Here is a 144,179-nt window from a genome sequence, read left to right on the forward strand (position 1 = left end):
GGAATATCTACATAGGCATACAGAGGCCTATTATCAGCAACCATCACTCCTGTGTTCCAATGGCACGTTGTGTTAGCTAGTCCAAGTTTATAATTTTAAAAGGATTATTGATCATTATAAAACCATTTTGCAATTATGTTAGCACAGCTGAAAACTATCTGGAGCATCAGCATTTGTAGGTTCGATTACAGGCTCAAAATTGCCAGAAACAAACACACGCCTCACAAGTCCTCAACTGGCAGCTTCATTAAATAGTACCCACAAAACACCCGTCTCAATATCAACAGTGAAGAGGCGACTCCGGGATGCTGGCCTTCTAGGGCGGCCCGGGATGATGGTGTTGATGTGAGCCATGACCAGCCTTTCAAAGCACGTCATGGCTATCGACGTGAGTGCTATGGGGTGGTAGTAATTTAGGCAGGTTACCTTTGCATTCTTGGGCACAGGGACTATGGTGGTCTGCTTGAAACGTGGGTATTACAGACTCGGTCAGGGAGAGGTTGAAAATGAGGTTGAAAATGTCAGTGAAGACACTTGTCAGTTGGTCCCCGCATGCTCTGAGTACACGCCCTGTTTATCTGTCTAGCCCTGCGGCCTTGTGAATATTGACCTGTTTAAAGGTCTTGCTCACATCGGCTAAGGAGAGCGTGATCACACAGTCTTCTGGAACAGCTGGTGCTCTCATGCGTGCTTCAGTGTTGCTTGTCTCGAAGCGAGCATGAAAGGCTTTTTGCTCGTCTAGTAGGCTCGCGTCACTGGGCAGCTCATGGCTGGGTTTCCCTTTGTAGTCCGTAATAGTTTGCAAGCCCTGCCACATCCAAAGAATGTCAGAGCCGGTGTAGTAGGATCCATTCTTTGTTCTGTATTGACTGTCACACCCTGATCTGTTTCACCTGTCTTTGTGATTGTCTCCACCCCCCTCCAGGTGTCGCCCATCTTCCCCATTATCCCCAGTGTATTTATACCTGTGTTCTCTGTTTGTCTGTTGCCAGTTCACTTTTGTGAAACCTACCAGTGGTTTTCCCCTTGCTCCTGTCCGTTCTAGTTCCTGTTTTCTTGTTTTTTGCGGTTTTGACCATTCTGCCTGCCCTGACCCTGAACCTGCCTGCCGTTCTGTACCTTGCCACACCACACTGGATTATTGACCCCTGACTGCTCTGACCCCGAGACTGCCTCCCGTTCTGGACCTTTTGCACCCTATCTGGATTACTGACCTCTGCCTGCCCCTGTATTAGTAATGAACTTTTGTTACTTTGACACTGTCTGCATCTGGGTCTTACCTAAAATGTGATAGTACGTACTGGCCATGATTGACCCAGCAGACTTGGACCAGCTCCGCAGCACCATCTCCTCCCAAGGAGCCACCATTGGAAGGCACAAGGAGTTTCTTCATGGTCTTATGGAAGGGTTCCAGACCATGGCCAAATGCCATGACCAAGCGTTGAACACATTGCTGGAGCAATTCCACGGGTTTTCTGTTAGGCAGCCTACAACGACGGTAAACTCCCAGCCCCTCAGTAACCCGGCTGTTAGCAAGCCGCCTCCCCGGTCACCCTGGTTTCCCGGGAACCCTGCTTACCTCCCCTGGAACGCATCGATGGAGAGTCGGTCACCTGTTAGGGGTTCACTCATCATCTAGCTGCAGCCCTCCTCCTTCCCCTCGGACTGCTCTAAAATAGCGCACCTCATCACACTGATGTCCTACGGCAGTGTGGGAACAACAGTCTGTCATATGCTTCAGTCTGTAGTTCGTGCTGGAGGTAAAGAATGTTTTCAATGCTCCATTGTCCGGGAGAGAGACTGCCCGGAAGTAACTCCAGCTTTGGCAAGACTCCCGCAGTGTGGCAGACTATGAGGTGGATTTCCACACATTGGCAGGTAATAGTAAGCTGAGATAAGGCGGAGCTTTACCTAGCATAGACTTATAGATGACCTGAAGCCAGTGGGTCTGGTGACGAATATGTAGCGAGGGCCAGCCAACTAGAGCATACAGGTCGCAGTGGTGGGTGGTATAAGGGGCTTTGGTAACAAAACGGATGGCACTGTGATAGACTGCTACCAGTTTGCTGAGTAGAGTATTGGAAGCTATTTTGTAGATGACATCGCCGAAGTCGAGGATTGGTAGGATAGTCAGTTTTACTAGGGTAAGTTTGGCGGCGTGAGTGAAGGAGGCTTTGTTGTGAAATAGAAAGCCGATTCTAGATTTGATTTTGGATTGGAGATGTTTAATATGAGTCTGGAAGGAGAGTTTACAGTCTAGCCAGACACCTATGTATTTGTAGTTGTCCACATATTCTAGGTCAGAACCGTCCAGGATAGTGATGCTAGTCGGGCGGGCGGGTGCGGGCAGCGAACAGTTGAAAAGCATGCATTTGGTTTTACTAGCGTTAAAGCCACGCCCATTGCCACGCCCATTGCCTGAAGTCACTACAGCCTGCCCCGGGACGTCTTCCTGGGGGCTCGGAAGTTGCCCCGGACCTCTCCGCCATTCCCATGGAGTACCAGGACCTCCGGGAGGTGTTCAGTAAGACCCGGGCCACTTCGCTTCCACCGCACCGACCATTTGACTGCGGGACTGACCTTCTCCCAGGCACCACTCTGCCCGGTGACGACTGTACTCTATGTCGGGTCTGGAGACCAAGGATATGGAGACCTACATTAAGGACTCCCAGGGTTCATCCGGCATTCTACCTCCCCCGCCGGCGCAGGGTTCTTCTTTGTGGAGAAAAAGGACAAAACCCTGCGCCTGTGCATTGACTAACGGGGTCTCAACAACATCACGGTGAAGAATCGCTAGCCGCTACCCCTCATCTCCTCGGCCTTCGAGCCGCTTCAGGGGGCCACCATGTTCTCTAAGCTGGACCTACGGAACGCCTACCACCTGGTGCGGATATGAGAACGGGACAAGTGGAAGACTGCTTTCAACATAGCCAGTGGTCACTAGAGTATCTTGTCATGCCATTTGGCCTTACCAATGCCCCTGCTGTGTTCCAGGCTCTGGTTAATGATGTTCTCCACAACATGTTGAAATGGTTCATGTTCGTCTACCTTCGATGACATCCTCGTCTTCTACCGCACCACACAAGAACACATGCTCCACGTCCGACAGGTTCGCCAACGTCTCCTGGAGAACCAGCTTTTTGTAAAAGCAGAGAAGTGCGAATTCCATCGCTTCACCATCCCCTTTCTGGGTTACATCATCGCTGCAGGGAGTGTACAGATGGATCCCGGAAAGGTGAGAGCGGTGATGGATTGTCCCCAGCCTACATCCAGGGTGCAGCTGCATCGTTTCCTGGGATTCGCCAACTTTTATTGCCTCTTTATCTGGGGTTACAGCACCCTGGTTTCCCCCCTGTCTGCATTCACCTCTCCCAAGGTTCCGTTCACATGGTCCCCAGCTGCTGACCGGGCGTTCCAGCATCTCAAACACAGCTTCACCACAGCTCCCATGTTGGTTCATCCTGACCCATCCCGCCAGTTCGTGGTGGAGGCCGACGCTTTGGATGTTGGGGTGGTGGCTGTCCTGTCCCAGCATTCTACCCTGGACCTCAAGTTACATCCTTGCGCCTTCTTCTCCCACCGCCTCAACGCCATGGAGAGGAACTACGATGTGGGGAATCGTAGGCTTCTCGCGGTGAAGTTAGCGTTGGAGGAGTGGAGGCACTGGCTTGAAGAGGTGGAACATCCGTTCATTGTGTGGACCAACCACAAGAACCTGGAATATCTCCGTACTGCCAAGTGCCTCAATTCCAGGCAAGCTAGGTGGGCCCTGCTCTTCACCCGGTTCAACTTCTCACTCTCATACCTGCTGGGATCCAAGAATGTCAAGCCGGATGCTCTGTCATGTCGCTATAGCCCCATGTCTTCAACATTGGAACCCGAGACCATCCTTCACCACCTCATGGCTGGTGACGGCACTCAGCTGGGGAATAGCGAAGCAGGTTCGTGAGGTGCAGGGTTCCCAGCCGAACCCCAGGAGGAGGCCCAGATAACCGGATGTTCGTTCCTGACATGGTCCGCTCCTCAGTCCTGGACTGGGCCCACTCCTCCAGGCTTGCCTGCCACCCAGGCTCCCGGCGGACCCTGGCCTTTGTGTGACAACGTCTCCGCCTTTATCGCCGCATGTACGACCTGTGCACAGAACAAGACTCCTCGGCAAGCTCCGGCTGTCCCTCACCATCCCTGGTCTCACCTATCCCTGGACTTTGTCACCTGTCTCCCCCATCTGATGGCAACACCGCCATCCTGACTGTTGTGGATCGGTTTTCCAAAGCCACCCACTTCATTCTTCTCCCCAAGCTACCCTCGCTACCCTAGTTAAATAAAAAAATTAAACACCTAAAATTTGACCCTCTGCTGTTCGTCTTCTGTTGCCCCGTACCCTCCGTGTACATCCCACTTTTCCTGTTTCCAGAATTAAACCCTTGTCTCACAGCCCTTTGTCTCCTATTTGACCCCTGCCTGCTCTGACCCCGAGACTCCCTGCCATTCTGGACCCTTTGCACCCTATCTGGATTACTGACCTCTGCCTGCCCTTGACCTCTCGTTTTGCCTGCCCCTGTATTAGTAATAAACTTTTGTTACTTCGACACTGTCTGCATCTGGGTCTTACCTGAAATGTGATGTTGACGCTTTGCCTGTTTGATGGTTCATCTGAGGGCATTGCAGGATTTTTTATAAGCATCCGGATTAGTGTCCCGCTCCTTGAAAGCGTCAGCTCTAGCCTTTAGCTCGGTGCGGATGTTGCCTGTAATCCATGGCTTCTGGTTGGGGTATGTACGTATGGTCACTGTGGGGATGATGTCCTCAATGCACTTATTGATGAAGCCGGTGACTGAGGTGGTATGCTCTTCAATGCCATTAGATGAATCCCGGAACATATTCCTGTCTGTGCTAGCAAAACAGTCCTGTAGCGTAGCATCCTCGTCAACGGACCAGTATGCTCAGTGATACTGTGTGCTCATTTGAGAAAACGTCCTTATGAAGAATTCATGTTATAACCTATGTTCTGACATAATGTCCTTATGAATAATTCATGTTATAACCTATGTTCTGACATAATGTCCTTATGAAGAATTCATGTTATAACCTATGTTCTGACATAATGTCCTTATGAAGAATTCATGTTATAACCTATGTTCTGACATTATAACGTCTTTATGAAGAGTTCATGTTATAACCTATGTTCTGACATTATAACGTCTTTATGAAGAGTTCATGTTATAACCTATGTTATGACATTATAACTCGGTGTAACAGTGCCCTCCATCACTTGACTCACTGCTAGTCTTTATATCCATCTCAGCTGGTATAAAACCGTCATTGACCTATATCCCCTGCCGTAAACAGTGAGAGGTCTGTCTGAGAACAGCTAGTCAGAGTTCTTGGAGGAACACAGTCAATATAGAAGCTCAGAGCAGAGCCTGTGGCATAATGCTTATGTGATAGAAAGGAAGTCAGCTTACTTTTTTCCTCAGGGGCCAAAAGGAAATAGCTTTAGGCTTCTGTTGACAAATTCCTCTCTCTCCCTCACACTGTGTGGTTGATAAACTGAAACAGGGGGAATCCAAAAAGATGTCACCCCTACGTAAAACTGGCAGTAAGAGAGAGTTGCACTGTAGTGCCTTTGGTTTCATCAGACAACGGACATAAAAGTGGATTTTAAATTGACAACAATGTTAAGGAATTGACAATAAGATCAATACTATTCTATTAAAGCACAGCACTTATTGATCAGACTAATGTCTTGATACGAGCAGCTCTTCTGACTGTAGTCTTTATTAGAGTACTTGATACGATCAGCTCTTCTGACTGTAGTCTTTATTAGAGTACTTGATACGAACAGCTCTTCTGACTGTAGTCTTTATTAGAGTACTTGATACGAGCAGCTCTTCTGACTGTAGGCTTTATTAGAGTACTTGATACGATCAGCTCTTCTGACTGTAGTCTTTATTAGAGTACTTGATACGAACAGCTCTTCTGACTGTAGTCTTTATTAGAGTACTTGATACGAGCAGCTCTTCTGACTGTAGTCTTTATTAGAGTACTTGATACGAGCAGCTCTTCTGACTGTAGTCTTTATTAGAGTACTTGATACGATCAGCTCTTCTGACTGTAGTCTTTATTAGAGTACTTGATACGAACAGCTCTTCTGACTGTAGTCTTTATTAGAGTACTTGATACGATCAGCTCTTCTGACTGTAGTCTTTATTAGAGTACTTGATACGAGCAGCTCTTCTGACTGTAGTCTTTATTAGAGTACTTGATACGATCAGCTCTTCTGACTGTAGTCTTTATTAGAGTACTTGATACGAGCAGCTCTTCTGACTGTAGTCTTTATTAGAGTACTTGATACGAGCAGCTCTTCTGACTGTAGTCTTTATTAGAGTACTTGATACGAGCAGCTCTTCTGACTGTAGTCTTTATTAGAGTACTTGATACGAACAGCTCTTCTGACTGTAGTCTTTATTAGAGTACTTGATACGAGCAGCTCTTCTGACTGTAGTCTTTATTAGAGTACTTGATATGATCAGCTCTTCTGACTGTAGTCTTTATTAGAGTACTTGATACGAGCAGCTCTTCTGACTGTAGTCTTTATTAGAGTACTTGATACGAGCAGCTCTTCTGACTGTAGTCTTTATTAGAGTACTTGATACGAGCAGCTCTTCTGACTGTAGTCTTTATTAGAGTACTTGATATGATCAGCTCTTCTGACTGTAGTCTTTATTAGAGTACTTGATACGAGCAGCTCTTCTGACTGTAGTCTTTATTAGAGTACTTGATACGAGCAGCTCTTCTGACTGTAGTCTTTATTAGAGTACTTGATACGAACAGCTCTTCTGACTGTAGTCTTTATTATAGTACTTCTTGACTCCATAATAAATCTGGAATAGTTTAACGTGCGAGTAGTACTATTGTTATTTATCATTTGATTGGGACATACTGTATGTTTTAGTTCTTATCTTAACAACTCCATAATTATTTATTTATACTGTCAACCTGCTGGCTAAGTATCGCATGCTGTCAAGACAACTAGGTGCTAAGAAGCAGTTTGTGATACTTAGACCTGGTGACAACAAGAATTAGACAGAAAATAAGCCTCTATTTTACCAACAAGTCATTAGCCCTCCTAATCATCCAGCCAAGCTGCCAGCTAACCTCAGGTCTTCAGGACCCATCCTAGTGATGACAGACTGACAAGGTGTGAGGGGTTAGAGTCTGTCTGATCGGTCCTGATGGGTCCTTAAGGGAAGGCTTGCAACCTGGGGATCATCTCCCTCCCTGACCTTGAGGTGGTGTGGGTTGAGACAGACAGGGGAATCTGCAGGAGTAGTGGGGGGCAGGTGGAAGGAGTTGTTGTTAGCTAGCTTTAGCTAATCCCTGTGTTTGGGATGAGACTACTGACAGACTTAACTTCACATGATCTTCAAAGCGAGGTGACAACCCAAAACAATCAACCAATCAGGGGAGGAGGGTTGGGCATATTATCAATCAGAGGAGGGGGGTTGGGCAAATTATCAATCAGATGAGGGGGGTTGGACAAATTATCAATCAGAGGAGGGTTGGACAAATTATCAACCAGAGGAGGAGGGTTGGACAAATTATCAACCAGAGGAGGAGGGTTGGACATATTATCAACCAGAGGAGGAGGGTTGGACATATTATCAACCAGATGAGGAGGGTTGGACATATTATCTGGATAGGTGTATCTGGAGTTCAATTCAACCTTATTAGTGTGGATTTATGTATTTGATCATGTATTTTCAAAAGTTTTTGTGCTCCCTGGATACATACCAAAAATATTTGCTTGTTTAATCAATCTACACAGCAACATTATGACTCACTAGGTGTCCAGTTGCCATTCATTCATCTCTCCCTGTCTGCACCACGTGAGCCCAATTCTCCACTCCTCCCTGGGGTGACAGTCCTTAATGCCCTGAGCCAGAGGCCCTTTCCTGGGCGAACATGAGCCTTGAGGGTTGGCAACCTGCTGCTACTACCATCTTGACACAATCAATGTTTAATGGCCGCTGTTAAATTATGTACAGAATAGAGGTACCACTAAGAAGACCTAAAGCCATCCAGAAATGTCTGTCCCTCTGTTGTCTCCAAACATGAATAAAGAGATAGAGGGGGATGAGGGAGGAGGAGGGGGGAGGGAGGGAGGGGGGAAGAGGGTGGAGGAAGGAAGGAAGGAAGGAAGGAAGGAAGGAAGGAAGGAAGGAAGGAAGGTGTGGGTGGGTGGAGGGAGGGAGGGAATAAGAAGAAGAAGAGTGTTCGAAGGTGGAGGTTTTCAACTCAATCTGTCTGGGATGAGCTGAACACTAGAGAGGAAATAATTCAGACAAATGCCCTTCTCTTCTTCTTCTACCACATTATGGAACAACATATTCAGATGCCCTTCTCTTCTTCTTCTACCACATTATGGAACAACATATTCAGATGCCCTTTTCTTCTTCTTCTTCTACCACATTATGGAACAACATATTCAGATGCCCTTTTCTTCTTCTTCTACCACATTATGGAACAACATATTCAGATGCCCTTCACTTCTTCTACCACATTATGGAACAACATATTCAGATGCCCTTCTCTTCTTCTACCACATTATGGAACAACATATTCAGATGCCCTTCACTTCTTCTACCACATTATGGAACAACATATTCAGATGCCCTTCACTTCTTCTACCACATTATGGAACAACATATTCAGATGCCCTTTTCTTCTTCTTCTTCTACCACATTATGGAACAACATATTCAGATGCCCTTTTCTTCTTCTTCTTCTACCACATTATGGAACAACATATTCAGATGCCCTTCTCTTCTTCTTCTACCACATTATGGAACAACATATTCAGATGCCCTTCTCTTCTTCTTCTACCACATTATGGAACAACATATTCAGATGCCCTTCACTTCTTCTTCTACCACATTATGGAACAACATATTCAGATGCCCTTCACTTCTTCTACCACATTATGGAACAACATATTTAGATGCCCTTCACTTCTTCTACCACATTATGGAACAACATATTCAGATGCCCTTCACTTCTTCTACCACATTATGGAACAACATATTCAGATGCCCTTCACTTCTTCTACCACATTATGGAACAACATATTCAGATGCCCTTTTCTTCTTCTTCTTCTACCACATTATGGAACAACATATTCAGATGCCCTTCTCTTCTTCTACCACATTATGGAACAACATATTCAGATGCCCTTCTCTTCTTCTACCACATTATGGAACAACATATTCAGATGCCCTTCTTCTTCTTCTACCACATTATGGAACAACATATTCAGATGCCCTTCACTTCTTCTTCTTCTACCACATTATGGAACAACATATTCAGATGCCCTTCACTTCTTCTACCACATTATGGAACAACATATTCAGATGCCCTTCTCTTCTTCTACCACATTATGGAACAACATATTCAGATGCCCTTTTCTTCTTCTTCTTCTACCACATTATGGAACAACATATTCAGATGCCCTTCACTTCTTCTACCACATTATGGAACAACATATTCAGATGCCCTTCACTTCTTCTACCACATTATGGAACAACATATTCAGATGCCCTTCACTTCTTCTACCACATTATGGAACAACATATTCAGATGCCCTTCTCTTCTTCTTCTACCACATTATGGAACAACATATTCAGATGCCCTTTTCTTCTTCTTCTACCACATTATGGAACAACATATTCAGATGCCCTTTTCTTCTTCTTCTTCTACCACATTATGGAACAACATATTCAGATGCCCTTCACTTCTTCTACCACATTATGGAACAACATATTCAGATGCCCTTCTCTTCTTCTACCACATTATGGAACAACATATTCAGATGCCCTTCTCTTCTTCTACCACATTATGGAACAACATATTCAGATGCCCTTCTCTTCTTCTACCACATTATGGAACAACATATTCAGATGCCCTTCTTCTTCTTCTACCACATTATGGAACAACATATTCAGATGCCCTTCACTTCTTCTTCTACCACATTATGGAACAACATATTCAGATGCCCTTCACTTCTTCTTCTACCACATTATGGAACAACATATTCAGATGCCCTTTTCTTCTTCTTCTTCTACCACATTATGGAACAACATATTCAGATGCCCTTCACTTCTTCTACCACATTATGGAACAACATATTCAGATGCCCTTCACTTCTTCTACCACATTATGGAACAACATATTCAGATGCCCTTCTCTTCTTCTTCTTCTACCACATTATGGAACAACATATTCAGATGCCCTTTTCTTCTTCTTCTTCTACCACATTATGGAACAACATATTCAGATGCCCTTCACTTCTTCTACCACATTATGGAACAACATATTCAGATGCCCTTTTCTTCTTCTTCTTCTACCACATTATGGAACAACATATTCAGATGCCCTTCTTCTTCTTCTACCACATTATGGAACAACATATTCAGATGCCCTTCTCTTCTTCTTCTACCACATTATGGAACAACATATTCAGATGCCCTTTTCTTCTTCTTCTACCACATTATGGAACAACATATTCAGATGCCCTTTTCTTCTTCTTCTTCTACCACATTATGGAACAACATATTCAGATGCCCTTCACTTCTTCTACCACATTATGGAACAACATATTCAGATGCCCTTCACTTCTTCTTCTACCACATTATGGAACAACATATTCAGATGCCCTTTTCTTCTTCTTCTTCTACCACATTATGGAACAACATATTCAGATGCCCTTTTCTTCTTCTTCTACCACATTATGGAACAACATATTCAGATGCCCTTTTCTTCTTCTTCTTCTACCACATTATGGAACAACATATTCAGATGCCCTTCTCTTCTTCTTCTACCACATTATGGAACAACATATTCAGATGCCCTTCACTTCTTCTACCACATTATGGAACAACATATTCAGATGCCCTTTTCTTCTTCTTCTTCTACCACATTATGGAACAACATATTCAGATGCCCTTCTCTTCTTCTACCACATTATGGAACAACATATTCAGATTCCCTTCACTTCTTCTACCACATTATGGAACAACATATTCAGATGCCCTTTTCTTCTTCTTCTTCTACCACATTATGGAACAACATATTCAGATGCCCTTTTCTTCTTCTTCTACCACATTATGGAACAACATATTCAGATGCCCTTCTCTTCTTCTACCACATTATGGAACAACATATTCAGATGCCCTTCTTCTTCTTCTACCACATTATGGAACAACATATTCAGATGCCCTTCACTTCTTCTTCTACCACATTATGGAACAACATATTCAGATGCCCTTCACTTCTTCTTCTACCACATTATGGAACAACATATTCAGATGCCCTTTTCTTCTTCTTCTTCTACCACATTATGGAACAACATATTCAGATGCCCTTCACTTCTTCTACCACATTATGGAACAACATATTCAGATGCCCTTCACTTCTTCTACCACATTATGGAACAACATATTCAGATGCCCTTCTCTTCTTCTTCTTCTACCACATTATGGAACAACATATTCAGATGCCCTTTTCTTCTTCTTCTTCTACCACATTATGGAACAACATATTCAGATGCCCTTCACTTCTTCTACCACATTATGGAACAACATATTCAGATGCCCTTTTCTTCTTCTTCTTCTACCACATTATGGAACAACATATTCAGATGCCCTTCTTCTTCTTCTACCACATTATGGAACAACATATTCAGATGCCCTTCTCTTCTTCTTCTACCACATTATGGAACAACATATTCAGATGCCCTTTTCTTCTTCTTCTACCACATTATGGAACAACATATTCAGATGCCCTTTTCTTCTTCTTCTTCTACCACATTATGGAACAACATATTCAGATGCCCTTCACTTCTTCTACCACATTATGGAACAACATATTCAGATGCCCTTCACTTCTTCTTCTACCACATTATGGAACAACATATTCAGATGCCCTTTTCTTCTTCTTCTTCTACCACATTATGGAACAACATATTCAGATGCCCTTTTCTTCTTCTTCTACCACATTATGGAACAACATATTCAGATGCCCTTTTCTTCTTCTTCTTCTACCACATTATGGAACAACATATTCAGATGCCCTTCTCTTCTTCTTCTACCACATTATGGAACAACATATTCAGATGCCCTTCACTTCTTCTACCACATTATGGAACAACATATTCAGATGCCCTTTTCTTCTTCTTCTTCTACCACATTATGGAACAACATATTCAGATGCCCTTCTCTTCTTCTACCACATTATGGAACAACATATTCAGATTCCCTTCACTTCTTCTACCACATTATGGAACAACATATTCAGATGCCCTTTTCTTCTTCTTCTTCTACCACATTATGGAACAACATATTCAGATGCCCTTTTCTTCTTCTTCTACCACATTATGGAACAACATATTCAGATGCCCTTCTTCTTCTTCTACCACATTATGGAACAACATATTCAGATGCCCTTCTTCTTCTTCTACCACATTATGGAACAACATATTCAGATGCCCTTTTCTTCTTCTTCTACCACATTATGGAACAACATATTCAGATGCCCTTCACTTCTTCTACCACATTATGGAACAACATATTCAGTTAAAAACTAATATTGTATAAGGGGTATTAGTAATACCGATGCATACTAAGCTGTTTTTTGGTTTGATAATGATAATTTCAATAGCCGACCAATCCAATTAAAAAAGTATTTTGGACTGCGTTGGGCTGACTGGTGATAATTAGCTTGCAGGTGCAGAAGCTCTGCGTCGGTTAATCCTGGTGGTCCTATTGCTTATGGCCTCCTGCATATGAACAAAGAGTTATATTCACATAGCGGGTACACAATAACGTGCCACCACTGATGCGACGCATGAATCCTTTATTATAATGCATCCCAGAAACAGGTGGCATTGCATTACAGTATACCGTAGTCCAACTAACTACACACGAATCCCCAGAAAATAAATTGGCCACTTGATGTTTATTCAAACTTGTATAAAACTTTTGTTGAATTAAATTCAAGTTAGTGGGAGGAATGTGACGCCTAATAGTGTCTGAGTGAAAGAAGTACATCGGACAACTACTCCACCAGAAGAGCTGAATTGTCAGAAGATTTTATTTGGTCCTTGGCAGGCTGACATTCTCTTTATTTTGATTTTTGATTTTTGCTTCATGTAAATTGGCACATCCGTAGGGATGGCAGCATTCCTATTATGCTCGTCTATCCCCGAGACGTGCAGATACAAAAGCCTTGGCCGGACCTCACGCCGCCGAACCTCCAACTGGAGAATTTCACCTGAATACCCTTTAGAAATAAAACATTATCCCGGGTGTGATGGATGATTACAACAACAACAAATACTCTAAGGAAAACCTCTTTAAATGCATATCTGGGTTGGGAAAATAACATTCTATAGAAGCTTTTCAATGAAAATGTCATAAACTGGTCCTACACATGCAAAGACATCAATACATTTTCCAAACGGGACGCGATGTAATTTATCAGTGTAAAGTGTAACAATTTGAATATTTATTTGAATCTGCCTTCTACAATTTATATATATATCTATATTTATATAAATGTATATATATAGGTCAAGATCTGTGAAGTGGATATATATATATATATATATATATATATATATATATATATATATATAGTAGAAGGCAGATTAAAATAAATATTCAAATTGTTACACTTTACATATATATATATATATATCAGATTTTATTTGGCCACATTAACAATTTTAGAATTTGCTATTTTGCCTGTTGAAAGTCCCAGAAGATAATACATTCAACAGTGCTGATGGGGGTCATGGGTGATGAGCTGCAATAAAACCTCAGCTGATGGATGCACCTGCGGTGCTCTCTCTAAAACCGTTATCTTATTAATCACACCTCTTTGTTTCATGAACAGGCCACGCGAGGAAACTAACTGCTCTTGTAATTAATTTCATAATGATGACAATGATTGTTGTGTTTATGGGATTTGCGACGCGTTTTATCAGTGCGATAATCAGCACGCTTTGAGTGTTCCACTCTCAGCAAGTAAGAAACATTTGAGGAGTCCAAACACTGAGAAATATTTTTTTTTAAGTTATATTTTTATTTGTAGAAAAATGGTTCACACACTTTTCATGTAAATAGAATAGAAATCTATTTATATACAAAATACATTATGACAGGCAAAACTTGAATAAATAAAATGTAAAAAAAAAACGTCGTAGAAGGATCCTCTCTAGCCCCTTCGTTGGATTGAGTCTTTCTATTGAACAGGATTGCAGTTTTCAGGGGGTCAATCTCCATAATGTATGAAGTCAGGTCCTTGTCTTCTGACGGCCTTTCACTCTATTGTCAGAGCAGAGGAACTGAATTTCCACGCTCGTTTTTCTGCATTATCGCTCTACTAATTGTAAAATTGACTTTTCACCTCAGTTTACAAAAGCAAATCTGTCTTCTTCTTTTTAGTGATAATACTCGTCTAATAGAGGTTCAGGTCAAGATCTGTGAAGTGGACTTATAGGACTCGTATGCGCTGGGAAAAAAAGTGCAAATGTTTTTGAGGAATATTAAACGTCTAACAAAACAACCGTTCTCAACTTAGAAAAGTCGACAAAATTAAATTAATGTTCAACCCGAACGTAAATTAGAGCATGTAAAAATAGGAAAACAAAACAAACGGTATAAAACACACCCACAGAGACATGGGTTAAGGCAAACAGTGAATATCATTCAGTTTTTTCCCTTTCAACAGACTAACTGAAGTATGCATTCAGTTGTTATTCTGCTATCACTCTATTGTAACAATCTCGCAGTCTACAAAAGTTTGTGGTAAGGCTTTAGTTCAATTAGTAGGACATGCCTGGTACAAAGTTGTGGTAGCTGTACTGTCGAACATCAGTCTGGAAACATGCATAGTCATTCTGGGCGGCTGGGCTGCTGGGGCTTGAAGTGCAATAAGACGGGGAGGAGGAAGAGGAGGACGCGCTGGAGCTCCAGGAGCAAGCATCGCTGGCCGGACTCGGGGCGTCCATCACGCGTAGGTTGGGAAGCAAGAGAGGCGCATCAGCCCGTGATTTGTTCTGGCGCTGTTCAATATCCGCGATGCGTATGGTCTCGGAGAGCGCCCAGATATAATTGTGAGCGAAGCGCAGAGTTTCGATCTTGGTGAGTTTGCTGTCATCGGGGAACGCCGGTAGAACGGTCCGGAGAGTCTCCAAAGCGTCATTCAGGCTGTGCATTCGGTTCCTCTCGCGGTCATTTGCCTTTACGCGCCGGTTCTTCTTTACCACGTGAACGGTGGCTTCGTTCCTCGCTCTGCCTCTGCGTCTCTTCTTCTGTCCCAGGTCGGTAGCGCACGAGCCCTGGCGGTCGCTGGCCGGGGAGGCGGACTTGCCGATGGAGGATGACGGGGAGGAAGTGTGCATGCTGCTGCACGAATCTTCGTCATCTTGCATAAAGTAGTCGCAGCTCGAACTGTCCATGTCAGAGTAAACGGTCTCCATTGCGGTGCACATGTTTTCCCTGCAGAAATTAGAAGAGAGGGAATGGGTTAAACACTGTAAATGCAAGAGCGCATGGTAAAGTTTGGAAAGCAGGCCTAGTCAAGGCAATGGTGAAAGACTATGAGAGCAGAACGAAACCTACCTTAGTTATCTGGTTGGAGAAGGGACAGTATCAGTTGTCTTGCAAGGAGCCAAAGTCCGAAAAGTGGTTTGAATGAAGAGTACAAGGCACGCGTCTTGCTCTTGCGCTTGAATCAGCTCGTGTGAGCGAATGAGCCTGGCACACGACTGGCCTCACATACCTTATATACCCTGGTCAGACAATGGTCGTACACCTCTCGCGCTGGCATTTGTGTGAAGGATGGATGAATGGGGTGCATCAGGTCTGCCCCGTGCCGCGCTGCCATCTCATTAGCATAATGTATGCCTGTTATTTGTTCGCGCTCCGAAGCGTGCCTGTAATCACGACGTCCAATGAGAGCAGTGGACCGCTGCCCAGCCACGCGAGCACCACTGTTGCTATCCATCCCTGGACCAAACACCAAGCCCACTTTAAGTTAAACCTTTAAAGTTAAATGAAAGAAGAAGATGAGCAAATGACGGAGCGCTTAGCCCCCCGAAGCAAGGGCACGCTCCAAAAAAGAAATTCATTTATCTTCTGTCCAAGATTCGGTCTATAAACCTATAGAACCGAATATGTAAAAGAAAAAGGCATGTCTTATATATCGAAATGAAATAAACATTTGATTTTGAAAATGTTGGAAAATGAGACTGTTTTCCAAGTTTTCGAAGAAAACACAAAAGTTGCTGTAGAAAAATTAGCTCGATTACGCACAGTGTTGCATGCATGCTTAAACATTCGCATTTTAGGGCTATAGCCGATCTAGCATCTAAAACAGGACAGGTTACTTCATCTTCACAACTTTCTCCACAAATCTACAGTCAACCCTGGCTAATTAACATTCAAAACATGAAGGGCACAGCAGTAAAAATGTCTAGCGCATGGATTGGGCCAATTTTTTAAAGGGTTTTTAAAGACATCTTTATGAGACAGGCATACCAATATCCATTAATTATTCTATTTATTCCATGTCCAGGATCTCGCCTCTCCTTTGAAAAAGTGGATGGGGGCACTATTTAGAAATAGTTTGGCCAGGGACCTGCAGTGCCTTTCTCCCGACGGTATAATGAGGGTAGAGGGACAGTCATTTATAAATAATTACACAATGTTTAGAGTCTTCGGCCATGTATAATATATCAAAGCGATTATAAGGTGAATTGTTCCAATTGTAGGCGTTACGCGTCGCCCCTCACTTCTTTTCATTCCTTATACGCGTTGTCCCTTGTCCAAATTCGGGCTCCTCTGGGCTTTTGTCACCCATTTTTTCAGCCTGAGCCACTCTATTGGCGTTATTCTTATTCAAATAGTCTTAGCAGGAGCAAAACACCCCGGCTCTAAGGCATGCTCCTAGATTCTATATCTCAAATAATTTGAGCGTATTTGTTGGTCTAAATTCGGGCATGTAAATGTAATTTACCTTATATGATAATTATTTCCATTTGCAAAAAGGCCGAAGTTGTGACACAGACTATTGATGATTTTGCCACACGCCGGAGGTTGGTTTATGAGGAAAATAACATGTTAAACTCTTACAGACAAATCCTGTGCTCGGAAGTGCCAACCTACTGGGATCGGGATCAATTTTATTGTTACAATACCAAACAGTCAGTAATAACATCAAAGACAAGGAACAGCTTGAAGGTGTATTTTGGTTTTAGTTAGGACATTATTAGGTAGTCATGCTTTATTGCTCTTATAAAGTGATAAAAGTTAACATTTTTACAATATGACTTAGCTGGTTTGCCCTAGAAGTGTGAGCCTGCATGGAGACCAGGCTGGTGTTGCGGATAGGACAAGTCGTCTGGGTGGTAGAGAAAGCAGAGTTTTCTGCCCACACTTGAGAGGGGTTGCCTGGGTGATGCTGTGACAGGATTAGGCACAAGAGCACGAGATGTGATTACATTTCAATAGCAGAAACACGTGAGAAAGTGAAACAACCGAATTACCCAAAGTAGGGTCTCAAACTCAAGAAAATATGGAAACAAATAAGAACGAAAAAGTTATTCCATTCAGAAAATAAAATCTATTCAATTGTATTATTAGACCACCCCTGTGATCAATTTCTTGAATTATTCGATTTGATTTGAAATATTATAGCATGAATTATGTTAAATCAAAGCTGATTATTAAAATAGTAGGTTGTAATATCACATTTGCACGGCAGGTGCTAAACTCGGGGTTAGGAATAAATAAATTCCTTTTGCAAGGTGTTATGCTGGTGAGGTCATAATGCCTCTATTGACACTAGAGCAAAGGAAGTGTGGGGGATAGACTCTCTCTCCATTCTCTAGCGGCATATTCCTCCATTTATTTCATATCTATTTATACAACCTGAATTAAAATTCAATTTTGTATTTTTGCAAAAGCATTAATCCCCGGGTATTAACGCGATTACTGTCTGCTAAAAGATCTTTGAGTCAGAAAGTCTGAACGGAGTTTTCAGATGTTAATCCGCTGTTTAATCCCTTCCCTTGGCGTTCAGGCAGGAGCCCAGGCGAGCAGAGTTTTTTCCCCCTTCTTGTTAAAAACTCAAGCAGGGTAGAATAGGGCCATTACTTTTCAATGGTAATTCATTCCTTAGTCCAGTGCTTCAATTGTACCAAGATACTTCTCTCCACATCTGAAAGCTCCCCTTTCATCTTTCTAAAGGCATTAGCCAGAAATAGAGAACAAGAAAACAAGTCCCTTACAACCGTGATGGAAACAAACTTATTTGTAGCAAACTGTGGTATCTTTCTATGGATTCACGGTTTCTTGGACAGTTCAGTTCCATTTTACACCCACTGTGTTCATTTCTAAATAAACAAATAAATACGTGTAATATTCTCCTGGGAAAAACCACAGCATTCCTACCCTTCCTAAGATCAGGCTGAATAATGTCCCTAACCCTAAAATGAATGATATATTCCATGCAACATGCCTGGAGAACAGAGGAATGTTATAGAATAAACTCTAAAGAATGTTTCTTTTATTTTTTTCAGGTCCAATGTTAATTGGTGCACATCACAAATAAACACATAATTAGTTGACTTTGGTCAATTAGGGGCGGCAGGTGGTTAGAGCGTTGGACTAGTAACCGAAAGGTTGCCAGATTGAATCCCGAGCCAACAAGGTAAAAATCTGTTGTTCTGCCCCTGAACAAGGCAGTTAACCCACTGTTCCCCGGTAGACCGTCATTGTAAATAAGATTGTTTTCTTAACTGACTTGCCTAGTTAAATAAAGGTAACATTTGTCAGATTTACTTATTTTGTTATAAATATAAGTACGAAAAAAAAAATGTATGAAATGTATGCATTCACTACTGTAAGTCGCTCTGGATAAGAGCGTCTGCTAAATGACTAAAATGTAAAATGTAAATGTAAAAATAAATAAGTGTTTTATTCTGTTATAGGGAATGCTACTTTACCCACACAATCATTCAAACGTTACGTTTAATAGTATTTGTTTTGGGCACATTTTCCAAATTAGAGTGAAAAACATTTTATTCAAATTGATAGTTTTTCAATAAATATTGATTTGTATTAGCCTATATGAAAGCACATATAGCTCCCGACCAAAGTAAGACGCTCCACACTGTTTTGCAGAGGCAAAACCTTGAAATGGGCATGCCACCTTGCTCTATTTTAAATGTTTTTATTTATTTAATCTTTATTTAACTAGGCAAGTCAGTTAAGAACAAATTCTTATTTACAATTACGGCCAAACCGTAACGACGCTGGGCCAATTGTGCGCCGCCCTATGGGACTCCCAATCAGACCGCTGCTCCACCCGGGAGCCATCTTTTAACCATACACCTGCTTGTTTGTGTTTTGGGAGAGAGTTAGCCAATCATGCTTCTGTCTGTGATACCTATCTTTTTGATTTGGAAACATTTTTAGCTCAATTAGATTTTCAAACAGGTGCTATTATTATAATGTAATGGAATCTCATTTAGGGCAATCTGAATGCTAATGTCGTGGCCTCATTGTGAAGCGGGTTTCTAGACTGCAACAGTTCGTGAACCTGCTGCTATCAATCACATGTTCTGGTCTAAATACAAGTCCTACTGCAGCCCTATTCACTTGTCTTCATGTATTTACACAAGTGCATAATTTACCTCTAGTTTACCCTGCATTAGGGTCCACAATGAGCATGGTGTCTCTAAACGCCTTCTAATTCTAAAGATCCATGGCAACGACTGAGCAGATTGAGGAAACGGTTCGCTGCAGGTTTAAACAGTGTTAAAAGAAGAACTAATATATAGCAATGCTTTACTGTGATGTAGAACCTGACCTCATCAGCAGAGTAAACACCACCGTATGGTCATAGGCCCCTGGAAGGGATGTGGTCCCTGGAGCTGTTGGCAACACCACGTCTATGTGCTGTACACCCAGGAGATGGCTTTCTATTATATAACCACAGTTTATTATGCTACGATTCTCAGTTGAATGGTGTGTTATCACATTTTTACATATGATTCATATGATTCTTCATATGATTCATCTGAATAATAATACTGACTGTGGTTATAATATAGTAATATACTAATACATTTTGGGAGTTTCAACCTGTATTTTACATTCAACAGTTCCCGGTATGTTGACTGTTGACTATATCCCAATAAAAGTTTCAATATCACAACTCTTGGGGCTAGCCTGTCTGGTACCCTGAACTGGACTTCTCTGGTAAGGTTCTGTTGCAGAGATGGCATCACTTGAGCCATATGGTTTGGAGTGCAATAACTTGAAGCCGGTTCCAACAATGGAGTAATTGAGAAGGGGAAAGGGTCTGAGCTTGACTCGACAAAGCTGCAAAAACTCCCTCTTTCACTCTAATGAAGCTGTTGTCTGCTGAGTCTGTGTGGGGTTGGGGGGGCAGGGGGACGTGATTTGTCATACAATCTGAAACTTTAGGAGGGCCGGAGAAAGCCCTCCTCTCCATATGTCTGCTTATTTTGCATCTGAAAGCTACTGGTTAAGAGAGAAGGGGAGAGAAGAGGAGAGAAGGGGAGAGAAGAGGAGAGAAGGGCAGTGGTGGACCTGCCATTACAGTCAGGAGAGTCAACTGCCTCAGGCCCCACATCATCAAGGGGCCTCGTCAACTGTGCATAATAATAATAAATAATAATACTAGCAATCATTTATTTGATTTATCCGCTTGTGGCCCCCCCATGCTCCACTTGAGACCCCCCTATGTTCCACTCGAGGCCCCCCCATGCTCCACTCGAGGCCCCCCATGCTCCACTCGAGGCCCCCCCATGCTCCACTCGAGGCCCCCCCATGCTCCACTCGAGGCCCCCCCATTCTCCATTCGATGCCCCCCCCATGCTCCATTCGAGGCCCCCCCATGCTCCATTCGATGCCCCCCCATGCTCCATTCGAGGCCCCCCCATGCTCCATTCGAGGCCCCCCCATGCTCCCCCATGCTCCATTCGAGGCCCCCCCATGCTCCATTCGAAGCAGCAATGAGGTGCTTTTAGAGTGGGCAGAGAAAATGTTTAAAAAAAATAAAGACGATTTAATTTGAACTAAAAAATGACTTAAATGCATTAAGTTCTTTAGTCAAAAAGACAGGTGCTGCTGATAACACTGCCATCGTCGTGGAAACAGAACACGTGCTGCTGCAGTCTGGCTATAAAGAGTGATGCCATCAGATATGTAGGCTACAAATAGTAAGAGCGTTTCGCTCTGTTTCGCTCTCTCGGATGCTTTCTCTGGTGACAAATTCACAAGTGGCTGAAACCAAGGAAAGTTTGTGGGTGCACAGCGCACTGTTTGGATTATGGAATTATTTCGGATGAAGGTGCAAAAGTAACCTACTTTAAAATGGTTTTGTTTGACAATCAGATGGAAAACATGACTGTGTTCATGGCACATTAAAAAAGGATAAGACATTTTTACAGTTCAATTCACTATAAACCCCATCAAAACAAATTGTGCACGCACATAGGAGGGGCTCAAATTGGCCTCTGCCTGGGGCGTCCAAATCATTAGGTCCACCCTTGGAGATGGGGAGCAAGAGGAGAGGTGGGGGGAGGGGGGTGGGGGAGAGAAGGAAGGGAAAGTGGTAGAAGCATTGGCATCAGGGAGGGATACATTTTTTTATTTTATTTGTATCCATTCGAGCTGGAACAAATCTAAACCTGTATCAGGGATGGAAGTTGGAAATAAAGATTTTAAAAGGAAAATTACCTTTGGTAACAAGTAATAAAGTGTAACATTCATTATTTATACCCGTCTTTGACCATGAGGAAGATAATTGACAAGGAAAGCCTTCTACACGTCCTGGTTCAGTTATTTGTTTAACCTTTTTCTAAATATAGATCCGTCTCAGGTTTGAAAAGGCTTCTCATTTCAGCGGTCAGTAGACACAGAATTGATCCTCCCTTGAAAAGGCTTCTCATTTCAGCGGTCAGTAGACACAGAATACATCCTCCCTTGAAAAGGCTTCTCATTTCAGCGGTCAGTAGACACAGAATACATCCTCCCTTGAAAAGGCTTCTCATTTCAGCGGTCAGTAGACACAGAATCCAATCTCCCTTGAAAAGGCTTCTCATTTCAGCGGTCAGTAGACACAGAATACATCCTCCCTTGAAAAGGCTTCTCATTTCAGCGGTCAGTAGACACAGAATCCATCCTCCCTTGAAAAAGCTTCTCATTTCAGCGGTCAGTAGACACAGAATCCATCCTCCCTTGAAAAGGCTTCTCATTTCAGCGGTCAGTAGACACAGAATCCATCCTCCCTTGAAAAGGCTTCTCATTTCAGCGGTCAGTAGACACAGAATCCATCCTCCCTTGAAAAGGCTTCTCATTTCAGCGGTCAGTAGACACAGAATCCATCCTCCCTTGAAAAGGCTTCTCATTTCAGCGGTCAGTAGAAACAGAATCCATCCTCCCTTGAAAAGGCTTCTCATTTCAGCGGTCAGTAGACACAGAATACATCCTCCCTTGAAAAGGCTTCTCATTTCAGCGGTCAGTAGACACAGAATCCATCCTCCCTTGAAAAGGCTTCTCATTTCAGCGGTCAGTAGAAACAAACTGATAATGTACAGATGACAAAAGGCACTTGTTAACTAATCTTCTCTTCTACCAACCTGGAATCCTCCTCAATCCTTTATCATAACTTGTTTCTGTTTAATGTTAAATCCCATGCTAGATTAAAACAATCCACTAAAACAAGGCTGACTTTAAAAAAGGAATGTGATTGGACAAAGAAGAGGTAAAAGAATCACCATTCTCTGTATATGAGGTGTCACCATCAAGACAGTAAGAAGACCGAAGACCACAAGGTAATGAAAGAAGCATGACTCTACGTTTAAACATCACTTACTCAGACACTAGTGCTGTGCTACTTCACACTCTACTTGCATACACAAATAATGTGAAATGATAAATCATTGAAATTATAATTTTCTACCGTTTTAGGATTGAGAATTAAGAGATTGGACGCATCATAAAACTAAAAATAACATATTTAATATAGACCTTCATGTAGCGACAACAAAGTGAAATACTGCATAATGAATATTGAAAGGGTATAAGCACACAGAATAATGTACAATATTTACAGTAAGAATAAAACTAATGGACGACAATGCAAGCAAATGCATTATAACACACTATAGACACTTGGCAAAGGCAGTCAAATTGGAATATCTTATTATCCATTTAGATTGATGAAAAAGGGAGGATCTCGAATATGGCATATTAATGTAAAAGCAATAGACTTAGTAGTGCAAACATGAATTCAGAATATTTAAATGTAGTGCCACTAACAATCATCATATTTGGCCGTATTCACATCATACAGTGGTTGCGCATGGTGAATAAAACTAAGAATCCATTTGTACTATCTAAAAGACAGTGTGGCATATTGCCACCTTCTGGCCAGATAGCGTAGCAACACTGGAATATCTGGGGCTGTCTAGACAGAAGATAGTTTGTCCATACTGCCACCTTCTGGTCAGACAATGTCGCAACACTCTGGATTATCTGTGGTTGTCTTGAAGCAAAACTCTGCTTTTGTTACTTTCACAGCTTTTATAAAAAAATAAAACAACAAAGTTGATCAAATATTCTTGAAAATAAATTAATACAGACTAACACATTTCTATTTAAAATCCAGTTGTTTAAAACAAAACAAAAACAGTTTAATGCCTAATGCATCACAACCAGAAATGAGAGAAGCATCCATTTCTCTTCTCCCTCAGAGGTTTAGTAAACTATGAAAAAAAACGACAAAAAAGGTATCCCCCATAGTTCATAGCTTAAGCAATTAGCAAGGATGTTATAATCCAATAAGCATCTTTCAATATAAAACGGATATGTACATACCAGTGACAGAAGAACAGTAAGTAGTTTGTAGGATAAAACATAAGTAAAATGGTTATTCCTATCTGATTATATATTTTTGACACACCACCCAAACAAATGGGTTGTGTCTGTACTCCCATGCTATTACAGTCTTCTGTCTGTCTGGCCTGAGTCTACAATACAAGTGCACACATCTCTTCTCCTCAGATGACGTTCTTCTCTCCTGGCGGATTCTCCTCATTCTCTGTCTTCTTGGTGAAGACGGAGGACAGTTCCTGGAGGAGCAGCTCCTGAGAGGGGGTACAGGGCCTGTGCTGCTGCCGCCTCCTCCTCGGCACTGGCTGAGGAGACTCCTGGAGGTCCCCTCTTCCACCCAGGACCAGGGTATCCAGAGAACCAGCAGGGGGCAGCACACCCTCTCCTCCCAGCCCCAGAGAGTGAACCGGGTTGGGGCCAATCATGCGGTCCAGGGAGCCTGTCTTCCGAGGGCCCAGGCTGAGGCTCAGGGGCCTGTCAGGGACCTCCTGTGTCTCTGAGGTGTTGTTGGAGAGGAAGCTGGTCTCCAGAGACTTGAGGACCTGCAGGCCGAAGTCTCCTACTTCTTCATACAGGGGCTCTGGGGGCTCTGGGGGTTCTGGCTCTGGATGCTCCTCGAACGAGTCCTGCTGCACCTTCATGGGCTGGGTGGAGGAGAGGGGGAGAGGAGGAGAGAGGAGAAGAGAGAACAAAGAACAGAGAGAGGTAAGAAACACTGAATTTGAACCAAACCCAGAGTTCTTGGTATGTTTGATTATACACCATGTAAAGCTCTGGAAGGTCCAAGACAAACGCAGAAGTAGAACTATTTTAATAATAAAGGGGGTTGAGGTGTAGCTATCTGTTAGGAACTTTAGGTAGGTAATAAGGAGGTGATCTGCTATTACATTGACAAAGAGACACGTGTGGTTAATTTAAAATGGGACAAACATCGTAGGGAGTTACCCTTCTTCGACAACGACATTAAAAACAACAGACTTCCTCTTATTAAGGTCTGGCCATTGTTCTAGCACCTCAAGCAACAACCTCCAGACAATTACTCAATACACTGAGGAACAAAAGAAAAATACAAGTAAAACAATTATCTTGTAAATGCGTTTGGGTCTGTGGTTGGGTTAGTTCCAGTAGGTACACCAGTAGCCTAATAGCCACAACAGACGGTGTTCTGTAAAACACAAGAAGGTACTTCACTAAGCCTCCCAGACCTCCCCATCAAGGCAAAGGGCCATAAAACCTGAACAATACTGGAGAACAATATCTCCTTCCCAGTCCATCCTGTTGTCTACACTTCAGAAATCCACATCAACATCCTGATGCTCTAATACCAGGAAGTCAGGGCTTCCATCAGGAAGTGGAGGCGTGGTTGAGTCAGATATAGTCCCTGTATAAACCAAGGGAATGTCTATACACAGACAGAGAGAGGGGCTTTGGAGAAATGTTAGTTATGCAAGTTAGGAGAGCGTTAAACAAGTCCAAAAGCAACCTTCAAAATAAACATTATGTTTTATTGTCATCCTTAGCTTCTTGTTAGATGAGAGGAGAAGTCAAATCAAAATCAAATCAAATGTATTTATATAGCCCTTCGTACATCAGCTGATATCTCAAAGTGCTGTACAGAAACCCAGCCTAAAACCCCAAACAGCAAGCAATGCATGTGAAAGAAGCACGGTGGCTGGGAAAAACTCCCTAGGAAAAACTCCCTAGAAAGGCCAACAACATAGGAAGAAACCTAGAGAGGAACCAGGCTATGAGGGGTGGCCAGTCCTCTTCTGGCTGTGCCGGGTGGATATTATAACAGAACATGGTCAAGATGTTAAAATGTTCATAAATGACCAGCATGGTCAAATAATAATAATCATAGTAGTTGTCGAAGGTGCAACAAGCACGTCCGGTGAACAGGTCAGGGTTCCATAGCCGCAGGCAGAACAGTTGAAACTGGAGCAGCAGCACGGAAGTAAACAAAAATAATACATTTGACATTTTAGTAATTTAGCACACACTCCAGAGCGAGTTACAGTAGTGAGTATGCAGTTCCTCACTTTTCCCATACTGGTCCCTCGTGGGAATCAAACCCACAACCCTGGTATTGCAAGCGCTATGCACTACTAACTGAGCCCCCGGGATTAAGATTCAAAATGGCATGCAAAGCAAACATGTAACATTGAAATGACCAAGCCCCAGGGTGTGGATACTTACAAAGAACATGGAGAGAGTCCTTCTAGCATGAAGCTTTCGCTGCAGAGAAAGACAGAAGATACCAGTGTACACCGTGAAATACAGTCATTTAAGTGATGATGTCAGAGAAGCCGGTGTTTGGAGGATATATTGGCACGGGTGTTGTTGGGCCCGAGACTAAGTCGAGGACTGCAAACTGTGCCAATATATCCTCCAATCACCAGCTTCGAGGGCATTATCACTTTTATGCAACGGTTACCAACATATTCAAATAATGAGTCACATATTTTCACTAAATGTAGTGTATTTTCACTACACTACATTTATTCATACTATTTAATCCTTCCACAAGATATAGTCCCAACACAAATCTAGGGTTGCTACCCAAGCCATTTGTATACATTCATTCATAAGAATGAGCTAATGATGCACAATTTCACCTGGCATTGGAAATGTGCGCTTTTGTCAGGACACTGTTGTTCAGACGAGCTAGCCAACAACACAGCTAACACAATCACTTCAAATTGAAGATGGAAAGACTGCAAATTAGCTGCTTTTTGTTTCGTTTGACCTGTTTTCCACTGACATTTCTTTGTATATGTCCATAAAAATGATGCTGATTCATGATTTTGACTGGTTGAGAAAAGCTGCCTGCCTTTCTGTCTCTTCCTGACTCCCAACCCATTAATTTACTATGGGACAGCTGGGGATCTAATTTCAATATTGAAACAATGTTGCAAATGTCAGAGAGACAGACAGCAAGTTTTATAAAATCTCCGCTATTGAAAACAAAATGCTAGTCTAAAAGAAATGAGACATAATATCTAGATGCTTTTTACAGTGGAGATCAAGTTTAAAAATTGGCTGGCTGGGCTGATGAGACAGTAGATTGCGTAGTGAGATGAAACAGAGTAAATAGGCATTTCAACATCATAGATTTAGCTGGTGGTAATTTGTGGAATAGACACAGGCTGCAATGTGGTTTTAACCAATCAGCGTCCAGGATTAGACCACCCGTTGTATAAACAGAGAAGTCTCAATCTGGGTCAGGGAAAAGGGCCCATAGTGAATGCTATGCAGTTTACCGATAGTATTTGAGGGATACTGAAGGATATGGAATAGTAAAAATACTAGACACCAAAGGGGAGACAGAAAGGAGCGATCTTGATACAAAAACAAGCTGTGTGTGTGAAGTAAACAACTTGGGCTAATGGAATCATCTCAAAGTTTAAAACGTCAACCCAAATGTGCAAGAACCCCATACTAGGTTCAGTTGGCTAAAGGCTCCCCATACTAGGTTCAGGTGGCTAAAGGCTCCCCATACTAGGTTCAGGTGGCTAAAGGCTCCCCATACTAGGTCCAGTTGGCTAAAGGCTCCCCATACTAGGTTCAGTTGGCTAAAGGCTCCCAATACTAGGTTCAGTTGGCTAAAGGCTCCCCATTCTAGGTTCAGTTGGCTAAAGGCTCCCCATACTAGGTTCAGTTGGCTAAAGGCTCCCCATACTAGGTCCAGTTGGCTAAAGGCTCCCCATACTAGGTTCAGTTGTCTAAATGCTCACCATACTAGGTTCAGTTGGCTAAATGCTCCCCATACTAGGTTCAGTTGGCTAAAAGACCTTTGCTTGAAAAACAAGAAAAAAAGCAGGAATATTACTTTTTGTCTCTTGAGATGCCGTAGCAACAACATAATCAGTATACACTTCCTCAATATAGTCCAAATTAAATCAAGAAATCTTTAATTTTTGCGTTTTTGCCAAGGAGGTCTTAGTTCCACAATTTTACATCTAAGATGTTTAGTGCAGTATTTCTCAAGTGAAAGAATTTACATGAAAACTAGTCATCTCTCATTGAATGACAACAAACACTTAATTGAAGAATCCCGTCCATAGTTCCCACTCCTACCAGGAGTAGTACTGTTGACCAATCACCAACGAAGGGGCATAGACTTCGACTAACGAACTTCCACTTGCCTCAAGGGAAAAAAACCTGCCTAACACCAAAACGCCACAAAATGTTGTCATAATACAGGTGCAAACTGGGAAGCGAGAGGCTTGTTTTCTGCAAAACCATACCAGAGTCTGATTGGATACGAGCATAGTCGACTGTAAACGTACCAGAGTCTGATTGGCTGACAGCATGGTAGAGTTGCTCTCATGTCCGCCCCCTCTGATTGGTACTAGGGGCATGGTCCCAAACTTCTGTTTGGAGATGTCTGAGGAGGAGTGACGCCTCAACACCGGAGGTCGGGGGTCAACATTCTGTTAGAGGGGAAACAAGTGAATCCAAATGAATCAACATAGAATTGAATGGATAAAATGAAACAGACAGAAGTAAAAATCTAAAGCGTAGGTGTTACACCTAAAAAAAAGATGGGGGAAAGCAAACTGAATCATTTAAAAGTGATACAACACAACCCAGACAGATGGGGAGGGGGGGAACAAGCTCCACAACATACCTGTGCTTTGAGGAAATTGGTGACCCAATCCCATAGGTCAGACTCACAAAAGCAACAAAGGTACCTGGGAGACACAAAAACACAAAAGCAGTGATTAGCTCTTAAAAAGGGGAGGGAGGGAGATGTCATTTAAAGGGGAGGAGAGAGGCAGATCTAAAACAAGACATTCCACCCTCCCTCCCTTTAAACAATGTAGTCCACTTACATAATATCATAACATCTGATATCATGCAAAATCATTCACTACAGTAAACAATAAGGAATACTAAGAGGAATTTCCAATAGTTGAGAAAACATGGTGTGTGTCCTCTATGTTTCAATCTTATCCAATAGAAGTTGGATTCAAGATTTACAGACACCCTGTGCAATGACCCAAATAATGTGTAGCAAGAGAGTGGTATTTCCTTTCATTGCCAGACAAGAGTTTAAAACGCTTACAGTTGCTGTTTTTCCATCATGAGAGTAAAGCCCCATCTTGTTGGGGGTTTCAGCTTCTTTCGAATTCCCATGTAGATCTTCATAGATTTCAGAGGCCATTCCTTTTCAGGCTTGATGCTCTGAAATGACAGACATGTTATACAGAAAGAAAATATTTATAGGAAAGACAAACTGACAATCACAGCTCTACCTGCAATAACTACATCAGTCCAAATTAGCGCAGAGTTCCAACTTCAAGATGTGACCGTGACGTGAGAGCAGAAGTACCTTTTTGTCCTTCAGCAGCAGCAGCTTGTGGTCTTTGATCTGAAAGGTGTGTTCCTGAAAGACTTTTCCGTGGAGGAGTTTGGGAGGCTCTTCACGACACTTCAGAACTCCCATCTTCATTATCTCACTCTCGTAGGCTGTGAATAAAAATCAGACTGTCTCCAAATAATATGTCACGTACGAACGTAAGAGCAACAAGAAATTGGGCTGATTACAAATCGACGATCAAAAATCAAAGAGGGTAATTTGATTGTGATTGTTTGGATGGATAGACCCAAGCTAATGAGCCATTTCTCTGGTCTGTGCCGTATTCACCAGTGAGGATGTTGATGCCCTCTCCTTTGGGAACTCTCTTCACCACCAGGTAAGCTGAACTAGGATCAGCCATTTTACACCACTGTAGCGCCTGCTCCAGCACCTTCTCTTTGGGGTGTAGGGGGCGCTCTGTGGAAGACAGACAACATTTGAACATTATATAACAACTATTCTGGGATAGCTTCTCCTTGAAACATGAAGACTTTCTCAGTCCAGTTTTATTTCACAGAAGTTCATTCCAGGACATCATACTGTGTAGTTTTTCACTTCAGTTTTTCTTTTACAGTGGTAGTTTTACTATTAGAGATAAGTACTATTTTGAGCTGTTTTCAGACTTTCTATAGTATTTCCCAGTCAGAGATAGCAATATCATGCTCCTCACCCAGTCAGAGATAGCAATATCATGCTCCTCACCCAGTCAGAGATAGCAATATCATGCTCCTCACCCAGTCAGAGATAGCAATATCATGCTCCTCACCCAGTCAGAGATAGCAACATCATGCTCCTCACCCAGTCAGAGATAGCAACATCATGCTCCTCACCCAGTCAGAGATAGCAACATCATGCTCCTCACCCAGTCAGAGATAGTAACATCATGCTCCTCACCCAGTTGTCCTTCCTCTATGGTCTCGAACGTCAGCCACACGTCCTTCTCTCCTGCTGGGACGTTCCTCATGTACAGGACCTGGTTAGTCAACTCCTCAGCACCCATGGTTGGAGATACCTAAAGAGAAGCAGACCACAGAGAGATACCTACAGAGAACCAGACCATAGAGAGATACCTACAGAGAGCCAGACCATAGAGAGATAGCTACAGAGAACCAGACCATAGAGATGCCTACAGAGAACCAGACCATAGAGAGATACCTACAGAGAACCAACCAGACCACAGAGAGATAGCTACAGAGAACCAAACAGACCATAGAGAGATAGCTACAGAGAACCAACCAGACCACAGAGAGATACCTACAGAGAACCAACCAGACCAGAAAGATACCTACAGAGAACCAACCAGACCAGAAAGATACCTACAGAGAACCAGACAGACCAGAGAGATACCTACAGAGAACCAAACAGACCAGAGAGAGATAGCTACAGAGAACCAAACAGACCATAGAGAGATAGCTACAGAGAACGAACCAGACCACAGAGAGATAGCTACAGAGAACCAACCAGACCACAGAGATATAGCTACAGAGAACCAACCAGACCACAGAGAGATAGCTACAGAGAACCAACCAGACCATAGAGAGATAGCAACAGAGAACCAGACCAGAGCTTCCTAGCTCTTCTATAGAGATGCTCATGTCTATCATGTATAGAATAGAGGATGGTAGATGGTTATTATTAGAAATCCCAGACCTAGGTAAACATTGGTACATTGTGGAAGCCCACCTGTCTGTCTAAAGCAGGAAGTCTCCAACCTTTTGGTAGCATGAGCTACTTAAAAAAAAATTAAACATGTTGTGAGCTACTATTTTTCTTTATAGCTTTCTCCTCTACCCTGCAACTCTTCCCCAGGTCCTTGGTGTACAAGAGATGTGTTTTCTGTCATTATAACTAGTAAATAAATGGTTAGTAAACAACTCTAAAAGGGGGCCACATAAAAATCATATTTAGTATTTTCCTGAATTCAGTTCTCTGTTGTTTTTTCCTTATGTTTTTTCCTCTCAATATTATTATTTTTTGTTCTGGATAGAAAACGAACCAAACATTTTTTTTGTGTAATTTCCATTTAATTGCGCATCGAGCAAGAGAGGAATGTGTCAATCTGTCACATCCTGACCAGTAAAGAGGTTATTTGTTATTGTAGTTTGGTCAGGACGTGGCAGGGGGTGTTTGTTTAATGCGTTTCAGGGTTTGTTGGGCAATGTTCTATGTTAGTCTATTTCTATGTCTGTGTCTAGTTTATCTATTTCTATGCTTAGTTTATTGGTTTGACCTTCAATTGGAGGCAGCTGTTCCTCGTTGCCTCTAATTGAAGGTCCTATTTAGTAGGGGTGTTTTTTCATGCGTTTTTGTGGGTAGTTGTTCCATGTGTAGCTGTGTGCCTCACAGGTCTGTTTCTTCGTCGTTGTTTTTGTTTAAGTGTTTGTTTTGGTTTTCTTCTAAATAAAAGAAGATGAGCATACACATTCCCGCTGCGCCTTGGTCCCATCCTTACGACGATCCTGACACAATCTAACAATGTTTCTGCCATCAGGCCTACTGCTGCAGAACGTGTCATGGCAGAGCTCTCTAAACAATCTCCACCCAATTGATATAGTTCTGTAAGATAAACCTACTTTGCATTTAATTGAGAAGGTTTTTGGGGATGGTCTTTCTGTCTACCCACCCACAAGACGGTTATCATCAGCATCGCTAACTGGCTACATACAGAGTGATAGACAAACAAGCACCAAACAGACACAGGGGCAATATTTCTAGAAATTAATTGGCAGATATTGTATTAAATGTGGCTTTTTAAACCAATAGTTTCTAACCAGGGATGGGATAATGGCAATGTGGGTTTGATTGGATAGTAGCCAGGAGCTCTATGTCAATGATGGTTTGCATGGAACACATAAAAAAATGCATGTACTTCCAGAATTGATCACGAGCTACTCCTAGGTGGGCTGCGAGCTACTGGAAGGTGGGCTGCGAGCTACTCCTAGGTGGGCTGCGAGCTACTCCTAGGTGGGCTCCGAGCTACTGGAAGGTGGGCTCCGAGCTACTGGAAGGTGGGCTCCGAGCTACTGGAAGGTGGGCTCCGAGCTACTGGAAGGCGGGCTGCGAGCTACTCCTAGGTGGGCTGCGAGCTACTGGAAGGTGGGCTGCGAGCTACTGGAAGGTGGGCTGCGAGCTACTGGAAGGTGGGCTGCGAGCTACTGGAAGGTGGGCTGGGAGCTCCTGTTGGAAACCCCTGTTCTAGAGAGACTAGTGGAGGGTGGAGAGGCGCCACCATATGGCTAAATAATAACACCTTTCATGAAATAAAATCAGAAGACAACCTGTCTCCACTTACCTTGAGAGTGATGCAGCAGTCTGCCATCTTCTTCTCCAGGTACACTTCAATGATCAGATCACCTGCTTGGGACAGCTGCACAGACAGGTCAATTATTACAGACAACCAGGAAAAAAACTGTTATAACCCTTTATAAATCCTTTATAAAGTATACCTGTGTGTCCTTCCAGGTGGTGATGAGGCTGAGCTCCAGTTCTATCTGGGTATGTTGCTCCTCGTCAATCTGAACAAACACAATTAAACATTTACTGATTATTCATTAGATTATACAGAACAGATTGACCTGGGGCATGTTCAGTAGGGCACACTGTAGCAAAACAATTTGCAATAGAATGTGAAGATCTGTGTTCTGATTGGACAAGTTCAGGTAGATAGTACCTCCCCGTTTCAATCCAGTCAAAATGCTTTCTACCTATAGAACACAACCCTGATTTCTAAGTGATGAATTTGAGCTTAGACCCCAATCTGGTTCGACACTAGTCACATCAAGACAGACAGGTAGTTGTCTATGAGACACTACTCATTTACATTTTTAGTCATTTAGCAGACTTACAGTAGTGAATGCATACATTTCATACATTTTTTTCTTCTTCTCCGTACTGGTCCCCCTGTGGGAATCGAACCCACAACCCTGGTGTTGCAAACACCATGCTCTACCAACTGAGCCACACGGGACCACATCAAGACAGACAGGTAGTTGTCTATGAGACACTACTCACATCAAAGACATACAGGTAGTTGTCTATGAGGTCTTCAACGATCTTCACCTCGTGTTCTCCTTTCCCATCTGTCTGGAAGAGGCTGGGGGCGAACAGCAGGGCCAGGTTCTTGGTACACATCTGGTTTAGGTCTGCACACTTCTGAACCCTGGGACCGAGAGAGAGAGAGAACACTTCTGAACCCTGGGACCAAGAGAGAGAGAGAACACTTCTGAACCCTGGGACCGAGAGAGAGAACACTTCTGAACCCTGGGACCGAGAGAGAGAGAACACTTCTGAACCCTGGGACCAAGAGAGAGAGAACACTTCTGAACCCTGGGACCAAGAGAGAGAGAGAACACTTCTGAACCCTGGGACCAAGAGAGAGAGAGAACACTTCTGAACCCTGGGACCGAGAGATAGAGAACACTTCTGAACCCTGGGACCGAGAGATAGAGAACACTTCTGAACCCTGGGACCGAGAGAGAGAGAACACTTCTGAACCCTGGGACCAAGAGAGAGAGAGAACACTTCTGAACCCTGGGACCGAGAGAGAGAGAACACTTCTGAACCCTGGGACCGAGAGAGAGAGAACACTTCTGAACCCTGGGACCGAGAGAGAGAGAACACTTCTGAACCCTGGGACCGAGAGAGAGAGAACACTTCTGAACCCTGGGACCGAGAGAGAGAGAACACTTCTGAACCCTGGGACCAAGAGAGAGAGAGAACACTTCTGAACCCTGGGACCGAGAGAGAGAGAACACTTCTGAACCCTGGGACCGAGAGAGAGAGAACACTTCTGAACCCTGGGACCGAGAGAGAGAGAACACTTCTGAACCCTGGGACCGAGAGAGAGAGAACACTTCTGAACCCTGGGACCGAGAGATAGAGAACACTTCTGAACCCTGGGACCGAGAGAGAGAGAACACTTCTGAACCCTGGGACCAAGAGAGAGAGAGAACACTTCTGAACCCTGGGACCAAGAGATAGAGAACACTTCTGAACCCTGGGACCAAGAGAGAACACTTCTGAACCCTGGGACCGAGAGAGAGAGAACACTTCTGAACCCTGGGACCGAGAGAGAGAGAAAACTTCTGAACCCTGGGACCGAGAGAGAGAGAACACTTCTGAACCCTGGGACCAAGAGAGAGAGAGAACACTTCTGAACCCTGGGACCAAGAGAGAGAGAGAACACTTCTGAACCCTGGGACCGAGAGAGAGAGAACACTTCTGAACCCTGGGACCGAGAGATAGAGAACACTTCTGAACCCTGGGACCGAGAGAGAGAGAGAACACTTCTGAACCCTGGGACCAAGAGAGAGAGAGAACACTTCTGAACCCTGGGACCGAGAGAGAGAGAACACTTCTGAACCCTGGGACCGAGAGAGAGAGAGAACACTTCTGAACCCTGGGACCAAGAGAGAGAGAGAACACTTCTGAACCCTGGGACCGAGAGAGAGAGAACACTTCTGAACCCTGGGACCGAGAGAGAGAGAACACTTCTGAACCCTGGCACCGAGAGAGAGAGAACAAATAACGGTCAAAAGTTGACAGTTGCCAACTTGCCAGTGAGGCTGTCTAAGTATGAACAATTGTCCTGTTTAGGGTTGGGGTCAATTCCATTTGACTACAGGAAGTAACTCTGCTTAGTTGCTCAACTTTAAACCTGGTCCAGTTTGAGGCTATACTAACCTGTAGAGGTGGCTGATGAGAGCAGCCAAGGTAGTCCTGTTGACTCTAGGTAAACTACGGATGATCTCCTTGTATCTGTCCAGACGCTGGTTCTTATCCTTGGCTGTTCCTATAAAAAAAGGCACAAACAGGAACCAGTTAGACTTCAAAAGGATGCATTGTGGGTACATCCTGACCAGCCACAGTGACAGCTTGATGGAAGCTCTATAATTCTAAGGGGACCAAGAGGACTAGGTCAAGTGATTAAGTCAGAGACGCAACTTAGAAAACACAACAAAATAGTAGCTTCATATGTGTGCTGTCTGTGATAATAACTTAACATCTCTTTTGCCAGAGACACCTATACTTACGGACAGCCTCCTTCCATAGCTGATGCAGGTCAGCCATGAAGATGGGGTCGTCTATCTCCCTGAAGAACCTCTTCAACACATCAGTCACATCCTCGATGAAGTTATCCCCCATCCGGAGCTTGACGTTCCGCGCATCATTCCTGAACTCCTCCATCAGTAGCTTGATCCTGGATGTGGCTCCGTTCTTCCTGTAGATCCCCTCATGACCCAGACCTGACGAGCAGATCACACATCCGATCCAGTACATCAGTCATCAGCTAGTATCTCCTGTCTCTGGCTGGTGTAAAGTACAACTAAGCTGGGTAAAGAATCCCTTCAGTACACAGGCCACTGCAGAGTTATAATGAATTGATGAACTATTTATAAACCCCTTTTTATACATTGGTATTGTATACCTTAATATAAAAGGATTACCTCCACTGAAAATGCGTCAAATGCTATGGATCCTACCATGGATCCACAAGATCCCTGGAAAACGTGCCTTTTTGTTGTTGATGCAGAATCCTCTATCCCCTTACTATACTGTGTAATGGAATAGAATAGCCTATCCAGACTCCTCCCTTACCATACTGTGTGATGAAGGCAATGCAGCTGTCTACGATGATGGGGATATCATTCCTGCTGAGCTGCTGTTCTCTCAGGGTGTTGCCCTTCCCTCCAGCAGCTCTCTGGATGTCTGCGTACCACAGGGAGAAGTCTAACCGCCCCATCCCCTGGAGGTGCAGTGTCCTGGGGGGGGGGGGGACATGTCGATCCTCAGAGGTGAAGGTTCAGAGAAAATAAACTCACTCTGAATCCGGCTCCAAAAAAACTCCTTTTACATGGTTAAATTACTTTCATTCTGGAAATTCCCCCCTAGTTGTGGGCAGAATTGGTGGGGAATGGAATTTCCAGAGTGAAAATAATTTGACCATGTAAATGATTTTTTTCACACCAAACTAGCCATGATATGTTGACATACTTATATAATGACAAAAAGAGACTGAAAACCAACCTTCCTTTTTCAACCAAAACCAGAATTTCCTTCTTCTCATGGTTTTGGTTCTCAGTTACTATACCTAGGAGACAAACACAGAACAAATGGAAGACGGACTACATCATTCATCAGCAGACAGTTGCTCAAAGAAACAGTGCTTGGGTTAGTTAAGGCAGAGAAATGTCCATGATCAAGCTGGCAGTAGGCTTTTTCTTTATAGTCGGACGGGTTTTGAATGACTATAGTACCCCCTTTATTGGCAGTTTATTACAATCCATTGTTAGGGCATAAAATGTCTTAGTGAGGAGTTCCCAAAACGTTATTTGTGGAACTACATTACCACACGGTGCCAGTAAAGCTTTGGTCAGGACAGGAGACTCACTGAGCTCTTGCAGACGTTTAAGGTTGATAATGTCCTCAGCTGCTCCGTCGTTCCCTGGGCAGATGAAGAGGTTAGACTTCTGAAGGACAAAATATCCCTCTTTCCACTGAGAAGGGTCTCGCATGGCCTTGTAACGCAGCACTCCCACCCGCTCAAACTCCCTCGTTAGCAGGCAGTGGCAGCTTAAAGGTGTGGCGGCCTGAGGAAGACAACACAGGAAGTGGTTCAAGTACAGGAGGGAACACTGGACAGACATCCCAGGCTAGTACAGTACATAGACAGTGTTAGTTAGAAAGGAGGTAACAATTCACTGTAACCCCACCTTTATGTATGCATAGGGACATTACAACGTTCTGAGCTGGAAGAGCTGTAACTACGTCAGTAAAGCTGAGAATTGGCATCATCAGTGTGCAGGCATTGCACTCTTTTGGGATAGAAAGTCATCTCATACCTTTCCGATGGCCTTGACCCAACAATGCAGTGCATCAGGAGTTTCCAATCCAAACTGATAGAGCTTCTCCGAGGACAAGTACAGTTGAAATGTATAGAGAAACCTACAACAAGACACAGGAACATAAGTGCAGGGCATTAGATCAACACTAGTTGGTAGAGACCTGTACATCGAGTGGCAGTGAGATAACCATTTCATGCTAATGTACCTTTTCTCCACGTGCGTGTTTGAAAGAGACAGTATGATTGGCCGCCTACATGAGTTACTGTGCCATGATTGGTCCTCTAACCTGTCAATGAAGCCGTTGTTGTTGCAGGAGTCCGGCCTGCTGACCCCCAGACAGACGATGTCTTTGACGTTGATTTTCATGCTAGGATCAGGACATCGGTCAGACTCATAGAACAGAAGAGACCTCTCCACCGTGCACCAGTACTTCTGGAAATCTGGGGGGCAAATAACAGCAAACATATAAGCCGTTACGTTCTAAAATAGTCTGGCGTTGCCGTACTTCAGAATCATGCTCATCCCTCGAATATTAGAGCGAACAAACGTGAAGAAGCCTGGAAATCGTGGTCCCTTTAAAAAAAAAAAAAAACACATTAGGGATTTTTATGATGGGCTGTGTTTTTAGAGGGAAATAAACTACAAGTAACTATGAGTGACTTTCTAAATCACAAAACTCTGTTTTACTGTAGAGAGTCCAGCCCCTAACAGTGAGTAGTGCATTTCCTAACAGAACAGTATTGGCCCAGTCAGTATTTGGTCATATAAAGTGCTTTGTTCTCTACAGGCCTTTATGCTGATGTTACTGTGGAGGCAGTATTCCTCTATTCAATCTGTGCCAAGTGGTGTGCTGTTAGCACCTGCCAACACACACACACACGTGCATGCGCGCGCACACACACGCCTACCTTCTCTGGTTTTCCTGGATAATGTCCCTTTGTTCATTGAGGATGACTTGTAGAGGTAGCCGGAATGCAGCACGGCCTGCATAATCTCATCATACACACTGGGGTCTGAGAAAACAGGGAGGAACAGATGAAAGAAACTAATTTTGACACTCCAAAAAAAAAAAAACATGAGTTGGGGTCTAGGCAAACAGGACAAAACATTAAGTCATACTTCATAAAGAGTTTCATGAATAAGCCATAATAAATGCATTTACAAGATGATAAATACTTTATAAATGATCAGACGTGTGATAAACTTATGAATTGAAATGTAGATGAAGTTTCTAAATAAGTTTTCCATCCAGTGTTCTAGGTGTGCCGTTTCAACAGAGATAGCTCGGTGTGCCGTTTCAACAGAGATAGCTCGGTGTGCCGTTTCAACAGAGATAGCTCGGTGTGCCGTTTCAACAGAGATAGCTCGGTGTGCCGTTTCAACAGAGATATTTTACTCCTGCAACGCTAGAGGTCAACATGCAGAGGAAGACCAAACAGTTTCATCACAAAAGCTCTGGGTGCTCGAATTACTTGAAAGCTTTTTCCAGAGAGCTGCTGAGCACACTACATTATACTGCACGGTCGCAAAATAGTCACATAATGCATAAAAAGTCCAGCAGGCAAATAAAGCCTGTCCCACCTGAGGTTCCTTGCGGGAGGGAGTATTCCTGAGACAGATGCTTGTCATATCCATTAGAGGCAGCGAGGCGGGCTCGGACAGCCTCTGCCTCGGTGAAGATCTGGGTGACCGTCTTCAGCAGGTTTTGCTCGGTCACAGCAGTACACAGAACCTGCAAGGTAGAGAGAGAGAGAGAGAGAGAGGAGAGACAGAGGGAAGCATTAGGGGATATATTAGGGTGACGCAACAAACACACACACACACACAGCACGTACGTACCACTTAAAGCATCCACAGCCACAGGGACAGACATTCAGCCTATATTCCAAAAAGTCCCCTCTCCATTCAACTGGCTCCCTTTCATCTACTCTCTCTAATTGTTTTAGTTTCAAAGCAGATTCCATGTCATTGTTGTTGGGAAAAAAGTCTGGCTGCATGCTAGCTACAGGCAGCTATAGCCGTAACTTGAACCCTAGTATAGCTTACAGGTACTAAAACTACCACCAATACCATCTAGTCTAAATGTGTACCCTTACAGAAAAACACGTGAAATTCATGTGGTTTTTCCCGTAAGGGTAGTGAGCCGCAATGTTTTTTTACTGAGAGACAGAGCAGCCAGCCGCGTGTTTTTACTGAGAGACAGAGCAGCCAGCCGCGTGTTTTTACTGAGAGACAGAGCAGCCAGCCGCGTGTTTTTACTGAGAGACAGAGCAGCCAGCCGCGTGTTTTTACTGAGAGACAGAGCAGCCAGCCGCGTGTTTTTACTGAGAGACAGAGCAGCCAGCCGCGTGTTTTTACTGAGAGACAGAGCAGCCAGCCGCGTGTTTTTACTGAGAGACAGAGCAGCCAGCCGCGTGTTTTTACTGAGAGACAGAGCAGCCAGCCGCGTGTTTTTACTGAGAGACAGAGCAGCCAGCCGCGTGTTTTTACTGAGAGACAGAGCAGCCAGCCAAGACAGATAGTAATTTAGTTTTTATTTCATAACAACCTAGAAATGTTCTCCATTCGTACACCTTGTAGACTAATAAAAAGGGTTTATGATAAGAATATAGCCTATACAACACACCACATGGGGTGGCAGGTAGCCTGGCGGCTAGGAGCATTGGGCCAGTAACCAAAAGGTTGCTGGATCAAATCCTCGAGCTGACAAGGTAAGAATCTGTCGTTCTGCCCCTGAGCAAGGCAGTTAACCCACTGTTCCCCGGGCACTGTGGATGTCGATTAAGGCAGCCCCCCCCCCCCCCCCCACCTCTCTGATTCAGAGGGGTTGGATTAAATGCAGGAAGACACATTTCAGCTGAATGCATTCAGTTGTACAACTGACTAGGATTCCCCCTTCCCCTAGATCCTCTTATAGCAGCTATACAATGTGTTCCTGTACCTTGAGCAGCTCCTCCTGTGTGTTGAAGTTGGGGTGGGGGTGTCGGTAGCGTCCCTCACGGTACTTATGGATGATAAACTCTCTCCGCTGGTCAGGTGTGGCATCATGGTCTAACTCGTCAGCTGGCGATAGCCTGGCCGCCCAGAACTCATTGGCTCGGTCGTTCCCCAACATTATGAAGAGCTGACGAACACACAAAGACAGAACAGTTTCCACAAAAAACACAGAATAATCAGAACTCATGAGCTCCTGACTATATTCACAGTCTATCATCGGACTTTCAACTTAAAAATGTACAAAACATATTTCAACTCTGTTCCAATATAATGGATTTGTTGGAGGTGAAAATGCTGAGAAGTCCTTGATACACAACAAAACAAACTAATTTCAGTATCCCGAAAAATATTTAGCCACTTAACTAAAATAAACGTGAGCATTTCCCCTGACTTTCTCCCTCCCCCTTCCCTGATGAAGCCTTCTGGTTCTTCTCACCTGCACGATCTCATTGCTCCACACGCTGGTGTCCAGTTTCAGGCTCTGTACTTTAGACACCATAGTTCCCAGACCTCTGTGTTGACCTGCAGGAGAAAAGGGACAAAAGACCTCCATAATCACTCTCCTGGCACTAGACAGTGGTACTGTGTTGGTAACAGGACACTCAGGCGCTGCCTCGCTAGAGAGAACCACGAGACAGAGAAATGATGTGTGTATTTGGAAACATTTCACTTCACCTGGCACAGGTGGGATAAAAACAACACAGGTGAGAATGAAACGGTTGTGGCTCATGACAATGGGCTGATAACTAAGACACCTGGCCAACAGCTGCCAATGCTATCTCATCAGTCACACGCACCCGATGGGACCCAACACCCAGCTAGGACCTCTGGCATCAAACTGAGGGGGAGCCCGCCCCACCTATACAATAGTAGGGGAAACGCTGTCTCACCTGCACAGTTCTTACAGATGACAACGCAGAGGTTTATGGAGGCCCAGTCAGGATTGACTGCTTGGCAGTCAGCACAGAGCTTATTAAACCTGTTGGACCAGATCTTCTCAGCCACCTCGTAGTCAGACAGGGTCTCTGCTATGGACTCCTGTACAGCCTCCATCCAATCTCTCTTATCCCGCTCAGACTCAGCTGTGAAACTACAGGGACAACCAATCAATCAAAAACTTTTCTGGCTCAATCAAACACAATTGTCTCTGTTTTCAGGGATTCAAAAACAACAGCGTAGGAAGTTTATTTAACTAGGCAAGTCTGTAAATAAGAATTTGTTTTTAACTATGACGTCCTACACCAGCCAAACCCGGACGATGCTGGGCCAATTGTGCACCGCCCTATGGGACTCACTGGCGGACGTGATTCAGCCTGGATTCGAACCAGGGACTGTAGTGACGCCTCTTGCACTGAGATGCAGTACCTTAGAACGCTGCACCACTCGGGAGCCCCGAGTGATGATGAACAGAATGTATTTGTTGCCAAAACTAGAGAAAGCTATACAAGTGTTATTCCCATGTCAGTAAACAACTTACCTGAATGTTTTGTAAGGAGTGATGAGGTCAAAGCTTTTTCCTTTGCCGTCTCTGATCGTAGCTCCTCTGGCCTCGATCAGCGTGATTCCAATCCCATTCCTAAAACACTGTTCAGTCTTGTACAGCCAGACCTGCTCTGTGTTGATGGCCACGTAGACTTTTGACTTGGTCCCTTTGAGCTCCAGAGGACCACTCCTCTGACAGTGGCTGCCAGGACCGAAGCGAGGGCGCCCAAACACAAGCTGTTCCTTCACCCTCCCCTGTAGGGTACTGCACCACTGATGTCTCTGCACTGAGAGGGGACAGGTAGAAAGATATCGGTTGGTATTACCATTTTTTTTACTTAAAAAATGGTACAGAAAATACCAGGTATTTACTATGAAATTATATGGTAAAACTGGTAATTACACAATAACAATGTGAATGTATTGTTTGTGTCGTTTGGATTCAAACCAAGCATCCTTTTGTACCAGTCAGTTACCAATTGTACCAGAAACTGTCTTTCGATACCAAATAATTTCCTAATAGATAAATACCAGAGGAATCAGTAGGCTAAAATAAAGTCGTAAATAAGATGTTTTTACTATGAGATTATGACAGAGGCTATTTTGCTCGTTTGGGTCATTTGAGTCTCCAGAGAGAAAAGAAGGTTATTGGGTCAACCTTCGTCCAACAGAGGTTGTCACATAAGTAGTTTTCTGCTTGTATGCCTTGAGGACTCCTCTATAGCTGCGTCCCAATCCTTCACGCTTCTCCTAAAGTACGCACTTGGACACTTGGATTTAATAACACCTATCCAATGCTTTAAAATCCACGATGGGAAATTGGGACAACTAATTTCTGTAGTTGCCTGTGTGTGAGATTTTATTTGTTTGTTGTTAAGTGCTTTGTTTACCTTCGTTATCAGCCCGGAAGACAAACGTCCTGTGACTTGTCACTATCTCAAATTTATTGTCTTTGGCCATGCGGGCCATCTGTATCGCAGCCAGAGGAATCACTCCTTTGGAGTACGGATCCTTGGAGAGAATAGTATAAAGAGGGAGAAATATTGGTAAAGAGACAAATATTGTAATGAACAATGCTGATTATCTCAATGTGATACAGTCCATCATTCAGGAAAAAAGGCCTACCTTTTCACTGCCGAAGTACAGCAGATTTTTGCCATCAAACTTCACATAGCGTTTCTGGAATACATAGTTCCTAGAATGCCAAATACAAAATGATCAGATTGTCATACCACTGCTTTAAAAAATATATAATACATTAAAAAAATTATATATATACAGTTGAAGTCGGAAGTTTACATACACCTTAGCCAAATACATTTAAACTCAGTTTTTCACAATTCCTGACATTTAATCCTAGTTAACATTTCCTGTTTTAGGTCAGTTAGGATAACCACTTTATTTTAAGAATGTGAAATGTCGGAATAACAGTAGAGAATTATTTATTTCAACTTTTTGTTTCTTTCATCACATTCCCAGTGGGTCAGAAGTTTACATACACTCAATTGGTATTTGGTAGCATTGCCTTTAAATTGTTTAACGTTTCAGGTAGCCTTCCACAAGCTTCCCACAATAAATTGGGTGAATTTTGGCCCATTCCTCCTGACAGAGCTGGTGTAACCGAGTCAGGTTTGTAGGCCTCCTTGCTCGCACATGCTTTTTCAGTTCAGCCCACAAATGTTCTATAGGATTGAGGTCAGGGCTTTGTGATGGCCACTCCAATAAATTGACTTTGTTGTCCTTAAGCCATTTTGCCACAACTTTGGAAGTATGCTTGGGGTCATTGTCCATTTGGAAGACACATTTGCGACCAAGCTTTAGCTTCCTGACTGATGCCTTGAGATGTTGCTTCAATATATCCACATAATTTTCCTGCCTCATGATGCCATCTATTTTGTGAAGTGCACCAGTCCCTCCTGCAGCAAAGCACCCTCACAACATGATGCTGCCACCCCCGTGCTTCACGGTTGGGATGGTGTTCTTCGGCTTGCAAGTCTCCCCCTTTTCCTCCAAACATAACAATGGTCATTATGGCTGAACAGTTCTATTTTTGTTTCATCAGACCAGAGGACATGTCTCAAAAAGTACGATCTTTGTCCCCATGTGCAGTTGCAAACCGTAGTCTGGCTTTTTTAATGGCGGTTTTGGAGCAGTGGCTTCTCCTTGCTGAGCGGCCTTTCAGGTTATGTCCATATAGGACTCGTTTTACTGTGGATATAGATACTTTTGTGCCCGTTTCCTCCAGCATCTTCACAAGGTCATTTGCTGTTGCTCTGGGATTGATTTGCACTTTTCGCACCAAAGTACGTTCATCTCTAGGAGATAGAACGCGTCTCCTTCCTGAGTGCTATGATCGGCTGCGTGGTCCCATGGTGTTTATACTTGCGTACGATCGTTTGTACAGATGAACGTGGTACCTTCAGGCGTTTGGAAATTGCTGAACCAGACTTGTGGAGGTCTACAATTTTTTTCTGAGGTCTTGGCTGATTTCTTTTGATTTTCCCCATGATGTCAAGCAAAGAGGCACTGAGTTTGAAAGTAGGCCTTGAAATAAATCCACAGGTACACCTCCAATTGACTCAAATGATGTAAATTAGCCTATCAGAAGCTTCTAAAGCCATGACATCATTTTCTGGAATTTTCCAAGCTGTTTAAAGGCCCAGTAAACTTAGTGTATTTAAACTTCTGACCCACTGGAATTGTGATACAGTGAATGATAGGTGAAATAATCTGTCTGTAAACAATTGTTGGAAAAATTACTTGTGTCACGCACAAAGTAGATGTCCTAAACGACTTGCCAAAGCTACAGTTTTCTTTAACAAGAAATTTGTGGAGTGGTTGAAAAACGAGTTTTAATGACTCCAACCTAAGTGTATATAAACTTCCGACTTCAACTGTAGTTATAAAATAATAAGCAGAGCTCAGTTTCAAGCGATATTAACTGTTTATCATTTAACAAGAAACGCAAAAACAGAGAAGCACAGTGGGAAAAGGAAGAAAAAAAGACACGAAGCAGAGAGTGCTTTCAGAAAGTAGTCACACCGTTGTGTCAATACTTTGTAGAAGCACCATTGCCAGTGATTACAGCTGTGAGTCTTTCTGGGTAACATGCTGATATTGTCCACCCACACCAAATGCGATCAGGACACGCAGGTTGAAATATCAAAACACACTCTGAACCAACTATATTTGGGGATTTGGGGACAGGTCAAAAAGCATTAAACATTCATGCCAATTTAGCTAGCTAGCTTACTGTTGCTAGCTAATTTGTCCTGGAATATAAACATTGGGTTGTTATTTCACCTGAAATGCACAAGGTCCTCTACTTCCGACAATTAATCCACAGATAAAAAGGTAAACCTTGTTAGTTTCTAGTAATCTCTCCTCCTTCAGGCTTCTTCTTCGGACTTTATATGCCGGTTGGCAACCAACATTAAAGGTGCATTACAACTACCAACTGGAATGGAGAGTGTACCTCAGTTCATCTGTCAATCTCCCACGTGGGTATATGCTCCTAAAAACCAATGAGGAGGTTGGAGAAATGGCCCTTCCAGTGCGTCAAGCATCACAAATAGAACCAAGTTCTATTTTAGCACCTGGCTATGCAGACGCTCGTTGACGCAGGCGAGCAGTGTGGATGCAATGATTTAATAACATGCATGTGTAAATGTATTGTGCACCGCTCGCCACTTGACGTGAGCTGTGTGGTCGGCATGTAAGTTCTTTGCACACCTCGATTGTACAATATTTGCACACTATTCTTTTTTAAATTCTTCAATCTCTGTCAAGCTGGTTGTTGATCATTGCTAGACAGACATTTTCAAGTCTTGCCATAGATTTTCAAGACGATTTAAGTCAAAACTGTAACTAGGCCACAACATTCAATGTTGTCTTGGCAAACAACGCCAGTGTATATTTGGCCTTGTGTTTTAGGTTATTGTCCTGCTGAAAGGTGAATTCATGTCCCAGTGTCTGGTGGAAAGCAGACAACCAGGTTTGGATCTAGGATTTTGCCTGTGCTTAGCTCTATTCTGTTTCTTTATTCATCCTGAAAAACTCCCTAGTCCTTGCCGTGCAAGCATACCCATAACGTAATGCAGCTACCACTATGCTTGAAAATATGAAGAGTGGTACTCAGTGATGTGTTGTTGTTGTGGGATTTGCCCCAAACATAACGCTTTGTATTCAGGACATAAGTAAAAATGTGTAACAAAAATGAACTTTAAGTGCCTTATTGCAAAAAGGATGCATGTTTTGGAATATTTGTATTCTTTAAAGGATTCCTTCCTTTCACTCTGTCAATTAGGTTAGTATTGTGGAGTACAATGTTGTTGATCCATCTTCAGTTTTCTCCTATCACAGCCATTAAACTCTGTAAATGTCACCTTTGGCTTCATGGTGAAATCCCTTGAGCAGTTTCCTTCCTCTCTGGCAACTAGTTAGGAAGGACGCCTGTATCTTTTGTAGTGACTGGGTGTATTGATACACCATCCAAAGTGTAATTAATAACTTCACCATGCTCAAAAGGGATATATTTTCTATTTTGAGCCATCTACCAATAGGTGCCCTTCTTAACGAGGCAATGGAAAACCTCCCTGGTCTTTTTGGTTGAATTTGTGTTTGAAATTCATCGCTCAACTGAGGGACCTTACAGGTAATTGTACGTGTGGGGTACAGAGATGAGGTAGTCATTCAAAAATCAAGTTAATCACTATTATTGCACACAGAGTGAGTCCATGCAACTTATTATGTCACTTGTTAAGCACATTTTCACTCCTGAATTTATTTAGGCTTGCCATAACAAAGGGATTGAATACTTATTGACTCAAGACATTTCAGCTTTTCATTTTGAATTAACTAGTAAACATTTCAAAAAATATAATTCCACTTTGACACAATGAGGTATTGTGTGTAGGCCAGTGACACATCTCAATTTAAATATATTTTAAATTCAGGCTTTAACACAACAAAATGTGGAAAAATGTAAAGGCGTGTGAGCAACTTTCCCTCTAAACTAGGACTGCCGCGCAGAAGAAATATCAGCCCTGCAGAGAGAAGCACGAGATTAAACTTCATTCAACTTTCTAGAGTTATCCCCATTAGTTAAGACTGTACATGTTCAGTCACCTCCTTGTCTGAAGGACAAGTGGATAAACATGTTAATGTCAAGCCCTGGATGTTTTTTTCAGAAGTCTCATGGAATGTAGGCCAACATTGAACACCACACATTGGCTGCTACTGTAGTCTGAATGATGGAACAGCTATTTCCATGTTAAAATGTTATGGGATGTGTTTTCTCCATTGTTTTTGATGGTAGACCACTCTGGTAGGCCTACATTAGAATCAAATAGCCACAGTAGACTACTTGACCACAATTAACACTAACTTAAGAGGGTACAGCCTCAGTGTTCACAGTAAACGTGCGCAGGAAGTTGCACAGAAGTTTCATAACGTTCAAGTTTGTGCTCAGCAGACCAGAAATGTGCTCAGTGCAGATTTTTTTTTTTTTAACGGAACGCCAGTTGTGAATACTTTCTGAAGTTACTGCATATGAACTTTTTAGCATTTAGCAAGACACACAAGAAGATTGGAGAAACACAGTGGGGAAGAAGAAGCGAGAGACACACCGGTTTGAGAGGACAGGCACGAGGCAGAGACAGTTCCTCAGAAGGGAGGAGAAGACGAAGGGAGGCAAGCAGGACCAGGACCAGGCATACCCTTGTGGTGATAGTTTATCCAGCCAGCCACAGATGATGGGTTCAGTCTGCTCAGAGAGAGAGGTGTAGCTGGCGTAGGGGGATATCGTCTGGTCCTCATCCGGCTCCGAGGGGTACAGGTTGGGGGGTAAGGAGAGGCAGAGAGGGGGTGGTGCTGCCTCTCCTACTGTGCTGTAGCCCTGGGACTCACTGTGGAGGGCGTGGGACAGACGTTTGGCCCAGGAGAGTTTGGGTGTCCTGCAGTGTAAAAACAGTCTATGTAACTGATTGATGCATTTGTAATAATCTTGACTCCAGCCGCTTTAGGTTTCTCTATTGGATTGAAAAGATGGAGCACAAATAACATTTTAAATCTACAGCAGACTATTTTCTCTCTATGGCTGTAGTCAGAGTTGTGTGAGAAGATGTTTAATTGGCAAGCCAGTAGCATTATCCACTCTAGACACAATAATCTTACCCATGATCCTCTCCGTGTTTCTCTTCCACTGCTCTTGTCATTCCTGTCTTTCCTTCACATCTGGTCCTTTCCGCCTTTGAGAAAACAACATGGATAACATATACATCAATGTCAGGAGAGCCAAAGTGACCACAAACACTAACACAATATAACTCGGATGGGTTCTTGTAACCTAATAACAGACCCAGGTCCCAAATGGCCCCCTATTCTCTATATTGCACCCTATTCTCTATACGGCACCCTATTCTCTATACGGCACCCTATTCTCTATACGGCACCCTATTCTCTATACGGCACCCTATTCTCTATACGGCACCCTATTCTCTATACGGCACCCTATTCTCTATACGGTACCCTATTCTCTATACGGTACCCTATTCTCTATACGGTACCCTATTCTCTATACGGCACTCTATTCTCTATACGGCACCCTATTCTCTATACGGCACCCTATTCTCTATATGGCACCCTATTCTCTATATGGCACCCTATTCTCTATATGGCACCCTATTCTCTATACGCCACTCTATTCTCTATATGGCACCCTATTCTCTATACGGCACCCTATTCTCTATACGACACCCTATTCTCTATATAGTGCACTACTAGGGCCCATAGTGCCATTTCAGACACCATTTGATGTTTCCTGGAAAGCCTATAGGGTTCTGGTCTAAAGTAGTGCACTACATAGGGAATAGGGTGCCATTTGGTACGCATCCTCAAGAGTCCCAGTCTCACCTCAGAGTGCTGCAGTGGTCGTCTGGTCTGGAAGACCGTTTCACAGTAGGGACTGATCTCCTCCTCTGGGTCCTCCATGGCGACTGTGGTGGAGGAAGAAATGACATATTATAAGCTTTGTTATAAGATACTATAAATAAATAAAAAAGTTTATACATGCTAATAGTATAGAAACAGTGTAGTGTAGAAAACCAGTACAGTTCCTCTCCTGAACACTAACTCACACCCCTCTGTAACTCTGGAAACAAGTAGCCTACCTGCCCCCCAACTCTGCCTGACCCTGCAGAGGCGGGGGATTGGTCCTCATTGTTTACAGGCTCCTCTGTTTACACCTCTGGAGCGCTCCAATTACATGCTACACACAGTGACCTCTGATTGGGACATTTGACCGCCCATTCACCACCTTTGACCCTGCCCACATGCATTTCCTCAGGGCATTTGTCCAATAGGCAGGTGGGACTGGAACAAGTATAAAAGCACAGTTCAGCCTAGTGCGGGCTCAGTTTTCAGCAAGCAGTGGCAGATTAAGGAGCATAAACCTCCGTCAGGCACATCAACAGCTGGGTCACAACCCATAGACCATTTGTCCTGCAGCCCTGGACTCTCCCAACACACGTTAGGGCACCACTGACCAACAAAACCACTAAAGCTCTTCCACCTAGTCCACTTCCTGTTTGCAGTGTGTGTGTGTGCCGGTCTTGTGTGTGGCCATAAAAGTGTGACTTGTATCCCTGTCTCCTATTGGTCATTTCCATCCTCTTACCGGGACGCCTTGACAGATATCTAAACCAGCACCTCTATTGGAGACCACCATGCTCTTTTTCAACCAGCTATAAAGAACTTAAACTGGATGCTAAAGTGTAAGCGAAAAGTAAAGTTTGAGCGATGCAAAGTGTTAACAATTTCTTGAATGACCTTGATTTAAAAACAGGTCAAGGGTAATTTATAGGACTAAAGGGTACACAGTTATAAGGTCTAACTAAACCAGCTGTAAGGTTACTTTCAGAAAGTGATGGGTACACTTACCTCCGTGGGACGATTCACAAGAGTTGTTACTGCTGCAGACACACAAAACAAAACATTAGTTACACAAAACAATACTCTTTCGACATATACCTATGTGGTAGAAATATAGGCCTATGATATTAAAGTCAGACGTTGACCTACCTAATTCTTTCAGGAGTGGTGTGGATCTCTGGCCGTGGTGGTGTTTGAGGAGCGCTGCAGGGAATCCGTCCACTACTAGCTGCCGTGCCAGGTGAAGAGCCACAGTAGATCTCATTGGAGACCATCTCCATCGGGGAGCCAGGAGGGGAAGTGGCCAGAGAGGGGAATCCAGTGTTATCATAGGAGGATGAGGGAGGTGGGGTTGTCATGCACTGGTCCTGGTTTTGTTCAGTCCTTCCACCAGATGACGGTGGTGTGGATGTAGGTCCTATAAACATGGCTGGAGGGGTACCTCGGTTCAGCCGAGGGGGAACAGGGGGCTGGGGACCTCCAGAGTCTGAGGAGTTACTCAGCCTCCTCTCTCTCAGGCTTAGGCTGTGTCTCAGGGTAGGGGTAGGGGCAGGGTTAGGGGTAGGCCCCACCATCACTGTGTCAGTGTTAAATTCACCTGAAGCCAAACCTTCCAATATGGTGAAACAGAGAGATTCCTGAGATGGTTTCCTGGTTAGGGTTAGAACCAGGGGATCTGGTGATGTCGGTGGTATGGGACAGGAGAGAAACCGGGCAGGTTCTGTTTTGTGTCTGTAAAACACCGTTCTAGGTTTTGGAACCGGTTTTATGACAACATTCCCATTGTACTGCTGCTGTTCTGACCCGGAGTTCATCAACATGGATGGAATGTTAGGAACAGAACTATTCCGGAACGCTTCAAACGGAATGGCCCCGGTTCCGCCCCCTTGGTCAGACCTCGGCCCGCCTGATTGGATGGGTGTGGAATTAATGTCAGACTCAGACTGACAACGGTCCAATAAGGGCTCCAAGGGCTCTGATGTCGACTGATTCTGATTGGTAGCCCTCTGAATGTGCTGGACCAGCCTCAGTATTCTCTTCCTGTGCCCGGTGGCAGTTATACCCAGCTGGATAAGAGTTCCATTGTCTAGGTGGCTGAGGTCCCTGGCCAAGAGAAAGCCTGACTGGCGGAAGGTCTTCAGGTATCGCTCCAGGTGGATCGCAGCCAACAGGGTCTCAACGTCAGTGTTTCCATCTATTGTTGCCATAACAACGTACATACATGGGCTTGGAGGGGGCCTTCAGCTGCTGTGGTCAAGACCACGTCCATCATGGACCTACACAGGGAGACTCCACTCCATCTGAAATGAACACGTTATTAAGAACTAGATAATAATATAATTCATGTTGAGTTATTGGTCCGATAAGAGAACTAAACTCACTACATCCCTTTACTATAAATCAAATGAAAGTGTATTTGTCACGTGCACAGGATATAGTGTGTGTAAACGGTACAGTGAAATGCTTACAGAGTAACACCGTAAAAGCTAAACACATTTTATGTGTAATGTACTGATTCATGTTACCATACTACAACTCATGAATTACTTTACATGTAAAAGGAATGTATGTGTTGAGGTCAATGAAGGGTAGATGGGAACTAGGAATAAGGAAAGTTACGGTGAGCAGAAGCTTCATATTCTGCTCCGTGTTTCTGAAGAGAGAGGTCAAAGGCAATTATTAGTCTCTGATAAGGCAGGCCGGCTGCAGAACTGGGGAGGAGTGCGTCTCGAGGTCAAATCAACAGATGAAGTGAGAAGAAACCTCTGGGGAGGGGGGGCCAGAGAGGCCCCCCACAATGTCTCTCCTACTGTAGTACTCTCCCACACATACAGTCCACACCCACAAAGGTTACAGTGAGAGGCAGGGCTGTGACTACACCAGTGAGAGGAACCAATTCAATTCCTACCTAGCAACAGAGATGTATTGGTTGTCTAGATGTGTAAAGGAGTTGACTCCGCCCAGTAGAGGGTATAAATACATGTGCTTGTGTCATCATGTCTTTTGTCTTTGCAGCTGTATGACCCAGTGGGTGAATAAAATTGGTTTGAGCTTTTTCTAGTTGTCCATTTGACTTTTTACTCAGTTTGTTCATAACCGTAACATGCAGAGTAACACAGTAAACATTTAACTCAACTGCTATTAATAGCATGTTAACTTCCAGCAGTGTGTGAGAGATATATATATATATATATATATATTGAGAGTGCATGTGGCTATATTGATCACATTTGGTTCATTGGCACATGTATGACCACTTGCTATGCAGAACCCCCCCACTAATGTCTGGCTAGAAACAGTTAATAAAAACACTTTCCCACTTTTCATGAAACAGAGCTGTTTCTACTGGATTGAAATGACAGACCACGGAAACGGAATCACCATGACCTTTCCACAGCAGGTCACAAGCCATCTTCCAGCCAGCCCATTAAAAAAATCACAGATTCACAGAACAAAGTCTGATGTCATTGAACACACAAATGCACTTGATTGTTCAGTTTAAGACAGGCCTGTAAAGTTAGCATGTCTGAGGAGAGAAAGCAGGCAGGAAAGAAAGCAGGGAGATATGACACCATCAGACCAGTGAAGGGAGAAGCAGGGAGATATGACACCATCAGACCAGTGAAGGGAGAAGCAGGGAGATATGACACCATCAGACCAGTGAAGGGAGAAGCAGGGGGATATGACACCATCAGACCAGTGAAGGGAGAAGCAGGGCGATATGACACCAGTAAACCAGTGAAGGGAGAAGCAGGGCGATATGACACCATCAGATCCAGTGAAGGGAGAAGCAGGGGGATATGACACCAGTAAACCAGTGAAGGGAGAAGCAGGGGGATATGACACCAGTAAACCAGTGAAGGGAGAAGCAGGGGGATATGACACCAGTAAACCAGTGAAGGGAGAAGCAGGGGGATATGACACCATCAGATCAGTGAAGGGAGAAGCAGGGGGATATGACACCATCAGATCCAGTGAAGGGAGAAGCAGGGGGATATGACACCAGTAAACCAGTGAAGGGAGAAGCAGGGAGATATGACACCAGTAAACCAGTGAAGGGAGAAGCAGGGGGATATGACACCAGTAAACCAGTGAAGGGAGAAGCAGGGAGATATGACACCAGTAAACCAGTGAAGGGAGAAGCAGGGAGATATGACACCAGTAAACCAGTGAAGGGAGAAGCAGGGCGATATGACACCAGTAAACCAGTGAAGGGAGAAGCCGGGGGATATGACACCAGTAAACCAGTGAAGGGAGAAGCCGGGGGATATGACACCAGTAAACCAGTGAAGGGAGAAGCAGGGGGATATGACACCATCAGATCCAGTGAAGGGAGAAGCAGGGAGATATGACACCAGTAAACCAGTGAAGGGAGAAGCAGAGGATATGACACCATCAGACCAGTGAAGGGAGAAGCCGGGGGATATGACACCAGTAAACCAGTGAAGGGAGAAGCAGGGGGATATGACACCAGTAAACCAGTGAAGGGAGAAGCAGGGGGATATGACACCATCAGATCCAGTGAAGGGAGAAGCAGGGGGATATGACACCAGTAAACCAGTGAAGGGAGAAGCAGGGGGATATGACACCAGTAAACCAGTGAAGGGAGAAGCAGGGGGATATGACACCAGTAAACCAGTGAAGGGAGAAGCAGGGGGATATGACACCATCAGACCAGTGAAGGGAGAAGCAGGGGGATATGACACCATCAGACCAGTGAAGGGAGAAGCAGGGGGGTTTGACACCAGTAAACCAGTGAAGGGAGAAGCAGGGGATATGACACCAGTAAACCAGTGAAGGGAGAAGCAGGGGGATATGACACCAGTAAACCAGTGAAGGGAGAAGCAGGGGATATGACACCAGTAAACCAGTGAAGGGAGAAGCAGGGGGATATGACACCAGTAAACCAGTGAAGGGAGAAGCAGGGGGATATGACACCAGTAAACCAGTGAAGGGAGAAGCAGGGGGATATGACACCAGTAAACCAGTGAAGGGAGAAGCAGGGGGATATGACACCATCAGACCAGTGAAGGGAGAAGCAGGGGGATATGATACCAGTAAACCAGGGAAGGAAGAAGCATGCAAGAGGTTAATAGACAGAACACAGAGACATGAGAGAAATTGAATAAGGTAACAAATGTGAAAACTGCAATTATTTGATGAATTCTATTGAAGGTGTGTACCATTTCATTGACGACAAGGCACCATTTCAAGTGTGTTCTTATTCAACATGAATTCAATAATAATTGCAATAATATGTTATTTCTCCAAATGAATGGAGAAATAGAGAGAGCATCCAGGGATACAACAGCCTGCAGCTAGGGAGAGGTATGTCAGGGTTGGGGGCACGGCTCTTCGAAAGCCTCGATAGAAACACTTCCTGAAAAAGCTTGGAATGCGTTAAGTTTTAATGGCTACTTTTCCCTGGCTGGTGTGTGTGTTAAACCTGGTTTCAAATACTATTTTAAATCGTTCAAATACATTGACCGTTTGCTCTAGCCTGCCTCGAGTGCCAGACAGGCGGTGTTTGCAGTTATGGGACTATTCTATTGGTTTATTACGATAAACATACTCAATCAAGCACAGATAAAGTATTTGCAATGATTTAAAATACGATTTGAACCCAGGTTTGGAGTGGGTGTCCCTGTGGGTGACTCAGCTTGAGAACCCAGTCAGAACTAAAGAGAATCTCAAGGCTGACTGGGGCAGTTTGCCAGCCTCGTGAGGGGGAGGCACACAGCACAAGACATCACACACATTCTAATAGGAGTTTAGGATAGAAAATAGTATTTTAATGAGGCCTTGGACAGATTAAGACAGATCCTTATTCAATTAGTTATGGGCACCAGATCAGAATGTAAAGTCTTCCTACAGAGCTACAGTTGGCTGTAGGAACTCTGATCTAAAGTGTACTTCTAGTTGAACAAGTAGAGTACAGTCCGATGGCAGCCATACTCGGATCATTTTACACACTACTGAGCCAAGCTGTGCCGAGCAGAGCTGTACTCGGCTGGCCATGTTATGTACACAGTCAGGCTTGGGTTGACACAATAGTGTGAAAAAGGGTGATATCTAACCCTTGAACAGTAAGGAAGGGGAACTAGTCCTCAGCCTGTAGGAAGGCAGCAGGGGAATGGGAGGAAAGCTGCTGAAAGGGGTCTGAGTCATATCCTTCTCTTCCTCTGTCTCCACTCTGTAGGTTAACCTTTGCCTCCAGCCCACTGATACACACAGAGAAACACAGGGCTCCAGTTGTGTGCTGAGAGCAGACCTGGGTTCAAATACTATTTGAAATCTTTTAACTACGTTGAGCATTTTCTCTAGCCTGCTTCGAGAACCAGATGGACGGGAGTTTACCGTTTTGGGACTGTTTTCCTGGTCCATTTAGCCAATCAATCTCAAAGCACAGGTGAAGTATTTCAAATGATTTGAAAAATAGTACTTGAACCCAGGTCCGGTGCTGAGCGCAGAGAGGCAGGAAGCCTATGAAGAGGACTGATAACGTGTGAACTGAGGGAGGGCGGGAGATGGGTGAGAGGATATTGTCCCTCCCATCCCACGTCCCACTGCAGAAGGCATTCTGATGAATACCTGGCCAGGATAGAACGGCAAAATGCCAGCTGTTTTAGAACTGAAGTGGGCAACCTGACAGCATTATTAAAGTACAGCAGATGCATCTATCAATTTCACCAGATGAAACTACTGTACCACATTAAAACTACAACAACAAAGAAAAGAAAAGGGATGTGTGACATACCAACGTAACACCAAGACCACGATTTCTGCTTTGGTTGCTGAATGCAAGTCATAACAGAGGAAGAGATGTGTTGAATGCACCGAGCTGTCTGAGCTGCTGGCGCACAGCTAGGACACCCATGCATACCCCACAAGACATGCCACAAGAGGTCTCTTTACAGTCCCCAAGTCCAGAACAGACTGTGGGAGGCACACAGTACTACAAAGAACTCTATTCCACATCAAGTAACTGATGCAATTTGTAAGATTAGATTAAAAAAAAATAAAAAAAAAAAAAAAATACACCTTATGAAACAGTGAAGAGACACACACATAGGCACATGCATACATACACACATGTACACATGGATTTTGTACTGTAGATATGTGGTAGTGGTGGAGTAGGGGCCAGAGGGCACACAGTGTGTTGTAAAATCTGTGAATGTATTGTTATGTTTTTAAAATCGTATGAACTGCCTTCATTTTGCTGGAACCCAGGAAGAGTAGCTGCTGCCTTGGCAGGAACTAAATGGGGATCCATAATAAACCCCAGGAAGAGTAGCTGCTGCCTTGGCAGGAACTAATGGGGATCCATAATAAACCCCAGGAAGAGTAGCTGCTGCCTTGGCAGGAACTAATGGCAATCCATAATAAACCCCAGGAAGAGTAGCTGCTGCCTTGGCAGGAACTAATGGGGATCCATAATAAACCCCAGGAAGAGTAGCTGCTGCCTTGGCAGGAACTAATGGGGATCCATAATAAACCCCAGGAAGAGTAGCTGCTGCCTTGGCAGGAAGAGTAGCTGCTGCCTTGGCAGGAACAAAATGGGGATCCATAATAAACCCCAGGAAGAGTAGCTGCTGCCTTGGCAGGAACTAATGGCGATCCATAATAAACCCCAGGAAGAGTAGCTTCTGCCTTGGCAGGAATTAAATGGGGATCCATAATAAATACAGGATGTTGGTCTTCAGAGATGAGCAATGAAGTGAGCGTGTTCTCCTCCTTCTACACAAGGCCAATGGTTTGTTCTCCTCCTTCTACACAAGGCCAATGGTGTGTTCTCCTCCTTCTACACAAGGGCAATGGTGTGTTCTTCTCCTTCTACACAAGGCCAATGGTGTGTTCTCCTCCCTCTACACAAGGCCAATGAGGGATTTTCAGGGGTAAACACGTCCTACAGCACAATACACAAAAGTTTTGTCTAGTCTTCCTCGGTGTTTGTATGACTTCCTACCAGTCTTAAAATCTAGTTTACCAAGCTACCAATTACTTCACACTGGAAGAAGTTCAGCTACACTAAAGAAACATAACTAAAGTTACTTTGAAAAAAATAGTTCACAGCATCCAAACTACTTACTATATTTTTTTACTATCTAAAATGTCATAGAATACAAATTGCAAGAACAGATCACTCTGTAGTCAGATGTTCACAATAGAGGTCGACCGATTAAAATCGGAATGGCCGATTAATTAGGGCCGATTTCAAGTTTTCATAACAAATCGGTAATCGGCATTTTTGGACACCGATCATGGCTGATTACATTGCACTCCATGAGGAGACTGCGTGGCAGGCTGACTACCTGTTATGCGAGTGCAGCAAGGAGCCAAGGTAAGGTGCTAGCTAGCATTAAACATATCTTATAAAAAACAATCAATCTTAACATAATCACTACTTAACTACACATGGTTGATATTACTCGTTTATCTAGCTTGTTCTGCGTTGCATATAATCAATGTGGTGCCCGTTAATTTATCATTGAATCATAGCCTACTTTGCCAAACGGTGATTTAACAAGCGCTTTCGCAAAAAAAGCACTGTCGTTGCACCAATGTGTAACTAACCATAAACATCAATGCCTTTCTTAAAATCAATACACAAGTATACATTTTTAAACCTGCATATTTAGTTAATATTGCCTGCTAACATGAATTTCTTTTAACTAGGGAAATTGTGTCACTTCTCTTGAGTTCTGTGCAACAGAGTCAGGGTATATGCAGCAGTTTGGGCCGCATGGCTCGTTGCAAACTGTGTGAAGACTATTTCTTCCTAACAAAGACAGCCAACTTCGCCAAACAGGGGATGATTTAACAAAAGCGCATTTGCGAAAAAAGCACAATCGTTGCATGAATGTACCTAACCATAAACATCAATGCCTTTCTTAAAATCAATACACTGAAGTATATATTTTTAAACCTGCGTATTTAGTTAAAAGAAATTCATGTTAGCAGGCAATATTAACTAGGGAAATTGTGTCACTTCTCTTGCGTTCATTTCACGCAGAGTCAGGGTATATGCAACAGTTTGGGCCGCCTGGCTCGTTGCGAACTAATTTGCCAGAATTTTACGTAATTATGACATAACATTGAAGGTTGTGCAATGTAAGAAGAATATAGACTTATGGATGCCACCCGTTAGATAAAATACGGAACAGTTTCGTATTTCACTGAAAGAATAAGCGTTTTGTTTTCGAAATTATAGTTTCCGGATGTTACCATATTAATGACCTAAGGCTCGTATTTCTGTGTGTTATCATATTATAATTAAGTCTATGATTTGATAGAGCAGTCTGACTGAGCGGTGGTAGGTAGCAGCAGGCTCGTAAGCATTCATTCAAACAGCACTTGACTGCGTTTGTCAGCAGCTCTTCGCTGTGCTTCAAGCATTGCACTGTTTATGACTTCAAGCCTATCAACTCCCGAGATTAGGCTGGCAATACTAAAGTACCTATTAGAACATCCAATAGTCAAAGGTATATGAAATACAAATGGTATAGAGAGAAATAGTCCTATAATAACTACAACCTAAAACTTCTTACCTGGGAATATTGGAGACTCATCTTAAAAGGAACCATGATATGTTCTCATGTTCTGAGCAAGGAACTTAAACGTTAGCTTTTTTTACATGGCACATATTGCACTTTTACTTTCTTCTCCAACACTTTGTTTTTGCATTATTTAACCCATATTGAACATGTTTCATTATTTATTTGAAACTAAATTGATTTTATTGATGTATTATATTAAGTTAAAATAAGTGTTCATTGTTCATTCAGTATTGTTGTAATTGTCATGATTACATGACAATTACAGCATGGTGTTTGCAACGCCAGGGCTGTGGGTTTGATTCCCACGGGGGACCAGTATGGGAAAAAATGTTTTTTTAAATGTATGAAATGTATGCATTCACTACTGTAAGTCGCTCTGGATAAGAGCGTCTGCTAAATGACTAAAATGTAAAATAAGAAAAAAACAAAATAAAAATAAAATAAAGACAAAAACTATATACAAAAAAAAAATACATTAAATATAAAAAAATAAAGACAAAAACTATATATATAATAAATAAATAAATAAATAAATAAATATATAAAAATATAAATAAATTGGTAGCGGCTTTTTTTGGTCCTCCAATAATCAGTATCGGTGTTGAAAAATCATAATCGGTCAACCTCTAGTTCACAAAATGTGTAATTTGGCCTATTAAGCAGAAAAACTGTTTTAAGTGAGAATTGGGAAGATCTGATGTCGGAAAACAGAGGAATTTCTTGCCTATTTCACTCATATTTCATTTTCTTTCTGCAAAAAAACTAGTGTAGTTCCAGTAGTTAACTACACCACTACATGGTAACAAATTTAATTACCTACTCAATACACTACCAAGATGTACATTTAGTTCCACTACCACCGAGCTACTGCTACATTAATCTTAATTACTAGTTAAACTACATGTACCGTAAATTCCGGACTATAAGCCGCAACTTTTTTCCCACGCTTTGAACTTCGCGGCTTAAACAATGACGCGGCTAATATATGGATTTTTCCCGCTTTCAAATTTGTGGGTCCTGACAGCGTGGAGCATTGTCAAAAAATCCACTATCATCAACAGGTTTCGAAAGGCTGGACTGCTGCGTGTTGAAGAGGGCTCAGCGGGGGATTTGCCTCCGGATGAAAGTGACGAGAGCGACAATGAAAACGATCCAATATCGGATGAAGCAATTCTGAGGCTATTCAACTGCGACACCGAAGGAGATGGTTTCAGTGCACAGGAGGAGGAAGATAGTGACCAATGACTTTCTTGGTAGGCTACTGTTTACTGCAAAAAAAAATTTTTTTGTTACAAGCCGTGTTTCGTTAAAGCCTGTGTAAAGTTCATTTGTTTCAATGTACCGGTAGGCACCTGCGGCTTATAGACATGTGCGGCTTATTTATGTTAAAAATATATATATTTTTTAAATTCAGTGGGTGCGGCTTATATTCAGGTGTGCTTAATAGTCCGGAAATTACGGTAGTTTACTACTCCCCAACACTGCTTCCTAGTCCCCTCCGTGCAAGGCCAAAGTGGTGATGGCCGGGGGAGAGTTGTAGAATTATAGTACCAGTCAAAAGTTTGGACACACCTGCTCATTCAAGGTTCTCTCTTAATTTAAAAAATATATATTTTCTACATTGTACAACAATAGTGAAGACATCAGAACTATTAAATAACACATATGGAATCCTGCAGTAACCCCAAAAAAGTGTTAAAACAAATCAAAATATATTTAATATTTTAGATTCTTCAAAGTAGCCACCCTTTTCCTTGATGACAGCTTTGCACACTCTTGACATTCTCTCAACCAGCTTCATGAGGTAGTAACCTGGAATGCATTTCAATGAACAGGTGTACCTTGTTAAAAGTTAATGTGGAATTTCTTTCCTTCTTATTGCGATGTGTTGTGACAAGGTAGTGGTGGTATACAGAAGATAGCCCTATTTGGTAAAAGACCAAGTCCATATTATGGCAAGAACAGCTCAACTAATCAAAGAGAAAGAGACAGTCCATCATTACTTTAAAACATGAAGGTCAGTCAATCTGATAATTTCAAGAACGTTGAAAGTTTCTTCAAGTGCAGTCACAAAAACCATCAAGCGCTATGATGAAACTGGCTCTCATGAGGACCACCACAGGAAAGGAAGACCCAGAGTTACCTCTGCTGCAGAGGATAAGTTCATTAGAATTACCAGTCCAAATAAAAGTTCAAGTAACAGACACATCTCAACATCAACTGTTCAAATCTGTCCTTTGGTCTGACGAGTCCAAATGTGAGATTTCTGGCTTGAACCGCCATGTCTTTGTGAGATGCAGAGTAGGTGAACGGATGATCTCTGCATGTATGGTTCGCACCGTGAAGCACGGAGGAGGTGGTGTGATGGTGCTTTGCTGGTGATTTATTTAGAATTCAAGGCACATTTAACCAGCATGGCTACCACAGCATTCTGCAGCAATATGTCATCCCATCTGGCTTGCGCTTAGTGGGACTATCATTTGTTTTTCAACAGGACAATGACCCAACACACCTCCAGGCTGTGTAAGTGCTATTTGACCAAGAAGGAGAGTGATGGAGTGCTGCATCAGATGACCTGTTCGCCACAATCACCCGACCTCAACCCAATTGAGATGGTTTGGGATGAGTGGGACTGCAGAATGAAGGAAAAACAGCCAACAAGTGCTCAGCATGTGTAAACTCCTTCAAGACTGTTGGAAAAGCATTCCAAGTGAAGCTGTTTGAGAGAATGCCAAGAGTGTGCAAAGCTGTCATCAAGGCAAACGGTGGCTACTTTGAAGAATCTCAAATATATTTGATTTGTTTAACACTTTTTTTGGTTACTACATGATTCTGTGTGTGTTATTTCATAGTTTTGATGTTTTCACTATTATTGTACAATGTAGAAAATAGTAAAAATAAAGAAAAACCCTTGAATGAGTAGGTGTGTCCAAACTTGAGACTGGTAGTGTAGATGAAACCACGCAGACTGGTCTTCTTCAGCAGGAGAGGAGAGATCTGAAGTCATCACTAAGATCATGAAGGATCCCCATGAGCGGTGACTCCAAAAACCTGATTTAGCATTTTGTTCCATAACCAGATATTTTTCATAGAAAGTGTTTACAGCGGCTACTCAGTTTCAAATAACATGTGAACTGTTACCTATACTGCGGGTCCTGCATACTGCGGGTCCTGTAATCAATCTCCTCTTCTCCCCTGACCATAGTCTTTATCTGGGCTAGAGATCTGGGCTCTGTCAGAGCTACAGAAAACACAGGATACAGCTGTCCCTTAAACACTGGAGGAAATGTCTTTAAAAAAAGACACCACACCCTCCACCCAACCTCCTCGCTTTCCTCTTCCACCCATTCCTCTCCCTAAACAATTCCTCTGGCCATAAACAAAGCCTTGTGACACTAGAAGACAGGAGAGGCAAGAGTCGAGTGTTGAGCACTTTTCACACTACTGAGCCGAACCAAACAGGTCCGCATGATAGTGTGAAGACGGTGGAGTGTTGTGGGTTAGGAGTGGTGGTAGGATGACCCTAAATATATATTTCACCTTTATTTAACCAGGTAGGCCAGTTGAGAACAAGTTCTCATTTACAACTGCGACCTGGCCAAGACAGAGCAAAGCAGTGCGACACAAACACGGAGTTACACATGGGATAAACAAATGTACAGTCAATAACACAATAGAAAAGTCGATATACAGTGTGTGCAAATGTAGTAAGATTAAGGAGGTAAGGCAATAAATAGGCCATAGTGGCGAAATAATTACAATTTAGCAATTAAACACTGGAGTGATAGATGTGCAAGTAGAGATACTGGGGTGCAAAAGAGCAAAAATGTACAGGTGCAATGATCGGTAAGCTGCTCTGACAGCTGATGCTTAAAGTTAGTGAGGGAGATTTAAGTCTCCAGCTTCAGTGATTTTTGCAATTCGTTCCAGTCACTGGCAGCAGAGAACTGGAAGGAAAGGCAGCCAAAGGAGGAGTTGACTTTGGGGGTGACCAGTGAAATATACCTGCTGGAGGGCGTGCAGTGGGTGGGTGCTGCTATGGTGACCAGTGAGCTGAGAAAAGGCGGGGCTTTACCTAGCAAAGACTTATAGATGACCTGGAGCCAGTGGGTTTGGCAACGAATATGAAGCGAGGGCCAGCCAACAAGAGCAAACAGGTCGCAGTGGTGGGTAGTATATGGGGCTTTGGTGACAAAACAGATGGCACTGTGATAGACTGCATCCAATTTGCTGAGTAGAGTGTTGGAGGCTATTTTGTAAATGACATCGCCGAAGTCAAGGATCGGTAGGATAGTCAGTTTTACGAGGGTATGTTTGGCAGTATGATTGAAGGAGGCGAAATAGGAAGCCGATTCTAGATTTAATTTTGGATTGGAGATGCTTAATGTGAGTCTGGAAGGAGAGTTTACAGTCTAACCAGACATCTAGGTATTTGTAGTTTTCCACATTTTCTAAGTCAGAACCATCCAGGGTAGTGATGATAGATGGGCGGGTAGCGATTGAAGAGCATGCATTTAGTTTTGCTTGCATTTAAGAGCAGTTGGAGGCCACGGAAGGAGTGTTGTACGGCATTGAAGCTCGTCTGGAAGTTTGTTAATACAGTGTCCAAAGAAGGTCCAGAAGTATACAGAATGGTGTCGTCTGCGTAGAGGTGGATCAGAGAATCACCAGCAGCAAGAGCGACATCATTGATGTATACAGAGAAAAGAGACGGCCCAAGAATTGAACCCTGTGGTGCCCCCATAGAGACTGCAAGTGGTCTGGACAACAGGCCCTCTGATTTGACTCTGAGAAGTAGTTGGTGAACCAGGCGAGGCAGGCATTTGATAAACCAAGGCTGTTCAGTCTGCCAATAAGAATGCGGTGATTGACAGAGTCGAAAGCCTTGGCCAGGTCGATGAAGACGGCTGCACAGTACTGTCTTTTATCGATGGCGGTTATGATGTCGTTTAGAACCTTGAGCGTGGCTGCGTTGCACACATGACCAGCTCGGAAACCAGATTGCATAGCGGAGAAGGTATGGTGGGATTCTAAATGGTCGGTGATCTGTGTGTTAACTTGGCTTTCGAAGACTTTAGAAGGGCAGGGTAGGATAGATATAGGTCTGTAACATTTGGGTCTATAGTGTCTCCCCCTTTGAAGAAAAATTAACATGATCACTGTTTACGTTTTTCTGGTGACACATTTCGCAGAGCGTGGCTTTAAAATATAGTACAAACTCCCCACACATTATGCAATGAATCAGCTTCTCATTTTACACAGTGACAGATGGCTAGCGTCTTTGGTCATTCACACAAACGTAAACCTACTACCCTCTTTCATTGTTACAGACCTCATAATGTCTCACCCAAGACAACATGCAGCTACAAAACAGTCTTAATGAGACCTTCTGTCTGCATGACGTGGTCTTGACAGTTAGCCCTTCCCTGTTACAGTAGTTTCACGTGGTTACTTTTAGTTTAAAAAATAGACAACTAATATTATTTTGCAAGTTGTCCTGTTTAGGACTCTGAGTCTGTACTGTAAACAATTGTTTCTCAGAGCTTGTTGGTCTCTCTGTCTGACATTAGCTCGTACAACTGTAATTGCTTTACATAAAAGCATCAAACAAATTAACTGTGAGACTTACTGGGTTCATTTGCTCTTAATTGTTAACAGCTATAGTGAGGGAAAAAAGTATTTGATCCCCTGTTGATTTTGCCCACTGACAAAAAAAAGGATCAGTCTATAATTTTAATGGTAGGTTTATTTGAACAGTGAGAGACAGAATAACAACAACAAAAAATCCAGAAAAATGCATGTCAAAAATGTTATAAAATTATTTGCATTTTAATGAGGGAAATAAGTATTTGACCCCTCTGCAAAACATGACTTAGTACTTGGTGGCAAAACCCTTGTTGGCAATCACAGAGGTCAGACGTTTCTTGTAGTTGGCCACCATGTTTGCACACATCTCAGGAGGGATTTCAAATCAAATGTATTTGTCACATACACATGGTTAGCAGGTGTTAATGCAAGTGTAGCAAAATGCTCCTCTTTGCAGATCTTCTCCAAGTCATTAAGGTTTCGAGGCTGAAGTTTGGCAACTCAAACCTTCAGCTCCCTCCACAGATTTTCTATGGGATTAAGGTCTGGAGACTGGCTAGGCCACTCCAGGACCTTAATGTGCTTCTTCTTGAGCCACTCCTTTGTTGCCTTGGCCGTGTGTTTTGGGTCATCGTCATCCTGGAATACCCATCCACGACCCATTTTCAATGCCCTGGCTGAGGGAAGGAGGTTCTCACCCAAGATTTGACGGTACATGGCCCCGTCCATCGTCCCTTTGATGCGGTGAAGTTGTCCTGTCCCCTTAGCAGAAAAACACCCCCAAAGCATAATGTTTCCACCTCCATGTTTGACGGTGGGGATGGTGTTCTTGGGGTCATAGGCAGCATTCCTCCTCCTCCAAACACGGCGAGTTGAGTTGATGCCAAAGAGCTCCATTTTGGTCTCATCTGACCACAACACTTTCACCCAGTTGTCCTCTGAATCCTTCAGATGTTCATTGGCAAACTTCAGATGGGCATGTATATGTGCTTTCTTGAGCAGGGGGACCTTGTGGGCGCTGCAGGATTTCAGTCCTTCATGGCGTAGTGTGTTACCAATTGTTTTCTTGGTGACTATGGTCCCAGCTGCCTTGAGATCATTGGCAAGATCCTCCCGTGTAGTTCTGGGCTGATTCCTCACCATTCTCATGATCCTTGCAACTCCACGAGGTGAGATCTTGCATGGAGCCCCAGGCCGAGGGAGATTGACAGTTCTTTTGTCTTTCTTCCATTTGCGAATAATCGCACCAACTGTTGTCACCTTCTCACCAAGCTGCTTGGCCATGGTCTTGTAGCCCATTCCAGCCTTGTAGCCCATTCCAGCCTTGTGTAGGTCTACAATCATGTCCTTGACATCCTTGGAGAGCTCTTTGGTCTTGGCCATAGTGGAGAGTTTGGAATCTGATTGATTGATTGCTTCTGTGGACAGGTGTCTTTTATATAGGTAACAAACTGAGATTAGGAGCACTCCCTTTAAAAGTGTTTTTGACATTTTTGACATGCGTTTTTCTGGATTTCTTTGTTGTTATTCTGTCTCACTGTTCAAATAAACCTACCATTAAAATTATAGACAGATCATTTCTTTGTCAGTGAGCAAATGTACAAAATCAGCAGGGGATCAAATACTTTTTCCCCCCTCACTGTAGGCACCATGAGTTCTGACCATAATTCCAGTCCCTGGCAACACTTACATTAGAGAGATTGACAGAAGTCTATATATATTTTTTTAAATGGACTTCAATTCATTATGTTACCACTAAGTAATGTTTTGCAAAATCAAGCATGTCTCAGTGCAGTGTGGGTGAGGCAAAAATAACAGACTGAGGAGAATGTAATTGATTCACTGGTATGTTCAAGCAGTCTGAATGTAAATAACAACATTTACATTTAAGTCATTTAGCAGACGCTCTTATCCAGAGCGACTTACAAATTACACCATCAGTACTACAACCCTTAACAGTTAGTCTACATGATGACATCTCCCTAGGTAAACAGGAAGTTACATGGAAATGGACTAAACAACATTATGAAAGATACAATATGCCTGTAAATTAATCTGGAAGGCACCCATTCAAAACATGATCTTCCAGATACGTAATGTCCCCAACTTCAACTCTCCACTGGTTCTTCAAGTCAAACAATTAGAGGAAGCGGACAAGTGGTAAAATCAAAAGTTATTTGCTAAACGGAGGGAGGACCCACGTAGGGAGGACCCACGCAGGCCTCTGGAATACATACAGGATGCTGGCTGGGCTGGTTGGGGGTAGGCTGTATATATAAATAACAGTGAAGCCCTATTGTGAGACACATTATGTCATTGTTCTGCGCTAGGCTAGCTATGGCCGCCACGCTGCCTGGATGACAGTACAGGCAGTCCCATTTTGTGCTTCTCTCTCTCTGACTGAGAGTGTTTTAGTCAAGCACACACTGTCCCTCTTCTTTGGGAGAAACAACATTCAGACAGTGTGAAAGGAACATCTTCTGTACACACCCACACATGGTTAGATCTGAACACCACTTAGAGAAGTAAAAAACAGAGGAACTGCCAGAAAGTCATTACAGAGTTACATAAAGAGTTCATCTGTGTCCTCCCTGTCACTCTATGAAGGAGGAGAGACGGCAGTACAAGACATAGATCTGTACACCTGGATGACCTTATCCTTTGTTAGGACAGGCCTAAGTATCCCTTTCAGACGCAGACCCCATACACCAATCATACTATATAGTACATACAGTGGATACATGACAATCATTCATTTGATCTTTAGGATACAAGGCAATCAGTCATTTGATGTTTAGGATAATGATGTTTAGGACACATGACAATCAGTCCAAAGATCTAAAAATCCCCCTGTTCTCTCCCTCTAATTATTATTACCCATACTCTAATGTACCTTTGATGGTCACTTCTTATGTACCATACGGTCAAGCTGCTCCCACAACAGCTCAATAGGGTTGAGATCCGGTGACTGTGCTGGCCACTCCATTATAGGCAGAATACCAGCTGACTGCTTCTTCCCTAAATAGTTATTGCATAGTTTGGAGCTGTGCTTTGGGTCATTGTCCTGTTGTCAGAGGAATTTGACTCCAATTAAGCGCCGTCCACAGGGCATGGCATGGTGTTGCAAAATGGAGTGATAGCCTTCCTTCTTCAAGATCCCTTTAACCCTGTACAAATCTCCCACTTTACCACCACCAAAGCACCCCCAGAGCATCGCTTTGCCTCCACCATGCTTGACAGAAGGCGTCAAGCACTCCTCCAGCATCTTTTCATTTTTTCTGCGTCTCACAAATGTTCTTCTTTGTGATCCGAACACCTCAAACTTAGATTTGTCTGTCCATAACACTTTTTTCCAATCGTCCTCTGTCCAGTGTCTGTGTTCTTTTGCCCATCTTCATCTTTTCTTTTTATTGGCCAGTCTGAGATATGGCTTTTTCTTTGAAACTCTGCCTAGAAGGCCAGCATCCCAGAGTCGCCTCTTCACTGTTGAGGTTGAGACTGGTGTTTTGTGGGTACTATTAAATGAAGCTGCCAGTTGAGGATTTGTGATGCGTCTGTTTTTCAAACTAGACACTATAATGTACTTGTCCTCTTGCTCAGTTGTGCACCGTGGCCTCCCACTCCTTCTATTCTGGTTAGAGCCAGTTTGCGCTGTTCTGTGAAGGGAGTAGTACACCGCGTTGTACAAGATCTTCAGTTTCTTGGAAATTTCTCACATGGAATAGCCTTCATTTCTCAGAACAAGAATAGACCGACGAGTTTCAGAAGAAAGGTCTTTGTTTCTGGCCATTTTGAGCCTGTAATCGAACCCACAAATGCTGATGCTCCAGTCTAAAGAAGGCCAGTTTTATTGCTTCTTTAAATAAGGACAACAGTTTTCAGCTGTGCTAACAATTGCAAAAGGGTTTTCTAATGATCAATTATCCTTTTAAAATTATAAACTTGGATTAGCTAATTCAACGTGCCATTGGAACCAAGGAGTGATGGTTGCTGATAATGGGCCTCTGTATGCCTATGTAGATATTCCATTTAAAAAAATCTGACATTTCCAGCTACAAAAGTCATTTACCACATTAAAAATGTCTACACTGTATTTCTGATCAATTTGATGTTATTTTAAAAATGGGAGAAAAAAAAAGTGTTTTTCTTTCAAAAACAAGGTAATTTCTAAGTGACCCCAAACTTTTGAACGGTGGTGTATGCCAAACAAAAAAATATTGATTTCAACATTTATACACAAGGACTACTTAGAATAACTTACACAGAAAATGTCACAAAAGCATTTACTGAAAGAACAGTGCAGATGCAAAGTTTGGTAACAGAAATACAGTAAAATCTCCCTAAGTTGTTTTGGTGACCACATTTTCCAAAAACTCTTAAATAACTGCTCCGAATTAAGATTCAAAGACGTCTGCAGAAAGAATGGGGTGTCAGCTATGACATGACATCTCAAGTTAAAAAATATATAGATATTTTTGTTGTTGAACTACAGTAAGTTAAGTGGATTTACATCCGGTAATGGAATTACGGTAAAGGAATTACATCATGGGTCCCTGATCTGTATTATACAGAAATGCATAATTATGAAAATGATTATCTTCAGGGTGATATATCCTGAATAAGTACACAAAGATAGAAATATGCAATATCCTTATTTTGCATATTTGGGTATTATTCTACACACTGACTATTATTCTAATGAGCTCCGCTCCCAAACAAGAACACATTTGTCTGGTCCGGACCAGACCAAATCTGAACCAATCATAGACATCGATGTTTCACAAGTTTGGACATTAAAAGTAGAGATCAGTAGAGTAGAGTTCAGTACACTACAGTACAGTAGATATGTTCAGTACAGTAGATATGTTCAGTACACTACAGTAAAGTAGATATGTTGAACTGCCGGAGTGGCCAGACTGTCCCGAGCTGCTAGACTGCCCAGACTGGCCCGACAGCCTGGAACGGCCGGAACCAGAGCCACCTCCAGATGTAGGTGGGTTGGGGAGGGGGGGTGTAGCACAGTGCCGTCGTTGACGGCAGCCACCCTCCCTTCCCTCCCTTTAGTAGAGGGGAATTTTGGTTTTGTTGTTTGGGGTTGTTTTTTTTGTTTTTTTTAAGGTGCTTCCGGGGTTAGCACCTTTAAGGGGTGGGTACTGTCACGTCCTGGCCAGTATAAGGGTTAATTAGTATTGTAGTTTGGTCAGGACGTGGCAGAGGGTATTCGTTTTATGTGGTTCGGGGTGGTGTGTTTTGTTGAAGGGGCATTTGGTTTAAGTATTCCGGGGTTTTTGGGCACTGTTTGGTTTTCAGGTGTTCTGTTTAGTCTAGTATGTCTGTTTCTATGTTTGGTTAATTGGGGTTGGGACTCTCAGTTGAAGGCAGGTGTTGTCTATCTGCCTTTGATTGAGAGTCCCATATATTAGGGTGTGTTTGTTTGTTATTTGTGGGTGATTGTTCTGTGTGTAGCCTTGTGCCTTACCAGACTGTTTTTGTTGATCGTTCGTGTTTTGTTATTTTTGTACGTTCATTTTGAAAATTAATAAAAGTCAAGATGAGCCTGCACATACCTGCTGCGTTTTGGTCCTCCTTCACCGACGACAACCGTGACAACAGTAGATATGTTCAGTACAGTAGATATGTTCAGTACACTACAGTACAGTAGATATGTTCAGTACACTACAGTAGATATGTTCAGTACAGTAGATATGTTCAGTACACTACAGTAAAGTAGATATGTTCAGTACAGTAGATATGTTCAGTACACTACAGTAGATATGTTCAGTACAGTACAGTAGATATGTTCAGTACAGTACAGTAGATATGTTCAGTACAGTAGATATGTTCAGTACACTACAGTACAGTAGATATGTTCAGTACACTACACTACAGTAGATATGTTCAGTACACTACAGTAGATATGTTCAGTACAGTAGATATGTTCAGTACACTACAGTACAGTAGATATGTTCAGTACACTACAGTAAAGTAGATATGTTCATTACACTACAGTAGATATGTTCAGTACACTACAGTACAGTAGATATGTTCAGTACACTACAGTAGATATGTTCAGTACAGTAGATATGTTCAGTACACTACAGTAGATATGTTCAGTACAGTAGATATGTTCAGTACAGTAGATATGTTCAGTACACTACACTACAGTAGATATGTTCAGTACACTACAGTACAGTAGATATGTTCAGTACAGTAGATATGTTCAGTACAGTAGATATGTTCAGTACACTACAGTAAAGTAGATATGTTCAGTACAGTAGATATGTTCAGTACACTACAGTACAGTAGATATGTTCAGTACACTACAGTACAGTAGATATGTTCAGTACAGTAGATATGTTCAGTACACTACAGTACAGTAGATATGTTCAGTACACTACAGTACAGTAGATATGTTCAGTACAGTACAGTACAGTAGATATGTTCAGTACAGTACAGTAGATATGTTCAGTACAGTAGATATGTTCAGTACAGTACAGTAGATATGTTCAGTACACTACAGTACAGTAGATATGTTCAGTACAGTAGATATGTTCAGTACAGTAGATATGTTCAGTACACTACAGTACAGTAGATATGTTCAGTACACTACAGTACAGTAGATATGTTCAGTACACTACACTACAGTAGATATGTTCAGTACACTACACTACAGTAGATATGTTCAGTACACTACAGTACAGTAGATATGTTCAGTACAGTAGATATGTTCAGTACACTACAGTACATTATACTGTACTTTAGTGTGCTCTACTGTACTGAAACTTTACTGTACAGTACTTTTCTTTACTGTCTGTCTGTCTGTGTATCCTTCCCAAATGAGTTGGTGAAATTATCCTCAAAATTGAGGGTATAATCCCAGCAACATGGGTGTTATTATGAATCAGTGTAAAAACATTATGGTTGCTTAACACAATGCACCTGACATCACTGAAACACAACACAAGTAAATAGGCTGTCTATGTTTCACTTGGATTTTAGACAGAAAAGCAAAGTGAATTTAACATGAACTCAGGTGGTTTTAAGTCCATTTTAGGGTTGGAAACATGTTGAATACTAAACGTAATTGGAGCTACAGTAGTTCTTTGTTGATCCGCAGTGTGAAGTACATGTGAAACTGTTACGAATATATGCTACTTTATACTGCGTCACACATAAAAACCTAAAAGAGGCTTACAGATAACGATGGCTGTAGTCTTCATCTATAGACAGACAGAGAGGCCTCTGAAGGTCAATGTTTCTGGACAGTGTAACGTTGTGCATCACACAAAACATCTAAAGACTGAGCCACTTTATACTGTATGACTGTAGAGGAACTATCGTCTGGGCCTTGCTGCAAGTGGCACTGACACCGAACAACATCACATTCAGCCATTTCATCTAAATGAATAATCTCACTCTCCACAATCCTAAAAAACAGAGCTAAAATTGGGAAGCATATTAAATGTTCCAGTGATTATTTTTAAACTGGTTATGTTTCTGTCCTCTGGTGGTGGTGCTGCACTATCTAACAAATAACTTACTGAATATATGTTCAAGGCTGCTCTTGATTCAAATCAGGTTTCAGCTGTAAAACGCTACAGCTGACATTTCCAAGACCCCAAAACCCAGTCAATGCGAAGAGGAGGGTGGGATGTGCCCCTAGCAAATCTACAACAGGGTGGGGTGTCTGTAAAACCATAGTTTACAGCAAAACAGACAGGTGATAGATAGTATAATGGGTGAAATGTTACAATAGGCTCACATTTCCAAGCCCATGAGGCGTTATAAGATTGGCTACTCTTAAACATGGTAATATATATTTAAAATGTAAAATAAATAATTACAGAGAATCGAATTAATTATTCTACGGTCGGCCAACACACAACAACTCTACAAGTAAAATATAATGAAATTCTCTCATTATTCAGGCAGTTACTGTGAAAAAGACAACATTAGGCCTATAGTATTGAAGAAGTGCGCTCCATCAAATCTCCTGTTTGCTGGATGTCGCCCGTACACAGCGCGACCTACAGATGATCACTGAAACCTTGGAATCTATTCGTTTAAATATTCTAATAATCATGGATTACCTTTTGCTGTGTTTCGATGTGCGTGGTTGTTATCTCAATGCAACATCTAAATACTTGAATCCTTCGGTTTTTCAGTTGTAACGGGGACCGCTCATGACTTGAGCAGCAGAGAAAGCACCGTCCTTGTCGGCAACTTTCTTGCAATGGTGAGTGAGTTTACTGCACAAAGTATCAAGGAGATCTTAATTAAAGGGGAGGGCGGCAGTGATGTTTAGCCGACGTTTTTCCTGTTCAAACTCATTATCCTTCAAAGTTGCACATACTGGTAATTCATAGACATAAATGCAATGTTTTCACTACACTACATTACTTTGAGGAAGACATTTAAGAAACGGAATAGGCCTACTGTTAAAGAATGGACACCTTGCAATCAGGTAATTTAATTTAATTATACTTATGCACATTCTCTATTGCCCATAAAATAACAAAAAAATTACACAGTATGTGCAATGTGTAGGCTACCGTTTAGTGTGCATTTAGTTAGGTTAGGTTAGGTTTAGTTAGGTTAGGGTAGCTTTAGTTAGGTTAAGTTAGGTCAGGGTAGCTTTAGTTAGGTTAGGTTTAGTTAGGTTAGGTTTAGTTAGGTTAGGTGCATGGGTGGAAAAAGGTACTATAATCTGGGCTTCAATAGGACTACTGATACGATACAATAGACCATGTGATGTGGTCTTCAATAGGACTACTGATACGATACAATAGACCATGTGATGTGGTCTTCAATAGGACTACTGATACGATACAATAGACCATGTGATGTGGTCTTCAATAGGACTACTGATACGATACAATAGACCATGTGATGTGGTCTTCAATAGGACTACTGATACGATACAATAGACCATGTGATGTGGTCTTCAATAGGACTACTGATACGATACAATAGACCATGTGATGTGGTCTTCAATAGGACTACTGATACGATACAATAGACCATGTGATGTGGTCTTCAATAGGACTACTGATACAATAGACCATGTGATGTGGTCTTCAATAGGACTACTGATACGATACAATAGACCATGTGATGTGGTCTTCAATAGGACTACTGATACAATACAATATACCATGTGATGTGGTCTTCAATAGGACTACTGATACGATACAATAGACCATGTGATGTGGTCTTCAATAGGACTACTGATACGATACAATAGACCATGTGATGTGGTCTTCAATAGGACTACTGATACGATACAATAGACAATGTGATGTGGTCTTCAATAGGACTACTGATACAATAGACCCAAACAACCTGATGAGAGATCAGAATGTTAAATAGCTACAAAAAATGTGGATGTTCAAGTGAAATTAAGATCTGGTCCTGGATCCCTTCCACCCCCTGCCTAACACATTTTGATATTACACATTTTTCACATTACCGTAGTTCAAGTTCCAGGGCTATCATGAATCACACACATTGTTATTCAAAATCAAAGGCAGCTCAGATTATGGATAATAAATGGATGATTTTAGGAGATCACGAGTGCACAGTGCAATAACATCACACGCTTTAATTTCTCAAAGATCGCTCAAAATGGAAGACATTTTATACAAGACAAAGCAATGAACTTTGAGTTCTAAAATCAAAGAGAAGCTTTTGTGTTGTGTGAGAAATCTAGACAACAGAGGAGTTTCCTTTCCCTCAAAAACAATCTGACTGATGCGGACAGGAAATGGGACAGGAAGTAGCCTTGGGGAAACAGGAAGTGCCTGAGACAATACAGATTCTGAGGATTGGCCCCCAGCTGCATTTTTAAGTCTGAAAAAGGATACAGTCACACATAAACGTTCCTTATCGATGGAGAAAAACAAACAGTGCAGTTAAAATGGTAACTTGTACTTGGAAATGAAGATTAGGAATCAAGAGCATCAGCCGCGAAGGTCTTAAAATCAGGAGACAGCTTCTCTTTATTTAACGTGTGTGTTGCTATGAACATGATGTCTCTCCATTTTGGAAACATGTCTGAAAATCCTACCAAAAGACAGTTAGAATTCAATTAAACCACATGCCTAATAATAACTTTATGTATAAAGACAAAAGCTTTGATATTCAGGACAGGCAAGACCAAAGTATAACTGAGGTAATGACCTTTTAACAGCTAAACACGTTTCATGACCCCTACGGTTATAACAAGCTATAACAGATTATGACTGATTATAATGATTCCTTTTAAGGGTCAGACAGGAGCTTTTATTCCCTCGGGCGTTGTTATGCTGCCATCTCTCCTCCCCTGTGACTGTCATTAGGAGCCTCAGTGGGTCATTCACTGTACAAAAGCTCACTTGTCTTGGTGCATTATGCTAATTCACTTCCTAACAAACTGACAACATTCCATTGTTCTAACCCAGCGTTTTCCGAAACTTGGCGCACGTTTTTTTTTGTTGCCCTACACAGGTGATTCAAATGATCAAAGCTTGATGATTAGTTGATTATTTGAATCAGCTGTGTAGTGCTAAGGGTAAAAACCAAAACGTGCACCGTGTTCGGGAAACAGTGTTCTAAACGCTCACGGCTTTCAAACACTGGGCGATGAGGAAATGTTATGACGTATTACTGCCACTGGGAGGCACTAGATACCAGGAAATATACTGTAGTAAGTAGGCTGCATGATCTTCTCTATTGGCAATGGCTATTGTATAACACTTCAAATGAAAGCGTAAGTCAAATCAAACATGAATATGAAAAAAAATGGAAAAAAAACATGTTAGGGTCTTGCAATATTTAAATATTGTCTTGAAATTTGTTTTGAAATAGACATGTTTACACTATTATTATCATAAATTCGATATTATACCATTTAATTGAAGGATAGCACCGTACATACGTTGTCCATTTTATTTCTATATGAAAATACCCTGTCAAACCCCTCTGATTCAATAAGTTATAGATCAATTACCAACTAAATGCAACAAGACAAAAGTCGCAGATCCAAATTATAGTACATCATACATGTACACACACACACACACACACACACACACACACACACACACACACACACACACACACACACACACACACACACACACACACACACACACACGGAAACACACACACGGAAACACACACACCAAACCCAACACAGAGGGTGTGTCCCAAATTGCACCCTATTTCCTATATAGTTCACTACTTTTGACCAGAGCCTTATGGGCCCCTGCACAAATGTAATACACTTATATAGGGAATAGGGTGCCATTTTAAACACTGCCACACAATTATATACAAACAGTGTCTTCACTCAGAGTTAGCCTAGGTCTCTTCGTCATCGCTGTGATGTTGTGCTTGTTTCTCCTCGGTCAGGCGGCTCTCATCAATGTTCTCCAGTGAGTCGGCTCTCTGTAGTACAAGGTCAGCCACGTTAATACACGGTAAGGTGTTCTGCTCGGGATAAATCCAGGGCTTCAGGTTAGGGTTGTGCTTCCTCTTCCACTCTGGATACTTCTGACAGGCCTTGTAGATCTTCTTCATGGCCTAGGGGGAAGGAGCACAAATATTCAGATTTTAAATGAATGTGTTAGTTAAGAGCCTCTCAGATAAGGCTTTTTTTAAAAACCTTAACTGACTTGCCTAGTTAAATAAAGAACAAATTCTTATTTACAATGGACAGCCTAGCGGGGAACAGTGGGTTAACTGTCTTGTTCAGGGGCAGAAGGGCAGATGTTTACCTTGTCAGCTCAGGGATTTGATCTAGAAACCTTTCGCTTACTGGCCAAACGCTCTAACCTCCAGGCTACCTGCCGTCTTGCAGCCAGGTTCTGAAGGGTTTTATAATTAGGCAATCAACTGTATATGATTAGTTTATAAATAGTTTATAAATGTGTAATAAACACTTATAACACCATGGTATTACCTTTCATGGTATTCTTGATAGTGATTTTGGAATCAAAACAAGGCAAAACATCATTGGGAAGTACATGAACTTCCTGAAACCACTAGATGGAGACAGAGGTATCAAATAATATAGGCCACCCTTGTGCTTTGTTAGGCACACTCTCTCTATTTCTCGGGTTTCAAGATAGCAAGACAGAGTGATAATAATAATAATAATATACTATTACCTTTGGTGCTACGAACTGAGAAACTCTATTCACCACCCACTTGGGAAGGGAACCTGTAGTCCAAACCAAAAACATGACACAGGCTTCTGTACAGACAGTGGCAAGTCAAATTCAAGGACTTTCAAGTACTTTTCCAAGCACTAATACTTATATTCAAGGACTATCAATTTGTAAATAGTTCTTATAATGACATTGTTTCTAGTTGCCACCCGATGGCAGTATATCGCAAAAACCTCATGAAAAATAAAACATTAAAAAAAAACACCTAGTATTCATCACTACCTTACAAGTTCTACTCAATAATACGTTGTTTTACTACTTATTTACTACATAAGTGGTAAGTCAGTACTGATGATGTTGTCATTTGAGTTGTGATGAGCAGAGTTTTGGGACATGCCTACTGGTGAACCAACATTCCCTATTCACATTACTACACAATTCCAGCTGAATGACTGTGTTTTTATTGGCCAATGGGAAATCTACTAATTAATAGCTATGAAAAAAGCTTCCTGCTTCAGACTGGCAACTTTGAGTGTTGCCGGCGGGAGAAGGGTAGGTGGGCTGTGTGGGGAAAACAGCACATGAACGGCCACCAGAACGGCAGGAGCACAGCTGCCGCTTGATACAGCGGAATATCGCGGGCGACCTGTCAACGAGGCGATTGGCAAAACAGCTCTGGAGGTTGTTGCAGAGAACAAGTAATATAATGTAGAAATGGCGCCAGCAGGATGGAGCGTTGTGTGGGTCTGACGCATTTTTTGCAACATACACGGTGTGGGTTGGTTGGGTCCAGTGATGTAGTGGTAAAAAATGGTGGGTAAACTATACTGAACAAAAATATAAAACACAACATGTAAAGTGTTGGTCCCAAGTTTTCAAAAACATGAGCTGGCGCACACCCAGAAAAAATAGTTTGTGTGGAGGTGCTGACTAATGGTGAATAAACTATCAAAATAAAGAAAGTCGCACACCATGTATAAACTCCCAGCAATTTAATGGGTATTTACCAACGTTTCGGCATCACTGTGCCTTCCTCAGGGTCATGTTTTCATGAATTGAAATAAAAAAAATCACTGAAATGTTCCATAAACACAAAAGGCAGGCTTGAATCTAGATTTTCCCGGGATTTTAGCTATCAATGTGACGTTTGACGTCCCCTAATCAGCCAGTTCTGTACCTGCTTGGCTGAGTGGCAGTGTGTGTGGAATGAACAAGCTCGCCTGGCAACCACAGCACGAAACGTGAGGAAATAAAACGCGGTAGTTACCTGGAAATTAATTCGCAAGACCAATATATTTTTATAATATTTTTCATAAACATATTTGATCATTATCTGTTCTCCTCTCATTTTAATTCAAATACTTTTAAAGTACCAACTTGAGAAAATGTCTTATTCCAGTACTTGAATTTCAGAGTGCCAAGCACCTTGTGAGAACCCTGATGAAAGTTTAACACCAATACAATAGCGCAAAAGTATTTCTATTAGGCAGGCCTATTAGGCAGGCCTATGAAACATTTGTTTTTCTCTCTTTAATAAAACACACTGCTTGCTTCCTGTTGATATAGTTCCTGCAGGACCCCTGGTTTACAGTATACAGAACAGAAGTGTTGCTGTACAGTAGTTCCTGTGCGACCCCTGGTTTACAATATACAGTACATAAATCTTGATATAGTTCCTGCATGACACCTGGTTTACAGTAAGGACAGTATACAGTAGATATAGTTCATGCAGGACCTATGGTTTACAGTAAGGACAGTATACAGTAGATATAGTTCATGCAGGACCTATGGTTTACAGTAAGGACAGTATACAGTAGATATAGTTCATGCAGGATCCCTGGTTTACAGTAAGGACAGTATACAGTAGATATAGTTCATGCAGGACCTATGGTTTACAGTAAGAACAGTATACATAACAGAAGTGTGACAATAGTGTGCCAGCTGTTTTCCATGTCATGAATTGGAGGTTTGCAACACGCACGCACACACACACACACACACACACACACACACACACACACAGAGTCTCTTCACACTCAAGGACAGAAATTAGGCTAGACTGTTGTTAAATTACAATGGAGCACACAGAGTAGGTGCAGACAATGTGGTGATCTGCGCACCCTGACATTGGGTTTACAAAAGGTGCAAGAGAAGACATACTGTATACTATAGTGAAACGGTCTCTCCACACTTTAATCAGATGCAATGTCAGCATTTAATGGTTAAGTGTAACGGTTGTCCAAAGGAGTAGACCAAGGTGCAGCGTGGTAAGTGTTCATCTTGATATTTATTTTTACTCAGAACACTAAAACAAAATAATAAACAAAGGTAAACGACCGTCACGTCTTGCAGACTTACCGAGCAGTACAAAAATAAGATCCCACAACTCAAGGAGGGAAAAAGGGCTGCCTAAGTATGGTTCCCAATCAGAGACAACGATAGGCAGCTGCCTCTGATTGGAAACCATACCTGACCAAAACATAGAAATATAAAACATAGAATGCCCACCCAACACCCTGACCTAACAAAATAGAGAAATAAACCGTCTCTCTCAGGTCAGGGCGTGACATTAAGCTTTCTTCAATAATGCCCTTCTTTAAAGTACAGTTGTTAAAAGCACCTTAAATATCTTGGATAGGAAGGATATGCCACAGGTCAGCCTAATAGGTTTCAAAAAGTTACTTATGAAACGTAATCTTGTTGTGTTTGATCTTTGCCTGATTCCTCCCTAAGACCTATGTCTGTGTACATAGAGGTATTTCAACAGGACTCTCTCAGTGTGGAGTGAAGTTAGGGGAGTTTCAGCTAACAGGAATGGTGTTACGTACACAAACAGACAGAGCAGTCTTCTCATAGCACCCTATGACAGCGATGCACTGTATCCAGATCTGGTGTTGACCAGCATAGAGCTGTACTGTAAACACCAAAACATGATGTTATGTAAATCATTTAAAATGTACAGTACTGTATATAACCAGTTAAAAAGGCTTACCTTTGGGATCGACCTGCGTTAAGTAATAGAGAGTGGAGGAGTTTGCTCCGTTGGACTGAATCAGGTAGCCTGTCAGCAGAGACACCGCTCTCACATAGTCCTTTTTGGGCGGATATTGCTGAAATAAGACCAATCAAATCAAAGTATTATTAATTAATGAATTACCATTAAAAAAATGAACCAGTCAGCTGTTCATATTATGTTTAGAGTTTTTTTGTTTATTAAACAACCCAAACTTCAACCCAAACTTCCCAACAGCAGCATGAAGAGATGTTGACCCCACTTCAACAATAGACAGGGCCTCTGGCAGGGCTTTCTTACTGAGTCTGCCAAACAGCACTAACAGCATCTGTCTATTGTACAACATTCACTAGAAGACATGCTCAACTTTAGATAAGTAAATGCATCTTTGGGTGCTGTAGCACAAAAGTAATCCTACTTGTATGAAAACGACGACCGGCCACTCGTCTATTGTGACAGCTTATAAAAAAATACTGTATTTTGTGAGTGCTGGTTGACTTTTTCATTGTGCAGTATTCCGAGCCAACCGACATCGTGTGTAGATAAAGGTACATACCGGGTGTTTGACAGAGTAGTTGATGATCAGGTAGTCGTTTCCCAGAGGAAGCCATGATCTCATTGTAACAAAGTCCCTGTTCTTCAGGGGACTCGGGCACTTCCCTACAAACACAATGACAACATGACTTCAGTGGAAGATGTTTCAATGAGTCCAAATGTCCACATACTGTAGCATTCTATTGTCTAGTTCTCAATGATTCTCAGTGATGAACTGCCTCACAACCCAGTCTATTCAGTCTATTTCTATAACTGATTAGATTGCGTGTTTGCTGTACCTTTCATCTGCAACATGTGGTTACAGTAGGCCTAGTCATAGAAACACCTTTTACTTTGAGAAATATTCTTTAGTCTACTACATCTGTTGAATCATACCGGCACATTGACTCACACTGACTGGCACATTGACTCACACTGACCGGCACATTGACTCACACTGACCGGCACATTGACTCACACTGACCGGCACATTGATTCACATTGACTGGCACATTGACTCACACTGACCAGCACATTGACTCACACTGACCGGCACATTGACTCACACTGACTGGCACATTGACTCACACTGACCGGCACATTGATTCCCATTGACTGGCACATTGACTCACACTGACCAGCACATTGACTCACACTGACCGGCACATTGACTCACACTGACTGGCACATTAACTCACACTGACTGGCACATGGACTCACATTTACTGGCACATTGACTCAGACTGACTGGCAAATTGACTCATACTGACTGGCACTGACTGGCATATTGACACACACTGACTGGCATATTGACTCACACTGATTGGCATATTGACTCACATTGACTCACAATGATCGGCACATTGACTCACACTGACCGCTACATTGACTCACACTGACTGGCACATTGACTCACACTGACTGGCACATTGACTCACATTGAATCACACAGACTATTAACTCAGACTGACTGGCACATTGACTCACACTGACTGACACATTGCCTCACACTGACTGGCACATTGACTCACAATGACCGGTACATTGACTCACACTGACCGGCACATTGACTCATATTGACTCACACTGACTGGCACATTGACTCACACATTGACTCACACTGACTGGCACATTGACTCACACTGACTAGAACATTGACACACACTGACTGGCACATTGGCTCACACTGACTGGCATATTGACTCACACTTACTGGCATATTGACTCACATTGACTCACACAGACTAGCATATTGACTCACATTGACTCAGACTGACTGGCACATTGCCTCACACTGACTGGCACATTGACTCACAATGACCGGTACATTGACTCACACTGACCGGCACATTGACTCATATTGACTTACACTGACTGGCACATTGACTCACACATTGACTTACACTGACTGGCACATTGACTCACACTGACTAGAACATTGACACACACTGACTGGCACATTGGCTCACACTGACTGGCATATTGACTCACACTTACTGGCATATTGACTCACATTGACTCACACTTACTAGCATATTGACTCACACTGACTAGCATATTGACTCACACTGACTGGCATATTGACTCACACTGACTGGCACATTGACTCACACTGACTGGCACATTGACTCACACATTGACTCACACTGACTGGCACATTGACTCACATTGACTCACACTGACTAGCATATTGCCTCACACTGACTGGCACATTGACTCACACTGACTGGCACATTGACTCACACTGACTGGCACATTGACTCACACTGACTGGCGTATTGACTCACACTGACTGGCATTTTGACTCACATTGACTGGCACATTGACTCACACTGACTGGCATATTGACTCACACTGACTGGCACATTGACTCACACTGACCGGCACACTGACCGGAACATTGACTCACACTCACCGGTACACTGGTCCGGCACATTGACTCACACTGACCGGCACATTGACTGGCAAATTGACTCACATTGCCTCACACTGACCGGCACATTGACTCACATTGCTTCACACTGACTGGCACATTGACTCACACTGACTGGCACATTGACTCACATTGACTCACACTGACTAGCATATTGACTCACACTGACTGGCACATTGACTCACACTGACTGGCGTATTGACTCACACTGACTGGCGTTTTGACTCACATTGACTCACATTGACTGGCATATTGACTCACACTGACTGGCACATTGACTCACACTGACCGGCACACTGACCGGCACATTGACTCACACTGACCGGCACACTGGTCCGGCACATTGACTCACACTGACCGGCACATTGACTGGCAAATTGACTCACATTGCCTCACACTAACAGGAACATTGACTCACATTGCTTCAAAATGACTGGCACATTGACTCACACTGACTGGCACATTGACTCACATTGACTCACACTGACTAGCATATTGACTCACACTGACTGGCACAATGACTCACACTGACTGGCACATTGACTCACACTGACTGGCATATTGACTCACACTTACTGGCATATTGACTCACATTGACTCACACAGACTAGCATATTGACTCACATTGACTCAGACTGACTGGCACATTGACTCACACTGACTGACACATTGCCTCACACTGACTGGCACATTGACTCACAATGACCGATACATTGACTCACACTGACCGGCACATTGACTCATATTGACTCACACTGACTGGCACATTGACTCACACAATGACTTACACTGACTGGCACATTGACTCACACTGACTAGAACATTGACACACACTGACTGGCACATTGGCTCACACTGACTGGCATATTGACTCACACTTACTGGCACATTGACTCACATTGACTCACACTGACTAGCATATTGACTCACACTGACTAGCATATTGACTCACACTGACTGGCATATTGACTCACACTGACTGGCACATTGACTCACACTGACTGGCACATTGACTCACACATTGACTCACACTGACTGGCACATTGACTCACATTGACTCACACTGACTAGCATATTGCCTCACACTGACTGGCACATTGACTCACACTGACTGGCACATTGACTCACACTGACTGGCACATTGACTCACACTGACTGGCGTATTGACTCACACTGACTGGCATTTTGACTCACATTGACTGGCATATTGACTCACACTGACTGGCATATTGACTCACACTGACTGGCACATTGACTCACACTGACCGGCACACTGACCGGCACATTGACTCACACTCACCGGCACACTGGTCCGGCACATTGACTCACACTGACCGGCACATTGACTGGCAAATTAACTCACATTGCCTCACACTGACCGGCACATTGACTCACATTGCTTCACACTGACTGGCACATTGACTCACACTGACTGGCACATTGACTCACATTGACTCACACTGACTAGCATATTGACTCACACTGACTGGCACATTGACTCACACTGACCGGCACACTGGTCCGGCACATTGACTCACACTGACCGGCACATTGACTGGCAAATTGACTCACATTGCCTCACACTAACCGGAACATTGACTCACATTGCTTCAAACTGACTGGCACATTGACTCACACTGACTGGCACATTGACTCACACTAACTGGCATATTGACTCACACTGACTGGCACATTGACTCACACTGACTGGCACATTGACTCACACCGACTGGCACATTGACTCACACTGACTGGCACATTGACTCACACTGACTGGCGTATTGACTCACACTGACTGGCATTTTGACTCACATTGACTGGCATATTGACTCACACTGACTGGCATATTGACTCACCCTGACTGGCACATTGACTCACACTGACCGGCACACTGACCGGCACATTGACTCACACTCACCGGCACACTGGTCCGGCACATTGACTCACACTGACCGGCACATTGACTGGCAAATTGACTCACATTGCCTCACACTGACCGGCACATTGACTCACATTGCTTCACACTGACTGGCACATTGACTCACACTGACTGGCACATTGACTCACATTGACTCACACTGACTAGCATATTGACTCACACTGACTGGCACATTGACTCACACTGACTGGCGTATTGACTCACACTGACTGGCGTTTTGACTCACATTGACTCACATTGACTGGCATATTGACTCACACTGACTGGCACATTGACTCACACTGACCGGCACACTGACCGGCACATTGACTCACACTGACCGGCACACTGGTCCGGCACATTGACTCACACTGACCGGCACATTGACTGGCAAATTGACTCACATTGCCTCACACTAACCGGAACATTGACTCACATTGCTTCAAACTGACTGGCACATTGACTCACACTGACTGGCACATTGACTCACACTGACCGGCACACTGACCGGCACATTGACTCACACTGACCGGCACACTGGTCCGGCACATTGACTCACACTGACCGGCACATTGACTGGCAAATTGACTCACATTGCCTCACACTAACCGGAACATTGACTCACATTGCTTCAAACTGACTGGCACATTGACTCACACTGACTGGCACATTCACTCACATTACTCACACTGACTAGCATATTGACTCACACTGACTGGCACATTGACTCACACTGACTGGCACATTGACTCACACTAACTGGCATATTGACTCACACTGACTGGCACATTGACTCACACTGACTGGCACATTGACTCACACTGACTGGCATATTGACTCACACTGACTGGCATAACACTCACACTGACTGGCACATTGACTCACACTGACCAGCACACTGACTGGCACATTGACTCACACATTGACTCACACTGACTGGCACATTGACTCACATTGACTCACACTGACTAGCATATTGCCTCACACTGACTGGCACATTGACTCACACTGACTGGCACATTGACTCACACTGACTGGCACATTGACTCACACTGACTGGCGTATTGACTCACACTGACTGGCATTTTGACTCACATTGACTCACACTGACTAGCATGTTGACTCACACTGACTGGCACATTGACTCACACTGACTGGCACATTGACTCACACTAACTGGCATATTGACTCACACTGACTGGCACATTGACTCACACTGACTGGCACATTGACTCACACTGACTGGCATATTGACTCACACTGACTGGCATAACACTCACACTGACTGGCACATTGACTCACACTGACCAGCACACTGACTGGCACATTGACTCACACATTGACTCACACTGACTGGCACATTGACTCACATTGACTCACACTGACTAGCATATTGCCTCACACTGACTGGCACATTGACTCACACTGACTGGCACATTGACTCACACTGACTGGCACATTGACTCACACTGACTGGCGTATTGACTCACACTGACTGGCATTTTGACTCACATTGACTCACACTGACTAGCATGTTGACTCACACTGACTGGCACATTGACTCACACTGACTGGCACATTGACTCACACTGACTGGCACATTGACTCACACCGACTGGCACATTGACTCACACTGACTGGCGTATTGACTCACACTGACTGCCGTTTTGACTCACATTGACTCACATTGACTGGCATATTGACTCACACTGACTGGCACATTGACTCACACTGACCGGCACACTGACCGGCACATTGACTCACACTGACCGGCACACTGGTCCGGCACATTGACTCACACTGACCGGCACATTGACTGGCAAATTGACTCACATTGCCTCACACTAACCGGAACATTGACTCACATTGCTTCAAACTGACTGGCACATTGACTCACACTGACTGGCACATTCACTCACATTACTCACACTGACTAGCATATTGACTCACACTGACTGGCACATTGACTCACACTGACTGGCACATTGACTCACACTAACTGGCATATTGACTCACACTGACTGGCACATTGACTCACACTGACTGGCACATTGACTCACACTGACTGGCATATTGACTCACACTGACTGGCATAACACTCACACTGACTGGCACATTGACTCACACTGACCAGCACACTGACTGGCACATTGACTCACACATTGACTCACACTGACTGGCACATTGACTCACATTGACTCACACTGACTAGCATATTGCCTCACACTGACTGGCACATTGACTCACACTGACTGGCACATTGACTCACACTGACTGGCACATTGACTCACACTGACTGGCGTATTGACTCACACTGACTGGCATTTTGACTCACATTGACTCACACTGACTGGCACATTGACTCACACCGACTGGCACATTGACTCACACTGACTGGCACATTGACTCACACTGACTGGCGTATTGACTCACACTGACTGGCATTTTGACTCACATTGACTGGCATATTGACTCACACTGACTGGCATATTGACTCACACTGACTGGCACATTGACTCACACTGACCGGCACACTGACCGGCACATTGACTCACACTCACCGGCACACTGGTCCGGCACATTGACTCACACTGACCGGCACATTGACTGGCAAATTGACTCACATTGCCTCACACTGACCGGCACATTGACTCACATTGCTTCACACTGACTGGCACATTGACTCACACTGACTGGCACATTGACTCACATTGACTCACACTGACTAGCATATTGACTCACACTGACTGGCACATTGACTCACACTGACTGGCGTATTGACTCACACTGACTGGCGTTTTGACTCACATTGACTCACATTGACTGGCATATTGACTCACACTGACTGGCACATTGACTAACACTGACCGGCACACTGACCGGCACATTGACTCACACTGACCGGCACACTGGTCCGGCACATTGACTCACACTGACCGGCACATTGACTGGCAAATTGACTCACATTGCCTCACACTAACCGGAACATTGACTCACATTGCTTCAAACTGACTGGCACATTGACTCACACTGACTGGCACATTCACTCACATTACTCACACTGACTAGCATATTGACTCACACTGACTGGCACATTGACTCACACTGACTGGCACATTGACTCACACTAACTGGCATATTGACTCACACTGACTGGCACATTGACTCACACTGACTGGCACATTGACTCACACTGACTGGCATATTGACTCACACTGACTGGCATAACACTCACACTGACTGGCACATTGACTCACACTGACCAGCACACTGACTGGCACATTGACTCACACATTGACTCACACTGACTGGCACATTGACTCACATTGACTCACACTGACTAGCATATTGCCTCACACTGACTGGCACATTGACTCACACTGACTGGCACATTGACTCACACTGACTGGCACATTGACTCACACTGACTGGCGTATTGACTCACACTGACTGGCATTTTGACTCACATTGACTCACACTGACTAGCATGTTGACTCACACTGACTGGCACATTGACTCACACTGACTGGCGTACTGACTCACACTGACTGGCGTTTTGACTCACATTGACTCACATTGACTGGCATATTGACTCACACTGACTGGCACATTGACTCACACTGACCGGCACACTGACCGGCACATTGACTCACACTGACCTGCACACTGGTCCGGCACATTGACTCACACTGACCGGCACATTGACTGGCAAATTGACTCACATTGCCTCACACTAACCGGAACATTGACTCACATTGCTTCAAACTGACTGGCACATTGACTCACACTGACTGGCACATTGACTCACATTGACTCACACTGACTAGCATATTGACTCACACTAACTGGCATATTGACTCACACTGACTGGCCCATTGACTCACACTGACTGGCACATTGACTCACACTGACTGGCATATTGACTCACACTGACTGGCATAACACTCACACTGACTGGCACATTGACTCACACTGACCAGCACACTGACTGGCACATTGACTCACACATTGACTCACACTGACTGGCACATTGACTCACATTGACTCACACTGACTAGCATATTGCCTCACACTGACTGGCACATTGACTCACACTGACTGGCACATTGACTCACACTGACTGGCATTTTGACTCACATTGACTGGCATATTGACTCACACTGACTGGCATATTGACTCACACTGACTGGCACATTGACTCACACTGACCGGCACACTGACCGGAACATTGACTCACACTGACCGGCACATTGACTGGCAAATTGACTCACATTGCTTCACACTGACTGGCACATTGACTCACACTGACTGGCACATTGACTCACATTGACTCACACTGACTAGCATATTGACTCACACTGACTGGCACATTGACTCACACTGACTGGCGTATTGACTCACACTGACTGGCGTTTTGACTCACATTGACTCACATTGACTGGCATATTGACTCACACTGACTGGCACCTTGACTCACACTGACCGGCACACTGACCGGCACATTGACTCACACTGACCGGCACACTGGTCTGGCACATTGACTCACACTGACCGGCACATTGACTGGCAAATTGACTCACATTGCCTCACACTAACCGGAACATTGACTCACATTGACTCACACTGACTCACACTGACTAGCATATTGACTCACACTGACCGGAACATTGACTCACACTGACCGGCACATTGACTGGCAAATTGACTCACATTGCTTCACACTGACTGGCACATTGACTCACACTGACTGGCACATTGACTCACATTGACTCACACTGACTAGCATATTGACTCACACTGACTGGCACATTGACTCACACTGACTGGCGTATTGACTCACACTGACTGGCGTTTTGACTCACATTGACTCACATTGACTGGCATATTGACTCACACTGACTGGCACCTTGACTCACACTGACCGGCACACTGACCGGCACATTGACTCACACTGACCGGCACACTGGTCTGGCACATTGACTCACACTGACCGGCACATTGACTGGCAAATTGACTCACATTGCCTCACACTAACCGGAACATTGACTCACATTGACTCACACTGACTCACACTGACTAGCATATTGACTCACACTGACTGGCACATTGACTCACACTGACTGGCACATTGACTCACATTGACTCACACAGACTAGCATATTGACTCACATTGACTCAGACTGACTGGCACATTGACTCACACTGACTGACACATTGCCTCACACTGACTGGCACATTGACTCACAATGACTCACATTGACTCACACTGACCGGCACATTGACTCATATTGACTCACACTGACTGGCACATTGACTCACACATTGACTTACACTGACTGGCACATTGACTCACACTGACTGGCAAATTGACTCACATTGCCTCACACTGACCGGCACATTGACTCACATTGCTTCACACTGACTGGCACATTGACTCACACTGACTGGCACATTGACTGGCAAATTGACTCACATTGCCTCACACTAACCGGAACATTGACTCACATTGCTTCAAACTGACTGGCACATTGACTCACACTGACTGGCACATTCACTCACATTACTCACACTGACTAGCATATTGACTCACACTGACTGGCACATTGACTCACACTGACTAGCATATTGACTCACACTAACTGGCATATTGACTCACACTGACTGGCACATTGACTCACACTGACTGGCACATTGACTCACACTGACTGGCATATTGACTCACACTGACTGGCATAACACTCACACTGACTGGCACATTGACTCACACTGACCAGCACACTGACTGGCACATTGACTCACACATTGACTCACACTGACTGGCACATTGACTCACATTGACTCACACTGACTAGCATATTGCCTCACACTGACTGGCACATTGACTCACACTGACTGGCACATTGACTCACACTGACTGGCATTTTGACTCACATTGACTGGCATATTGACTCACACTGACTGGCATATTGACTCACACTGACTGGCACATTGACTCACACTGACCGGCACACTGACCGGAACATTGACTCACACTGACCGGCACATTGACTGGCAAATTGACTCACATTGCTTCACACTGACTGGCACATTGACTCACACTGACTGGCACATTGACTCACATTGACTCACACTGACTAGCATATTGACTCACACTGACTGGCACATTGACTCACACTGACTGGCGTATTGACTCACACTGACTGGCGTTTTGACTCACATTGACTCACATTGACTGGCATATTGACTCACACTGACTGGCACCTTGACTCACACTGACCGGCACACTGACCGGCACATTGACTCACACTGACCGGCACACTGGTCTGGCACATTGACTCACACTGACCGGCACATTGACTGGCAAATTGACTCACATTGCCTCACACTAACCGGAACATTGACTCACATTGACTCACACTGACTCACACTGACTAGCATATTGACTCACACTGACTGGCACATTGACTCACACTGACTGGCACATTGACTCACATTGACTCACACAGACTAGCATATTGACTCACATTGACTCAGACTGACTGGCACATTGACTCACACTGACTGACACATTGCCTCACACTGACTGGCACATTGACTCACAATGACCGGTACATTGACTCACACTGACCGGCACATTGACTCATATTGACTCACACTGACTGGCACATTGACTCACACTGACCGGCACACTGACCGGCACATTGACTCACACTGACCGGCACACTGGTCTGGCACATTGACTCACACTGACCGGCACATTGACTGGCAAATTGACTCACATTGCCTCACACTAACCGGAACATTGACTCACATTGACTCACACTGACTCACACTGACTAGCATATTGACTCACACTGACTGGCACATTGACTCACACTGACTGGCACATTGACTCACATTGACTCACACAGACTAGCATATTGACTCACATTGACTCAGACTGACTGGCACATTGACTCACACTGACTGACACATTGCCTCACACTGACTGGCACATTGACTCACAATGACCGGTACATTGACTCACACTGACCGGCACATTGACTCATATTGACTCACACTGACTGGCACATTGACTCACACATTGACTTACACTGACTGGCACATTGACTCACACTGACTAGAACATTGACACACACTGACTGGCACATTGGCTCACACTGACTGGCATATTGACTCACACTTACTGGCATATTGACTCACATTGACTCACACTGACTAGCATATTGACTCACACTGACTAGCATATTGACTCACACTGACTGGCATATTGACTCACACTGACTGGCATATTGACTCACACTGACTGGCACATTGACTCACACATTGACTCACACTGACTGGCACATTGACTCACATTGACTCACACTGACTAGCATATTGCCTCACACTGACTGGCACATTGACTCACACTGACTGGCACATTGACTCACACTGACTGGCGTATTGACTCACACTGACTGGCATTTTGACTCACATTGACTGGCATATTGACTCACACTGACTGGCATATTGACTCACACTGACTGGCACATTGACTCACACTGACCGGCACACTGACCGGCACATTGACTCACACTCACCGGCACACTGGTCCGGCACACTGACTCACACTGACTAGCATATTGACTCACACTGACTGGCACATTGACTCACACTGACTGGCACATTGACTCACATTGACTCACACAGACTAGCATATTGACTCACATTGACTCAGACTGACTGGCACATTGACTCACACTGACTGACACATTGCCTCACACTGACTGGCACATTGACTCACAATGACCGGTACATTGACTCACACTGACCGGCACATTGACTCATATTGACTCACACTGACTGGCACATTGACTCACACTGACCGGCACACTGACCGGCACATTGACTCACACTGACCGGCACACTGGTCTGGCACATTGACTCACACTGACCGGCACATTGACTGGCAAATTGACTCACATTGCCTCACACTAACCGGAACATTGACTCACATTGACTCACACTGACTCACACTGACTAGCATATTGACTCACACTGACTGGCACATTGACTCACACTGACTGGCACATTGACTCACATTGACTCACACAGACTAGCATATTGACTCACATTGACTCAGACTGACTGGCACATTGACTCACACTGACTGACACATTGCCTCACACTGACTGGCACATTGACTCACAATGACCGGTACATTGACTCACACTGACCGGCACATTGACTCATATTGACTCACACTGACTGGCACATTGACTCACACATTGACTTACACTGACTGGCACATTGACTCACACTGACTAGAACATTGACACACACTGACTGGCACATTGGCTCACACTGACTGGCATATTGACTCACACTTACTGGCATATTGACTCACATTGACTCACACTGACTAGCATATTGACTCACACTGACTAGCATATTGACTCACACTGACTGGCATATTGACTCACACTGACTGGCATATTGACTCACACTGATTGGCACATTGACTCACACATTGACTCACACTGACTGGCACATTGACTCACATTGACTCACACTGACTAGCATATTGCCTCACACTGACTGGCACATTGACTCACACTGACTGGCACATTGACTCACACTGACTGGCGTATTGACTCACACTGACTGGCATTTTGACTCACATTGACTGGCATATTGACTCACACTGACTGGCATATTGACTCACACTGACTGGCACATTGACTCACACTGACCGGCACACTGACCGGCACATTGACTCACACTCACCGGCACACTGGTCCGGCACATTGACTCACACTGACCGGCACATTGACTGGCAAATTGACTCACATTGCCTCACACTGACCGGCACATTGACTCACATTGCTTCACACTGACTGGCACATTGACTCACACTGACTGGCACATTGACTGGCAAATTGACTCACATTGCCTCACACTAACCGGAACATTGACTCACATTGCTTCAAACTGACTGGCACATTGACTCACACTGACTGGCACATTCACTCACATTACTCACACTGACTAGCATATTGACTCACACTGACTGGCACATTGACTCACACTGACTGGCACATTGACTCACAATAACTGGCATATTGACTCACACTGACTGGCACATTGACTCACACTGACTGGCACATTGACTCACACTGACTGGCATATTGACTCACACTGACTGGCATAACACTCACACTGACTGGCACATTGACTCACACTGACCAGCACACTGACTGGCACATTGACTCACACATTGACTCACACTGACTGGCACATTGACTCACATTGACTCACACTGACTAGCATATTGCCTCACACTGACTGGCACATTGACTCACACTGACTGGCACATTGACTCACACTGACTGGCACATTGACTCACACTGACTGGCGTATTGACTCACACTGACTGGCATTTTGACTCACATTGACTCACACTGACTAGCATGTTGACTCACACTGACTGGCACATTGACTCACACTGACTGGCGTATTGACTCACACTGACTGGCGTTTTGACTCACATTGACTCACATTGACTGGCATATTGACTCACACTGACTGGCACATTGACTCACACTGACCGGCACACTGACCGGCACATTGACTCACACTGACCTGCACACTGGTCCGGCACATTGACTCACACTGACCGGCACATTGACTGGCAAATTGACTCACATTGCCTCACACTAACCGGAACATTGACTCACATTGCTTCAAACTGACTGGCACATTGACTCACACTGACTGGCACATTGACTCACATTGACTCACACTGACTAGCATATTGACTCACACTAACTGGCATATTGACTCACACTGACTGGCACATTGACTCACACTGACTGGCACATTGACTCACACTGACTGGCATATTGACTCACACTGACTGGCATAACACTCACACTGACTGGCACATTGACTCACACTGACCAGCACATTGACTCACATTGACTCACACTGACTAGCATATTGCCTCACACTGACTGGCACATTGACTCACACTGACTGGCACATTGACTCACACTGACTGGCATTTTGACTCACATTGACTGGCATATTGACTCACACTGACTGGCATATTGACTCACACTGACTGGCACATTGACTCACACTGACCGGCACACTGACCGGAACATTGACTCACACTGACCGGCACATTGACTGGCAAATTGACTCACATTGCTTCACACTGACTGGCACATTGACTCACACTGACTGGCACATTGACTCACATTGACTCACACTGACTAGCATATTGACTCACACTGACTGGCACATTGACTCACACTGACTGGCGTATTGACTCACACTGACTGGCGTTTTGACTCACATTGACTCACATTGACTGGCATATTGACTCACACTGACTGGCACCTTGACTCACACTGACCGGCACACTGACCGGCACATTGACTCACACTGACCGGCACACTGGTCTGGCACATTGACTCACACTGACCGGCACATTGACTGGCAAATTGACTCACATTGCCTCACACTAACCGGAACATTGACTCACATTGACTCACACTGACTCACACTGACTAGCATATTGACTCACACTGACTGGCACATTGACTCACACTGACTGGCACATTGACTCACATTGACTCACACAGACTAGCATATTGACTCACATTGACTCAGACTGACTGGCACATTGACTCACACTGACTGACACATTGCCTCACACTGACTGGCACATTGACTCACAATGACCGGTACATTGACTCACACTGACCGGCACATTGGCTCATATTGACTCACACTGACTGGCACATTGACTCACACATTGACTTACACTGACTGGCACATTGACTCACACTGACTAGAACATTGACACACACTGACTGGCACATTGGCTCACACTGACTGGCATATTGACTCACACTTACTGGCATATTGACTCACATTGACTCACACTGACTAGCATATTGACTCACACTGACTAGCATATTGACTCACACTGACTGGCATATTGACTCACACTGACTGGCATATTGACTCACACTGACTGGCACATTGACTCACACATTGACTCACACTGACTGGCACATTGACTCACATTGACTCACACTGACTAGCATATTGCCTCACACTGACTGGCACATTGACTCACACTGACTGGCACATTGACTCACACTGACTGGCGTATTGACTCACACTGACTGGCATTTTGACTCACATTGACTGGCATATTGACTCACACTGACTGGCATATTGACTCACACTGACTGGCACATTGACTCACACTGACCGGCACACTGACCGGCACATTGACTCACACTCACCGGCACACTGGTCCGGCACATTGACTCACACTGACCGGCACATTGACTGGCAAATTGACTCACATTGCCTCACACTGACCGGCACATTGACTCACATTGCTTCACACTGACTGGCACATTGACTCACACTGACTGGCACATTGACTCACATTGACTCACACTGACTAGCATATTGACTCACACTGACTGGCACATTGACTCACACTGACTGGCGTATTGACTCACACTGACTGGCGTTTTGACTCACATTGACTCACATTGACTGGCATATTGACTCACACTGACTGGCACATTGACTCACACTGACCGGCACACTGACCGGCACATTGACTCACACTGACCGGCACACTGGTCTGGCACATTGACTCACACTGACCGGCACATTGACTGGCAAATTGCCTCACATTGCCTCACACTAACCGGAACATTGACTCACATTGCTTCAAACTGACTGGCACATTGACTCACACTGACTGGCACATTGACTCACATTGACTCACACTGACTAGCATATTGACTCACACTGACTGGCACATTGACTCACACTGACTGGCACATTGACTCACACTAACTGGCATATTGACTCACACTGACTGGCACATTGACTCACACTGACTGGCACATTGACTCACACTGACTGGCATATTGACTCACACTGACTGGCATAACACTCACACTGACTGGCACATTGACTCACACTGACCAGCACACTGACTGGCATATTGACTCACACTGACTCACACTGCCTCATGAATACTGATTCAATACGAGGAGGCTTATCATCCGTAAACAATGTGACACTTACTCACAGGAGTAATATCCTACATCTGAGACTAACTCACAGGAGTAATGTCCTACATCTGAGACTAACTTACAGGAGTAATGTCCTACATCTGAGACTAACTCACAGGAGTAATATCCTACATCTGAGACTAACTCACAGGGGTAATGTCCTACATCTGAGACTAACTCACAGGAGTAATGTCCTACATCTGAGACTAACTCACAGGAGTAATATCCTACATCTGAGACTAACTCACAGGAGTAATGTCCTACATCTGAGACTAACTCACAGGAGTAATGTCCTACATCTGAGACTAACTCACAGGAGTAATATCCTACATCTGAGACTAACTCACAGGAGTAATGTCCTACATCTGAGACTAACTCACAGGAGTAATGTCCTACATCTGAGACTAACTCACAGGAGTAATATCCTACGTCTGAGACTAACTCACAGGAGTAATGTCCTACGTCTGAGACTAACTCACAGTAGTAATATCCTACGTCTGATACTAACACACAGGAGTAATGTCCTACGTCTGAGACTAACTCACAGGAGTAATATCCTACGTCTGAGACTAACTCACAGGAGTAATATCCTACATCTGAGACTAACTCACAGGAGTAATGTCCTACGTCTGGGACTAACTCACAGGAGTAATATCCTACGTCTGAGACTAACTCATAGGAGTAATATCCTACATCTGAGACTAACTCACAGGAGTAATATCCTACGTCTGAGACTAACTCACAGGAGTAATGTCCTACGTCTGAGACTAACTCACAGGAGTAATGTCCTACGTCTGAGACTAACTCACAGGAGTAATGTCCTACATCTGAGACTAACTCACAGGAGTAATATCCTACATCTGCGTTGACAGTGAGCCTGCCGATATCGTGGGTGTCGATCATGTTGCTGTCCCATTTCTTCCGGTAGCTGGTGTCATGAAGGACGTCGTAAAGGGTCTCAGCAGTCACGTCCTTGCACACTATCCTCATCTGAAACAATAAGTAAGACACAAAAATGTATTGAGAAATACAATTACGTAATAGCCTATGCCGATAAACCCTGTTACCGCGTTAACTACATAGAATTGACTACGTAACGACTTTGTTGCTACTACAGTTATTACTGTGTAGTTACATAGGACTGGGTTAGCTATGAATAACATTGGTAGAACAGTGACTGATTCCACTTCCCTGAACTGCGTTCTCTGAAGCTGTCTTTAGTATCAATTAAGTTTAGAATGATGCATTTTATAAAGAGAAACAAGAGATCTGACACAAAAGCTGTTACAGTCTCTTCCAGAAGGATTGATGTTGACATGTTGTTATTTGGAATGTTGCCCATAGATGAGTCCATGTTTTATAGAAAACATTTCACTGTTTAGAAAACCAGATGAGAATACAGTACAGTACACCACCATAACAACAACAACATTTGAAGTTGAGGAAGCTGAATATATTATATTGCTGTAATATCTGTGTGACCACATGGAACCAACGGAATATACCAGAACCTACCTAAATTATTTAATTTACAATATGAGATATATTAGTTGAATTAATAATAAACTATATGAAGTGTTTCCTTGGAGATATTACGTAAGATTACAACCATCTTAATGCGCTCTGTTATTAAACTCCATCCAGTGTAGTGTACATCATGTTAAACTCTATCCAGTGTAGTGTACATCATGTTAAACTCTATCCAGTGTAGTGTACATCATGTTAAACTCTATCCAGTGTAGTGTACATCATGTTAAACTCTATCCAGTGTAGTGTACATCATGTTAACCTCCATCCAGTGTAGTGTACATCATGTTAACCTCCATCCAGTGTAGTGTACATCATGTTAATCTCTATCCAGTGTAGTGTACATCATGTTAACCTCCATCCAGTGTAGTGTACATCATGTTAACCTCCATCCAGTGTAGTGTACATCATGTTAAACTCTATCCAGTGTAGTGTACATCATGTTAACCTCCATCCAGTGTAGTGTACATCATGTTAACCTCCATCCAGTGTAGTGTACATCATGTTAATCTCCCTCCAGTGTAGTGTACATCATGTTAACCTCCATCCAGTGTAGTGTACATCATGTTAACCTCCATCCAGTGTAGTGTACATCATGTTAAACTCTATCCAGTGTAGTGTACATCATGTTAACCTCCATCCAGTGTAGTGTACATCATGTTAACCTCCATCCAGTGTAGTGTACATCATGTTAACCTCCATCCAGTGTAGTGTACATCATGTTAACCTCCATCCAGTGTAGTGTACATCATGTTAAACTCTATCCAGTGTAGTGTACATCATGTTATCCTCCATCCAGTGTAGTGTACATCATGTTAACCTCCATCCAGTGTAGTGTACATCATGTTAAACTCTATCCAGTGTAGTGTACATCATGTTAAACTCCATCCAGTGTAGTGTACATCATATTAACCTCCATCCAGTGTAGTGTACATCATGTTAACCTCTATCCAGTGTAGTGTACATCATGTTAACCTCCATCCAGTGTAGTGTACATCATGTTAAACTCTATCCAGTGTAGTGTACATCATGTTAACCTCCATCCAGTGTAGTGTACATCATGTTAAACTCCATCCAGTGTAGTGTACATCATGTTAACCTCCATCCAGTGTAGTGTACATCATGTTAACCTCCATCCAGTGTAGTGTACATCATGTTAAACTCTATCCAGTGTAGTGTACATCATATTAAACTCTATCCAGTGTAGTGTACATCATGTTAACCTCCATCCAGTGTAGTGTACATCATGTTAACCTCTATCCAGTGTAGTGTACATCATGTTAACCTCCATCCAGTGTAGTGTACATCATGTTAAACTGTTTACAGTAGACCTAGCTACAAGCCAAGCATAGTGTATTATATTACAATGTAAACAAACAAATAAATGGATTTCCCCCATATCTCTGATGCATCAGTGGCTGATGAATATACCATTCTGCCTGCATCACAGCAGCAGAGTGGGATAGGATCATGGGATAGCTGGGGGCCACTGTAGCAGAGTGGGATAGGATCATGGGATAGCTGGGGGCCACAGCAGCAGAGTGGGATAGGATCATGGGATAGCTGTGGGCCACAGCAGCAGAGTGGGATAGGATCATGGGATAGCTGGGGGCCACAGCAGCAGAGTGGGATAGGATCATGGGATAGCTGGGGGCCACAGCAGCAGAGTGGGATAATATCATGGGATAGCTGGGGGCCACAGCAGCAGAGTGGATAGGATAATGGGATAGATGGGGGCCACAGCAGCAGAGTGGATAGGATCATGGGATAGCTGGGGGCCACAGCAGCAGAGTGGGATGGCGACGTGGGATAGCTGGGGGCCACAGCAGCAGAGTGGGATGGTGACGTGGGATAGCTGGGGCCACTGCAGCAGAGTGGGATAGGATCATGGGATAGCTGGGGACCTTCATGCCTTTCCTCCTGTTTGGGTTTGAGTGTTTTTATGTCCAAGACAAATGTACATTATCTTATTTGATCAGATCTCTTCAAATGTTGGCGGCCCCAAGCCTTTCTTTGTGTTTGGGTTTGGGAGAGGAAGGAAGGAAGGAAGGACTAGGAGAGAAGTTTAGTGCCAGAAGTTTAGTGTTTGTATTCAACCATGAGGCTGCAACAGGACTTTCCCTTAACACTTCCAATGGATACCCTCTTCATCAAGCATTATAAGCACATGTATAACACCTTATTAGCTGTGTATAATGCATTATAATGCACAACTTAGTTTACTTTCCTGGTGCTCTCCATAGCTGTAGTAAATGTGTTTATTTTGACTCTTCTGTGATCAATGAGCTTTATTCTAATTAGTTATATTCAGTGGGGGAACATTGGTCATTTGGCTTCTGTAACAACAATGGCAGATCAAATATTGGACTCTGTGACTAAAGATTTACGAAAAGACAGGATTCAAGATGAATGTGGAAACTACAGGACAAAGAGATGAAGCATTCAATTCAATTTGACCCATTGTCATAGGGGTGTAATTCAGGATAGGAATAATGTAAAGAAGGGTTAGTCCTAGCCCAGAATAAGCATTCCACTTCCTTCCATTCTAAATATTACAGGATAACTTTAGTTGACCAGTGTGCAGGGACTACAGTGCTGTATATAGCATGCCAGGTGCAACACGATCAGATATTGTGCGTCGGGTCAACATACCAAACGGCTCCATGTAACTCAATCAGTAGATAGCTGACGTTGAGTTAATAATTCACCATCACATCCCCCTGTCCAACCCCCGTCCAGGCCTGGCTTCAACAGAAGGCTTAGTCACTCCTCATTTCCACTGCCTGGGTTGGCTCCTTAGGTTAGGTTATGTCCCTCTGAATGGAATGTCGTCAATACCTCGACGCGTATGTTCTATTATTCAGGAGCCAAGAAGTTCATCACTGCCCCGGAAAGATTCATGCATTATAAAGAGAGGTCTATCTAGCCATCATCTCCTGTTATGTTGACGTTTGTGCTGGGTGTCGAAAATGATTTTCTCATTTATCCTTCTAAACAATCCATCATTCCTAACGTTTCTTAATTTCCCCTCTTTATTTACCCCATCTGGGTTCCCAACGGGGTCAGCTGGAGTTCCTTCAGTAAGGGCTGTTACCCTCTTGGCCTGGCAGCAGGGGGGAATCAGGTTTCCTCATTACTAGCTGCTAGCCATTACCACAGTTTTCCACTGTTAATTTTTCAGGATGTCTCCTGGGTGGACGTCACCTCAGAGACCCAGACTGCCTTTCCTTTCTGACAGAGAGAAACCAGAGGTCTACAGAGGCATGGTCAGACCATCTACTATCTTGACTAGAACCCAAACATTTGATCATATTACTCCAGTGCTACCCTCTCTACACTGGCTTCCTGTTAAGGCAAGGGCTGATTTCAAGGTTTCACTGCTAACCTACAACACATTAAAATTGACTTGCTCCTACTTATCTCTCCAATTTGGTCCTGCCGTACATACCTACACATACGCTACAATCACAAGACGCAGGACACCTTATTGTCCCTAGAATTTCTAAGTAAACAGTAGGAGGCAGGGATTTCTGCTACAGAACTCAATTTTTATGGAATGGTCTTTACTGAAGACTCATCTCTTCAGTAGGTCCTATGATTGAGTGTAGTCTGGCACAGGGGTGCGAAGGTGAATGGCAAGGCGCTGTCTCTGCCTGGCCGGCTCCCGTCTCTCCACTGGGATTTTCTGCCTCTGACCCTATTACAGGGGCTGAGTCACTGGCTTACTGGTGCTCTTCCATGCCGTCCCTAGGAGGGGTGCGTCACTTGAGTGGGTTGAGTCACTGACGTGACCTTCCTGTCCGGTTTTGTGCTCCCTCGGACTTGTGCTGTGGAGGAGATCTTCATGGGCTATACTCAGCCTTGTCTCAGGGTAGTAAGTCGGTGGTCTGTTGATATCCCTCTAGTTTTGTGGGTGCTGTGCTTTGGCAAAGTGGGTGAGGTTATATCCTGCCTGGTTAGCCCTATCCGGGGTATCGTCGGATGGGGCCACAGTGTCCCCCGACCCTCACTGTCGCAGCCTCCAGTATCTATGCTGCAATAGTCTATGTGCTGGGGTCTAGGGTCAGTCTGTTATATCTGGTATAATTCTCCTGTCTTATCTGGTGTCCTGTGTGAATTTAACTATGCTCTCTCTAATTCTCTCTCTCCCTCCGCTCCTGGAGGACCTGAGCCCAAGACAATACCGCAGGACTACCTGGCCTGATGACTCCTGGCTGTCCCCAGTCCACCTGGTCTGGGTGGAACCCTGACCTATTCACCGGATATGCGACCTTGTCCCGAACCTTCTCTCTCTCTCACACACACACACACACACACACACACACACACACACACACACACACACACACACACACACACACACACACACCTGCTGTCTTGACCTCTGAGTCCTCGACTATGAAAAGCCAACTGACATTTACTTCTGACATACTGACCTGTTGTACCCTCAACAATCTGGCCTTAATGGCCAGGTCCCTTATAATCTCCACCCGGCAAAGCCAGAAGAGGACTGGCCACCCCTTAGTGCCTGGTTCCTCTCTAGGTTTCTTCCTAGGTTCCTGCCTTTCTAAGGAGTTTTTCCTAGCCACCGTGCTTCTACATCTGCATTGCTTGCTGTTTGGGGTTTTAGGCTGGGTTTCTGTACAGCACTTTGTGACATCTGCTGATGTAAAAAGGGCTTTATAAATACATTTAGTCTTACCTAGGACTACAGCATAGCTGGCTTCTACAGAGGCATGGTCAGATCACCAAGTCTTCACAGACAAGTGGGCCGTAATGTCGTCTAGTGTGTTGAGGGTTCTGTTTCTGAATGACTTGTTTGGACCCTACTTTATTACAGTATGCATCTACATAGGCTATGCTGCTATACTACTATACTGCTATACTACTACCCTGCTATTTTACTACCCTGCTATACTACTATACTTCTACCCTGCTATACTACTATACTCATACCCTGCTACACTACTATACTGCTATACCACTATACCTCTACCCTGCTATACTACTATACTTCTACCCTGCTATACTACTATACTACTACCCTGCTATACTACCACCCTGCTATACTACTATACTGCTACCCTGCTATACTACTATATCTCTACCCTGCTATACTACTATACTTCTACCCTGCAACACTACTATACTGCTATACCACTATACTTTTACCCTGCTATACTACTATACTACTACCCTGCTATACTACTATACTGCTACCCTGCTATACTTCTACCCTGCTATACTACTATACTACTACCCTGCTATACTACTATACTGCTACCCTGCTTTACTACAATAATTCTACCCTGCTATACTACTACCCTGCTATACTACTATCCTGCTATACTACTATACTGCTACCCTGCTATACTACTATACTGCTATACTACTACCCAGCTACACTGCTATACCTCTACCCTGCTATACTACTACCCTGCTGTACTGCTACCCCGCTGTACTACTATACTTCTGCCCTGCTATACCTCTACCCTGCTATACTACTATACTGCTACCCCGCTATACTACTACCCTGCGATACTACTATACTTCTACCCTGCTATACTACTATACTGCTATACTACTAAACTACTACCCTGCTATACTACTATCCAGCTAACCTGCTATACTACTATACTTCTACCCTGCTATACTACTATACTGCTATACTGCATTGACCCTGGCCGCCGGAGCGGGATGGAACAACAGGGCCCTGACCGACCACTATCGTTGCAGTTTGCGCGAGGATGTCCGTCGGGAGTTGGCCTGCAAGGACACCACCCTCACATTTGACCAGCTGGTGGACCTGTCCATCCGGCTGGATAACCTGCTGGCCACCCGCGGACGTCCAGATCGGGCTCCAGACCACCGCTCTGATACCTATGGAGCTGGGAGGTGCTGCGCTTAGGGAGGCTGGAGGAGGGGCCTTCGTGTGCACCATCTGTGGCCACAGAGGTCACACTGCCGGTCGGTGTCGAGTTGGTTCCTCTGGGGGTCGAGGCAGCAGGCAGGGCACTCTAGCGTCACCCCAGGTGAGTCGGCACCATTCTCACCCACACCTGTTTTTGCATGTTTTCCCCGCATTCCCAGCATAAGGCGCTCATCGATTCAGGCGCGGCTGGGAATTTTATAGACAGAGCATTCGCACACAGTTTAGGGATCCCCATTGTTCCAGTGGCTGTGCTTTTCCCAGTTCACGCCTTAGACAGTCGACCATTAGGGTCAGGGTTGATTAGGGAGGCCACCGCTCCCCTGGGCATGGTGACGCAGGGGGGTCACAAGGAGAGAATCAGTCTCTTTCTCATTGACACTCCTGCGTTTCCCGTGGTGCTGGGCCTACCCTGGTTAGCCTGTCATGACCCCACTGTTTCATGGCAACGGAGGGCTCTCACGGGGTGGTCGCGAGAGTGCTCGGGGAGGTGTTTAGGGGTTTCCGTTGCACATTCCCCCCGAATATGCCGATTTGGCTCTCGCCTTCTCCAAAAAGAAGGCGACTCAATTACCACCCCATCAACAGGGGGATTGTGCAATAAATCTCCTGGTAGACGCCGCACTTCCCAGGAGTCACGTGTATCCCCTGACACAGGCGGAGACGGCGGCTATGGAAACATATGTTTCCGAATCCCTGCGTCAGGGGTACATTCGGTCCTCTACTTCACCCGCCTCGAGTTTATTTTTTGTGAAGAAGGAGGGAGGACTGCGCCCGTGTATTGACTATCGATCCCTAAACCAGATCACTGTGAAGTACAGTTACCCGCTACCTCTCACAGCCACAGCGATTGAGTCAATGCACGGGGCGCGCTTCTTCACCAAACTAGATCTCAGGAGTGCTTACAACCTGGTGCATATCCAGGAGGAAGACGTGTGGAAGACGGCGTTCAGTATTACTTCAGGGCAGTATGAGTACCTCGTCATGCGGTACGGGTTGATGAATGCTCTATCAGTCTTCCAAGCCTTTGAAGACGAGATTTTCAGGGACCTGCACGGGCAGGGTGTAGTGGTGTATATTGATGACATTTTGATATACTCCGCTGCACGCGCTGAGCATGTGTCCCTGGTGCGCAGGGTGCTTGGTCGACTGTTGGAGCGTGACCTGTACATCAAGGCTGAGAAATGTCTGTTCTTCCAGCAGTCCATCTCCTTCCTAGGGTATCGCATTTCCACCTCAGGGGTGGAGATGGAGAGTGACCACATTGCAGCCGTGCGTAATTGGCTGACTCCCACCACGGTAAAGGAGGTGCAGCGGTTTCTAGGGTTTGCCAATTACTACCAGAGGTTTATCCTGGGTTTTGGTCAGGTAGCGGCTCCCATTACCTCACTGCTGAAGGGGGGCCCGGTACGTTTGCAGTGGTCAGCTGAGGTGGACAGCGCTTTTGGTCACCTGAGGGCTCTGTTTACCTCGGCTCCCGTGCTGGCCCATCCGGATCCGTCTTTGGCGTTCACAGTGGAGGTGGACGCGTCCGAGGCTGGGATAGGCGCCGTGCTCTCTCACCGCTCGGGTACGCCACCGAAGCGCCGCCCCTGTGCCTTCTTCTCGAGGAAGCTCAGCCCGGCGGAGCGGAACTATGACGTGGGGGACCGGGAGCTGTTGGCTGTCGTCAAGGCTTTGAAGGTGTGGAGACATTGGTTTGAGGGGGCTAAACACCCTTTTTTCATCTGGACTGGCCACCGCAATCTGGAGTACATCCGGGCAGCGAGGAGACTGAATCCTCGCCAGGCAAGGTGGGCCATGTTTTTCATCCGTTTTGTTTTCACCCTTTCTTACAGACCAGGCTCCCTGAATGTGAAGGGAGACGCACTGTCCCAGCTGTATGACACAGAGGAGCGGCCCATGAATCCCACTCCCATACGGGAGCTGGACACAGACATTGAGCAGGTGCTACGTGCAGAGCCCGCTCCCCTACAGTGTCCCGCTGGGTGTCTCTACGTTCCGTCTGCTGTCCGTGACCGGCTGATCTATTGGGCCCACACGTCACCCTCCTCTGGTCATCCAGGCATCGGTCGGACGTTGTGCTGTCTGAGTGGGAAATACTGGTGGCCCACTTTGGCTAAGGACGTGAGGGTTTATGTTTCCTCCTGCTCGGTGTGCGCCCAGTGTAAGGCTCCTAGGCACCTGCCCAGAGGTAAGCTACACCCCTTACCCGTTCCACAACGGCCATGGTCGCACCTGTCGATCGATTTCCTTACCGATCTCCCCCCATCACAGGGAAACACCACGATCCTGGTTGTTGTGGATCGTTTCTCTAAGTCCTGCCGTCTCCTTCCTCTGCCCGGTCTCCCTACGGCCCTACAGACTGCGGAGGCCTTGTTTACGTACGTCTTCTGGCACTACGGGGTGCCTGAGGATATAGTGTCTGATCGGGGTTCCCAGTTCACTTTGAGGGTCTGGAGGGCGTTCATGGAACGTCTGGGGGTGTCGATCAGCCTTACCTCGGGTTTTCACCCGAGAGTAACGGGCAGGTGGAGAGAGTGAACCAGGATGTGGGTAGGTTTCTGCGGTCTTATTGCCAGGACCGGCCGGGGGAGTGGGCGGCGTTTGTGCCCTGGGCCTGAGATGGCTCAGAACTCGCTTCGCCACTCCTCCACTAACCTCTCCCCCTTCCAGTGCGTACTGGGGTATCAGCCGGTTCTGGCTCCTTGGCATCAGAGTCAGACCTTAGGCTCCTGCGGTGGACGACTTGTTCAGGCGCGCGGAGGAGACATTGGACGCCGCCCATGTTCACCTCCAGCGGGCCGTGCTGTGCCAGAAAGCCAGCACAGACCGTCACCGCAGTGAGGCACCGGTGTTCACACCGGGGGACCGGGTCTGGCTCTCGACCCGAAACCTGCCCCTCCGCCTGCCCTGCCAGAAGCTGGGACCGCGGTTTGTGGGGCCATTTAAAGTCCTGAGGAGACTGAACGAGGTGAGTTACAGGTTACAGCTTCCCCCCGATTACCGTATTAACCCCTCATTCCATGTGTCTCTCCTCAGGCCGGTGGTGGCTGGCCCGCTCCAGGAGTCTGAGGTGCGGGAGGTTCCTCCGCCCCCTCTGGACATCGAGGGGGTCCCGGCATACTCCGTTCGCTCCATACTGGATTCGAGGCTTCGGGCGAGGGGCCTTCAGTACCTCGTGGACTGGGAGGGATACGGTCCGGAGGAGAGATGCTGGGTCCCGGTGGAGGACGTATTGGACCCTTCAATGCTACGGGAGTTCCACCGTCTCCATCCGGATTTCCCTATACCTCGTCCTCCGGGTCGTCCCCAAGGCCGGTGTCGGTGCGCTGCTGGAGCCGCGCATCAAGGGGGGTGGGTACTGTCACGACTTCCGCCAAAGTCGGTCCCTCTCCTTGTTTGGGCGGCGTTCGGCGGTCGACGTCACCGGTCTTCTAGCCATCGCCGCTCCACCTTTCATTTTCCATTTGTTTTGTCTTGTTTTCCTGCACACCTGGTTTACATCTCCTCATAATTACTATGTGTATTTAGCCCTCTGTTCCCTCCATGTCTGTGTGGGGTATTGTTTATTGTCACGGTTGGCACGCTTCCGGCTGGTTTGCGCCGGGTTTTGTTTTGTACCCGTGCTTTGTGGCAGCCGGTACTTTGTACTTGGTTGTTGTACTTTGTGCTGCCTCACTTGTTCTTTGGGCATTTGTTTTTGTGACTCGGTTGCGTTCTGTTCTAATAATTGCCTCAGTAAAGTGCTTGGTCCACTCATCTCTGCTCTCCTGCGCCTGACTTCTATGGACCAGCTATACCCATCTTTGACACACAAGCCTTTTGCTACACTCGCATTAACGTCTGCTAACCATGTGTATGTGAAAAATCTAATTTGATTTGATACTACACTGCTATACTAATATACTGTGCCGCTATACTGCTATACTACAATACCGCTTTAATATACTGCTATACTATACTACTATACTGCTATTCTATACTGTAATACCACAATACTACTATACGGCTACCCTGCTATACTGCTATACTACTGTACTGCTATACTACTATACTATACTATTACCCTGCTATACTACTATACGCTATACTACTGTACAATATTACACTACTATACTACTACCCTACTATACTGCTATACTATGCTACTATACTACTACCCCGCTATACTATACCACCGCCCTGCTATAATACTATACTGCTATACAACTACACAACTATCCTGCTATACAACTATCCAGCTATACTACTATACTGCTATACTACTATCCTGCTATACAACTATCCTGCTATACAACTATCCTGCTATACTACTATACCATACTGCTATAATACTATACTACTACCATGCTCTGCTACTATACCGCTATACTACTACCATGCTCTGCTACTATACCGCTATACTGCTATACTGCTACCCTGCTATACTGCTACCCTGCTATACTCTAGTGCAGAATTAGGAGCCACCTGAATTCCTATCCAATGATGGAATCACAAACCTTCCATGAAATATGAATTCATCCTCTGGAACTGATGAGGATTTTAGGACATGAGTAGGCTATGTTTTGGGAAACCTCTGAATTCTTGGTAAATTCTAAAGGAGAGCAACATTTCACTGCATAATGTTGCTGTCCTAAACGATCATAAATGAGAGGAAGGTCTCCTGCTAATAACTTAGGATTCTCTCTCTCTCTCTCTCTCTCTCTCTCTCTCTCTCTCTCTCATCATTATATCATCATAACCCTATTCACTAAACACCCAATGAGACATGAAACTCAGAGTGAATAAACTGCTCTCGTATCAACAAGCATTTGCTGCAAGATGAGAAACCACTGCAGTTATTTATCTAGTGAGTGTTACAGTATAGGAGAGGAGAGAGATTATGAGAGCAGACACTGCAGTATGGGTAATGTAATGCTCCAGGGGTGTCTAAGGGGGGAGGACAGAAGAGAAACACAGCAGTATGGGTAATGTAATGCTCCAGGGGTCTCTGAGGAGGATGACAGAAGAGAACCACAGAAGTATGGGTAATGTAATGCTCCAGGGGTGTCTAAGGGGGGAGGACAGAAGAGAAACACAGCAGTATGGGTAATGTAATGCTCCAGGGGTCTCTGAGGGGGAGGACAGAAGAGAACCACAGCAGTATGGGTAATGGAATGCTCCAGGGGTCTCTGAGGGGGAGGACAGAAGAGAACCACAGCAGTATGGGTAATGGAATGCTCCAGGGGTCTCTGAGGGGGAGGACAGAAGAGAACCACAGCAGTATGGGTAATGTAATGCTCCAGGGGTGTCTAAAGGGGGAGGACAGAAGAGAACCACAGCAGTATGGGTAATGTAATGTTCCAGGGGTCTCTGAGGGGGAGGACAGAAGAGAACCACAGCAGTATGGGTAATGTAATGCTCCAGGGGTCTCTAAAGGGGGAGGACAGAAGAGAAACACAGCAGTATGGGTAATGGAATGCTCCAGGGGTCTCTGAGGGGGAGGACAGAAGAGAAACACAGCAGTATGGGTAATGGAATGCTCCAGGGGTGTCTAAGGGGGGAGGACAGAAGAGAACCACAGCAGTATGGGTAATGGAATGCTCCAGGGGTCTCTGAGGGGGAGGACAGAAGAGAAACACAGCAGTATGGGTAATGGAATGCTCCAGGGGTCTCTGAGGGGGAGGACAGAAGAGAAACACAGCAGTATGGGTAATGTAATGCTCCAGGGGTCTCTGAGGGGGAGGACAGAAGAGAAACACAGCAGTATGGGTAATGTAATGCTCCAGGGGTCTCTGAGGGGGAGGACAGAAGAGAACCACAGCAGTATGGGTAATAGAATGCTCCAGGGGTGTCTAAGGGGGGAGGACAGAAGAGAACCACAGCAGTATGGGTAATGTAATGCTCCAGGGGTCTCTGAGGGGGAGGACAGAAGAGAACCACAGCAGTGTGGGTAATGGAATGCTCCAGGGGTCTCTGAGGGGTAGGACAGAAGAGAAACACAGCAGTATGGGTAATGGAATGCTCCAGGGGTCTCTGAGGGGGAGGACAGAAGAGAAACACAGCAGTATGGGTAATGTAATGCTCCAGGGGTCTCTGAGGGGGAGGACAGAAGAGAAACACAGCAGTATGGGTAATGGAATGCTCCAGGGGTCTCTGAGGGGGAGGACAGAAGAGAAACACAGCAATATGGGTAATGGAATGCTCCAGGGGTGTCTAAGGGGGGAGGACAGAAGAGAACCACAGCAGTATGGGTAATGGAATGCTCCAGGGGTCTCTGAGGGGGAGGACAGAAGAGAAACACAGCAGTATGGGTAATGTAATGCTCCAGGGGTGTCTGAGGGGGAGGACAGAAGAGAAACACAGCAGTATGGGTAATGGAATGCTCCAGGGGTCTCCGAGGGGGAGGACAGAAGAGAAACACAGCAGTATGGGTAATGTAATGCTCCAGGGGTCTCCGAGGGGGAGGACAGAAGAGAACCAAAGCAGTGTGGGTAATGTAATGCTCCAGGGGTGTCTAAGGGGGGAGGACAGAAGAGAACCACAGCAGTATGGGTAATGGAATGCTCCAGGGGTGTCTAAGTCTACTGTAGACTATTATGTGCCACTAATATGGTTAAGAGACCAGCACATGTTCTTATAACTCATGGTTGACTATGTTAACAGTCACCAGTGCACTACAAAGCCTAAACCCTGGTTTCCTTAATGACCTACCTAATCATTACTGAATGCCATGGTATTCACAAAGGTAAACCTACATCTTAAGTCTAGCTACTCTAGTCTACTCTGGACACAATATCATGAATAAGGCTGTATACAGTATTAATTAATGGTTATATTGATTTAAACATTAGGAAAAGTATCATTATGATTCCACACATTAGATTGGAACCTGTTCTGTTATTATCATATTTTTGTATCTTATTAAGAGGCGCTACAGTAGTCGGGTTTCTCTTGGAAATCCCAAGTCCCACACTTCCAGTCTTCTCTCCTCTCAGCAGTGCAGTGCATTCCCTTTAAGCACAGCACCAGACCTATCAGAAGGATGCTGTAGTAGCGATATACTTGCCTTTAGTTTCTGGATAGTTTTACACTCTTCATCCCTGCACCACACCGTCACGCTTCCCTTGTTGTAGCGCGCTGTCCATCCTTCGTGGTTTTCACATTGTTCCTTGAAAGAGCTAAAGTCTGTATCGTCTGGAATCTGAACGGGCATCTTCCTGTACCCTACTTGTGATGTGGTTCAAATATATCAGTAGGAGACTGACGACAGACAGAGGGTGGTAAATCCCCTTCTTCCTTTATCTCTGTTAGCTCCCACTGCAATGCTGAGTTTGATGGTGGTGGTAGATGTCAGCACAAAGTGCATTCCAGGGGAAATTAAGTTGAAGTCCCAATAACAAGTAGAAGCGAATTTGATGGTGGAGCTATGACTAATTGACGAGGACTTTTGTCCGGAGTCCTGTTGATACTGGCACTTACTTTCAGCAGGTGCACCTCCGTCGTACTAATGTCCCCTGGCGCTCTCACCCCCTATCATCATCACAGTGGTGGAGCACGGTAAATAGATAGAGGCGTCATGTTACCGATATCCCGATTTCAGGTGCGGTAGTCCTAGACAACATGGCGCGTATTCAGTCAGACTGACAGATGAACAACAAGATCAGGTGTCATGATTTATGATGTAGACTAGAGGAGATTTCTTTCCGTTCCATCTGTGTTTATTTGGTGTAATTGTCTGCTGGTGAGGGTAGCTGAAAAAGCGCTGCAATTTATCCAACAACCTGTAATAAAGTTGTAATAACCCTAGAAAAGCATTTGTAATCACTTTATAATCACATTTTATTCATTTTGCATATCTAAACGCATCACTCTGCCCACTAATGAGTTACTGTATATAAGGACAATGATTTAGGCTACAACAGATTAGGCATATTATATATTTTGTAAAATAGCCTAAATTGTTGTACTATGATTTTAGATGTGTTTTAAGGTTTTATTTCAGCTTTGCATTGCCACAACCACTGGTGGCCACCTGAAATGTTACAGAAAGTATGAACAATAGTTTTCAGGAGACATCCTACCATGAGAGGGCACTCATCCACCTGAAGAGCAATCATGATGATGATGATAATGATGCTAATGATGATGGTGATAATGATAATAGTGGTAATAATGATGATAATAGTGATGTGATAATGATAATAGTGGTAATAATGATGGTGATAATGACGATTATAATGATAATAATGATAATCATAATGATGATAATGATGGTGATAATGATAATAGTGGTAATAATGATGGTGACAATGATGATTATAATGATAATGATGATAATATTGATAATAATGATGATGATAATGATGACGATAATGATAATAGTGGTAATAATGATGGTGATAATGACGATTATAATAATAATAATGATAATCATAATGATGATAATAATGATGGTGATAATAATGCTGGGTTGACCGGGGTGTTGGGGGTGGAAATCAGCGACGAGACCTGAGTCCAGGATGTCCACAGCAGTGACCTTGCACCTCTCCTCTGGGCCATAACCCTCCCAGTCAACCAGGTACTGCAATCTCCTGCCCCGAGGTCGAACCTTCAGGAGACACCTCACCGTGTACACCGGTTGGCCGTCGATGAGATGGGGAAGAGGGGTGGGCCTGGAAACAGGCGACAAATGGCTGTGAGACATGGGTTTGATCCTAGACACATGAAAAGTGGGATGTATACGGAGGGTACGGGCAACAGAAGACGAACAGCAGAGGGGCTAATGATCTTGGAGATTGGGAAAGGGCCAATAAACCGGGGGGAGTTTGCGGGACTCCACCCAGAGGGGCAGATCTCGGGTGGACAGTCATACCCTCTGCCCGAGACGATACCAGGGAGCCAGGGTCCGGTGGTGGTCCACTTGTCGTCAATACCTGGAGGTGGTCTTGAGAAGAGCCGACTGGGCTCTCTTCCACGTATGGCGGCAGCGGCGGACAAACATCTGGGCCAAAGGTATGCCGACCTCTTCCTTTTGCTCTGGGAAAAGCAGGGGCTGATAACCCAGGGAACACTCAAAGGGCGAGAGACCTGTGGCAGAGCAAGGAAGGGTGTTATTCAAACCACACAAGTTGCTGGCTCCAGGTGGTGGGGTTGGCTGGGACCAGGCAGCGAAGAGTTGTCTCCAGGTCTTGGTTGGCTCACTCCGACTGGCCGTTTGACTGGGGGTGGAACCCGGAGGACAGGCCCAATGAGTGTGCAGAACGCCTTCCAGAACTGGGACATGAACGGAGGACCCCAGTCAGAGACCATGTCCACTGGGAGTCCATGGATCCGGAAGATGTGCATGCACCATGAGCTGGGACACTCTTTGGCAGAGGGTAGCTTGGGGAGAGGAATGAAGTGGGCGGCTTTGGAAAACCGGTCCACTACTGTCAGGATGGCGGTGTTGCCATCAGACGGGGGGAGACCTGTGACAAAGTCCAGGGATATATGAGGCCAGGGACGGTGAGGAACAGGCAGAGGTTGAAGGAGACCAGCTGGAGCTTGCCGGGGAGTCTTGTTCTGCGCACAGATCATTCATGCAGCGACAAACGCAGAGATGTCAGGAACCATTGTAGGCCACCAAAAGCGTTGTCACACAAAGGCCAGGGTTCGATGGGAGCCCAGGTGGCAGGCAAGCTTGGAGGAGTGGGCCCACTCCAGAACCGATGAGCGGACAGCGTCAGGAACAAACATCTGGTTATTTGGGGCCCCCCCCCCAGGGTTCGCTGGGAACGCTGCGCTTCATGAACCTTCTTTCCTATTCTCCAGCTGAGTGCCGTTGCCAAGCATGAAGTGGGAAGGATGATATCGGGTTCTGAAGGTGTAGCCGCGGGGCTATAGTGGTGTGACAGCGCATCCGGCTTGACATTCTTAGATCCCGGTCAGTATGAGAGGGAGAAGTTGAACCAGGTGAAAAGCAGGGCCCACCTGTTTTGCCTGGAATTGAGACACTTGGTGGTGCGGAGATATTCCAGGTTCTTGTAGTCTGTCCACACAATGAACGGATGTTCCGCCCCCCCAGCCAGTGTCTCCACTCCTCCAACGCCATCTTCACTGTGAGAAGTTCAAGATTCCCCACATCGTAGTTCTTCGTGGTGATGGGAGAAGAAGGCGCAGGGATGTAACTTGAGGTACAGGGCAGAACACTGGGACAGGACAGCCTCCACTCCGACATCTGAAGCATCGGCCTCAGGGACGGGTCAGGATGAACCAAGATGGGAGCTGTGGTGAAACGATGTTTGCGATCCCAGAACGCCCAGTCAGCAGCTGAGGACCACATGAACGGAACCTTGGGAGAGGTGAGTGCAGACACGTGGGGAAGCCAAGGTGCGGTAACCCCGGATAAAGCGGCGATAGAAGTTGGCAAATCCCAGGATGTAGGCTGGGTCCAATCCACCAGCGCTCTCACCTTCCCGGGATCCATCTGTACACTCCCTGCAGCGATGATGTAAACAGCACGTGTTCTTGGGCGGAGCGGGAGAAAACAAGGATGTCGTCAAGGTAGACGAAGACGAACCAGTTCAACATTATTCACCAGAGCCTGAAGCAGGGGCGTTGGTAAGGCCAAATGGCTTGACCAGATACTCGTGGTGACCGCTGGCCATGTTGAAGGCAGTTTTTCACTCGTCCACTTCCCATATCCGCACCAGATGGTAGGCGTTCCGTAGGTCCAGCTTGGAGAACACGGTGGCCCCCTGGAGTGGCTTGAAGGCTGAGGAGATGAGTGGTAGCGGATAGCGTTCTTCACTGTGATGTTGTTGAGGCCCCGGGAGTCGATGTACGGGCACAGGATTTTGTCCTTCTTCTCCACAAAGAAGAACCCTGCGCCGGCGGGGGAGGCAGAAGGACGGATGAACACTGCAGCTAGGGAGTCTTCAATGTAAGTCTCCATAGCCTTGGTCTCCGGACCTGACAGAGAGTACAGTCATCCCCAGGGTGGAGCGGTGCATGGGAGAAGGTCAATCCCGCAGTCATAGGGTCGGTGCGGCGGGAGCGAAGTGGCCCGGGCCTTACTGAACACCAGGTCCTGGTACTCCGCAAGAAAGGCGGAGAGGTCCGGGGAAACTTCCGAGCCCCCAGGAAGATGTCCCGGTGCAGGCTGTGCTTACTTCAGGCAATGAGCGTGGCAGAATGGGCTCTAGCCCATGATGGCACCAGCAGACCAGTCAATAAGGGGATTGTGTCCCTGGAGCCAAGAGAACCCCAATACACGGGAACCTGAGGAGACTTAATAAGCAGTAATAGGATCATCTTGCTGTGGTTCCCTGACACACGTAGGTTGATGGGGCTGGTATTGTGGGTGACCCGGTCAATAGAGCGCCCGTCCAGCGCTCTAACATCCATAGGAATGGAGAGGGGCTGAGTGGGGATGCCCAGCTCGGACGCCAGGGTAGCGTCCATAGTCGATGAGTAGCCAGAGAGATTGACTGATTCCCCCACAGCAAAATGGCATGAAAAGGGGTGTGAGTAAGGGTAGAGGAAAAGTTCTCTGTATGGCCCACCAGAGTACTCGCTCCTACCGGTGAGCCTGGTCTTTTAGTGGACAGGTGGCCACAAAATGACCAGTAGTTCCACAATACAGGCAACTCTTCGTGTGGAGCCTGTATAGCCATTCGGCTGGGGACAGCCTAGCTCTGCCTAGTTGCATCGGCTCGGGAAGAGGTGAATTGGCAGACTTTGGAGACTCTCAAGGGAACTCGGGTAGCCTAGGGCTCTCTCTGCAACGGAGTCGTCGAGGACTTCCGGGATGTTTCGGAGGCGAGGTGGAAGCCTTAGGCGGGCGAGTGAAATCGAACCTCCTCTCCTTCCTTTGCTCCCGTAGAAGCCCATCGATCCGAATGGTCAAGGCAATGAGCGAGTCGAGAACTGTCGGTAGTTCCCGGGCTGCAAGCTCGTCCTTTACTTCCTCCGATACTCCGTACAGGAACATGTCGAACAGTGCTTCCGGGTTCCAGGCACTGTCAGCTGCCAAAGGGTGGAAATCCATCGCACAGTCTGCCACACTGCGGGAGTCTTGCCGAAGCTGCAGTAACTTCTCTCCTGGACAATGGAGCATTGAAAACTTTCTTCACCTCCACCACGAATTCCTCCAGACTGAAGCATATGGCCGACTGTTGTTCCCATACTGCCGTAGCCCAGGCGAGAGCCCTCCCGGACATCAGTGTGATGAGGTACGCTATCTTAGAGAAGTCCGAGGGGAAGGAGGAGGGCTGCAGCTAAATTATGAGGGAACACTGAGCGAGAAACGCCAGACTCTCCATTGAAGCATTCCGGGGGAGGTACGCGGGGTTCCCGGGAAGTTACCGTCATGGTAGGCTGCCGAACAGACAACCCGCGGAATTGCTCAAGCAATGTGTTCAACGCTCGGTCATGGCGTTCGGCCAAGGTCTGGAACCCTTCCATAAGACCACGAAGCAACTCATCGTGCCTTCCAATGGTGGCTTCTTGGGAGGAGATGGTGCTGCAGAGCTGGTCCGAGTCTGCTGGGTCAATCATGGCCAGTCCGTACTATCACGTTTCAGGAGAAGACCCAGATGCAGACAGTGTCGAAGTAACAAAAGTTTATTACTAGAACAGAGGGCAGGCAAAAACAACAGGTCAGGCAGAGGTCAGTAATCCAGATCAGAGTCCATGAGGTACAGAACGGCAGGCAATCTCAGGGTCAGGGCAGGCAGAGGTCAATAATCCAGGGTGGTGTGACAAGGTACAGAACGGCAGGCAGGGTCAGGACAGGCAGAGGTCAGTAATCCAGGGTGGTGTGACAAGGTACAGAATGGCAGGCAGGCTCAGGGTCAGGGCAGGCAGAGTGGTCAAAACCGGGAAAACTCTAGAAACAGGAAATGGAAAAAGACAGGAGCACTGGACAAACGCTGGTAGGCTTGACAAAACAAAACGAACTGGCAACAGAAAAACAGAGAACAAGGTATAAATACATTGGGGATAATAGGGAAGATGGGCGACACCTGGAGGGGGGTGGAGACAAGCATAAAGACAAGCATAAAGACAGGTGAAACAGATCATGGTGTGACAGATAATGATGATACCGATGACAATGATGATGATAATTATGTCAATAACGATAATGATAATAACAATAATGATATGATAATGATGACGATGATGATAGTAATGATGATAATAATAACAATGATAATAATGATGATGATAATGCCCTAACAACGAAACCTAACCACAACCTCAGTGGTTGATGATATTGAATTCCAGGAGACAAATGGTTTCCCTTTAAAGGGAAGGCTGTTCAACTTTACTACAGTTACGTGAGGCCACAGGCTTTGTGAGTCTATAGGTAGGCACAGTTCATTGGAGTTCATTGGGAGCTTGCAGTAAACATGGCTCAGAGCACTTTTGTGAGCCACCGCTCCTTGTCACTTTCAAGACATCTGCTCTGGTAACATGACCTAACTACAAGCACAAAGCTACACTAATATGATAGCCGTTTCACCTAAATTACCATAGTTACTTTAAAACAGATTACACAACCTGTTCTTCTTAACGCTGCTGTGTCATTTGAGACCTTGATTGACGAAAGGTCTAATGCATTCTTTGCCAGTGAGATACAGTGGCAAACTGATAAACACTAGACAAAAAAGTGTTAGAAAAATGCTTAAAAATAATATTTATACTATTTATTCCATTCCTACAGAGGTTGGAGTGACCAATATTTGGTCCCGGCTACTTTGTTTCAAAAGGTTTGTAGAGTATAAGGGGTTGGATGGCTCTTATGACTCAGATTTATGCTCTGAGAATGTTTACAGGAGAGATTCTGGAGAACTTACGTAACACTACATCAGCTTTGTCTTTATACACAAAGACACCAGTTTGTCTGAGCTGAGGAACTCTCTCTGTGTTTTTTAAAGTAACCACTGTTGTTGTTCTGAATGTTTTCTTGCTGAGTCGCTAGCTATTGCTTACACTCGCCAAAACCACCTACACTAATACCACAGCACATGCACACTTATATTAACTGTCCTTTTGTAACTTTTACTGAGTGATTATACACATCTTTCCATTAGAAAATATCTACATTTTGACCAACTTGTCATGATCCTCTTTCTCCTTAAATCGGTTATTAGCTTTGGGGGTGCATTGCATGTCGGTGTAGTTGCAGAATGCGTGGTGGACGTGATACAGTGAAGTGAGCACAGTCAGGGGAAGGGGGGTGTGGCTGGTGTTCCAAGTTTTATTTTGTCTACAGCTAATGCCGTACCCATGACAACCACGGATTGTTTTGGAGTTGAAGTGAACCTTAACATGTGTGGTAAAGAGGTAGACAGGAAGTAGTGGCAGACAGTGAGGAGACCTGTCCTAACCCTGAGGAGAGGAGCTAGGAAAAACACTTTCTCTCTACAGCTGCTGGTTTAGAGTGGGAAAACACAGCTACATGGGTTCAAATACTATTCACTCTACAGGTGCTGGTTTAGAGTGGGAAAGCACAGTTACAAACACACATGGGATCAAATACTATTAAAAAAATCATTATTCCAAATACTTCATCTGTGGTTGATTGGTTTAATGGAACCAGTCAGTGGCGATTGGTGCCGTTTAAGATGAGGGATAATTTTGTTTATGAGCATGGCCTTATTTATTTCTATTACAGCATATTGGATGACTGTCATTCATTTTCCATTCATCCAGCTCAATGTAACATTGATAGGTTTAGGCTACTACATGATACTCAAATGTTCCCTATACCCATCATGAGTTTGCTACAACCTAGACTATGTAATGAAAGTTTACAACGCAGGTGACCACAGGTTGAGAAATGTGAGAAATCAAGGTAACGGACAGTGACACATTCAATACCACCTTGCACAATCTTGCCTGCATCTAGCTGATCTAGGGTGTAATCATCAGTCCAACAGTTGCAAACGAGAGTTTCTATTGGACAAATTCAGGTATGTTTATCCCCGTTTTTAGTTCAGTTTGCTTCCATTTAAGAAATGTTTTTCACCAGAATTGGCGGAATGAATACACTCCTGATCACACGCAAAACAAAGTTTACTTTCATAGCAGCCACATAAAAACAGCATGATGCCTTTGATCGTTGGATTATTCCTATTTGCATCTACCCGCTCTCCTGTCACCTTTTCCTTTCGCTTGTGAACTTCAGTGCACACAACACATCAGCTGTCTGTGACCAGTCGTAAAACCCCTATCATAACTGCTAACCGCTACACAAGGCCAACATCGTTAATGTCACCATATTTGCTAAAGTCATAGCTAGTCAACATATCTACTAGAACTAACACGTTAGTAAACCCACTAACTACAATCATGCAGTACAGTGCACAGTCAGCAAGCAGTTTAGCAGTTACACCGGAGGCCCCGGGGACAATACATTTATAAAACCAAAAGCTTACCTTGACTAGGAAGAGTTCCAGTGTTGAATAACCATAGCCAGCTAACGTTAACTAACATAGCATCCCTCTCTGTTTGAGCCGGGTGTTTGAGTAGAGTAAACTAGCTAGCTGCATTCACTAGCGAAGTAAGTGAAAGTGAAAAAAAACAACTCTCTCTCCCTATCTCTCTCTCTCTTCCTTCATTTTTGAAGAACTTAATTTGTTCAAAACTGTTCAACTATTGTCTCTCTCTTCCAGTCAACTACTCACCACATTTTATACACTGCAGCTTGCTGTAGTTTGTGCTTTCAGTACTAGATTAATTATCTGATCCTTTGATTGGGTGGGCAACATATGTCAGTTCATGCTGCAAGAGCTCGAATAGGTTAGAGGACGTCCTCCGGAAGTTGTCATAATTACTGTCTATGGAAGGGGTTTTGTATTGAAGTCATTGTACTCAGAGGAGGACGGAAGCTAGCTGTCCTCAGGCTACACCATGGTGCTACCCTACAGAGTGCTGTTGAGGCTACTGTAGACCTTCATTGCAAAACAGTGTGTTTTAATTAATTATTTGGTGACGTGAATATTTTTAATATAGTTTAACCTAAATAGGCTAACCTTTTTAATGTTTCACAATTTGTATTTTTATGAAATTCACTGAGGAGGATGGTCCTCCCCTGGTACCAAAAGAGTAGTCCAAAAACTGCAAACCTCCAGACAGGCATCTGAAACTCAAGACAGTCTAAAGCCAATTCTGTCACGACAGTGACGGATGGTGGCGCCCCTCCTCGGCCGGGCGGAGCTCGGCGGTCGTCGTCGCCGACCTACTAGCTGCCATCGATCCCTTTTTGTTTCACTTTCGTTTGGTTAGGTCTAGGTAGGCACGCACCTGTTTTGGGTTAGTCATTAGAAAGGGGGGGGTTATTTAGGTTAGCGTAGGATGTATGTGTTTGTACGTGATTGTGTTGCTTGTCCGGGGTTTTGTGCTAGAGGAACGTGTACTGGGTTTTTCCCTCTGCTTGTGGCTTATTTTCATTGTTTGTACACCACCGCAGAATCATTTAAGGGCTGCGCCCCTATACTTTTGGCGACCACATCCAGTTGTTTTTAATAAAGAAGTGTGGTCAAGAACTCTCTGTCTCCTGCGCCTGACTCTACCTCTCCTGTTGTTTTCTCCAGCCAGCTCGTGACAAATTCTTAAAGTATTTTAAAGATTTCAAATAGTATTTGAACCCAGGTGTTCAGTAGAAAACCCAGATACAATGTGACTGGTCTGGAAGATGCTGCAGGCTTGTAGCAACAGACAGACAAACTTTAAAACAGAGAGAGAGAGAGAGATTCCCTCTCCTTTAAAAAAAACTTTAAAGGTGAAGAGGGTGGCGGGAAGTCAGCGGAGCAAGTTGGTAGCAGCAAGATCACACTGCTTGTTCAGTCAGGAAGGTAGGAAGTCTAGAAAAGAGAAGGAAGGTAGCATTAGACAAAGCATTGATCTCAAGCCCCAGATTGACTCCACATAGAGGGAGGCTATACAACTTCCACTGGGGCCTCCCTCAGGTAGAGCAAGCTGCCTGAACTAATACAAGTTGGGGAAAAATAAACCACATTTCCATCCCGTTTCCCTTCCAAAAAACATATTCAAATGAACAGTTAAATAGATTAGAAAGAGATATATAATTGTAGGCTCATCTCGGGACAAGCACTGGACATGAACCTAAACTCAAATGTGATGATATAATCCCATTTACTTGTGTATTGAAGGTTTCAAAATCTTTGAATTGTATGTCCCTATGCAAATAAACAAATTAAATAAATTAAATGAAAAGTGTGTATCATTCCATTGCTCTGTTTGAATCTCTCTGTGTTCATAGTAAGTTCAGCTCTCTGTCCCATGGCAGCAGTATAGTTAACTGTTCAGCTCTAGGTCCCATGGCAGCAGCATAGTTAACTGTTCAGCTCTAGGCCCCATAGCAGCGGTATAGTTAACTGTTCAGCTCTAGCTAGGTCCCATGGCAGCAGTATAGTAAACTGTTCAGCTCTAGGTCCCATGGCAGCAGTATAGTTAACTGTTCAGCTCTAGGCCCCATGGCAGCAGTATAGTTAACTGTTCAGCTCTAGGCCCCATAGCAGCAGTATAGTTAACTGTTCAGCTCTAGGCCCCATGGCAGCAGTGTAGTTAACTGTTCAGCTCTAGGCCCCATAGCAGCGGTATAGTTAACTGTTCAGCTCTAGGTCACATGGCAGCGGTATAGTTAACTGTTCAGCTCTAGGCCCCATGGCAGCGGTATAGTTAACTGTTCAGCTCTAGGCCCCATGGCAGCGGTATAGTTAACTGTTCAGCTCTAGGTCCCATGGCAGCGGTATAGTTAACTGTTCAGCTCTAGGCCCCATGGCAGCGGTATAGTTAACTGTTCAGCTCTAGGCCCCATAGCAGCGGTATAGTTAACTGTTCAGCTCTAGGTCACATAGCAGCGGTATAGTTAACTGTTCAGCTCTAGGTCCCATGGCAGCAGTATAGTTAACTGTTCAGCTCTAGGTCCCATGGCAGCAGTATAGTTAACTCTTCAGCTCTAGGCCCCATGGCAGCAGTATAGTTAACTGTTCAGCTCTAGGTCCCATGGCAGCAGTATAGTTAACTGTTCAGCTCTAGGCCCCATAGCAGCGGTATAGTTAACTGTTCAGCTCTAGCTAGGTCCCATGGCAGCAGTATAGTAAACTGTTCAGCTCTAGGTCCCATGGCAGCAGTATAGTTAACTGTTCAGCTCTAGGCCCCATGGCAGCAGTATAGTTAACTGTTCAGCTCTAGGCCCCATAGCAGCAGTATAGTTAACTGTTCAGCTCTAGGCCCCATGGCAGCAGTGTAGTTAACTGTTCAGCTCTAGGCCCCATAGCAGCGGTATAGTTAACTGTTCAGCTCTAGCTAGGTCCCATGGCAGCAGTATAGTTAACTGTTCAGCTCTAGGTCCCATGGCAGCAGTATAGTTAACTGTTCAGCTCTAGGTCCCATGGCAGCAGTATAGTTAACTGTTCAGCTCTAGGTCCCATGGCAGCAGTATAGTTAACTGTTCAGCTCTAGGCCCCATGGCAGCAGTATAGTTAACAGTTCAGCTCTACGCCCTATGGCAGCAGTATAGTTAACAGTTCAGCTCTAGGTCACATGGCAGCGGTATAGTTAACTCTTCAGCTCTAGGCCCCATGGCAGCAGTATAGTTAACTGTTCAGCTCTAGGCCCCATGGCAGCAGTATAGTTAACAGTTCAGCTCTAGGCCCTATGGCAGCAGTATAGTTAACTGTTCAGCTCTAGGTCCCATGGCAGCAGTATAGTTAACTGTTCAACTCTAGGCCCCATGGCAGCGGTATAGTTAACTGTTCAGCTCTAGGTCCCATGGCAGCGGTATAGTTAACTGTTCAGCTCTAGGCCCCATGGCAGCAGTATAGTTAACTCTTCAGCTCTAGGCCCCATGGCAGCGGTATAGTTAACTGTTCAGCTCTAGGCCCCATGGCAGCAGTATAGTTAACTCTTCAGCTCTAGGCCCCATGGCAGCGGTATAGTTAACTCTTCAGCTCTAGGCCCCATAGCAGCGGTATAGTTAACTCTTCAGCTCTAGGTCCCATGGCAGCAGTATAGTTAACTGTTCAGCTCTAGGCCCCATGGCAGCGGTATAGTTAACTGTTCAGCTCTAGGCCCCATAGCAGCGGTATAGTTAACTGTTCAGCTCTAGGTCACATGGCAGCGGTATAGTTAACTGTTCAGCTCTAGGCCCCATGGCAGCGGTATAGTTAACTGTTCAGCTTTAGGCCCCATGGCAGCGGTATAGTTAACTGTTCAGCTCTAGGTCCCATGGCAGCGGTATAGTTAACTGTTCAGCTCTAGGCCCCATGGCAGCGGTATAGTTAACTGTTCAGCTCTAGGCCCCATAGCAGCGGTATAGTTAACTGTTCAGCTCTAGGTCACATAGCAGCGGTATAGTTAACTGTTCAGCTCTAGGTCCCATGGCAGCAGTATAGTTAACTGTTCAGCTCTAGGTCCCATGGCAGCAGTATAGTTAACTCTTCAGCTCTAGGCCCCATGGCAGCAGTATAGTTAACTGTTCAGCTCTAGGTCCCATGGCAGCAGTATAGTTAACTGTTCAGCTCTAGGCCCCATAGCAGCGGTATAGTTAACTGTTCAGCTCTAGCTAGGTCCCATGGCAGCAGTATAGTTAACTGTTCAGCTCTAGGCCCCATGGCAGCAGTATAGTTAACTGTTCAGCTCTAGGTCCCATAGCAGCGGTATAGTTAACTGTTCAGCTCTAGGTCCCATGGCAGCAGTATAGTTAACTCTTCAGCTCTAGGCCCCATGGCAGCAGTATAGTTAACTGTTCAGCTCTAGGTCCCATGGCAGCAGTATAGTTAACTGTTCAGCTCTAGGTCCCATGGCAGCAGTATAGTTAACTGTTCAGCTCTAGGCCCCATGGCAGCAGTATAGTTAACTGTTCAGCTCTAGGTCCCATAGCAGCGGTATAGTTAACTGTTCAGCTCTAGGTCCCATGGCAGCAGTATAGTTAACTGTTCAGCTCTAGGTCCCATGGCAGCAGTATAGTTAACTGTTCAGCTCTAGGCCCCATGGCAGCAGTATAGTTAACTGTTCAACTCTAGGCCCCATGGCAGCGGTATAGTTAACTGTTCAGCTCTAGGTCCCATGGTGGCGATATAGTTAACTGTTCAGCTCTAGGCCCCATGACAGCAGCATAGTTAACTGTTCAGCTCTAGGTCCCATGTGTCATGATCGTCAAAAGGAGTGGACCAAAGCGCAGCGTGGTAAGTGTTCATCGTTGTATTTATTTACCTCAGAACACTACAAACAAAAGGAATAAACAATGAATACGACCGTCACGTCTTGCAGGCTTAACAAGCAGTACAAAATAAAGATCACACAACTACAGGTGGGGAAAGGCTGCCTAAGTATGATTCCTAATCAGAGACAACGATAGACAGCTGCCTCTGATTAGGAACCATACTCGGCTCAAAACAAAGAAATAGACACCATAGAATGCCCACCCCACACCCTGACCTAACCACATAGAGAAACAAAACGTGTCTCTCAGGTCAGGACGTGACAGTACCCCCCCCCCCCCAAAGGTGCGGACTCCCGGCTGCAAACCTGAACCTATAGGGGAGGGTCCGGGTGGGCATCTATGCTTGGCCGCGGCTCTGGTTCGGGGCGTAGCCCCCACACCGCCCGCTGATCCCCCCGCTTCTGTGTCGCTGGAGGAACCAGACCGTGGATCATTGCCGGCGGCTCAGAACTGCCGACCGCCGCTGAAGACTCTGGGCTGCAGGCTGCCGCTGAAGACTCTGGGCTGCGGACCGCCGCTGAAGACTCTGGGCTGCAGGCTGCCGCTGAAGACTCTGGGCTGCAGGCTGCCGCTGAAGACTCTGGGCTGCGGACCGCCGCTGAAGACTCTGGGCTGTGGACCGCCGCTGAAGACTCCGGGCTGGGGAGCGTCGCTGGAGGCTCCGGACTGGGGAGCGTCGCTGGAGGCTCCGGACTGGGGAGTGTCGCTGGAGGCTCCGTGCTGAGGAGCGTCGCTGGAGGCTCCGGACTAGAGAGCGTCGCTGGAGGCTCCGGACTAGAGAGCGTCGCTGGAGGCTCCGGCCTGGAGAGCTTCGCTGGAGGTTCTGGACTGGGGACCGTCGCTGCAGGCTCCGTGCCATGGATCAGCACTACAGGTTCCGTGCCATGGATCATCACTGGAGGCTTTGTGCCATGGATCATCACTGGAGGCTCCGGGCCATGGATCATCCCTACAGGCTCCGGGCCATGGATCATCACTGGAGGCTTCGTGCCATGGATTATCCCTGGAGGCTTCGGACCATTGATCATCACTGGAGGCCTCCTCCGTGGAGCTGGAACCGGTCTCACTGGACTGGGGAGACGCACAGGTGACTGGGTGCGCAGAGCAGGCACAGGGTATGGGCCGTGGAGGCGCACTGGAGGTCTGGAGCTTAGGGCTGGCACACCCCGTCTTTGCTGGATGGTTATTGTAGCCCAGCAAGGGCGGGGCGCTGGTACAGGATGAACTGGGCTGTGCTGGTGAACGGGGGGTACCGTGCGTAGAGCAGGCGCAGGATAACCTGGGCCGAAGAGACACACTGGAGACCAGATACGTTGAACCGGTGCACTTCTCCCTGGCTGCCGGCCAACTCTAGCACGACAACGATGAGGAGATTGCGCTCACCGCATACCACGGTGCTTGTTCAGTCACTCACGACGATGAACTTTCCAACAGAAGGACTGACGATTCCAACAGAGATCACGACGACATACTGGGCGTAAATATATATTGATTGCAATTATTCCAAAATGAGTGAGCGTTCATGTGCAAAGGATTAGCATTTCCATTAATATAATTATCAACTGTGTAGTGACTCTTTTGTCTTTCCCGCCCTTCTCAGTCCACATCCACTTCCCTTTGTCCACCAAGCCATCATATCGGCTTAGCCCACTAGGGAACCTCCCCTATCATTTCCTCCATATCTACTGTGTTGTCTGTTTATGCATTTCTGTAATTATTAGGTTAGTTAGTAAATAAATGATTAAGACAATTGGTGTATGGATGATTCATAGTAAAGGCTGGGTTCGTGCAGATAACCAACAATTTACAACGTTTCGAATGAGACTAACGTGAGGTAAAGAATAATTCATTAATTAGAATACTAATTGATCAGATATTAAAATATCTGAAGAGTTATATTAGGAAAATTATAACTTTGTAATCTGAAGATTTTTCTTGGTGCCCCAACTTCCTCGTTAATTACATTTACATGATTAGTTTAATCAGGTAATAATAATTACAGAGAATTGATTTGATAAAATAACAGTCTTCAATTTAATGATGCCAAAGACACAACACCTAAGACAGCGTTACAGGGAGACAGGACGGACAGCAGATCGTCCTCGCAGTGGCAGACCACGTGTAACAACACCTGCACAGGATCAGTACATCCGAACATCACACCTGCGGGACAGGTACAGGATGGCAACAACAACTGCCCGAGTTACACCAGGAATGCACAATCCCTCCATCAGTGCTCAGACTGTCCGCAATAGGCTTAGAGAGGCTGGACTGGGGGCTTGTAGGCCGGTTGTAAGGCAGGTCCTCACCAGACATCACCGGCAACAACATCGCCTATGGGCACAAACCCACCATCTCTGGACCAGACAGGACTGGCAAAAAGTGCTCTTCACTGACGAGTCACAGTTTTGTCTCAACAGGGGTTATGGTTGGATTCGCATTTATTGTCAAAGGAATGAGCGTTACACCGAGGCCTGTACTCTGGAGCGGGATCGATTTGGAGGTGGAGGGTCTGTCATGGTCTGGGGCGGTATGTCACAGCATCATCAAACTGAGCTTGTTGTCATTGCAGGCAATCTCAACGCTGTGGTTACAGGGAAGACATCCTCCTCCCTCATGTGGTACCCTTTCTGCAGGCTCATCCTGACATGACCCTCCAGCATGACAATCCTCCCTCATGTGGTACCCTTCCTGCAGGCTCATCCTGACATGACCCTCCAGCATGACAATCCCACCAGCCATACTGCTCGTTCTGTGCGTGATTTCCTGCAAGACAGGAATGTAAGTGTGCTGCCATGGCCAGAAAAGAGCCCGGATCTCAATCACATTGAGCACGTTTGGGACCTGGTTCTGGAATGTCCGGCAACTTGCAGGTGCCTTGGTGGAAGAGTGGGGTAACATCTCACAGCAAGAACTGGCAAATCTGGTGCAGTCCATGAGGAGGAGATGCACTGCAGTACTTAGTGCAGCTGGTGGCCACACCAGATACTGACTGTTACTTTTGATTTTGACCCCCCTTTGTTCAGGGACACATTATTCAATTTCTGTTAGTCACATGTCTGTGGAACTTGTTCAGTTTATGTCTCAGTTGTTGAATCTTGTTATGTTCATACAAATATTTACACGTTGAGTTTGCTGAAAATAAACGCAGTTGACAGTGAGAGGACATTTCTTTTTTGCAGAGTTTATATACAGTATCAGTTAAAAGTTTGGACACACCTACTCATTCAAGGGTTTTTCTTTATTTTTTATTATTTTCTACATTGTATAATAATAGTGAAGACATCAGCACTATGAAATAACACACATGGAATCATGTAGTAACCAAAAAAGTGTTAAACAAATCAAAATATATTTTATATTTGAGATTCTTCAAAGTAGCCACCCTTTGCCTTGAGGACAGCTTTGCACACTCTTGGCATTCTCTCAACCAGCTTCATGAGGTAGTCACCTGGAATGCATTTCAATTAACAGGTGTGCCTTCTTAAAAGATAATTTGTGGAATTTCTTTCCTTCTTAATGCGTTTGGGCTTGTCAGTTGTGTTGTGACAAGCTAGGGTTGGTATACAGAAGATAGCCCTATTTAGTAAAAGACCAAGTCCAACAAACACATCTTAACATCAAGTGTTCAGAGGAGACTGCATGAATCAGGCCTTCATGGTTTTTTGTAACTTATTTTTTTTACTTATTATGTACATAATAATCTTATGACCGAAAATAATTTCTGGACATCAGGACTGCGATTACTTACCACGGACTAGCAGAATCCTTTTTTTCCTTTAACAAGTCTGACGAGCCCGACGTGAACGATATAATGCTTTCTTGGTAACAGGCCCAGATCCCCATGATTTGCGTGAAGAGGAGGTGGAGAAAAAGAAGCCAAAGGGTAGGCTGCCTTCTGAAAATGTTTAGGCTATCGAATAAACCCCAGTTCCTTCCATTCTGTTAGCAAACGTGCAATCTTTGGAGAATAAAATTGATAACCTACACACAAGATTAAACTACCAACGGGACATTCAAAACTGTACCATCTTATGCTTCACGGAGTGGTGGCTGAACGACGACACTATCAACATACAGCTGGCTGGTTATACGCTGTACCGGCAGGATAGAACAACGGCGTCTGGTAAGACAAGGGGTGGCGGACTCTGTACTTTTGTAAATAACAGCTGGTGCATGATATCTAAGGAAGTCTCGAGCTAGTGCTCGCCTGAGGTAGAGTATCTCATGATAAACTGTAGAGCACACTATCTACCTAGAGAGTTTTTATCTGTATTCTTCGTAGCTGTTTACATACCACCACAGTCAGAGGCTGGCACTAAGACAGCATTGAATGAGCTGTATTCCGCCATAAGCAAACAAGAAAACGCTCACCCAGAGGCGGAGCTCCTAGTAGCCGGGACTTTAATGCAGGAAAACCTAAATCCGTTTTACCAAATTTCTATCGGCATGTTAAATGTGCAACCAGAGGTAAAAAAAAACTCTGGATACAAAATCTCTCCCTCGCCCTCCATTTGGCAAATCTGACCATAATTCTATCCTCCTGATTCCTGCTTACAAGCAAAAATTAAAGCAGGAAGCACAAGTGACTAGATCAATAAAAAAGGGGTCAGATGAAGCAGATGCTAAGCTACAAGACCGTTTTGCACAGACTGGAATATGTTCCGCCATTCCTCCGATGGCATTGAGGAGTACACCACATCAGTCATGGGCTTCATCAATAAGTGCATCGATGACATCGTCCCCACAGTGACCGTATGTACATACCCCAACCAGCAGTCATGGATTTCAGGCAACATCCGCACTGAGCTAAAGGCTAGAGCTGCCGCTTTCAAGGAGCGGTACTCTAAACCGGAAACTTATATGAAATCCCGCTATGCACTCCGACGAACCATCAAACAGACAAAGCATCAATACAGGACTAAGATCGAATCGTACTACACCGTCTCTGACAGTCGTCAGATGTGGCAGGGCTTGCAAACCATTACAGACTACAAAGGGAAGCACAGCCAAGAGCTGCCCAGTGACACAACCCAACCAGACGAGCTAAACTACTTCTATGCTTGCTTCGAGGCAAATAACACTGAAACATGCATGAGAGCACCAGCTGTTCCGGAAGACTGTGTGATCATACTCTCCGCAGCCAATGTGAGTAAGACCTTTAAACAGGTCAATATTCACAAGGCCGCAGTACCAGACAGATTACCAGGACGTGTACTGCGAGCATGCGCTGACCAACTGGCAAGTGTCTTCACTGACATTTTTAAACTCTCCCTGTCCGAGTCTGTAATACCAACATGTTTAAGCAGACCACCATAGTGCCTGTACCCAAGAACACTAAGGTAACCTGCCAAAATGACTACCGACCCATAGCACTCACATCTGTAGCCATGAAGTGCTTTGAAAGGCTGATCATTGTTCACAACACCATTATCCCAGAAACCCTAGACCCACTCCAATTTGCATACCGCCCCAACAGATCCACAGATGATGCAATCTCAATTGCACTCCACACTGCCCTTTCCCACCTGGACAAAAGGAACACCTATGTGAGAATGCTATTCATTGACTACAGCTCAGCGTTCAACACCATAGTGCCTTCAAAGCTCATCAATAAGCTAAGGACCATGGGACTAAACACCTCCCTCTGCAACTGGATCCTGGACTTCCTGATGGGCCGCCCCTAGCTGGTAAGGGTAGGTAACAACACACCTACCACGCTGATCCTCAACACAGGGGCCCCTCAGGGGTGCGTGCTCAATATCCTCCTGTACTCCCTGTTCACTCATGACCGCACGGCCAGGCACGACTCCAACACCATCATTAAGTTTGCCGATGACACAACAGTGGTAGGCCTGATCATCGACAACGACGAGACAGCCTATAGAGAGGAGGTCAGAGACTTGGCCGTGTGGTGCCAGGACAAAAACCTCTCCCTCAACGTGATCAAGACAAAGGATATGATTGTGGACTACATGAAAAAGAGGACAAAGCACGCCCCCATTCTCATAGACATGGCTGCAGTGGAGCAGGTTGAGAGCTTCAAGTTCCTTGGTGTCCACATCACCAACAAACTAACATGGTCCAAGCACACCAAGACAGTCATGAAGAGGGCACGACAAAAACTATTCCCCCTCAGGAGACTGAAAAGATTTGACATGGATCCTCAGATCCACAAAAGGTTCTACAGCTGCACCTTCGTGAGCATCCTGACTGGTTGCGTCACTGCCTGGTATGGCAACTGCTCGGCCTCCGACCTTAAGGCACTACAGAGGGTAGTGCGAACGGCCCAGTACATCACTGGGACAATGCTTCCTGCCATCCAAGACCTCTATACCAGGCCGTGTCAGCGGAAGGCCCTAAAAGTTGTCAAAGACTCCACCCACCCTAGTCATAGACTGTTCTCTCTGCTACCGCATGGCAAGCGGTACCAGAGCGCCAAGTCTAGGTTCAAGAGGCTTCTAAACAACTTCTACCCCCAAGCCATAAGACTCCTGAACACCTAATCAAATGGCTACACAGACTATTTGCATTGCCCCCCCTCCTTTACACCACTGCTACTCTCTGTTGTCATCTATGCATAGTCACTTTAATAACTCTACCTACATGTACATATTACCTCAACTAACCGGTGCCCCGCACATTGACTCTGTACCAGTACCCCCCTGTATATAGTCACGCTATTGTTAATTTACTGCTGCTCTTTAATTACTTGACTGTTGGTTAGGGGTTCGTAATTGAGCATTTCACTGTTGTATTAGGCACATGTGACTAATAACATTTGATTTGATTTGAAACCACTCATAAAGAACATCAATAAGAAGAAAAGACTTGCTTGGGCAAAGAAACACGAGCACTGGACATTTGACCGGTGGAAATCTGTCCTTTGGTCCAAATTTGACATTTTTGGTTCCAACCCCGTGTCTTTGTGAGATGCAGAGTAGGTAAATGAATGATCTCCGTGTGTGTGGTTCCCACAGTGAAGCATGGAGGAGGAGGTGTGATGGTGTGGGGGTGCTTTGCTGGTGACACTGTCAGTGATTTATTTAGAATTCAAGGCACATTTAACCAGCATGGCTACCACAGCATTCTGCAGCGATACACCATCCCATCTGGCTTGCGCTTAGTGGGACTATCATTTGTTTTTCAACAGGACAATGACCCAACACACCTCCAGGCTGTGTAAGGGCTATTTGACCAAGAAGGAGAGTGATGGAGTGCTGCATCAGATAACCTGGCCTGCATAATCACCTGACCTCAACCTAATTGAGATGGTTTGGGATGAGTGGGACCGCAGAGTGAAGGAAAAGCAGCCAACAAGTGCTCAGCACATGTGAGAACTCCTTCAAGACTGTTGGAAAAGCATTCCAGGTGAAGCTGGTTGAGAGAATGCCAATAGTGTGCAAAGCTGTCATCAAGGCAAAGGGTGGCTACTTTGAAGAATCTCAAATATAAAATATACTTTGATTTGTTTAACACTTTTTGGTTACTACATGATTCCATATGTGTTATTTCATGGTTTGGATGTCTTCATTATTATTCTACAATGTAGAAAATAGTCAAAATAAAGAAAAACCCTTGAATGAGTAGGTGTGTCCAAACTTTTGACTAGTAATGTGTATATATATATATATATATATATATAGCTTACACTTTGAAAATGTGAGAAATTACATCTCAAATACTTTTCGATTCCTGTCCATTATTTAAAAAGTATGAGCTAAATAACTGTACACAAACACAAACACATGCGCGCACGACACACACGCACGTAGTGATTCTCTGTTTGTTTGAGGAGGGTAACAGTGTACCTGTACAGGTCTCAGAGGATCACAACCTTTCAGTTTTCCCTGACGATGTCCAGCTCTACTCTGACACACCCCTCCCTGAGAAATGCCTTTTAAAGAATTTGAATGTTTGTTGATCCCCCGTCCAACAAACCAGCCAGTAAAAAAAACTGAGCCCCACAAACGTAGACAGCACACATACCAGGCAAGCCATTAAACGTTAAAAACATTTAATGGGAAACACTTGGTTAAGAGAAAGCCACTCTAGAACACATAGACAGGAAGGTAGAGAAGGCCACTCTAGAACACATAGACAGGAAGGTAGAGAAGGTCACTCTAGAACACATAGACAGGAAGGTAGAGAAGGTCACTCTAGAACACATAGACAGGAAGGTAGAGAAGGTCACTCTAGAACACATAGACAGGAAGGTAGAGAAGGTCATTCTAGAACACATAGACAGGAAGGTAGAGAAGGCCACTCTAGAACACATAGACAGGAAGGTAGAGAAGGCCAAGCTAGAACACATAGACAGGAAGGTAGAGAAGGTCACTCTAGAACACATAGACAGGAAGGTAGAGAAGGCCACTCTAGAACACATAGACAGGAAGGTAGAGAAGGCCACTCTAGAACACATAGACAGGAAGAAGGAGAAGGTCACTCTAGAACACATAGACAGGAAGGTAGAGAAGGTCACTCTAGAACACATAGACAGGAAGGTAGAGAAGATCACTCTAGAACACATAGACAGGAAGGAAGAGAATGTCACTCTAGAACACATAGACAGGAAGGTAGAGAAGGCCACTCTAGAACACATAGACAGGAAGGTAGAGAAGGTCACTCTAGAACACATAGACAGGAAGGTAGAGAAGGTCACTCTGGAACATATAGACAGGAAGGTAGAGAAGGCCACTCTAGAACACATAGACAGGAAGGTAGAGAAGGTCACTCTAGAACACATAGACAGGAAGGTAGAGAAGGTCACTCTAGAACACATAGACAGGAAGGTAGAGAAGGCCACTCTAGAACACATAGACAGGAAGGTAGAGAAGGTCACTCTAGAACACATAGACAGGAAGGTAGAGAAGGTCACTCTAGAACACATAGACAGGAAGGTAGAGAAGGCCACTCTAGAACACATAGACAGGAAGGTAGAGAAGGTCACTCTAGAACACATAGACAGGAAGGTAGAGAAGGCCACTCTAGAACACATAGACAGGAAGGTAGAGAAGGCCACTCTAGAACACATAGACAGGAAGAAGGAGAAGGTCACTCTAGAACACATAGACAGGAAGGTAGAGAAGGCCACTCTAGAACACATAGACAGGAAGGTAGAGAAGGCCACTCTAGAACACATAGACAGGAAGGTAGAGAAGGTCACTCTAGAACACATAGACAGGAAGGTAGAGAAGGCCACTCTAGAACACATAGACAGGAAGGTAGAGAAGGCCACTCTAGAACACATAGACAGGAAGGTAGAGAAGGCCACTCTAGAACACATAGACAGGAAGGTAGAGAAGGCCACTCTAGAACACATAGACAGGAAGAAGGAGAAGGTCACTCTAGAACACATAGACAGGAAGGTAGAGAAGGCCACTCTAGAACACATAGACAGGAAGGTAGAGAAGGCCACTCTAGAACACATAGACAGGAAGGTAGAGAAGGCCACTCTAGAACACATAGACAGGAAGGTAGAGAAGGTCACTCTAGAACACATAGACAGGAAGGTAGAGAAGGTCACTCTAGAACACATAGACAGGAAGGTAGAGAAGGCCACTCTAGAACACATAGACAGGAAGGTAGAGTTCACATAAATAATGATATTTACTGTAGCACACCTACAACAATGAACCTTGGGTCTCAAACAGTGCACTGCAGTCCTTATACTGAAGATGTGGCTTCTGAATGAGTTTAATTAGCAGTATTCCACAGCTCTATGTAATCTAAGGGATGATGGTAGACGTGGGACCGGGTGGAGTGTATTAGCCCGACTCCCTCCACGCAGCATCCTGTATACCTGCTGGGTTCGACTGTTTCTGAATAATTGCTACATTGTTACAAAGTCTGGGTATTTTTCCCCCTTGGCATTAAAGAAACCTGCACAGTTTATGGTAAACACCAGCTAAATATCTCAGAATTAAGTCACATGCTACAACATCCATTACTCACACAAGTTCCAACAGAATAAAGACATTTCAAATGTCATATTATGTCTTTATACAGTGTTGTAATGATGTGCAAATAGTTAAAGGAAAAAAAGGAAAATAAATCAACATAAATATGGGTTGTATTTACAATTGTGTTTGTTCTTCACTGGTTGCCCTTTTCTTGTGGCAACAGGTCACACATCTTGCTGCTGTGATGGCACACTGTGGTATTTCACCCAATAGATATGGGAGTTTACCAAAATTGGATTTGTTTTCGATTCTTTGTGGGTCTGTGTAATCTGAGGGAAAAATGTGTCTTTAATATGGTCATACATTTGACAGGAGGTTGTGGGCAGTGTGCACATAGCATGTCTTCTCTTGAGAGCCAGGTCTTCCTATGGCGGCCTTTCTCAATAACAAGGCTATGTTCACCGAGTCTGTACATAGTCAAAACTTTCCTTAATTTTGGGTCAGTCACAGTGGGACAGGTATTCTGCCACTGTGTACTCTCTGTTTAGGACCAAATAGCATTCTAGTTTACTCAGTTTTTCTGTTCTTTATAATGTGTCAAGTAATTATCTTTCTGTTTTCTCATGATTTGGTTGGATCTAATTGTGTTGCTGTCCTGGGGCTCTGGGGGTCTGTTTGTGAACAGTCTCTCTCTCTCTCACCCCTGACCCTCCAACTTCTGCCTGTCTGTCTGTCTGTCTGTCTGTCTGTCTGTCTGTCTGTCTGTCTGTCTGTCTGTCTGTCTGTCTGTCTGTCTGTCTGTCTGTCTGTCTGTCTGTCTGTCTGTCTGTCTGTCTGTCTGTGAGCTAGTAGAAAATACCACATGGTCAATGGAGCATTATAACGGTATGGAGGGGAACAAGAGAGGTCTTTTAGAGACTGGTATTGTAGATTTATTGGTCCCCCTTCAGACCTGACACACCCTGGAGGCTACAGGTCCTGCAGCTGGGTGGAAATGATTCCTAAAGCGTGTCTGACTGACTGGACTGAGGTTTAGCTTTATGTTCAGTCAGTCTTCCTGAAACCCTCTAGAAACTAACGCTCCATGGCCGCTTTGGTTGATTTGGCAAGACCTCCTGTGTTCAGTCAAATATTTGTGTGGTAGACCTGAATAAACATGTAATTATTACCAAGGCTGTAGACGTAGAGAGGTATTACTTTACAGTCTGGGTGTTTTTCCCCCTTGGCATTAAAGAAACATGCACAGTTTACGTTAAACTCCAGCTAAATATCTCAGAATGAAGTCACAGGCTTGAACATCCATTACATGACATCCATTACACTCCTAGAGGTGCATCTGAAATAGCATCCTATTCCCTATATAGTCTACTAATATTGATCAGAACCTCTAAACCCTGACCCTCCAACCTCTCTCTCGCTCTCTCTGTGAGGAACAAACCCAACCCTCCAAACTCCCTCTCTCTGTGAGGAACAAACCCAACCCTCCAAACTCCCTCTCTCTGTGAGGAACAAACCCAACCCTCCAAACTCCCTCTCTCTGTCAGGAACTAATCCGACCCTCCAACCTCCTTGCTCTCTCTCTCTCTCTCTCTCTCTCTCCCTCTCTGTAAGGAACTAATCCAACCCTCCAACCTCCCTCTCTCTCTCTCTCTGTAAGGAACTAATCCAACCCTCCAACCTCCCTCTCTCTCTCTCTTTAAGGAACTAATCCAACCCTCCAACCTCCCTCTCTCTCTCTCTGTAAGGAACTAATCCAACCCTCCAACCTCCCTCTCTCTCTCTGTAAGGAACTAATCCAACCCTCCAACCTCCCTCTCTCTCTCTCTGTAAGGAACTAATCCAACCCTCCAACCTCCCTGCTCCATCTCTCTCTCTGTAAGGAACTCATATTTGTATAGCTTAACTAAACTTCTGGGTTGGCATCAAAGCTGCAGCAACTCCCAGTCTCCCTCCCTAGATCTTGAGGGCTTTAAAACTGTTCTGTATGGCATTAAAGCTAAAGCCATGTCTGAGGGAAACACCTTGGAATGTTTCTTGTTCCATTTGCCCAAATACTACCCATCAAGGGGAGACAGGGCAGACATCAGAGCTCTGTAACAGTTAGATGTGCTCTAGAAACATATGATCCTGTAGCTCTTCGCCTGGCAGTGTAACTTGATGATGTAATGTAAATGTGTCAGTCCGCCTGGCAGTGTAACTTGATGATGTAATGTAAATGTGTCAGTCCGCCTGGCAGTGTAACTTGATGATGTAATGTAAATGTGTCAGTCTGCCCGGCAGTGTAACTTGATGATGTAATGTAAATGTGTCAGTCTGCCCGGCAGTGTAACTTGATGATGTAATGTATTATGTTACTTATCACTGTTAGCTTATCACTGTTAGCTTGTTAGCATTATTATCTTTTTACTGAAACATGTTGGATTCACTCTTGAATAGTTTGATACATTCCTCATAAATGTGCATAATATCACTAGAAATAATTAATTAGTGGTTTGGTTGCCTTTCAAGTGTCAGTTTGGTAACTCTTTATTTGGATAGTCCATCTGAAGATGCTCTACAGACTATCAGTAACATTTCAACTAACGATCTACTAACCCTAACCCTAGCCCTAACCTTAACCCTTATCCTAACCCTAAACTTAACCCTTCCCCTAACTCTTATTCTAACCCTAACACTAAACGAAACGTTAGCAAGCACTCGTTTATCAACAGACGGTCTGTAGAGCATGTATAGATGGACTACTATCCGGACAATCCAAATAAAGTGTGAATGTCCGTTGTTTTTCTTCAAATAACAGAAGGATTTCTGTTGTGCGGTTTGTTTCTATGGTCGCGATCAGGGAAAGCCAACAATAACTGATGCTTCAGGTCTGCTGAAGTAATTCAGGTCTCAGTTGGTGACATAAAATAAAAATCAGAAAGACAGTATGTCCTCCTTGGATTGATGGAACTTTACATCTTTCTCAGGAGGTCCAATGCATCTGTGCTTTTTTTTGGTTTACCAGTTCTAAATTCAAAACTTAATTTATATAATAATATATACCAGCAGGAAATGAACCTATAATCGTGTCATTGCTCTAGTGCTGTGCTCTACCAGCTGAGCCACAGAGTAAACCCAATGAAACAGTTAACAATGGAATGAATAATCCCTGCTGAAACACTCTGGGTGTGGGTGAGACAGATGTATTAACAAAAAGGAGTTTTGTCAGAGCTCCCAGTCCAGGCCAATGACAAAATCAACTTTGTTGAGGTCAAACTGAGACGTTCTGTGGTAAAATAGATGTCCTGGCTATGATACTCTCTACAGTGGATGTCCTCAGAAGGTGAAATAACCTTCATGTCTGGCTGACCGGGTTTAAACCCGGGTCTAAACCCGGGTCATGTGTTCAGTGGCGGTTCTAGACCATTTCAACTAGGGGGGGGGGAGCAAGCTGGGGCCAGTTGTACTGTTAGAGGGGCCAGTTACATTAGGCGTTATTGTTGTCATATCGTTTTCTTCACTGCATTAGCAGGCATTAGCAGGCAAAAGACCATGTTCATAGTCATTATCGTTGCCACTGTCTAATAACGGATGTAACCGCTAGTACATGTGTTAGGTAACTGAGCTAAAGCCCAGGCATCAGTGTGAGGAGCTGATGCAAGTCTTCATGTCACAGGCGAGGGATGGCATTACATTTGGGATTAATTTGATGATAAATAATGATATCTCTAAAATATATTAGTTCACATGAATTAATCTATTTTCGTTTAAATCGATTCTACACATTTTCTTTCCATATCATTACTGTATTTGTGGTAATAAAAAAATAAGATCGACTCCGTTAGTTTTACATTTTATTTTTTGTGTGTGCAAAAGTGTCTTGGCTCACTCCCCACGCCCCTCCCTATAACCGTTGAGTCCTTCACTATATATTCCTGGTCGCACCGTTCCCCGACTTGTCAGGAGTTCTGAGGCCAACAGAATAAAGGGAAAAGGCCAAGATGCAGCACTTAACTTTATTGACTTTGGCGCTCACCTTGATTGCAACGATTTGTTTTGCAAAGTCACCCTATCAATCAGTTCTTCAGCACAGCAGAATAAGAGGCAGACAGCATGGGTAAGGCGCATACGTTATTCCAATGATAATGTGCGCATAGAAAGTTCTGCAATTTCAAATGGCAAAAGCAAACATAACTTTTGGTTCGTATAATTACAAAGCATGATTTATGTTTTATGTTATAAAATATATAGCCTTCTAGAGCTACTGATTTTTAATGGCATACTGTGTTGTACTTCACAACTAATTCAATATAAGTGATAGGCAAACTCAAAGTGTCTACTGTAATGTGCCGGCAAAATAAAACTGAATGAAATATTCTCTCATCTCTTTTAGACCCAACGTGTGCGCGATGCAAAAGATACAGGGGACCGACAAGAAATATTTCACCAACTGCAAACAATGGTACCATCGCAAGATCTGCGGCAAGCCAACGTGAGTGTAATATAAACATGTTATTCACATGCATGTTCATTTGAATGGTTGACAGTGAGTTGATTTATTACAACATGCTGCGTCAATATATTGGTATTATAGCCTACTAGTGTAGACTATACATATAGTGTGCATGGATAAGCTGGCTATCATAAGGAAGGAAGATCTGAAAACCTTTTTATAATTTGTGCTGAGCATATCTTCATTTAGATATGAAAACAATATATTTTAAGTAAGATTTATCAGTTTTCCACTGGGGTAAATAAGGAATTTTCCTTTCGTGTGGGTTTATTGAAGGAGAACTCCCAACTAAGATTGTCAAGCTGAACGAAAAGTAGCTGAAACATTTAACCTTCACCTCTACACTGCTGAAGGCAGCAGGGCTAAAGACAGAAACCAACAGAAGAACTGAGTTCTACCATGACCTTTGCATCCCAAATTGCACCCTATTCCTTGTATAGTACACTACTGTTGACCAGGGCCCATAGGGTAGTGCACTACTGTTGACCAGAGCCCATTTGGGACGTAACCATAGAATAGAGATAGATGGTGTACAGTGAGAAGGAATTGATTTCACTGAGCTATGCTAAATTGGTACATTTTCCAGTCCAAAACACCAGCTTGCATAACGTCTAAACCTTCAGAGAGAGTAAGCATGATGAAGGTGACAGTTATAAGGAGCACATAAGTGAAATTCCTTCCTGAAACAGTAGCCCAACTATTTAAGTCGCTAACCATAATAACTTGCTGTTGAAAAAGTGACATGCAGTGAGGTCTGTTTTCAATCATCTGCTGGGATTAACCTTGTTCAGATTGGTTCAGTAAGGCAAGCAGCTAGCTCCACGTTGAAGTGGGAAGTTATTTTTCTTCATCCTTTTATGAGAACCTCTCCTGCAGTCGTTGGGTCCTGCCAGGACAGTCTGATGCCAGTGTAAATGAAAGAGAGTGTACGTCCTAAATGGCACCCTGTTCCCTATATAGTGTACTACTTTTGACCAGAGTCCTATGGCCAATGGCACCTTATTCCCTATAGTGCTATAATGCAAGACGTCCCAACAGTCCTGGGAGAGAAAATATCCTGTAAAAGGTGTTAGACTTAATGGTCCAATGTTTAAAACGTTCAGCTGTATTAGTCTCTGCTCTAGTTGTAGTAGTCTGTAGTCTAGCTGTAGTAGTCTCTAGTCTAGCTGTATTCGTCTCTAGTCTAGTTGTAGTAGTCTGTAGTCTAGCTGTAGTAGTCTCTAGTCTAGCTGTATTCGTCTCTAGTCTAGTTGTAGTAGTCTGTAGTCTAGCTGTAGTAGTCTCTAGTCTAGCTGTAGTAGTCTCTAGTCTAGCTGTATTAGTCTCTAGTCTAGTTGTAGTAGTCTGTAGTCTAGCTGTAGTATTCTCTAGTCTAGCTGACGTAGTCTCTGCTCTAGTTGTAGTAGTCTGTAGTCTAGCTGTAGTAGTCTCTAGTCTAGCTGTATTAGTCTCTAGTCTAACTGTAGTAGTCTGTAGTCTAGCTGTAGTAGTCTGTAGTCTAGCTGTAGTAGTCTGTAGTCTAGCTGTAGTAGTCTAGCTGTAGTAGTATCTGGTCTAACTGTAGTAGTCTCTAGTCTAGCTGTAGTAGTCTCTGGTCTAGCTGTAGTAGTCTCTGGTCTAGCTGTAGTAGTCTCTAGTCTAGCTGTAGTAGTCTAGTCTAGCTGTATTCGTCTCTAGTCTAGTTGTAGTAGTCTGTAGTCTAGCTGTAGTAGTCTCTAGTCTAGCTGTAGTAGTCTCTAGTCTAGTTGTAGTAGTCTGTAGTCTAGCTGTAGTAGTCTCTAGTCTAGCTGTAGTATTCTCTAGTCTAGCTGACGTAGTCTCTGCTCTAGTTGTAGTAGTCTGTAGTCTAGCTGTAGTAGTCTAGCTGTAGTAGTATCTGGTCTAACTGTAGTAGTCTCTAGTCTAGCTGTAGTAGTCTCTGGTCTAGCTGTAGTAGTCTCTGGTCTAGCTGTAGTAGTCTCTAGTCTAGCTGTAGTAGTCTAGTCTAGCTGTAGTAGTCTCTAGTCTAGCTGTAGTAGTCTCTAGTCTAGCTGTAGTAGTATCTCGTCTAACTGTAGTAGTCTCTAGTCTAGCTGTAGTAGTCTCTGGTCTAGCTGTAGTAGTATCTGGTCTAGCTGTAGTAGTCTCTAGTCTAGCTGTGGTAGTCTCTAGTCTAGCTGTGGTAGTCTCTAGTCTAGCTGTAGTAGTCTCTAGTCTAGCTGTAGTAGTCTCTGGTCTAGCTGTAGTAGTCTCTAGTCTAGCTGTAGTAGTCTCTAGTCTAGCTGTAGTAGTCTCTAGTCTAGCTGTGGTAGTCTCTAGTCTAGCTGTGGTAGTCTCTAGTCTAGCTGTAGTAGTCTCTAGTCTAGCTGTAGTCGTCTCTGGTCTAGCTGTAGTAGTCTCTAGTCTAGCTGTAGTAGTCTCTAGTCTAGCTGTAGTAGACTCTAGTCTAGCTGTATTAGTCTAGTCTAGCTGTAGTAGTCTCTAGTCTAGCTGTATTAGTCTCTGGTCTAGCTGTAGTAGTCTCTGGTCTAGCTGTAGTAGTCTCTGGTCTAGCTGTAGTAGTCTCTGGTCTAGCTGTAGTAGTCTCTAGTCTAACTGTAGTAGTCTCTAGTCTAGCTGTAGTAGTCTCTAGTCTAGCTGTAGTAGACAACATGAAGCATGGACAACTATTTCTAGACCATTTTGTTTTACTAGCTTATTGATAATATATATACAGTACCAGGCACACCTACTCATTCAAGGGCATTTCTTTATTTTGACTATTTTATACATTGTAGAATAATAGTGAAGACATCAAAACTATGAAATAACACATATGGAATCATGTAGTAACCAAAAAAGTGGTAAACATATCAAACTATATTTGAGATTCTTCAAAGTAGCCATTCTTTGCCTTGATGACAGCTTTGCACACTCTTGGCATTCTCTCATCCAGTTTCACCTGGAATGCTTTTCCAACAGTCTTGAAGGAGTTCCCACATATGCTGAGCACTTGTTGGCTGCTTTTCCTTCACCCTGCGATCCAACTCATCCCAAACCATCTCAATTGGGTTAAGGTCAGGTGATTGTGCAGGCCAGGTCATCTGATGCAGCACTCCATCACTCTCCTTATTGGTCAAATAGCCCTTACACAGCCTGGAGGTGTGTTGGGTCATTGTCCTGTTGAAAAACAAATGATAGTCCCACTAAACGCAAACCCGATGGGATGGTGTATCGCTGCAGAATGCTGTGGTACCCAAGCTGGTTAAGTGTGCCTTGAATTCTAAATAAATCACTGACAGTGTCACCAGCAAAGCACCACCACACCACCACACCTCCTCCTCCATGCTTCACTGTGGGGACCATACATGCAGAGATCATTCTTTTACCTACTCTCCATCTCTACTCTCCATTGTTTGTGTTTCTTGGACCAAGCAAGTCTCTTCTTCTTATTGGTGTCCTTTTGTTGTGGTTTCTTTGCAGCAGTTCGACCATGAAGGCCTGATTCACGCAGTCTCCTCTGAACCGTTGATGTTGAGATGTGTCTGGTAACTCTAATGAAACTTTCAAAGTTCTTGACATTTTCCGGATTGACTGACCTTCATGTCCTAAATTAATGATGGACTGTCATTTCTCTTTGTTTATTTGAGCTGTTCTTGACATAATATGGACTTGGTATTTTACCAAATAGGGCTATCTATAATATATTTCAATTTGTTCAACACTTATTTTGTTACTATATGATTCCATGTTATTTCCTATTTTTGATGTCTTCACTATTATTCTACAATGTAGAAAATAGTAAAAATAAAGAAAAACCCTGGAATGAGTAGGTGTGTCCAAACTTTTGACTGGTATTATATATATATATATATATATATATATATATATATATATATATATTATTTAGTTTCAAAAGAATGGCTGACAAATTAATATATTAGTAGTAACAGTAATGGAAATTGGTTTGCGTTAGTTTTTGATCTTCATGTTAAGCTCATGAGTTAGACACAATCCTGTTAGTTTGGTTCTCAGCAATGAGGAAATGACTCATCCAGGAATCATTGAGTCATCAACTTTGTTGCTGTATCCTCATCTCTTTTTGTGACATGAACAATGATGGGAAGTTTGACAAGTTTTAGTGTTAGTTTGGACAAAATAAATTCCTGGGTTAGCTATGTAGTTGGTTTGGGGGAGATACATGATGGGTAGTTAATTTGGACGAGATAAATGCTGGGTTAGCTAGGTAGTTAGTTTGGAGGAGATACATGGTGGGTTAGCTAGGTAGTTAATTTGGACAAGATAAATGCTGGGTTAGCTAGGTAGTTAGTTTGGAGGAGATACATGGTGGGTTAGCTAGGTAGTTAATTTGGACAAGATAAATGCTGGGTTAGCTAGGTAGTTAGTTTGGATGAGAAATGCTGGGTTAGCTAGGTAATTCATTCGGGGGAGATAAATGCTGGGTACTTAGTTTGGGGGAGATAAATGCTGGGTTAGCTAGCTAGGTATTTAGTTTGGGGGAGATACATGAAGGGGTTAGCTATGTAGTTAGTTTGGGGGAGATCAATTCTGGGTTAGCTAGGTAGTTAGTTTGGGGAGATAAATAGCTGGGTTAGCTAGGTAGTTAGTTTGGGGGAGATATATTCTGGGTTAGCTAGGTAGTTACACAGTAGATAATGGATACCTTGTATCTCTCTAATCAATCAGTCTGGGTAGTGTTAAATAGCTCGACCACCTCAGAGTATAAAAGGACAACTCAGGTTACCAACATCAATCTTCCAGATAGGCCCTGTCCTGGACCTTGGGCAGTCAAGGCACTGACAGCCTTCCACAGTAGCGGCGGTTTGATTGACGTCAATGTTAATGTCCCTGCAGGGGGCAAGATGGTATTGGTTATTGCTCTGTCTAACATTCCTCTGAGATTGTGTTGTAGGTTTTGCATGGCATGGGAAAGCCATGTGTCGACCATTGCACCATTATACTGCCTTTGGAATGGGTGTGCTAAGAAAACATGCATTTGCTATTTAGGGTGTGTGTGTGTGTGTGTGTGTGTGTGTGTGTGTGTGTGTGTGTGTGTGTGTGTGTGTGTGTGTGTGTGTGTGTGTGTGTGTGTGTGTGTGTGTGGTGTCTTCTGTTCCTGGCTTTTTCTTGTTATTTGATCTCCCTTGATAAGTATTGTGAAATTATCTAGATGTTTCCTGTAGAAAATTGAACCACAGACACGAACTTGATGACTTTGTAACGGGAGACGTTTGCTGGCGATTCACAACAGTGTTTCTTTCATTGGAAATCTCATGAAAGTTGAAGAGGAAGTGAAACTTTGCTGTGGGCGCTGGATGTTTGGAGGAAATGATGGCTTTAGAGGGCACTGTTGAGGGACTTCCATCCCTAAACACACACTAATCATTCATAAGGGAGCCAGGAAAATTGACTTTTTCCATAGCAAGCTAGACCTACTGTGTCAATTTGAGAGGGCTGGGACTGGGAGTTTGAGAGTTGCGTTCAAAAGGACAAACCTGGGCTTGTGTCAACAAAGGTTCCAAAAAGCTTTTATCAGTTTAGATTTAATTACATTTACAGACAGACACAGACATCCATGGAAAGAGGGAGCTGACCTTTTAAAATACTATTCAGAATATTTATTATACTTGTATCATTTTCTCTAGCCTGTCTGAGGTGCCAAATGAGCAGTGGGTTGCTGTTTTGGGACTATTCTATTGGCCTGTTAGGCCAGGCAAGCAACAACAACAAAAAACACAGAACATTTTTTTAAGTGATTTCAAATAGTATTTGAACCCAGGTCTGGATGGAGGGGAGTTTTGAACACTGAGGTGTGTTAGCAGCTTTCATTGTGCTGAACTGAACAATCCCTGTCTGTGTGACTGTGAGCGACCACTGGGCTTAACAGGTAATGGGTTAGAATGCAGGCCATGGGGACATGGTGCTGCTGGTGCTAGAGGTTACAGCTCACTTGAGGGGAGACCTCATAACTCTGAGTCACCAATAACCCTAACAACACCCCTTAGTTACCTCCCAACACCCCTTAGTTACCTCCCAACAGCCCTTAGCTACCTCCCAACAGCCCTTAGCTACCTCCCAACACCCCTTAGTTACCTCCCAACAGCCCTTAGCTACCTCCCAACAGCCCTTAGCTACCTCCCAACAGCCCTTAGCTACCTCCCAACAGCCCTTAGCTACCTCCCAACAGCCCTTAGCTACCTCCCAACATCCCCTAGCTACCACCCAACAGCCCTTAGCTACCTCCCAACAGCCCTTAGCTACCTCCCAACAGCCCTTAGCTACCTCCCAACAGCCCTTAGCTACCTCCCAACAGCCCTTAGCTACCTCCCAACAGCCCTTAGCTACCTCCCAACATCCCCTAGCTACCTCCCAACACCCCTTAGCTACCTCCCAACACCCCTTAGCTACCACCCAACAGCCCTTAGCTACCACCCAACAGCCCTTAGCTACCTCCCAACAGCCCTTAGCTACCTCCCAACAGCCCTTAGCTACCTCCCAACAGCCCTTAGCTACCTCCCAACATCCCCTAGCTACCTCCCAACACCCCTTAGCTACCTCCCAACACCCCTTAGCTACCACCCAACAGCCCTTAGCTACCACCCAACAGCCCTTAGCTACCTCCCAACAGCCCTTAGCTACCTCCCAACAGCCCTTAGCTACCTCCCAACAGCCATTAGCTACCTCCCAACATCCCTTAGTTACCTCCCAACAGCCCTTAGTTACCTCCCAACAGCCCTTAG

General features: G+C 44.5%; 4 protein-coding genes across 5 annotated transcripts in view; 1 reads left to right on the top strand and 3 right to left on the bottom strand.

Moving 5' to 3' along the window:
* Nucleotides 1-14,126: 14,126 nt before the first annotated feature.
* Nucleotides 14,127-15,882, bottom strand: LOC115204903 (neurogenin-1-like). The gene is made up of 2 exons (XM_029770496.1): nucleotides 15,680-15,882; nucleotides 14,127-15,556 (listed from the first exon to the last, which is right to left on the bottom strand). Exon 2 carries the CDS (start codon nucleotides 15,547-15,549, stop codon nucleotides 14,881-14,883), a length of 669 nt encoding a protein of 222 aa, XP_029626356.1. The 5' UTR covers nucleotides 15,550-15,556; nucleotides 15,680-15,882; the 3' UTR covers nucleotides 14,127-14,880.
* A 7,209-nt stretch (nucleotides 15,883-23,091) lies between these two features.
* On the bottom strand, nucleotides 23,092-71,998 carry LOC115205733 (arf-GAP with Rho-GAP domain, ANK repeat and PH domain-containing protein 3). Its single transcript, XM_029772003.1, has 32 exons — nucleotides 71,838-71,998; nucleotides 49,751-50,901; nucleotides 49,610-49,641; nucleotides 48,584-48,666; nucleotides 47,846-47,919; nucleotides 47,389-47,625; nucleotides 42,797-42,866; nucleotides 42,562-42,682; nucleotides 41,667-41,958; nucleotides 41,080-41,279; nucleotides 40,626-40,711; nucleotides 40,134-40,316; nucleotides 38,774-38,924; nucleotides 38,101-38,205; nucleotides 37,479-37,632; nucleotides 37,190-37,292; nucleotides 36,739-36,937; nucleotides 36,375-36,438; nucleotides 35,946-36,109; nucleotides 35,381-35,593; nucleotides 35,031-35,139; nucleotides 33,360-33,507; nucleotides 32,795-32,863; nucleotides 32,641-32,715; nucleotides 30,243-30,360; nucleotides 29,637-29,765; nucleotides 29,322-29,458; nucleotides 29,055-29,173; nucleotides 28,617-28,680; nucleotides 28,276-28,419; nucleotides 26,183-26,221; nucleotides 23,092-24,630 (listed from the first exon to the last, which is right to left on the bottom strand). Exons 2-32 carry the CDS (start codon nucleotides 50,818-50,820, stop codon nucleotides 24,154-24,156), a joined length of 5,229 nt encoding a protein of 1,742 aa, XP_029627863.1. The 5' UTR covers nucleotides 50,821-50,901; nucleotides 71,838-71,998; the 3' UTR covers nucleotides 23,092-24,153.
* Nucleotides 71,999-74,979: 2,981 nt separating this feature from the next.
* Nucleotides 74,980-110,375, bottom strand: LOC115205734 (START domain-containing protein 10). The gene is made up of 6 exons (XM_029772004.1): nucleotides 109,897-110,375; nucleotides 96,232-96,379; nucleotides 79,466-79,569; nucleotides 78,889-79,006; nucleotides 75,897-75,949; nucleotides 74,980-75,309 (listed from the first exon to the last, which is right to left on the bottom strand). Exons 1-6 carry the CDS (start codon nucleotides 110,041-110,043, stop codon nucleotides 75,088-75,090), a joined length of 792 nt encoding a protein of 263 aa, XP_029627864.1. The 5' UTR covers nucleotides 110,044-110,375; the 3' UTR covers nucleotides 74,980-75,087.
* Nucleotides 110,376-136,880: 26,505 nt separating this feature from the next.
* Nucleotides 136,881-144,179, top strand: part of LOC115205735 (transforming growth factor-beta-induced protein ig-h3) — a 20,000-nt gene continuing 12,701 nt past the window's right edge. Inside the window, exons 1-2 of one of the 2 annotated variants that reach the window (XM_029772005.1) lie at nucleotides 136,881-137,064; nucleotides 137,341-137,439. In XM_029772005.1, the coding sequence (XP_029627865.1) occupies nucleotides 136,949-137,064; nucleotides 137,341-137,439 (215 nt within the window). In that variant the 5' untranslated portion in view covers nucleotides 136,881-136,948. The remainder of the gene's footprint in view (nucleotides 137,065-137,340; nucleotides 137,440-144,179) is intronic. The other variant, XM_029772007.1, reaches the window with a different exon arrangement.

Source organism: Salmo trutta, chromosome 13, assembly GCF_901001165.1.
Source record: "Salmo trutta chromosome 13, fSalTru1.1, whole genome shotgun sequence".
NCBI classification, from domain to species: domain Eukaryota; kingdom Metazoa; phylum Chordata; class Actinopteri; order Salmoniformes; family Salmonidae; genus Salmo; species Salmo trutta.

Coding starts and splice junctions, on each gene's coding strand:
- LOC115204903 (XM_029770496.1), bottom strand. CDS start 15,549: ATGTGCACCGCAATGGAGACCGTTTACTCTGACATGGACAGTTCGAGC.
- LOC115205733 (XM_029772003.1), bottom strand. CDS start 50,820: ATGTACGTTGTTATGGCAACAATAGATGGAAACACTGACGTTGAGACC. Junction 38,925..40,133: donor CACAGGAGGAGCTGCTCAAG/GTACAGGAACAC, acceptor TCTACCTTGCAG/GTTCTGTGTACTGCTGTGAC. Junction 29,766..30,242: donor CATAGAGGAAGGACAACTGG/GTGAGGAGCATG, acceptor TGTCTTCCACAG/AGCGCCCCCTACACCCCAAA.
- LOC115205734 (XM_029772004.1), bottom strand. CDS start 110,043: ATGCCCGTTCAGATTCCAGACGATACAGACTTTAGCTCTTTCAAGGAA. Junction 96,380..109,896: donor AAACTATCCAGAAACTAAAG/GCAAGTATATCG, acceptor TTATTGTTTCAG/ATGAGGATAGTGTGCAAGGA. Junction 75,950..78,888: donor AACGCAGGTCGATCCCAAAG/GTAAGCCTTTTT, acceptor TTTGGACTACAG/GTTCCCTTCCCAAGTGGGTG.